This window comes from Salvia miltiorrhiza, chromosome 7, assembly GCF_028751815.1.
Source record: "Salvia miltiorrhiza cultivar Shanhuang (shh) chromosome 7, IMPLAD_Smil_shh, whole genome shotgun sequence".
In the NCBI taxonomy this organism is placed as follows: Eukaryota; Viridiplantae; Streptophyta; class Magnoliopsida; order Lamiales; family Lamiaceae; genus Salvia; species Salvia miltiorrhiza.
This window is the reverse complement of record NC_080393.1, coordinates 31,770,203-31,914,381: the sequence shown is the minus strand read 5'-3', so window position 1 is coordinate 31,914,381 and position 144,179 is coordinate 31,770,203. Positions and strand designations below refer to the sequence as shown.

Sequence of the window (144,179 nt, the reverse complement as noted above, 5' to 3'; positions counted from 1 at the left end):
CTGCTCTGTTGTCATCGTTTTCATCCTTGCTTCCCACCAGAAATCAGCTGACCCAGTCAACTGAAAGGACATACAAGTCAGGCGCTCTTGGTCGGTGCAACACAGGAAGTTGAAAATGCACTCAATAGCGCGAACCCAAGTCTCAGTGTAACACCCCGTAACCTGTTTACCTTGCAATGGTATCGAACTACTATTAAGAGTTAAGGACTAGCTTACTAAAGACGAGAGGAAGATATCGACGGATGGTAATATGAGTGAAATAGAGATGTTAAGAGAATTGAAAATGATGCTAGAGTTGAGATGGAGATGTTAATTGTTTTCGAGTTGAAACGAAATGCGAGAGATAGAGTCGAGGTAGTGATTGAGAGTCTTTATAAAGAGGATTAAGTTAGAGTGATGATTAGATTAATGACGAGTGATGACCCGTTTAATGTGATAACTTGTGAGCTATTTGTTTGACGTTATGTGATTTACTTGATACGTGCGCACTTATATTTGAGTCGTTGTAATTTTCAAAAATTAGCATACATGATTTTTATTTACCACCACACATTCCTACACTCACATCCATTATTTTTTAATCTCTTTCTCACATGTGGGATTAGGCGGATTAGACATGTTGCTAAGTGGGGAGACAAAGTACTATTTGAGCATTTAATGCTTCTTATCTTAAAGGGGTAAGATTCTTGATTAAAACCAAAGAGTTTCTCTCTCTTTCCGTCATTCTCATCATTTTCGGCCCTTCAACTTCTTCTCTCTCCCTCACGCCATTCTCTCTCTCCTCCATTGGAGACGAAGCTCAAGCTGTTACAGTCCTAACTGTGATATAATACTCCGCTAAATCTAGCCTTAAACACTTTCTACGCTTGATTCAAGAAGTTTAGTGGAGTTTAAAACCTGAAGAATCGAGAGAAGACGTCCTTTCTCTTGAAAATATTTGAGTAATTGTTCTGATCTTTTGGATCTAGACTTGTTGTGAGATGTATGTGGTGATATGTGTGTGTAAAAGGATGATTTAAGCATGAGAAACTTCCCCTCCTCCATTTTTCTTCATTTTCGAAAACTTGGGTTCATGCCCTTTAAAAATCTTTCTTTTCTTAAACCGAGATGAGAAATGTGTCATATGTGATTATTTGTATGTTATATGTGATGATTTGAAGTGATTAAGATGTGTTTTACAAAACTTAGTCTTGAGGTGTGAGTTTTTGCAAAACTGAGTCTTGAGATATGAGTTTTTACAAAATTGAGTTTGATATAAGATTATGAGAAAAATCTGTAAGTTATGTCTTGAATGATGTTTTGATGATGAGTAAGAACTTATGAAAAGATTTACGTGTTAATTGATGATTTTAGAGTTTGTAGAGTTCGTGAGTTGGCTATGATGCTGCATGATATGTATTTTTGATGTTTGTGACTGTTTGATGATTTTTTAGAATGAAAAAGTTGATGAGTTTTCGAGTTACTCTTGACTGCACCGTTCTGTCTTGAGTCTTGCTCTACTCAACCGAGAAATCGTTTCCCCGCTGGTATGCCAGAGAAATCGTTTCCCCGCTGCCCTGCCAGCGAGTTCATTTCTCTGCTGACGATCGATTCCTCTGACGATCGATTCCTCTGACGATCGATTCCTCTGATGATCGATTCCTCTGACGTTTGATTCCTCTGATGTTTTGATTCCTCTGGCAACAGAGAGTTCACCATTCCTCTGGTGACAGAGAGTTCGTCATTCATTTGGCAATTCTCTGCTGCTATGCCAGAGAGTTCATGATTTTGCTGCCCTGACTAGTTGATTCCTCTGCTCTAGCGAGTATTTCTTCACTGCTCTGCCGAGCTGCTCTACTCCGCTCTGCTGAGTTTTTCCACTCTGACCACCGAGCATTTCTCTGCTCTGGTCTCCGACCCAAATTTATATTTGCTTGCTTGTGATATGTTTATGAGTGAGTTGTAAGCTTATGTGTTTATGCATGCCTATGTTCTTGATTGCTTTTAATCTAGCCTTTTGAGTGTTAAGTTGAGAATAAGATTAGAGTTTTTGTCATAGAGTTGAGTGATTAGACGGTGATAAGCTAAATAATAATTATGATGAGTGTTATAATAAGTTAAGGTTAAGCTTTTAGAGAGGAAGTTTCTAACTAGTTCCTCACTTGTCGCATGCACTACTCCGATGTTACAACTACAGAGACCAGTCGAGGACGTAAGTGAAGATCTTTCCGAGTACCACCTGCAATACGCCGAGCTCTACAGGTGGGCAGTATGTTGAGAATATGTTGAGTATGCAAATATTACGAGCTTTCTGAAATGACTTTATGATGTTATGAGTTTATCAAATGTTGAGTTAAATGATGTTTATGAACTGTTTGACTTGCCAATATTTCTGATGATGAACTTGTGTGTTACCCTCTACTGATGAGACGAATTCGGATCCTGCCACAAGCGGGGTTGTGTACACAGAGGTGACTGTGAGCCGTCTTCGGGTCGGCCGGTCACGGTGCTTGAGAAGGAGGCCTACTTCTCAGTACCTTGGTTATGATGATGAGTTGTAGATGTGGTACATACATGTTGATTTACTTGTCTGCAGACACTTATTTATGATGTTGATTATGAAAACTGCATGCACAGATTCATTTACGCTAACTTTATTTTCTGTGTATTGCTGATGTTATGGCAAGATTCAAACATATAGCTCTAAGAGCGTTTTTCTTGTCTTTCGGCGTCTGCCCACTGAGTATTATGTACTCACGCCCTGCATATATTTCTAAATGTGCAGGATAAGCATGGTCGGAGGATGGCTTGGTGTTGGCGGGGAGTGTTGTTTCGGATGATCACCTTTTGTCACACTTTCACCTCTTTGGCGGCACTATATTTTGAGTTGTTCTAGACTTAATTAAGGAATACACTCTCAGCTATATGTCTCCATACATATAGTTTGATCACCTTTTGTTGTGTAACTCTGTATATATTGGAATCCTTGTACATATTAATTTACGACCGTTTATATGTGTTGACACAAACTCCGATGCTTTGGCTTTTATAGCGATGCCGATGTTTATGATCTAGAAAGGATGTTGTGATGTTAAAGTTAGTATAAATGTTTATATTGCTTCCGCTTAAAGACGAGATCAGTTTTTTAGCCTTTGTTTCCTTCGTTTATTTTAGTCGTATCGATACCCGGTCTACGCTATCACTGGCTAGACGACGGGCTGCGACACTCAGCTTCTGCCGGGTCTCCTGTCCAGTTGAAGGTAGGTGGGTTCTGTCGCAAGAATAACTCCTCAATCCGCCGTTCTGGCTGAATAGGTGGTTGAACTAATTCAGGTTCTAGCCCTGCTTCTGGGCCTCTCTCATCATTCCGGGGAATCCTTCCCCCTCCTCTCGGATGCCCTCATTTCGATGGCATTCTAATGAGTCAATACACAAGTTGTTAGCGCACTAAACACAAACAAGACGTTCGATCATTACTAATGTCGCTCTTATTCCTCGAACTCTACTCATGTTCAAACTCAAGTAAACATTTGGATAACATAATAGAACGACTTGCCGCAACTAGTACTAACTAGGGTTTTGAAAAGAGGTAACTCCGCTATGTCGCAGCTTTCAATCTATGTAAGGCACTCTCATTGCTATGAGAAGTGTTCCCACTATACATTGGTTAAGGCAATAGTCGATTCGGTGTTCCACCTTGCGTGAATAATCCGAACGAAGATCTATGCCCGTGTCACTATCTCGTGTGTGACACCTTTTTTTACTCCACATTGTATTTTGTTTGTCGATTTCCCGTTTGATTCACAACCTTCGTAACTTACTCAACACCTCAGTCTATAGAGAAAGCAAAAGTGTTCTTGCTAACTTGCTTCTACTGTTGTGCTCATAGCAGTGATCATGCACCCTTAGCGAATCTAAGTTCATTGAGTAACATCTCCATAAAAGGCATAAGTAAAATAAACATTTGCATAAAGGCGAAATATAAACTTCAACATTCGAACTTTCTGTTGCCTTCCTTTCTGTTGAGCTTGGCGATGTGATGAAGTGCTGAGCTTTTGTCGACTGACTTTTCATACTGGGAATCATACTAAAATATACTAGGAAGAATTGGTTAACTCTTGAGTTCAGAGCAAATGAACTGCTCTGATACCACTCCGTCACGACCGGACTTAATTAAGGATAATTAAACCGGGAGACCATGACTAAGGGAGAGAGATAAGAAGCGGGAGTAGAAAGGGGAGTGAATAAATAGAGAAGGATCGTACTATAACGAAGGAAACATCTAAGATATAACGGAGGTTTAGTTGCAATGATTCAATTAAACTAGTAAGTTCGGATACCTCCGACTTAGCCAAAATAACATAAGACTTCTTAGAGTACGCAGCGGAATAGGGATCTGATTACATGTATGAGGACATGTACCCAAGAGTTTTTCATAACATATAATATTGCGACAAAAGAGGATTTCCGCTCGTCACTTCATCACCATCGTCTACTGCTCAACCTGTACATTTAGAAATACATGCAGGGCTGAGTACAAAGGTACTTGATGAGCCCATGTTTGTGCTCGTTTTTCGTGTCTGTTTTAGGTCTAGACAGAGTCTTTTTCCTTTGTTTTGCTAGAGTCAGTCGCCTGGGAGGGCGTTGTTCCAGGGCAGGCCCGTTCTTTGGGCAGAAGGTGCATTTAAGGCATAATGCCGCTGCATTCCGCGAAAGATTCATGAGTTTGAAGCAGAAGAGTTTGGGACACTCAAAAGCTTGTTTTGAAGATCAAAAGTCCGAGAAGCAGGATCTTGGGCAAACCGACCTTTTGCCCATAAGTACCACGCGGGATCCAGTTGCATCGGAAGAGGGTTCTGGGCATAATGCGACTTCGGTTCGGGGAAGAAGTATGAGCACAGCTACAGAGCCAATTGGAGATTGAAGCAGCATGTTACAAAAGCTTAGATGAAGTTTGAAGTTGCTCAAGGCAAACCGACCCTTTTGCCCATAAGTACCGCGCGGGACCCAGTTGCATCAGAAGATGATCGTGGGCAGAAGGTACAGAAATGCCAGAGCAGCGAAGTCGGCTTTGCCAGAGAAATCAAGCTGCCAGCGGAATCAAAGTGCCAGAGCAGCGAAGTCGGCTTTGCCAGAGGAATCATCCGAGCAGCGGAATCAGCTGGGTAGAAGGTACAGAAATGCCAGAGCAGCGAAGTCGGCTTTGCCAAAGAAATCAAGCTGCCAGCGGAATCAAAGTGCCAGAGCAGCGAAGTCGGCTTTGCCAGAGGAATCATCCGAGCAGCGGAATCAGCTGGGCAGAAGGTACAGACGGGGCAGAGAAGAAGAGTGCAGAGGATGTAGATAAGGAAAGATATCCAAAACCTTATCCCTTGAGGTTTGGATAAGAACAAATCAGCCTCCAGATCTGGATGCAATCGTGGGCAGGAGGAGCCCTAATTCCAGCCCACTCCTTTTGGGCCCAGCCTGTGTAGCCCTAACTCATGCCTATAAATACCACATGGCTGTGAATCATTCAGAGGAGAGAGAAGAGAGAGATAGTGGAGCACGAATTTTGAGAGACCGTTGCTGTAGTTTTACTTTCCATAGTTAGGTAGGAGTAGTCGCCCCTTATGGGCATAGCAGTTTAATTTTCTGTTCATATTTTCTGCGGCACTTTTGGCCGTAAGTACCCTTCTGCCTTAAGTAAGTTTCTATTTCAGTTTTTACTTTTTGTTTTCCTTTATGTCTTTTGCTTGTGTTATTTACTTTATGTTTGGCTAAGTTTTATATTCTGATTTGGGCAAGATGATCTAAGCATGAACACCTAACTCGAGAGGTCTAATTTGGGCATAACAACTGTATGAGCATATTCCCGATACACTAGGTTTGATTCCAAAAAGGTTGTAACAACTTGGTTAATTAATTGGTCACTAGTTAACTAGAGAGTTCTGGCCACAAGTAATACTTTGGGCAAAAGGCGAGTTGCCATCGACCTCCAAAATAGTACAACGAGTGTTGGAGCCGTGACTGCTGTGAAATATCGGCATAAGAGTCAAGTGGGTCTATCTAGTTCTTAAAGCATTTTGGGCAAAGCACAACTAGCGATAGACCATCGCAGAGAGCGTGGATGTTGCCCGGGGTAGTTGATTTCCATTAGCTGACCCTTCTAAGGGATCATAAACTGAAAGGATAGATTGGGCGAGGGGTTTTTGCGTGCGTGACGAGTGACAATAGGGGCGCAACAATTCTTATGCCTATAACCACTGGTATGCGAGTATAGTGATTTATCTTTGCACCAATGATCGAGTGTCCAGTTCATGTTTAGTGATTCAAACCCAAGTCAAAATTGTTTTGTTATTTGATTTATCTACTTTGTTATTTCAGTTTAGGTTGGATACCCGTTCTGCCCATAACCACGTTTTGGTCAGAAAACAAAACCTTTTTAGTGACACCCTCGCAGGAGAAGTTACTGCTCAGTTCCCTGTGGATTCGACTCTGGACTTACCACTAGCTAATCTAGTTGTGGGCACAGGATATTTTATTTGCGCGAAGCTAAAACGACAGCTCCGTCAGTACTCAGTGGGCACATATGCCTACTATGAAATATAACATGCTTCGTAAAAATTTAAATTGTCATGCCATCATAACCAGTACAGCAAGGGGGGTTTTTTGCTAAAAAGGCCCAAGCTTACTAAATTCATTTGTGATTCTTAAAGTTCGTCTGCAGACTAAGTTCTCTTGTAATCTATCATATCTGGAACCTTGTGCCGGAGAGGTGGCCACCTCTCACGGACACCTGACCGGCCAACCCGCTCGATGACTGACGGTCACACGTGTACACTAGCCCTAACAGGATAGCTATCAACTGCTCAGGACCCGAATTCGATTGCATAATAACTGCCAAAGCCACATCAGATAGATATCATACCAAACATTGAAACATTTATGGCAAGACAACAGTTGAAATAATTTTCAGTTCAAGGATTTTGCAATGAAATAACTGTTCAAACATAACATTAAACTCATTTGATATATATGAAAGTAAACCCACCTGATAGAAACTCTATGTGGTACAGTAGCTCTTTGACTGGTTATTAATCTCGCGCTTGACCTTTATTACGAGAATATAAATAAGATATTTGCTCGAACAAAATCCTCAAATAATGAGAATACAAAATTAACGATGCATGATCCTCTTATGCATGAATTATTATTCTGAGATAATAATTGGGGAAATTCTGCTATTAATACAGACTATCGGACTCAAGTGAACGAACTATCTAGGTTTCGCCTCAAGAGGTCAAGTAATTAGCTATAATAAATTCGTTCTCTTCAGGGTGTTCTAATCCTGCCAATTAAATAAATCCCGCTCCTCGTAGTCGATAGAAAAATAAATAAATACTTTGGCTTATTCGCTGTATAACCTCATAAAACTCAATCGGGCTTAATAAATAACATGACTTCGCTAAGTCAGTTATAGCTTTTGAAAAACATCACTAACTGCTTCAATAATATAAATTCAGGATCATAAGCTGAATTCATATCGGATAATAATCGGGTTTCATTCACTGATGAAAAATAATAAACACGCAATACTGAATTTAAAATATATAAAAGAGCGGGTCACTACATCCATTTGGGTGGATCCAACCCTTGCTTTCAACTCGAGCCTAGCTAAAGAATGGAGGCTGCTGCTCTACCACGATCTGGATCTCCCATCACTTCAAGGAAGTTTTAAAACAGCTTCAAGTGCCATCAAAGCAAAGCAACTGCAGTACCTCGCTTTGAGCTCATCTTACCAGGAAAGGTTTGAACTACACCCTACTGTGTGGAAAGCCGATGTACACTTGTTGCCGAGGCTGAGGCACAGGGCCTTAGATGGGACTCTATCTACTGCACCTCCAAATGTGGACTACTGGAAACCTCATTCTCCTGCCCTTTACCTACCGGGAACCCTAAGGGAACAAGCTAGAAGTAGTGAAAGATTGAAACAACAGCGTACCTAAGCCCCACAAGACGTAGCCGAGGCAGTACCACTTGAAGGAATGCTTACCAGAAAATTTCTCTGTGTTGAGCTCCCTCCGTATTGCACCAACTATTATTATTGCCCACTAAGCCCATTACTTTATTTATTTATTTATCTATTTATTATATGAACACTCAATTCTTATTATTATTATTATTATTTGCGCCATTTTTTACAGTTTCTTTTAAATGATCGTAATAAATAATTATGTGATCATCAATTATTTTAAAAAGTAATGACCCCTTTTTTTGCTTTATAAATAGCATAAGACAAGCATGCATTCGTGGTAAGTAAGGTTATTGTTGAAATGTTAAATGAAGTTTCATCTATTTTTCTTTTTAAGTTTCGATTTAGACTATTTCTTTCATATTATTGTTTCTCACTCAATTATTGTAATATGCATGTCAATAATTTCTTCTATTCAGTTTTAATTCTTATTGCTTTCAATCAGATTTGGACTTGATTTGTTTAGTGATAATAAAAAGAAATTAAATTTTGATTTTTTTTCTAAAAATCAATTCCGATCTGATACAGTAATTTCACCAATCCAAAAATCCAAGAACTTTCAAAGAAGATGGTTAAATCTCCAAAGGTAACCTTTAATCGTCTTTTATAAATAAAAATCTAATTGACATTATTTCCTTATCAATTATACTCGTCTCTTTAACAATCAATTTATGTCTATATATTTCTTTGATGAGAAGAAGAAGAAGAAGAAGAAGAAGAAGAAGTGATGCTTAAGAAGAAGCGGAGAGGCAGAAGCAATGTCGGTAAATAATAAGTTCACCTGATTTCCTCATCCCAAGATTCATCAAACGCATTCTCCATCGGAAATCATGGTTCATCTTCCAATCAAACCATATGAAATTTATCAACAATCATCCTTGGTTCATCACGTACCGTCAAGAATGAAGCATTCGTACGTTGATAGAAAATTGAATAAATCAATGGTCGTTTCCGATGAGAATTGCGCAGGTTTTGTAACCTTAGAAATTGATATGCGAACCTTATAAATTATTAAATTATTGAAGTAGATGTATTTTGGTGCTTGAAAAGACATAAAAATGAGCCACATGTCATGTGTGTACTTTCATGCACGCGAAATCGTGGGTTTGTATTGGACTTATTTTTGTTAATTTTGATGGTGCATGGTTAGGTTTGGGTTCTACCAAAAGTTTCGATCAATTTCATTAGTTGAATTTTTTGCCTTAGTATCTCGATCGGTGGATTTAATCTGGTCGAGATATTTAGATACGATATATTTTTATTATATTTAATATTTATATTTATTTATTTAACATATAATTTATATAATATATATGTGTGTGTATTGAATCATAATGCTTATATTTATTTATTCATAAAATTTATCGTTTAATTTCGATGTCCTTCGCGCATTGCATGATTGAGCGTATACTAGTATATATAAATAGTGAGCATGTATTATTATATGGTAAAGGTAATTACCTTTCACAGTGATCAAGCCTCTCGATTCATTTGTTGTAATAGTGTATATTAACATCTTTCATGACAACGAATATTTATAGGAGAGTCATCCACCCTAGGTATGTTTAGACTTTGTGAATCATATGCATAGGCTTCATTACTGCTTCTAAATTTTATACGCGTGTATGTGTATATTGCTTGGCCTCCAGGAATTTAAGATATGGATATAGCTTAATCTTTCATTCATGCGTGTATATATAATTCACTAAATTCTTATAGTTTATTACTTGTTTTCAAACCATAAATAATTGTAAACATTTATTCATATATATATATATATATATATATATAATATAATTACACGTGTGAAAATAAAATTTATTTTAAAGTCTAATTATAATATCAAAGTTATTATTATTATGATTATTATTATTTAACTAGGAGCACGACTAGACTAACAAAAATTAAATAAATGAAATAATTTTCAAGCACTTTATAAATTAAAAGTTCAATAATTTTTAAATAAAATTTGTAAAGAAAATAAATGGTTTTGGACTGTGACAACTAGCACTGGGTAATAGAGAGAGAGAGAGAGAGAGAGAGAGGCGTGGAGGCACGACTAGTGACTATGTGATCTCCGGAGTCAACGGAAAGGAAGCCGACGGTGGTATCTTGGGTATGTGCGTGTTCAATTGTTTTTAAGGAGAAAAGTTAAGAGATGAGGGATAGGTGAGAGAGAGGGCGAGAGATGTCAGTTAGAGCTGTCAAATCGGTCGGGTCGGGCTGGCCCGACCCAGTCCACTGGGCTTTCAAATTATACCGGGTTGGGATCGGGCCGAAATATGATCGGGCCTCAAATAGCAAGCGCAGCCCAACCTCTATCGGGCCACCGGTTGGTCGGGCCAAACCGGCCTAATAATTTTTTGTCTCTTAAATTCTATTTTTTGCTATAAAAATGATTAAAAAATAAAATAAAATAAAATAAATGGACTAAAATCAAATCAAATCATCAATCAAAAATATAATTAAAGATAAAATATAAATATAAATCATACCATTGTAAGTCAAAACACAACAAAAAATAAATGAAAATCCTATAATATATAATTTATTAAATAACACTTCAAAGTATTTAAACAAATTTAAAATCCAAATAGTAAATATAGTAAGCAAACCCAAAATTAATAGAATTGTATTCACATCAAGAAAACACTCACTTTAAACTATAAAATTAGCAAAATAGACGTTCACATTCCATACTGCACTAATTAAAGTCTATTCTGAAAAGGAGCAAACTCACGGTCACGACAAAATCAAAGAGAAATGGTAATACTCATTATATCATGAAGTGGTTAATAAAAATAAATAATTTAAATGATTGAATATGATTATTATTATTATTATTATTAAAATGAGGTTTATTATAAAAGAAAAAGAAAAATAAAGGATCCCATGAAAACACAAAGACACAGACTAAGGGCACGAAACTCGAAAGGAGATCGTTAAACAAAAAAGACTAAACAAAAAACATCAAATCAAAAATCAGGATAGTCGTCCATTTCATCAGACCAACGCCATGGACAATATTGTCCATGACACGCATACTAGGCCTATTGTTGAGATCAACCACATTTACAAGCTCCCTCGGCTTGTAACCCATTTCGCCCGCATTTCTGAGACGTCTTTTAATGCTACTTTCCGGAGCTGCATTTACAGGCTCCCTTCCCACGCTCTTTCCCGAGCCCTTTGGATGCCCCCGTCCTCGCTTCGGTTCCTAAAGCATCTGCATCCCCTAATTAACTTGCTCCTCTAACCGACTAATACGCCTAGCCATATTTTTCGGAACAAGAGTGGGCTGTCTATCGAAACCAACACCGTCTGCCCTATCCGCAGACTGCTGCTCCGCCATACATGGAAAAATATGCTCGCTCCTGTCAGCCAGCTTCGACTCCACATGTTGTCCTCCAACCTGCTGCAGTGTCACAGGCTGACTCCCACCCATCAGCAACTCATCAACAGCTCCTCCATCCTCTCTCGGAGCATCAACTTCCTCATCATCCACCTCTTCAACCTGTCCCTCCTCCACAGCATCCGACCCGGAGATATCCACTTGCTCCAGAATCTCCAAAGCATTAAACATGTTCTCTGAGGCCGCCATCACCGGTTTAGGCTGCCAAGCCGATTGTGGCTTCACAGCTCTAAAACCCTCTCTATTGTCTGAAGTAGGTATATTTCCTGCTGGCAGGACTTCAGAGCTTTCCTCCGCCGCCTTAGTTGATTCCTCAGTTGCCTTCTCAGTGCTCTTAACAAGACGTTTCTTGTATTTGTCGAACGAATGCCCTGTGATTTTGCAACGCGTGCAAAATAAAGGCAATTGTTCATACCCAAATTCAACATAGAGCGATTGGTCAGGAAGCTCAACATAAGCCGATTCCGGCAGCGGCATAGCTAAATCTACTTCCACGAAAACTCTAGCATAATGGCCTACATCTCCATCCGCTGTGGCGCCATCCACTTTAATGGGTTTGCCTACCGAAGTACCGCTGCTTGAGATAATTCCTTTTGTCCAAACTTGACAAATCGAGGAGATTTCTTTATATGGATCAAAATTTCTAACCCATTCACGTAGTCGGATTGTACCTGAGGCCAGGTTCCATGCACTCTTGCGCTTAGCCAAGCTTTTATCTTCTGCGGTCAAGAATTTCATCATAAAGAAGCCTTTACTCATAGGTATGAGTTGCCAATTACTTTTTGGCTGCCAAAGTGTTTGCAATTCATTTTTCAAATCAGCAGCAATCGCTGGTTTCTCTCCTTTACGTAGGAGCAACCTCGCAATCAACTAATGTTGGAACCGTTTAACACGCTCTTGATACATGGATTCCGGTATCTTGATTGAGATGACACCGTTGCTCGTCTCAGGCTGAACGACGGCGCATCGGTGCACCAGCACGTCAGGCTTCCGCAAATCTACCAGCTTAATTATATTCGCATATGAAGCCTTCAGAGGGTTCGCGCCCTGCGTCTCTGCAATCTTACTAGTGCCGATCAATCTTGCTGACAAAGATTCCGCTACAATAAGTGTCTGAGGGATTACTTCAGGAACTTAAGGAGCCCTAATTGGCGCAGGAGCCAACTTAGAACCAGAATCAGAAACCCTAGCGACGGGCGGGCTTCGGGCTGGGGCCATGAAATTGTTCGACACTTAAGGGAGGTTGAGGCGGGAGTTATTGGAGCCAGGCGGCAAGGCCACCGCCGGAGATTTCACTGGCGAATTCATGGAGAGAAAAAGTTAGGGTTACGCAGGCTTGGAGAGGAATCCATCCTCCCTTGAATATGAATATATATATTGATATATATATATATATATATATGGAAGGGCTACCGTGAAAATACTTCTTAAAATAAAAATAAAAACGTTTTTCAATGTACGAATTTTATGTAGAACGCGTATGAATTCATCCAACAGGGTTACGAATTGTGAAAAATAAATTTTTGTTACCTTTGGGATTCGAACTCAGGACCACGAATTCATCCAACAGGGTTACGAATCAACCGTAGATCTTGATGATCTAAGGGCTGAAAATTGTTTATATTTTATATATATTTTAAGAAGTGTTTTTATTTTAGCCCTCCCCTATATATGTATTTAATTTATACCAAGTATTTAATCCAAGATATAATATTTTTTATATTTAATTCAGAAGCTAAAATTTCTCAATTACCGAGTTAACATAAAAGTGAAATGTGAATATGAATATATTTTTAATTCATTTTTATTTTAAATTTCAAAATATATAATTATATAATTAAATATTATAAATTAATAATTAAAAAAATCAGGCAGGCCAAAAAGCCCAAATATGCCGGGCTTTTTAACCCCGGAGCCTAGTCGACCCAGCAGGCCGTATGAGCTGGCTTTGTAGGCCCAATTTTTTTTTTGGGCCTCTACTTTATCGAGCCCAACCAACTCTAAATTCGAGCGGGTTGAGCCGACCCATCTGGCCAGGCTAATTTTGACAGCTCTAATGTCAGTGATGGTGCCTGGAGGGACGGTCACGTCGGAGCTAGCGGTAATTGCTGCCGCCGATGGTGCTTGTGACTTGTGAGGAGGAAGAAGAAGGGTGTATCTGTGTGTGTCGTGTGTCTGCGTTCTGTGTGTGTGCGTGTTCCATATGAGAAAGATAGGGTTATAGCTGTATAGAGAGATTAATAAATTATTAATGAAGTCTTAATTATTGTTCAATTTAGAAACATGTCATGAATATTGGAACAATGCAAAAGATAAAACTGACCATAAATATTGGGACGAAAGAAATAATATTTTTAATTTTTTTTATCTTCACGAATAATATTTCCTTTTACTAAGTGAAAATGTATAAATAGGCCTATTTACTCTTGTATTAACTTTACCTCAAAAAAAGAAGATTTTCTTGTATTAACTTAATTTCAAATTCTAGTAGGCCATTTGGCATCAACAATCGTAAATCATAAAATTGAGACTCGAATTCTAGCTTCAATGACACCGCCAACGTACGACTTGATCAAACAAATTAATATGATGATCAAATAAACTCTTGCCCTAGTCTTGATTAAAGTCCTCATTAAGCTACACATGCATATAACCTCTAACCAAAAATATTTCTACGTCCAAATGCTTCATTTTCAGACACATCCCACATTGCAATCAGTATCACGGCCGAAAATATTCATTTGTACATGATGACTAACGGTGTTAACGTCAACCGTTAGCTAATGGCGCTAACCATTTTTCATAGTTAAGGATTTAGACGGGGAATTCTGAAATGATTTTATATATATACACACACTATTCCCTTAGTCTCATAAATACAATTTGAATTTTTTATTTTGAAAGAATTGAATTTCTTATCTTATATTTCTTAATAAATAAATGAATGCTCCTTATATTTGAATATGAGGCCTCAATTTATAGGCTATCACCTAAACATAGTATTAAGGCCCATTGTCTAAGGCTCATAGCCGAAAATAGTATAAATACAATTAGGGGTGAGCATCGGTTCGGTTCGGTTCGGTGCAAAACCGAACCAAAAACATAAAATCAAAAACCGAACCGATGGTTAAAATTGAAACCAAACCGCACCAATTGGGGGTCCGGAACCGAACCGATACAACCATCGGTTTCGGTTCGATTCACCGGACCGAAAAATGCAATTTTTTATTTTATTTTTTCAAAAATACCAATTAAAAATTGTAAAATAATGTAAAATACACAAATCCTAATTACACGTACTTTTGTCTTTCAATGCTGACAATGATGGTCAGGTTTGAGGCATCATCGTATTTTCAAAGCTGGCTCTTTTCTTCATGTTTGACCTTATATCTTTGTTTAATTTAAACTTTAGTTCTCGTCGTAGTTTCTTTCGATTCGTATTTACTCAGCTCCAATGAGGTTGGATCCTTTGATCGTTCAAATATGATAAGTGATATGTAAGAGCCTTAAAAGAATATTGATAAAATAAATTATTTTTAACCGTATATGAATTTGTATACTTAAGCTTTAGATAGACTTGGTGTATTTTATTTGAGCTTCATTTTAGAAAGAGATCCCTAACTCTATTCTCATCACCTATTATCCCTTTATCCACTTTGATACTATTCATAAATAAATCTCTTTCTTCCTTCACCCTATACCCAACTATAATTATTAATTAAAATTCGCTTGAGACCCTCGTGGGATTAACTTTGCAATGTTGGGTTGGATTTCTCAATATGGGGATTATCTATTTAAATTAAAGGTCTTGTATATCATTATTTGGTTTTTTATAGTCCAATGACGTAAACAAAAAGTAAAGAGCAAATCATTAATAGACGAAATTGAACTCCACTTGCAGATTCAAAGCATTTTATGAGGCAATTAATTAAGCACATGGAATTTTCATGTGGCCGTTCGCTGAAGTTGGATACTCTCTCTCTCTCTCTCATATTCTTTTTCATAATAATAAGTTATAAGTAATCCTCCAATTGAATTATTTGCGTATGAGTACATAAATTTTCATTTTTTTTTTCATAATTTTTTTAAATATAAATATATCATTTGTGCTCATCTAATACTCTCCACGATGAGAAATTTCGATAGAACGTAACTAACTTAAATTCTACGTGGCATATTATTATCTAGGTGGCGTACACATGTTAATTAATTTAGATTATTTGTGTACAAATACACAAACTTAATATTCTTCTGATTTTTTTCAAGATTTTTTTTTTCAAAAAATTTATAACCCTCATATTTCTCAATTAATTTGTGTTGCAATGGGTTATGGCTAAAATGTTAATTCAAATTTTTATTTATTGTGATTAGAAATTGGAAGCTTTAATATGATCTTTGGATTTAAAAATTCCATCATGACATATTTCTCAAGTTATGATTAAAATATTGATTCAATTTTTTTTGTTATGTCAAAAAATTGGAAAGCTTTAATATAATATTTAAAGGGGGAAATGAATTTCGTGGGAAAATTAGAAAATACATAAAGTTCGCAGAAAAAATTAAAAAAATATTAAAAACTGGTGTATTTATATACAAATGAGTCAAAAAATAATTAAGATCGTCAGCGGATCATTCCACGTCGATAGCTTCGACGGACACGTCAGCATCAATTTAAGGAAATTTAATTTCATGGGAAATATACGAACTCAAAGTTCGTATATTTAAATTTTAAAAATAATATTTATAAAAAGAGAGAAAAAAAATACTAAATTTAGACGCAAATAACTATTCCCAATTTAATTAATAAGAATACACTTGTAAAGATGGATAGAGTGAGGACTACGAATTATAATACTAATAAGATGGTCCAATTTTTATTCTATATGGCAGCGGCGTAAGAATCTAGCTAGTATTTTATTTTGCACTAGAAGAATAAATTAATATTATCGTTAGTTGTGTTGATGATTAATGTCAGCAACAGAATTCGAGAATATTCGATAATGATGAGCAAAACATGCTTTAGTGATTCAAGGACATCTCGATTTGAATTACTATATCTTATATGTTGCATTGCATAGCTGGGCATGTGCGGTTTAAGCAAATACGCGCATTTCATATTATGAAATTACTTTTTATTGCATGGCTGGCTTGTCCATTGCAGTTAAGGATGTAGATTTATGCAACTAAATTGAACTAATTGCCCCAACATTATGTAAAATTTCATCACCTGGATTATTTGAGAAATTTCTTCTTTATATTTTAAATATGTTCATAATATTCAAACTCAACCGTCATTGAACGGTGTGACTATCCTCATTTTTCCATGCTCTCTATGATAAATTGCTATCCTAATATGTATATACTACAAATTATATATTTATGATTTGATGAGACGTAAATTACAAATACTAAAAAAACTAATTTAATTTGTTGGTCCCACAAAATCAGCTCTATCATATTTTCTTTTCTCTAGAGTATAAGTTTTTGTATATAATATGCCAAAAATTATGTAAATTAGTACACTCAACCGTGCGATGCAAAACGAGCATCAAAATTAAATGATATATGTTTAAATAAATAAATATAATTATTAAATATAATCAAAATATAAACAAATACAAAATATGTTTAAAAAATATAATAAAATAATCTATATCAATTACTCAATAAAAATCAAAATTTGAAAACGTAAAATTTTCAACGTTGTATAAATTGTAATGATAATTACAGTTGTTAACTAGTTGAAAATTATTTTATAATGAAAATTAGCATTACACATTATTATTATGTAGAGTATCGCTCGTCATAATAAATGAATAAATAAATATTTTATACACAAACATAAATAAAAAGTCATATTTGAAATTATATTTTTCATATATATAACTCATTATTCATCTACAAAGTTATATTAAAATTATATTTTTTAAGAAAAGAGTTATATGAACCAATATATTTTCCTTTCACCTTTATTACATTCTAAACTATTATGATTAAAAAACATGTAAAACATAAAACACGGTATTTATTTCTTTTCCCTTTAAAAATACAAAAAATATATAGAAAAATAAATAAAATTAACATAGTAGAATGAAAAAATATATCTTAAAACTTTAAATTACCATAACTTATTCATTCTAAATTTATTTTTTATGATTTTTAAAATTAAAGAGTTCTAAAATGAAACAATGCAATTTCTTCCTCCTTAATTACACTAAAAATTATTATAATAAATAAATATGTAAATAAAATCATAATAATTGATATAAAAAATAAAATAAAATTATACTAGTATGTTCAACATTAATGAGACAGAGACGATGAAGTGCAGTCTGTTGGTAAGACGCTTCTCCTCCAACCAGTAGGTCGGGGGTTCGAGTCACCTAGAGAGCTAGGGTATGAGTGTGTTTTTCCTTTCTTTGGATTAAAAAAAAAAAAAACATTAATGAGACAAGAAAAAGTTTATTCTTAAAATTTAAAGACACATATATTATTTTTTTTCAATTTTATTTTTGATTATTTCTATCTCAAATTAAAGATTTTGTCATAATCTTTAATTTAAGACGTACATTGAATATTTCTTCATAAATCAAATTTCACGATTTTTAAGATTTTAATGGTAAAACAACATTATTTCGGGAAATGATATATATATATATATATATATATATAGGGAGAGGTTCAAATAAGAACCACTAATAAAATAAGAACGTAGAACCATTTTAAGTCATTCGATCATCAAGATCTACGGTGGATGGATGCAGGTGCTGGGTTCGAATCCTGAAGGGAGCAAAAAAATTATTTTTTTCGGATGCATTAAATTTAATAGCGGATGCATTAATTTGTATAGCAGATGCAGTAATTTTATTGGTTCTTATGTTCTCACGATAATTGTGGTTCTCACTATAACTGGACCATATATATATATATATATATATATATATATATATATATATTTGTATTGCATTTATATTTTTATTTATGAAAAAATATTTAATAGAATCTTAAACTAAAGATCCTGATGAAATATTATCTAGGAGCGATGGTTCGGCCGGAGCTTCTGAGATTCTCCCACCTCAGCTTCCGACACTTTTCTTTCTAGACGAGTATTCTTTTTTCCTCATGATGAGGTTTTAATGAGGCTCGGCCCTCAGTCTGCTTTTTCTGTGCTTTCAAGGGTTTATGTTGTTGTCTTTCTTTTTTCTCTTTTTAATGAAATCTTATTTTAATAAAGATCCTAATGAAATAAATCTGAAACAAATAATATACTTTATATTTAAAGTTTTAAAATATTTTTCTCTCTCATTTTTACTCCCTATTTCTTTTTTTTTCTTTTTTTGACAAATTTACAAAATATGTTTTTTTTACTCCCTATTTCTTCTCTCTCTCTCTTTCATCACTCTTTCACAATTTAACTTCTATCATCTCTTCTCTCTCATCTCTCCTCTCTCCTCTCTATTCCCTCTTCAAATTCTAAAAGATTGTCTTAAATTAATATCTATAATTGTAAAATTGCCATTAATTTAGCAAAAAAATAAAATAAATCAATAATATATTTTTAAATTATATATAGATATAGATTACTTGAGTATTAAATTTAATGAATACTGTATAATAATAGTTAAATTATACAGAAAAAGTAGAACATATTTAATTTTTAATATGTATAAATGTCAACCCAAAAGTAAATTTAACTGAGAAAAGATAATAGCATATTTTTTTATATAAATAAATAAACTATAAACAAACATAACCAAAAAATAAAAAATTTAAACCAAATAAGAAATACTATTCTTTAGATATATAATTAAATATCAATCACTAAAACTTTTCAAATTTAAATAGCATAATTTAAATTAAAATTATTATAGATTCTACCTTTTCAAATTTAAAGAGTCCTAAATGAATGAATGTTATATCAATATTCATAGTTGCATTAAACAGTATTACAATTTAAATATACTCTAATCATCCTCAATAAAACTTCCTACATTTCCTTCTACCGAACGTTCATAAAAGACTTCCCTTTTTATTTTTGGACTATACCCCATCACTAATAATACCTCATTTACCCTTACTTTTCATATTTTCACCACTCCAAATACAAATTAAAACAACACAACATTAGTTACAACACTTTTTTCACTACTCTCAATAGTCAATACACTCAACAATCTCATCTTAAAACCCGTACCACTCCCTCCTATAAAGTGGTATTGTGGATGGAGGGAATGTATAAGTAGAAAATCACAAAAATGTATAGGAAATAAAATAAATAAAATTAATATATAAAAGAAAATAAAGAAAAAAAATCGTATGTTCAACATTAATAGGAAGGAGAGAAAAATAAAAGGTTTTAAAATTTTATTGAAGAGAGTTCATTTTTGATTATTTTTATACCATATTAAACATCTTTTCACGAACTTAAATTTAAGGGAACATTTTTTTGGAAGTCACATTTGATGATATTTAAAAATAATCAAAACAAAAAAGAAAAAGAGAAGAAAGAGAAAAATAATGGGAGAAAAGAAAGAAAACTGAAAGAAAAAAAAAGGTCGAGAAAACTCTCATTTTATATTATAGAATATTTTCATTTTTTTTTTTAATCTTAGAAGAAGGAAGCGATGAGGTTTATATTATAGATTATTTTCATTTTTTTGTGCATTGGATTGCTCTTAACAAAGATTCTTGATTTATGCGTGTATAACTGTCGCAATGTCATTGCTATTGTGATTAGGATTAGGAATGATTAAGTTGCATGTAATCATGCCCTTAAGCGGCTCTGCTTAGCTGTAATTTGTAATCTATTTCCATTATGCAATTGTATTAAATTCTACTAAGTGTGTCTCTTCAAAGCATAATAGTCCCACCAGAAAGTTTGTTGATGCTTAAAGCATAATTCTTTGCGAAAGCAACCTTTTTCTACCAAATATTAATTAGATTTTACTAAGAAAAGAAAATCACTGTGCACCTGTACTTGACAGCAAACAGACAATGAAAAACTGAAACTAAAGGAAAAAAGAAAAAAAAAGTATGCAAACACACTCATTATTTTATATACTTACAGATGGGTACAAGTAGTTTACAACTAGACCTTCCAAACAAATAAATAAACTCTGATTAATTAGAATGATGCAAATATAATGAGACTTGGAAATAGGAAGTTACTTACCCCTCTTTCCCCTCTCTCTCTCTTCAAAAAAATGAAAAATGGAACTAAGCTACTCCTAAATGCCTAATGAAATGTCAACTCACAAAAACATACAAAAGTGACAGCTATTTGTGCTCACTAGACTACACACACATACATTCATCACCCCCCTTTTCCCACAAAGGGGTGTAGATGGACTCTTATATACCCACAAAAAAAATTGGGTCTATTATGACAAAATGACAAGGAAACAAAGGACCAAAACTCCAGCAGATTTCAAATTCTTGTCTGCAAATTTTACCACAAAAACAAGAGCCTTCAATTCCCTCTCCACATTAGCTGTATCTTTTGCATCAAACCGTTGGTAGCTTTGGATTACCTTTGACAGTGAGAAAAAGGGTGTAAGAAAAATATGATCTTTATAGTTTAGTATGCTCGACAATGGACAATTATATGGGATTGAGATATTTACCATGAATGTTTTGTGGAGATGGATGGACACTTGTTTCATTCATATTAAAGCGCTTTCGCCCATATTTTTGACTCGAAGCTCGACGTTGCGGAGATCACGCAGATGCTGCAGGATTTCTTGGAGGAGATCCATACCCTTGTCACCTTTCTTCAGAGAGCTAATGCAGTGCTTGAGAAACTCCCTATCTGCCTCGAGGGCTTGTAGTCTCTCGTAGAGATGGTCCACCTCCTCTTCGATGGCGAGCTTGTTCTCCATTTCGAACTCTGATTCATCATGAGAAGAATCGTGCACTCCGTTTCCATTCACCATGGTGTCTCCGTTTTCATCACAGATTGCATCGAAGAGGGGAAGCAGCGATTTCCCCTTGTGGCCCGCGATTCTTCTGTGTTGATGATGATGCTTCCCATTCGTTGTTTCTTTAGCATATCCATTTGCATGTCCATTTGTTTCACCATTGAGATGTCGATGATGGTGGCCATTTTCTTCCTCAAAATGTTGCTCCTTGTCATCATCATCATCATTATCATCCAATGTCAAGAGCTTCTCTTCTAGGACCTTGAGCTGCTCGAGTATGGACATCCTCTCTTCCTCAAAATCGGCTAAAGATTGCTCCAAGTTGACGACTGCATCAACAGGCGTGTTCTGGTTTTCGTATTTTTCTTGATGGCTGTAAAAGCCCTCTTCTTCCTTGGCTTCTTGATTCAGATCAATGGACAATCCATCGCTGTCCTCAGCGTTGCTACACGAAGCCGATGAGAATCCACTCCTCGTGCTCCCATCTTTGCTTTTCCTCAATGTCCTCACCTTCTCCCTCGTCTCATACTCAAATAGCTTCTTCCTATACCCTTCCAACTCCTTCTCCACCTCCTGCTTCTCCCTCTCTCTCTTCACCATAAGCTCGTTCATGAGCTGCAGAGCTTCTTGATCGTATTCCGACTGCTCCTCCATCATCCTCTGATACTGAAGCGCCTCCATCTGCATCGCTGCCTTCTCTTCTTGAAGCCTGTTTATCATCGCCATCGTCTGATTGGCTGCCACAGCAGAAGCACTCCGCTCCTCTTCCAACTCCGCGTACAATGCTTGCAAAGCCTTGCGTTCTGATCTCAGGGCGGCCTTCAACCGCTCAACAGTGACAACTCCATCACCGCCTTCCAACTCACTTGTCACACTCCCATCCAGTGACTCTTCAGCCCCCGAATCCCTTTTCTCGAGCAGTAGAAACTTCTTGTGCAACTGGTTGAGGCTATCCATAGACGTGGGCGTATCAGGGAACTTATCCTCTTCCTCTTCAGTTTCATTCACCTCCATCTGAAATGAAGGCTCGTTCTCCTTCATATGCTCCCTATCCTCAAACGATAACGATTCTAGCTCCACCATCTGCTCCTCAACTTCCTTAGGACCTAATAGAACAAAAAATTTGATTCAAAAAGAAAAATCCAATTAACTAAAGCATAATTCATACAAGCAAGAATTCCAAAATTACCATGATCATCATATAGTGCATAAAGATCAGCACAACTCGTTGAAGGAGTGCATTCATACGAATGAACAGAATCTTGAATTTGTATAATCTCATCTGCAATATCTAAGTCAGGAATTTCAGTTCCAATTGAGACATCTGCTTCATTTTCATTGCTTGCCTGAGCAACCTCCTCACATGCTACATTATCTAAAGAAAACAGCATTGTTTCAATTCTCAATCCAAACGCATCTCACTTCAAACATTCATGATATCAATCATATAATTCTTAGCAAAGAAAGCTCAGAAACAAAAACAAATAAAATGCAATATACCTGCACGATCATCTGATTGTTCCTCCACTGGTGCTCCAACCATTTCTTGATCGTCATTAGCCTCCACAGAAGGCCACCGCGCCAGTGGAAACGTCTCAAAATGAGAGTCTTTGGCATGAAACACAAGAGAGTTTTCATCCTCTTCCATTTCCATGGCTTGAAGCATCGTGTATGTAGGTTCCTCATTGATATCAACATCAAGAAATGCATCAGCCTTCTTCTCCTCTTTTCTCTCAATCTCCAAAACCAATGCCTCTCTCTCATCAACCTTGCTTATATCATCATCACCTTCAATCCTATCATTCTCCTCACCGTGATGCTCATCGATCAATTCAATCGGAACCAATGTGTGACCGCTGTAGTCCAGGAAAAACTCCAGATGCTGAGGTGGAATTTCATCTTCTTCAACACATACCTGCACAGACTTATCCTTCATTGTCAAAATCGACTTCTCTTCCTCCACAGTTTCCCTTTCTCTCAGCACCTCATTTTCCAACGATTTTGGCTCATCAAAATCCGCAGAAACACAAACAGCCTCGTCTTCATCTGCTTCCGAATTCCCATCAATCTCAACCTTTTCATCAGCAGAAGAATCCAGAATCTTCTCAGTAGAATCATCAAACCCTTGTTCAACTCGATCATCACCAATAATCAAATTCTCTTTGTGGGCACACTCCAAAACATCCCAAGACGAAGTCTTGAGCAGAATATAAGGTGAGTACTTAGCACCATCATCTAAACACACCCCACAACAACAACAGTTCAAACTCACCCCACAATTCTCACCTATCGTTTCCACACCTTTCTGCATTACTCCAAACCCTTTCATCCATGGAAACACGGCGAAATTCTTGGACGATCCCCCAAGCTCCGGCCGCGAGGACAAGCAATCCTCACACATAGCCTCGGAATCCACCAACTTCCGATGATTCGAACAGTAACCCAGCCTCGAAACCTCCTTGCAGTGGGCTTCGCAGAGAAGATCCCGGTGCATGTTCCTGTCCCCTTTCACGGGATCCAAAACGTGATCGATTCTCGTGCACCACAAGCACGGCGGCTTCAGCCCGAAGAACTCCGCGAATTTGATGATCATGTAGGAAAAGAGGGAGTTCAACAGGAGGAGGAAGATCAGAATCCATTCCAGCACTGCGTAGATGAGAATCACTGTGATTTTGTTGGTGTTTCTGTGCAACATCGTTGCAAATCTGTTTGCAGCCATGCTTTTTCTTTTTCTTTCTCTCTCTGGTGCTGATTGTATGTACAGTAAGTATATGTTTAACAAGAATTAAGAAAACGAAAGAAGCAGAATACGAGATTCAAGAGAGAGAGAGGAGAAGGAGGAGGAAGAAGAGTGGTGGATTAATTTGGGTTAATATGAGAAATGAGAAAATGGGCGGTTTGAACAATGCGACAGCCAAAGAAGACTTGCAACTTTAGAAAAGAAGCAAAAGAAATTAAGCGACGGATTAAAGATTTTTTTTTTCCTAAAAAAAACGGATTAAAGAATGTTGGTAAAGCAGCGGAGCCTTCACACTTTTGACGACGATCACATTTTTTTTATTATTTGTATATAAAATTAAACATGGAAATAAATCGTAATAAAAGGAAACGAAATATTGTCATTTATCTTTTATTTCTATTTCTGAGACAAAATATTACCTCACCACTGAATCTGAAAGGGATTGTATTTGCATATATATACGGCTCGAGTTATTTGGGAACATGATCGTTTTTTACCTTTTCTGATAATTTGTTTTCGCATATGCTATTTTTGCCCGTTTCTGCTATTTTTAAAAAAAGTATCTCGAATCTTCTATTTGGTGCTGTGTCTCTAGCCAGATATGACTTGATTAATTGCGGCTTAATATATAAAATAGGTTAGATTATGCTGACACTAAATTAAAAATAAGAAAGTTGACACTAGAGCTCCATAATGTGGCTCAGTAGCACAGCAATAGACAACTTTAAAATTGAATGTTGGAATTTCAAGGTAGATTTTTGTAGGGTTCTAACTTCTAACGTTCTAAAATTTGCGATCATTTTTTGTCTAAATTTATCTGTTTCTGGCAGGCGCTCTCCTCCACTATTCAGGAAGTGTTGCATTTTATTTTATTATTACAATTAGTAATATAAATAATAGTATTTGCCAAGTACTAAATTAATAATTAAAGGTTGGGGAGAGAGAGAGGGGGTGGTGTTGTCAACTTTGGATCCGGAAACAGCTTTAACTTTGCCAAAATCCTGCCCGGCTGTCCCTGCCCGGCTTCCCATGGGCCCCCACCAGCGAAGAAAAATGAGTTCATGGGCCCCCACCAAAAGCAGTCTGCGGGCCCCACTAAAGGGTGATAGGTGTTGGACCTCATCATGCTTGTCCAACTTCTCTTTTTTATTTTTTATTTTTTGGGTTGGCCAATAATCACACTTCTGAGTTGTGAGTGCTACAGTTCTTCTTTCCTTCTTTTGCTGTTCTAGATTCACATTACTCTTTTCTTTTACTGATTTTTTATTTATATGTTTTTTTTTTTAACTTTCTCTTACTTGGGATTGATGAAGAATCTAACCATACAGCATAGTTATATATAACTGAAAAATAATGATGTTACGTGACATGTTAGTGAAGTATTGTTACTGTAACCCAAAATTTGTTAGGGCCTTTGCTATAACATTTGTTACTATAACCCAAAATTTGTTAGGGCCTTTGCTATACAAAACGAGACAAAATATATTTTTATCCATTTTTTATTATTTTCATATATTTATTATGATAAAAAAATTCTTTGAATATAATAGAATATTTTTTTCAGACAGCTATTTTTCACTTTTTTTCTCTTTAATATTGGATAGTATTATTTTATGGGGTAAATATCATGAAAACCTCTGAACTATATCCACTTTATCAAAAATACCCTAAAACTTTCGAAATGTTCTCTAAACCCTCAAACTATTAGATTTTTATCAAATACATCCTGCACCTATTTTTCGGTTACCAGAAACGTGATGCGACTCGCCGGATGCCACAATGTAATTTATATTCTATTTTTTTAACTACATAGAAAAAACGACTTCGTTTCGTACTATATTCTATCGTGTTTATCCCTAATTCTAGATTATTATTAGCGTGAATTTCAAACACGATAGGAGTGAATTTTAAATTTCAGAGTGAATTTTTTTAATGATATGGTACGAAACGACGTCGTTTTTACCATTGTATTTTAGAAAAATAGAATATAAATTACATTGTGGCATTCGGCGAGCCACATCATGATTTTGGTGACCGAAAAATAAATGCGGGATATATTTGATAAAAACTTGATAGTTTGAGGGTTTAGAGAACATTTTGAAAGTTTCAGTGTATTTTTGATAAAACGGGTATACTTCAGGGGTTTTCATGATATTTACCTATTTTATGATAGGGGTGTGAAAATATTTTCCATCATTTTCTCATCTTTTTATCTTTAGTAAATATATGATAAAAAATTGAGAAAATTATTATATTTTCTCATATTTATATCATTTTCAATGAAAATTTTACAATAAAAATAAACGCACATTAGTGTTTAATTAGGATTACCGAGAAAAGACTTCAAACAAGGGGTTCTCTCCAATTTCATTACTTCATCCGTCCCATTACAAACATCTCATTTTTTATAATGGGATGTCCCATTAAAAATGTCACATTTCTTTTTTGGCAATATATTCTCTCTATTATTTAAATAATTTTCATCAACCTACTTTATCTACTTTCTAACTTTTTATACATTTCTTAATTTTCATGCCAAAAAGTAATGTGACATTTGTAATGGGACGGAGAGAGTATTATTTTGTATCTTACTTTGTTGGTATACGATTATATATTATATGGTCTTGATTATTCAATTACATGTAGCAAAAAAAAAGGATAATTCAATTACCGGAAGGGCGGAAACTCCCCATTCCCGAAAAAAGAAAGGAAGAAGGAAAAATGAGATAGAAGTAAATCTAGACGTATTTTGAACAATAAATTATATTCATTCCGTTCTTATACAAAATACTCTCTTCGTCCACGAAAATTATGTCACTTTTGTCATATATGGCATCCACCAAAAATATGCTATTTTCCTTTTGAGAACATGGCTCACATCTATTTCTTAACTTTTATTCTTATAAATACTTCTTATTTTTTTAAAAAAAATCACCTCAAATTCAATCTCAACCACATATCTTATAAAATGGTGGGACCCTTTCTCCATTACATAAAAATCATCACCAATTTTATTAAAACATGTGCCGTTATATTTTTGGTGGACAGATAGAGTATTCATTTCTAAATGATACGAATTTTATTAAAGTAGTTGAATGTATTGTGAGCGAAGTAAGAGTCTCACTTTATTGTGAGTGAAAAATTAGATATATTTTATGAGGACGGATAAAAATGATAAATTGAATAGGTGATTAAAAAAATATTTTATTATCGAAATTAGTACGAATGGAGATGTTGTAGGAATTCAGTAACTAGATCTCAATCACACATTAAAAAAAAAATACGAAACAAATTACATCTGGAAGTCCCAAGTGTTGAATTAGTAAGACAAACACTAATTCATATTCATTTTGGTTGAAAAAAAGATTTAAACAAATATAAATGTAATTCATATTTGGCAGGATACGAGATGAATGCTTTTGAAGGTGCAGTTGCTCTAATTAGCTAAGTCTGGTAAATTTTCAAACTTTTCATCCATGCTTCAAGAAACTGAAGGAGGCACTGAAAGATTGGAATAGATCGACCTTTGGTGTCATTCAGCAGAAGATAGAAGAATTTAAAGCAGAACTACTTGAATTGTATACTCGAGATGATTTACTTGGGTTGGAGGAAAGTGAGGTGATTAGAAGGAATGAAGTCAGAGCTCTTCTCATCATCCAGTCAAGAAGCAAAGTGGAATTACTTCAACAAAAAACTAAGGTTCGATGGCTCAAAGAAGGCGATATTAACTCTAGCTTCTACCATAGAGCTATTGTTGGCAGGTGAAAAAAGAACGAAATGGCGGGATTGAAGATTGGAAATCAGTGGCTGGAGGAGCCGAATATCATCAAGAAGGAAGTGAAGAACCACTTCGAAAGTTTTTACCGAAAAAGAAACAGAGTCTTACCGATCCTGCCTCAGAACTTCACGATGAAAAAGTTATCGGAAGAGGATAGAAGCTGGCTGACCAGACCATTCTCAGAAAAGGAAATTAAAGAAGCCATCTGGAGCTGTGAAGGCAATAAAAGTCCGGGACCAGATGGCTTCAACCTCAGTTTCTGGAAGTACTCTTGGGAGATCATTAAGAAGGACTTCATACAAGTTATGCAGGAATTTCACGCCAACGGGAAAATTCCTCGAGGTTGCAATACCTCTTTCATCGTGCTCATACCGAAAAAAGAGGAGGCCTGCACCCTTGATGAATACTGTCCTATCTCTCTTATTTGCAACTTATATAAGGTGATAGCCAAGATTCTGGCTGGTAGGATGAGGTTGGTTTTGGATTCAATAGTTTCAGAAAACCAATCTGCCTTCATTAGCAATCGGAACATCCTTGACGGGGTAGTGATTCTAAACGAGGCGGTAGCTGAAGCTAAGAGGAGGAACAAAGGAAGAGTTATTTTCAAAATCGACTTCGCCAAGGCTTATGATTCAGTGGAATGGGACTTTATTGATGCTATGCTAGAGAGTCTTAACTTCAACTCTACCTGGAGAAATTGGATTAAGGGCTGCCTCTTCTCAACAACAACAAACATTTTGGTCAACGGATCACCTTCGGGGGAGTTTCGAATTGAAAGAGGTCTTCGACAGGGCGACCCACTCTCCCCGTTTATTTTCCTCATCGTTGCTGAGGGACTTCATTCTCTGATCGACAGAGCCGTGGAAAGATAGCTGATCAAACCTGCGGAGATTGGCAAGGACAAAATCAAAGTGTCACGTCTATAATATGCAGATGACACGATCTTTCTTTTAGAGGATTCTGATGGCAACGCAGATGCGCTGAAATATCTTTTGAAGCTTTTCTAGTTCCTCTCCGGGCTAGCGGTGAATTTCAAGAAGAGTAGTTTGATCGGAGTTAAGGTTGATGGAGATAAACTGGAACGAATGGCAGTTGAGCTCAATTGTAAAGTGGCTAGCTGTCCTTTCCCTTACTTAGGCCAGAAAATTGGTGGAAGGAGCAATAGGGTGGCAGATTGGAGTTTTTTGGAGGAGAAGATAAAGAAAAGAATCGAAAGCTGGAAGAATATGAATCTCGCGTTGGCGGGGCGCATAACCCTGGTGAAAGCGATATTGCAGGCCATTCCTTTATAGCAACTCTCCTTTGCTTTGATTCCTAAAACCACTGTGAGAAATATCAACTCTTTGTGTGCCAAGTTTTTATGGGGTGGGAGATCAAACTCGGGGGCGATCAATTGGGTGAAATGGTCAGAGCTTTGTGTCAATAGGCAGGAGGGAGGTCTTAGGTTTAGAAATCTAGAGTGGTTTAATGAAGCGTTGGTCAAGAAGTGGCTTTGGAGGTACCTGGTGGGGGGCGGTCATTTGTGGGCAAAAATAGTGAGGTCTTTATATGGGGAGATTCAGTGGGGGGAGGGGAAAGGTATGGTACTTAGAGGAAATCAGGGGTGTAAAAGAGGCTGGTGCTGACAGTTCAAAATATGGGCAATAGGAAACCAACGCAAGTCAAGGCTGTAGGAAACCTATTCGAGTTTTGGTGGACTCGTTGGAGTCGGAGAAGGTTCATTCGAGCTAATGGAATTCATTCGAGTTTTAGCAGTGCTTATTCATTGCATAGTATGATTTTGAAGAATACGATAGAAAAGTGCGTTATAAGAACTAATTTAAGACATTGTAGACAGCCCTGCAAGAAGTGGTAAGACTTGACATGGATAATGTTTTTTTTTCATACGTCATGGAAACATTTTAGAGTATGGTTAGTGTTGTTATGAGTTTCGCATGCGCAGAGCTGTAACAGAGTTGTGGAGTAGGGATCACTACCTTCTTCGACCATAGATGAAGTTATAAATTATAAAGAGTATAGACAAACATGTAAGGATGTGTAGCAGGGCTCTTGTCCGAGTAGTTTTGACTATAGGAAACTCATTCGAGTTTGGACAACAGTGTTATGAGTTTGGCATTGATGTTTAAAGTTTTAAATTAAATTGTTTTCTCTCTCATCTCTCTTATTTTAGTTCTTTTTCTTAAATGATCTATTTTCATTTGATTGATTTTGTTTTATTTTTCGTTATATACTTATATCATTTACTTATTTTATTTTCATTTAAATATTTTTTATTGTCTTTTATTTTTCGGTTTTATCTTCTTCTTTTTGGGCATAACATGTTTAAGTATGATTTCATTGATATATCTATAATTTTTTTTGCTACAATTCCATAGAAATTTTAAGAACTTTTAAAATTTCAACACTATAAAATATAAATTTAAAAATTTGATTTTTTTTTTATCTTTCCTCTCTATTCCCTTTAATGATTTTTTTAACCCTCCCTCCTTAGTAAAATGCTTACTTTTGCTACTAAATTTGTTTCTATATATGTATTTATTTTTATTTTTGTGTTTTAAAAGTGAAAATAAGCAGATACCATGTTTTGTGTTTTACATACTCCCTCCGTCCACGAATTAAAGCCCTACTTGCACTTAAATTTTTGTCCACCAATTAAAGCCCTATTGTGCTTTATGTACCTTTTTACTCTTCTTCTTTTCCTATATTTACTACCCTTTGCCACTAATGGACCCACCTTACAACAACTTTATCATTTTTATATTCTATATTTATTACACTTTATCACTAGTGGACCCACCACACAACACCTTTAACACTTTAGTCAACTACTTTATCACTTTAGTCAACTACCCTTATATTTCATCTACAACACCTTTTTAAGCTTTCTTAGTCTCCGTGCCCACCCTCAAACGGGGCTTTAATTCGTGGACGGAGGGAGTATTTTTTAATTTCAACAGTTTAGAATGTAAGAAAAGTGAAGGAAAATATATTGGTTCATTATATAACTCTTTAAAATGTTTTTTTTTTTGTATAAATTTAAATATAACTTTGTAGATGCTGAAATAGAAAGTTTATTAAAAAAGAAAAAAGGCAAAAGAAGTTCAAGCGAAAAAACAAGAAAAAGCACCCGCGAAAAGTCACGGAAAACCGAAAAACAACCAAGACTAAGAGAACATTAAATCATCCTCGTTAAAAGATTCTTCGTCATCCAACATATCTCCCCATCTTTTAGAAACCACAGCCGACATAGCACGAGCGGCGTCTGAAGAAGAAGAATGGACCACAAAATTGTGCATAAGCGCACCTCCAGACTTAGTATTGTGCACTTTATTCAAGAACTCCACAGACGACGGAGTGTCAAGAACATCGCCCTTATTCATAACCCGCATGTTTGGATCCTCTGCATTCCTGAGCCGACTTTTTATACTGTCAATCGGGTTCAGCGGAGTTTGAGGACGTTCCATGCCCTTTTTAGGTCGACCCGGTCGACGCTTAGGATTGTCAACGAGCATTTGCATCCCCTGACTAACCTACTCCTCTAACCTGCTAATACGACTAGCCAACTCCTCCTGAGCAGAATGTGTGGGCTCAATGACCAACCGAGATGCCGAATCATCAGCCATGTCTGTGGACGGAACCACAACAGTAATGACCTCAGACCCGACAACGGCCTCGCAAATGATCTCCTCATCCACTGGGCTGTCGGGAGCCTCCATAACAGCCGTGTCCTCCTGGCTATCATGAGCATCAATGGGCCGATCGAGTACAGAATCAGGTCCCAAAATCGAGTCATCTCTGCGCGCTGCCGTATCTCCATTCTCTAGCTCCCTACCCTCCAGCACCTCAAACCGATTGCTTTTTCCCATATAACTTTGTAGATGAATAATTAGTTATATGTATTAAAAATATAATTTCATATATAATTTTTTATTTATGTTTGTGTATGAAAAGATTATTTATTTATTATGACATGTAATACTCTATAATAATAAGTAATACTAATTTTATCAAATAATTTTCAATTGTTTGGTAACTATAGTTATCATTACATTTTATATAAAGTTGAAAATTTACGTTTTCAATTGAGTTTTCATTGAGTAATTGATGTTGATTATTTTATTTTATTTTATTTTATTTTTGACACATATTTAACATTTGCTTATATTTTTATTCTCTTTAATATTTATATTGATTTATTAATTTATTTATACATGTTTAATTTTGATGCTTATCGTCCATCACACGGACAGGCGTACTATTTTTTTAAAATTGATGTTTAAATATTTGCAGCACCTCGCGCTGGTGTAAGACTAGTTAGGTATAATTTAGTGTTAATTGCGTGTTATATCACAAACTTTGAAGAAAATTCATTTTCCCCACAAACTTTAAAAAATCCACAAATTATCAAATACTTTTAAAACTGTTCAAACTCCCCATGACAACTTTTATGATTATTACAAATCTACCCTGCATTCATACAAATTATAGAAAGACCCCCACTTATGTTCATTATTTGTACAAAATTAAGAAAGAACCCCAACATGAAATTATTTTAGGCAAAATTACCGTCATGAGTTTTCTACAATTATAAAACAATTTTATAAAATCACAATTATATGGCCCAACATGCTTCCGTATCACTTCAACATTAATCTAAGCATAAACCAACTTTATACCTTTAGTCGAAAACTGCTTCTGGAGTCAGTTCCTGTTGCGTTTTACGGACCGTCTACCTATCCGAGGCTCTGTCCAACCACGCACTCGCAAGAGATGGTTGAAACATTCTTCCTTCAGCAGTAACTTTCGAATTATCCAGAAGCTATCACCCTTGTTTTACGAGTAAATCCAACCACGCACTCACAAGATATGGTTAAGCTGAACGTTGAGCTAAAACTGAACGTTTATGGAGGAATTATAAAATACTCCCTCCGTCTGTCAAAAGTGGAGCACTTTAGCTGGGCACGAGATTTAATAAAATTGGTGATGATTTTGATGTAGTGGAGAAAGGGTCCCACCACTTTATGAGATGTGTGGTTGAGATTGAATTTGGGGTGGATTTTTTTGTAAATACAGAGTGCTTGTAAGGTTAAAAGATTAAAGTGGATGGTGGGACCATTTCTTTAAAAGGAAAGTGGTACACTTTTTGCAGACGCCCGATATAGTAATTGTAGGGAAATGAATGAAATATCATTGCCCTTGTTTTGATGATACCAAAATCTCTTAGGTTCTTTCTATAACATTAGTTTTTTTCGTTGAACTCAAGTGTTAGAGTTCAAAGTGCTTAGAATAGGACTCTGGCTTGTTGACTGATGAATAAAGACAGCGCAACTGAAGTCATCTCGACTGAAGCATCATGAGACATTCCCTGACTAAAGATTGAATGCAAGTTCCAGTCAGAAGCTACTCAAAGGATTCATGTCATCGTAGAACTGAAGCAAAGTGAGAAGGGCCAAGACCTTTCTACTCTCGACTGAACCAAGGAGTATCAGACACGCAACATTAAATGCCATGTATAGAGTATTAAATACAGAGGATTTGACGACCGTCCTTGCAAGGATCAAACTTCCTCTTTTCGTGTAAAGCTGTAGAAGTAACAAGCTCCAAGACAACACCGATTCAAATTCAAGTGTGAATGAGCTTGCAAAGATTGCCACCTCAGCCCATGAAGTGACTACATCTCACAACGGTAGGAATTTCGAAGACCTTCTCTCCAATGGAACTATTCGGAACTCCATCTATAAATAGCGTCGAGGATCAGCCGAAAATCTGAACCGATTCAATTACATAGCCGAAGCTCTGTAGAAATTGCTACCCAAGCTCAACCATCTATGAAAGATTGAATCGAAGAAGAGAGTCATCAAAGCTTAAGCCATCAGAATATCTGATCATCAAAGCTCACTTTGATTTCTAGGCATATATCTCATATACGTCCTAAGCCTAGATTCTGATTACGCGAGAGTCTGTTCTCAAGTAATCCTAGTTGGAAAACAAGTTCAAACCTCTCTTTGTTTAGAGTTAAGCATTTGAAGTTAGAGCGAGTTCAGACCAGTGTTCTGACTCAAAGTTCTTAGTGTGTGTTATCGCACTAAGAGGAGAAAGAGAAATCCAACTCAGTGTGTTGGTACTAGAACAGTTGTTTCAGTTGTTCAGGTTTGCTTTGCACCCGTAAGCATTGCAGTCAGGTTTGCTGTGCACCCGTAGGCACTAGCGAGTGATTGTCAGACTAATCATCTGGTCGTTGATGTGGGAACGTTGTTTTTCGAACCACGTAAAAATCTCTTGTGTTCTTACTTGCTTTATATTCAGTACTTTGCGCATAACTCTATTTCTCTAATACTGATTAACTGAAAAGAGTAACTAAGGAATTTTCTGTGAAGAAAATCTTTCAAGGCTATTTCACTAAGTTTAATATTACGCTGCTAGAGTTATAGGTTTAACTGATCAATCTTTTGATAGTCAGTTAAACAAGTATATGTAATACCCGAGCTGTTGATGACGTGTTTAATTGCTTGAGTTTGAGTAATTAGGGTTTAGATCCCTTGTTTGATTTACTTTGTAAAGAGATGATGAGTATATGATGTTTTCTTGTTATATTTTATAGATGTTGAGATGTTCTTTTGATGATGTGAGAATGATGTGGGATTTTATATCCGTAATTGAGTTTGAGTATTTGAATAATTCGAGATAATTATTTGAATGAGAACGATAAACTCGGAAGTGAGATCTGAGTCCGTTATGACGTTTTAGGAATTTTTGACTTTTTGACGATGAGTAGTAAAATACTGCTATTTCGTCTTTTTGTCGACTTTCAAAATCTTACGTGCACATCATCGAGAAATATTCTTAGTTTTTCGATACGAGTCCAATGACGAAAGTTTTTATTTTTGGACGACGAGTGAATAGTAAATTAGAATTTCTCGATAAACGAACCGAGCTCGTTTATCAGAATTTTGAGAACGAGCTTACGTTTTCTATATTTATATAGAATTACGAGTGTAATGAAAGTGAGTGAGAGTCGAGAGGGAGAGTAACGAAGAGTACGGGTAGTTAGTCGTTAAAACGAGACGAGACGAGACGAAACGAGATATTTAACGACTAAGTGGAAATAATAACCAAAATATCTAGGCCTACCCTACATCAACCACCCCCCCCCCAACCGCCCAAAGCTTTCCCCCTCTCTATAAAAGGCGGCTGTGGGTCAGCCCACACCCATCACTCTCACGCAGCACACACACAAACACCAAGAACACACACTCTTTCACGCCTTTCCTCCATTAAAGCTTTTTCGAGCTTTTGAGCTCCGATTTGAGCGTCGAAACGAGCCCCGAGCACCTTTTCGAGCATGTATCTAAGTAGGTAACATCTCTACCTAAGTTTTGATGGTTTTCTTTTCGATCTTAGTCGACGTCGAAAAACGTTGATTCTCGACTTTATTTTGAAACGACGTCGGATCGTCGTGAGTTTTTAGTATGTTGTACTTGGGTAATTGTTGAGCATGTTTAATGAATGAGTTAAGGATGGTTCGAACCCTAGCTATGAAACCCATGAGGGCAGTCGTCCGTGTTCTTCATCGTAGCTTGTCCTTCGATCTTTGTTTTTAATCGTTGTGACTTGTTATATATGTTTAGGAGCATGCTAGGATTTGATATATGTTAAAATTATATTTTAGCAAGCATGATAAGTTGTATGTTTTGTAGAGCATGGCTGTCAAATGTGCGTGGAGTAGGGAAATGCATGTTAAGGGTTTTCTTTGAGTTTATGTGTTATAAGTTGGAAGTTGAGCATGTTAGATTTATTTTTGATGTCTGGAGAAATGATAGGAAGTGTGTAGGATGATCTGAATGTGTTTTGCTGAGCATGAGTGAGTGTTGAACTTTTAGAGTTGCTGCGTGAATTCCAGCTCTGCTGAGCTAGTCAGCTCTGGCGGCGTGAATTCCAGCTCTGTCGGGTTGGTCAGCTCTGGCTGTTGAGTTCAGCTCTGTCGGGTTGGTCAGCTCTGACGTGTGGATTTCAGCTCTGCCGAGCGAGTCAGCTCTGGCAGTTGAAGTGCTGTTGAGTTCAGCTCTGATTGATGAAGTTCAGCTTTGTCGGGTTGAGTTCAGCTTTGCGAGTGGTCAGCTCTGCGAGTGGTCAGCTCTGCAAAGTCAACTCTGCGAGTGGACAGCTCTGCAGAGTCAGCTCTGCGAGTGGTCAGCTCTGCAGAGTCAGCTCTGCGAGTGGTCAGCTCTTAAGAGTCAGCTCTGCAAGGGGTTAGCTCTGCGAGTGGTCAGCTCTGCAAAGTCAGCTCTGCGAGTGGTCAGCTCTGCAGAGTCAGCCTTGCGAGTGGTCAGCTCTGCCAGTAGTCAGCTCTGCAGAGTGAGTTTCGGCTCTGGCCAGTCAGCTCTGCAGAGTGAGTTTCAGCTCTGCCGAGTCAGCTCTGCAGAGTGAGTTCAGCTCTGCCGAGTGGTCAGCACTGGCTACCAAGTCAGCGCTGGCAGGGTTACTTGTGTTTGAGTGTTAAGTTTTATTTTCCTATGTGAGTTTCAATTAGTGAGTTTTCTGTTATGATGACCCTTTTTCTCATCGATTCTTCATAACGATGAATGTCCGTTTGGGAAGTGACGACTTGAGAGAGAGAGAGAGACGTTACCTGTTTGCAGAGACGCAACGAGGTGGGCTTTTCTACGCTAAAATCAAGATGTTTACGCGTTTGAATTATTGACGTATGATGAACTGAAAACCTATTTTGAAGTTATTGCATTGCCAAATATTTGAGATTTTAGTATGTTATCTATCTGTATGAGAAATGATATCGGTTCTACGCGAGGTAGAATTAGTGTACACAGTGATCGTGAGTCAGCTTTCAAGTTGGCCGATTGCAGTGCTGCAGAGGGAGGCCTCCCTCTCAGTACATGAGTTAACAGATATGGTACTTACTTGAGAACATAGACTGGCCAGTCAACTTTGAGAAACGAAAATGAGTTTAGCAAACATAAGGCTTTAGATAAATTCCTTATGCTTTGTTTAAAGTATGACAATGACAATATTTATAGCTTTATAAAGCATGAGATGAGATGTATGGCATGTGTTCACTGAGTGCTTTTGTACTCAGCCCTGCATATGTTTTTAAAAAATGTGCAGGTTGAGCCGGTGTGATGATGGTGCTGCATTTAGCAGAGTTACAAGGTTGTTAATAAATATGTAACCTGTCTAGAATATAGTCTTCATACATATGTCTAGCTACATTTCTGCTGCAATACACTTTTGGTACTGTTATGTCGTACTTTAAGTTTATGAGGATGGTTCGTGTCGATGTATTAACTTGATTAATGTTTTACTTAAGTTTTATGTCATTTTTCTTAATGTTTTAACTGAGTTTTACGTTGTCTTTCATAGACTGTTTTATTAAGCATTAATGAGTAATTATGACGAGTTTTCTTAAAATGAGTAATAATGACGAGTTTTATTAAGATGAGTAAGTTTTACGGTTATAAATGACGCCTCTTTCTTCCCCTTCTTCTTTAACCCCATCCTTAGTCGTGGATCACTCGGCCTAACTATCCCTAGTTAGGGCGGTCTGCGACAGAGTGGTATCAGAGCTTTGGCATGCAGGTTAAAGCTCTGAATTAGAAGTCTTGAGTTTAGTCTAGAATGTCACTAGGCTAATAGTTATTAACTACCGTGAGCTCAGCGCACCATCACACCAAGCTCAATGAGGTATGTAAAATTTCAAAGTTTAATTGTCATTAAATTTTGAAGAGCAGGATGTTGAGGTTATATGTTGAGTTATGATGTTATACTTTGAGCATGATGTTGAGGTTATATGTTGAGTTATGATGTTATACTTTGAGCATGATGTTGACGTTATATGTTGAGTTATGATGTTATACTTTGAGCATGATGTTGAGATTATATGTTGAGTTATGATGTTATACTTTGAGCATGATGTTGATGTTATATGTTGAGTTATGATGTTATACTTTGAGCATGATGTTGAGGTTATATGATGAGTTATGATGTTATACTTTGAAGATGCATAGTTTGAGTTTGAGCATGACAACATGATTAATAACGAGTTATTATGTTGCATGAGTTATGATGTGATGTATTTTAGATGTTTTGTGATGAGAAATGTTTGAGCAGTTGTGATGAGTCACGATGATTTAGATGGATGAATCTAATATCATTGTTTAGAGAGATTTTCTACTAAGTAGAAGGATGAAATGAGAACTTAGAGCTAAAGCTTGAGAGAATTAGCATTTGCTTTTTAAGTACTTGTTTGATTGAGTTATGTTGTGCTTGTTTATGTTTCCTGAGTTGAGCTGAGTTAGTGCTTCGAGTCACCTTTAAGTTTTCCTTATAGGATGGCTAGGATTATTCGTACTGCACGAAAGCGGACGACTATGAGATCGACCCCAGCACAGGTCAGGTATGAGTACGAGATGTACGGTATCTGCCACAGAGACACGTTGGCAGAGTTTCTGGCGCATTACCATAGACTGTGGCTAGAGGCCAGCCTTCGAGCAGGGGTTACTGGTCTGGATAACATCATGCGCCTAGTCAGTTTGCTGCCGGACGAGTGGCAGAGATGGGCAGGAGCTATGGTCCCCTCATTACATCTACCGAGTGGGGCATGCCTTTGATCTTTATGGAGACTTCACTGGTTTCGTGGCCGTGGTGAGCCATCAGTTTCTGGCTTGGGGAGTTCCCCCGATTGGGCCGCACGAGAGGCCGTTTGATTTGGCCCGGGCTTTTGCGATTGAGCCGCTCAAGTTTGGGTCATACCATGACGAGTCAGTGCCAGCTCTAGCCCCTCAGGCTATACGATCGCCTAGTTCATTTGAGAGGCCACCATCTCTATATTGTGTACCTTCACCTACTATTCCCGCTGTTCTTGGAGTTAGTCGCGAGGACTAGTGGGAGGCTGGAGGATCTCGCCCCACAGGAGTTGAGAGGTCTGCCGAGGACGATCCAGAGCATCAGGTTCCAGTTGGGACGTGCCGTCTTGAGCCACTGGACCCGCATGAGATGGGATTCATCACAAACACTCAGATTCTCTACGCGGACCTATTGACGGGATGTCTTTCGCACCGGGAGCTCCAGAAGAGGTTGGTAGCCATCGAGTCCGTATTGGAGGAGGATCCGATAGAGGCTAGAGTTGAGGGTGAGGACGAGGAGGAGCCGATGGAGGATCTGAGAGAGGCCATAGTCGAGGATGAGGATGAGGAGGAGCCGATGGAGGATCCGAGAGAGGCTATACTCGAGGATGAGGACGAGGAGGAGCCGATGGAGGATCCGATAGAGGCAATAGCCGAGGATGAGGATGAGGAGGAGCCGATGGAGGATTCGGTAGAGGCTAGGGCCGAGGAGGATCGCGAAAGTGTGGGCAGTACGCCCTGGCAGTAGTTGTTTTTCTTTATGCTGCGATGTATATATGGTTGGGAGATTTTAGTACTTGATGTTTTTGACATGCTTAGATAGGCATGTTTATATATTGCCCTATAGATGATATATAGATAGATGTTCCTAGTATGCTAGAGTAGCAACTAGATGAGTTAGCCGGTAGAGATGACCACGTCGAGACATAGTACTATTTATGATGTTAGCTTAGAGTGACATCATAATAAGTACTATGGTAATTTTTGTATAAGTCCTCTAAAGCGGCAATCTTATGATGGGTATATATGGTTGACCAGAGTCGTCTTTTGTTAGCATTGATGAGCTTTATTTCTTTTATGAATGGCGAGTTGAGCGTGATTTAAGTTAGTATGTTGAGTTTAGTTTCGACGAAGCTTGGAATGTTGTTTGATGTGAGATTTATCTTCTGTTAAAACAGAATGCCTCCAAGACGCAACCAAGGGCGTAATTTAGATGATAGGCGGGAAGATACTCCCCCGCCACCACCGCAACCTGAGAGGAGAGTCGAAGAACTTTTTCTTCGACAAAACCCACCCGGATTTAGTGGGACTGGAAGTCCACAAGAGGCGGAAGACTGGGTGAGAGCTTTGGAGAGGATCTTTAAGTTCCTCAGGTGTAATGATCAGGAGAGGATGTTGTGCATGTCCTTCCAACTAATCGGATCAGCCGATTACTGGTGGGAGGTACGTCAGAAGACTCTGACACCCGAGCAAATTGAGAACTACACCTGGGAACAATTCAAGGCTACCCTTTTTGAGAAGTATGTACCGAGGAGTTATCGTAAGCAACGAGAGGCTGAATTTGGAAGTTTGAGACAAGGAAAGAAGTCGGTTGCAGAGTATGATCGAGAATTCTGTGATTTATCACGTTTTGCTCCACAGAAAGTGGACACTGATGAGAAGATGTCTGAGTTGTTCTGCGCCGGTTTGAGGCAGGACATTAGGGTAGTGTTGGCAAGTCAGGCCGCACTGTCATACACTGAGGCTTTGAATCGAGCCTTAGATATGGAGTTGGCTATGCAGCCAGAGAAAGTACTGCAAGCACCTGTACCGCCGTTGACTCAGACGAAAATACCTGGAGGACAACAGACTGTGCCTCCAGCACAAAGTGGAAAGAGAAAATGGGAGGACAGAGGACAGGGCAACAGAAAGTCGTGGCAAGGACAAGGCCAACAACAACAGGGTAAACAACAATGCCCTGGACAGTCATCAGGAAAATAGAGGACGCCGCCGTGTGCCAAGTGCAACAAGATGCACTTGGGGGTTTGCAAAGCTGGATCAAATAGTTGCTTCAACTGTGGACAAACTGGTCACTACTCGTCGCACTGCCCGAGTAAACAACAAGGAATGACAGGAGGGAAGCCAAATCAGAATTCGGCTCAGCCCTTGAGAGCCATTATGGGATATCCCCAACCGCCCCAACAACAGCGTCAGCCGCAAGGTCCACAGAATCAACAACAGCAACTACCACATCCGCCACAGCATCAGAGAGCCTTTGCGCTCAATCAGAAACAGCCCGGGAAAAAGCAGGGAAACCTGACAGGTATGGGCAAGATTTTGGATGTACCAATTATAGTTCTGTTTGATACAGGAGCTTCGCATTCTTTTATTGCTCAAGCATGCGTAGATACCTTCAAACTAGAACCAAAACGAGCTACACCCGAGTTGAGAGTAATTACTCCTGTAGGAAAAGCTACTACAGTTTCTCATGTGATTTCTAACGTAGAGCTTGAGTTAGGATCACTAAAGATGAAAGCAAGAACCTTGTACTTAATGCTATGTGGGACGTAGACATTATTCTAGGGATGGATTGGTTAGAAGAGAACTTTGCCACGATTGACTGTAAGAAGAGGAAGATAGCTTTCCAACCACCTGGGAAGGAACCGATGTGTTTTCATGGCATAGATAGAAGGAAGAGAGTTCCAACCGTTTCGGCACTTCAAGCGTCGAAGTTGGTAAAGAAGAAAGGACCACAAGCTTACTTAGTTTACTTGAATGAAGAAGGAGAATCAAGTAAAAACTTAGAGGATGTAGCAGTGGTAAGGGAATATGGAGATGTATTTCCCGAGGTCTTACCAGGATTGCCACCAACAAGACAGTTGGAGTTCACCATCGACTTAGAACCTGGTTCAGCACCAGTGTCGAAGGCACCCTACAGAATGGCACCTAAAGAGCTACAAGAGTTGAAGATTCAGCTACAAGAACTGCTCGAGTTAGATTTTATCTGACCTAGTGTATCCCCGTGGGGAGCACCAGTCCTTTTTGTCAAAAAGAAGGATGGCACGTTGAGAATGTGCATAGATTATTGAGAGCTGAATAAATTAACACTCAAGAACAAATATCCTTTGCCAAGGATATATGACTTGTTTGATCAATTGAGAGGTGCGAGCATTTTCTCGAAAGTTGACTTGAGATCGGGTTATCACCAGTTGAAAATTAGACAGGAGGATATACCTAAGATAACTTTTCGAACGAGGTATGGACACTATGAGTTCATAGTTATGCCATTCGGTTTGACGAACGCACCAGCAGTATTCATGGATCTCATGAATCGAGTGTTCCATCAATACCTGGATAAATTTGTCCTAGTTTTCATAGATGATATTCTCATCTATTCGAAGAATGAGCACCAACAACATTTGAGAGTAGTGTTGGAAACGCTTAGAGCTGAGAAGCTTTTCGCCAAATTCACCAAGTGCGAATTTTGGTTGAACGAAGTAACGTTTCTAGGACATATTGTTTCATCCGAAGGGATTAAGGTTGACCCCGCCAAGGTACAAGCTGTACATGAGTGGAGATCACCAACTACGCCTAACGAGATTCGCAGCTTTTTAGGCTTAACAGGTTACAATCAGAGGTTTATTGAAGGATTTTCCACGATAGCAAGACCGATGACCCAATTACTTAGAAAAGAAGCTAAGTACAATTGGACAGAGGAGTGTGAAGAGTGTTTTCAACAACTCAAGAGGAGATTGACTACAGCACCAGTGCTGACAGTCCCAGAAATGGATAAAGACTATACCATCTACACAGATGCGTCAAAGAATGGACTAGGATGTGTTTTGATGCAAGAAGGAAGAGTTATAGCCTATGCATCACGACAACTTAGACCCCACGAGATAAATTATCCAACGCATGATTTAGAACTTGCAGCTGTTGTGCATGCCCTGAAAATTTGGAGGCATCATCTCTACGGAGTTAGATGTGAGATTTTCACGGACCACTAAAGTTTGAAATACTTTTTCGAGCAAAAGGATCTTAACATGAGGCAGAGGAGATGGCTCGAATTAGTGAAGGATTATGACTGCGGCATTAACTATCACCCCGGAAAGGCCAATGTAGTAGCCGACGCATTGAGCCGAAAAGTCTCGTCAAAGTTAGGATGTCTTCTCACGAGGGAGGATGAGCTTATAAAGGACTTTGACAAGATAAGGATAGAGGTGATAGAACCACCAGGGACAATAGCGAGTATTGTTGTGACGATGCCTAGTTTGAGAAAAATGGTGGTTGAAGCACAAAGAAAGGACGAGAAAATGGAAAAGTTACGAGAGAGTATAAGGACAGGTGATCTCAAGAATTACCAAGAAGCATCAGACAATGCTCTCGTGTTTGAGGGGAGAATATGCATTCCCCACGATGATGAACTTAAGAATAAGATCATGAGTGAGGCTCATGACACACCTTGCACCGCTCACGCTGGAGGTACAAAGATGTACCAGGATTTGAAAAAGGAATTTTGGTGGGACGGAATGAAACGAGACATAGCTTCGTTTGTAGAGCGATGCTTAGCTTGTCAGCAAGTGAAAGCATTACACCAACGACCCTATGGGAAGTTAAACTCGTTGGAGATTCCCGAGTGGAAATGAGATCACATAGCGATGGATTTTGTGACAGCTTTACCCAAAAGTCAGAGAGGAAACACATCAATTTGGGTGATTGTAGATCGACTAACAAAATCTGCATATTTCATACCAATTCCAATCACGTATGAATCAGATAAGTTAGCACATCTGTATATCCGCGAGGTTATAAGATTACATGGAGTACCGGTGTCGATCACCTCAGATAGAGATTCAAAATTTACGTCACGCTTTTGGATGAGTTTACAGAAAGAGTTGGGTACAAGGTTGAATTTTAGCACAGCCTTTCATCCCCAAACTGATGGACAGTCAGAAAGGACTATCCAGACGTTAGAAGATATGATAAGAACTACTATCCTTGATAGAGGAGTACATTGGGAGAAGGTTTTGCCACTAATAGAGTTTGCCTATAACAACAGTTTCCAGGCGACTATTGGTATGGCTCCGTATGAAGCTCTTTACGGAAAGAAGTGTAGATCACCACTTTACTGGGATGAAGTTGGTGAGAGAAAAATGTTAGGACCTGACACAATCGAAGAGATGATTGAGATTGTCCGAAAGATAAGGCAGAGGATCAAAGAAGCGCAAGATAGACAGAAATCTTACGCAGATACCCGCCGCACAGAGTTACATTTCGAGATAGGAGACAAAGTTTTCTTGAAAGTTTCACCCTCGAAAGGGATAAATAGATTTGGGGTAAAAGGGAAGCTTAGACCCAGATTTATCGGCCCTTATGAGATCTTGGAAAAGATAGGTCCAGTAGCATATAGGTTGGCTTTGCCGCCTAGCTTTGGAAATGTGCATAACGTGTTCCATGTATCACAATTGAGGAGATATGTTTTCGACCCAAAGCATGTGGTCTACCAAGAGGAAATGGTCTTAGAACCAGACTTGAGTTATGAAGAAAGTCCCGAGATAATTCTAGATCGTAAGATCCAACAATTGAGAAGCAAATCAATTGCATTGGTTAAAGTCCAATGGAGACATCATGGTTACGAGAAAGTGACGTGGGAACTTGAGGACAAGATGCGGGAGAAGTACCCGGAACTTTTTCAGGATGTATAAATTTCAAGACGAAATTTTGTTTAAGGAGGAGAGTATGTAATACCCGAGCTGTTGATGACTTGTTTAATTGCTTGAGATTGAGTAATTAGGGTTTAGATCCCTTGTTTGATTTACTTTGTAAAGAGATGATGAGTATATGATGTTTTCTTGTTATATTTTATAGATGTTGAGATGTTCTTTTGATGATGTGAGAATGATGTGGTATTTTATATCCGTAATTGAGTTTGAGTATTTTAATAATTCGAGATAATTATTTGAATGTGAACGATGAACTCGGAAGTGAGATCTGAGTCCGTTATGACGTTTTTGGAATTTTTGACTTTTTGACTGATGAATAGTAAAATACTGCTATTTCGTCTTTTTGTCGACTTTCAAAATCTTACGTGCACGTCGTCGAGAAATATTCTTAATTTTTTGATACGAGTACAATGACGAAAGTTTTTATTTTTGGACGACGAGTGAATAGTAAACCAGAATTTCTCGATAAACGAACCGAGCCCGTTTATCATAATTTTGAGAACGAGCTTACGTTTTCTATATTTATATAGAATTACGAGTGTAATGAAAGTGAGTGAGAGTCGAGAGGACGAGTAACGAAGAGTACGGGTAGTTAGTCGTTAAAACGAGACGAGACAAGACGAAACGAGATATTTAACGACTAAGTGAGATTAATATCCTAAATATCTAGGCCTACCCTACATCAACCACCCCCCCCAACCGCCCAAAGCTTTCCCCTTCTCTATAAAAGGCGGTTGTGGGTCAGCCCACACCCATCACTCTCACGCAGCACACACACAAACACCAAGAACACACACTCTTTCACACCTTTCCTCCATTAAAGCTTTTTCGAGCTTTTGAGCTTCGATTTGAGCGTCGAGACGAGTCTTGAGCACCTTTTCGAGCACATATCTAAGTAGGTAACATCTCTACCTACGTTTTGATGGTTTGCTTTTCGATCTTAGTCGACGTCAAAAAACGTCGATTCTCGACTTTATTTTGAAACGACGTCGGATCGTCGTGAGTTTTTAGTATGTTGTTCTTGGGTAATTGTTGAGCATGTTTAATGAATGAGTTAAGGATGGTTCGAACCCTAGATATGAAACCCATGAGGGCAACTGTCCGTGTTCTTCATCGTAGCTTGTCCTTCGATCTTTGTTTTTAATCGTTGTGACTTGTTATATGTGTTTAGGAGAATGCTTAGGATTTGATATATGTTAAAATTATATTTTACCAAGCATGATAAGTTGTATGTTTTGTAGATCATGGCTGTCAAATGTGCGTGGAGTAGGGAAATGCATGTTAAGGGTTTTCTTTGAGTTTATGTGTTCTAAGTTGGAAGTTGAGCATGTTAGATTTATTTTTGATGTCTGGAGAAATGATAGGAAATGTGTAGGATGATCTGAATGTGTTTTGCTGAGCATGAGTGAGTGTTGAACTTTTAGAGTTGCTGCGTGAATTCCAGCTCTACCGAGCTAGTCAGCTCTGGCGGAGTGAATTCCAGCTCTGTCGGGTTGGTCAGCTCTGACGTGTGGATTTCAGCTCTGCCGAACGAGTAAGCTCTGGCAGTTGAAGTGCTGTTGAGTTCAGCTCTGACTGATGAAGTTCAGCTCTGTCAGGTTGAGTTCAGCTTTGCGAGTGGTCAGCTCTGCAGAGTCAGCTCTGCAAGTGGTCAGCTCTGCAAAGCAACTCTGCAGAGTCAGCTCTGCGAGTGGTCAGCTCTGCAGAGTCAGCTCTGCGAGGGGTCAGCTATGCGAGTGGTCAGCTCTGCGAGTGGTCAGCTCTGCAGAGTCAGCTCTGCGAGTGGTTAGCTCTGCAAAGTCAGCTCTGCGAGTAGTCATCTCTGCAGAGTGAGTTTCGGCTCTGTCGAGTCAGCTCTGCAGAGTGAGTTTCAGCTCTGCCGAGTCAGTTCTGCAGAGTGAGTTTCAGCTCTGCCGGGTCAGCTCTGCAGAGTGAGTTTCAGCTATGTCGAGTGGTCAGCTCTGGCTGCCAAGTCAGCGCTGGAAGGGCTACTTGAGTTTGAGTGTTAAGTTTTATTTTCCTATGTGAGTTCAAATTAGTGAGTTTTATGTTATGATGATCATTTTTCTCATCGATTCTTCATAAGGATGAATGTCCGTTTGAGAAGTGACGACTTGAGAGAGAGAGAGTGACGTTACCTATTTGCAGAGACGCAACGAGGTGGGTTTTTCTACGCTAAAATCAAGATGTTTATGTCTTTAAATTATTGATGTATGATGAACTGAGAACCTATTTTCAAGATGTTTACGCATTTAAATTATTGATGTATGATGAACTGAGAACCTATTTTCAAGATGGTTACGCGTTTAAATTATTGATGTATGATGAACTAAAAACCTATTTTGAAGTTATTGCATTGCCAAATATTTGAGATTTTAGTATGTTATCTATCTGTATGAGAAATGATATCGGTTCTACGCGAGGTAGAATTAGTGTACACAGTGATCGTGATTCAGCTTTCAGGTTGACCGATTGCAGTGCTGCAGAGGGAGGCCTCCCTCTCAGTACATGAGTTTACAAATATGGTACTTACTTGAGAACATAGACTAGCCAGTCAACTTTGAGAAACGAAAATGAGTTTAGCAAACATAAGGCTTTAGATAAATTCCTTATGCTTTGTTTAAAGTATGGCAATGACAATATTTATAGCTTTATAAAGAATGAGATGAGATGTTTGGCATGTGTTCACTGAGTGCTTTTGTACTCAGCCCTGCATATGTTTTTCAAAAATATGCAGGTTGATCCGGTGTGATGATGGTGGCGAAGTCTAACGTTCAAACCTATCTAAACTAGTCGGAAAAGGACGTCGGAATCACCTGTATCGCAGTGTGAGAGAGAGTTTGCTTGAAAACTTGCAGATAAGAGTTCTTAAGGTAAAATTGCATATCTGAAATATTGGTTTACAAAGCGTATTTATAGGATTACATTAGGGCGAAGGGTAAAAGGGGCTTTTCATGTCGTTCACGTACTCCACATGCGGCGTACGTGAACGTTTCTCTCTCCACTAACAAACTCTCTAACTATTTCGCAGCTTTTTGTTGAACACGTGCTCTTTTCCAGCTCTCACTGTTGGTTGTTTCCACTCCCTAGGTCTTCTCCGGATGTCGCTTTAGTGCTGCGCTGTCCTCTCTAGTCTGCGCAGACATTCGACGGCGCCGTTATCTTTTATGATATGGCTTTGTCTCTTTCGATCCGAGTGGGCCTGGGGTTTAAACCAGCTTCTTTCTTAGTCTGCGCCGACATCAATCGTCGCCGTTGTGTTATTTCGACATCGTGTGGTGTATTCACGCTTCTTGAGTCGAGTGTGTTCCAGGGCTAAGTCAGCGCCGCTGTCCTTGTTTGGGGTAGGATGGCTGATGGGATCCTCACTCCTCATCAACTACTCCCCCCTAGTCTACGAAAAGGAGAGCTTTGAATTTTCGTAGTTGTGCTTGAAATCAGGTTTCCCCTATTCTAGTCTGCGCCGACTTGTATCGGTATTGCTACTTTGCCTTGATCGTTGTGTGACGCGATTCTGCTCTTCTGAGTCAGGTATGCTTAGAGCTTGGTTCAGTTTCTTTCTCAATCAATGATGCCTTAGACCTGCGCTGCTTTCTTGTCAAATATGTCTTCTGAGCCGAGTATGTTGAGGGCCCCAAGTCGGCGCCGCCGATCCGTAAGATGGCTAATGGGATCCTTGTTCCTCATCAGCTACTCCCCCCCTAGTCTACGAAAAGGAGAGCTTTGAGTTTTCGTGGCTACATTGGTTCTTCGGGTTTCCTCTAAACGGCGCAGGCTTCAGTTGGCACCGCTTCACTGGTATTTCTGGGGTGAGAAGTTTTTGAATTTCTTTTTGTGATTGTATTGAGCGTTTGGTGCTTTCTTGTCTTCGTATGGTTTTTTCCTCTGTCTATGACGTCTTGTCATTTAATGACTGACTCCTTTGCTATTCCCCGTACCCGTCTTTTCACAGCCCCAGACTCGATCTACACCCTCCCTTTTCAACCGCCATTTTCATGATTAAATCTGGACCCTTAAAGTTTTTAACCCTAATGATTTCCCTCATTTTCGGTCTTTTCGAATCCACCTCCTCTATAAATGTTCGTTCTCTCTCCTTTTCCTTCTTCTCTTTCTTCCTTCACTCTTCTGTTGCTATATTTTTTTTTCTGTTTCGGTTTCTCCTTTCCCCCCGCCGGTCGTTCCCCTTTCTCTTCTCGCCCTCCCTGTCACTAGGTTTAACCAGTTATCTCTTCTCTCCTTCCTCTAGCTTTGCGATATTTTACTTTTTCCTTTTAACGGCTTCTTCATCCCCCTTCCTTCCCCTTTCTCGCTCTGTGCTGTTTTCTTGTTCGCAACTTTGCATTATCCATGGCCGCTTCATCTGCACTCCCACAATCCACTCTGTCTACCCTGTCCATGAAGATGATAAGGGATGCCCTTCGTATCGATGTTGGTGATTCGGATTACAAAATCCGGATCCAGAATCCCGCTAACCCTGATTCCGATATGCCTAATACTTTCCGGGGCATTAATCCTGATGTTATTCCGATTTGGGTCGATCAAGTTGATGCTGGACTGCGCATTCCTCCTTCTCCTTTTTTGATTGAACTATGTAATTTGTATGGCATTCCCTTTTTTCAACTTTCTCCTTCTTCTATTCGTCGAGCCCATGTGCTACATATAGTCTGCGCCGCTAACAATTATCCTTACAGCGCTGCCCTATTCCATAAGACCCATGTTTTGAAACGAACAGGGTCCCATTATAACTTCACCTCCAAGGCTGGGGGTTATATGGCTTTTATGAAAAAAATGACCTCTTTAGACAAAGATTTTCAAGATAAATATTTCTTTGTCCAAACCCGAAATGGTACTTGGCCAGACATTATCGGCGCCGATGCCCAACTTCAATGGCATGAAACTAAGCATCTCACCCCTTCTAGTTCTGCACGCGTCACTGATATTGAACATATTCTTCTGACGCGATTGGCCGAGGACCGGGTCAAGGAAGTTTTGGATGTGAAGGTGCTGGTGACTAGACCCTCTGTCTTGGCCGGTGCGGGCTTATTCTCCCGCTATCCCCTATCTCCCGAGGGTATTAAATGTGTTTTAACATTAATACTTATCATGTTTTGCTTTTACGTCCGCTCCTCTTTCTTGTGAATGTCTGATTTGTTCTTTGGATTGTGTTTCTGATGTGCCTTCCATTTTGTTTGCTCTGTGTTAGGTATGGATACGTGGAAAACCCCGTCGGTCGGTGTCATTGATAGTTTCAACTTTTCTCAGAGTGGTGCTGTTGAACCATCTCCAGCTGCGCAGACTGTAGGCGGCGCCGCGCAAGCCATTGTCGCGGGGTCTTCCGGCTCTCGACGCCCCCTAGTTAATCCCCTCCAACTTCGCGATGCGGATACCGGAAATGTGGAAGAGGATGATCCTCCAGTTCTGAAGAAACGAAAAGGCGCTTCGACTAAGAAGCAGTTGCAGCAGAAGAAAAAGAAAACCACGACGCCTGCGGCGCAGCCGGAAAGCCGTCGTATTATATTCAGAGGATGCTACCTCCTCTGCTCAGATGCCTGTTTCTCCTCACCGTTCCCGCGATGTTGGGGTGTCCTTTGGAACGGGGATCGCCCCTCGTGTTCTTGGAGATCTAACGGGTGAAGAATGTCGATCTCAAATGATCGCCCAGATTGCTCCGGCTGATCTTCAAGCTCAGGAGTCCTTGAACCGCCAACAAATGGCAGATGGCCTTGTGATGACGATTGAGACGGTGGGCTTATTTTCGTTTATTCTATTTTCGCTTTTTTAGATGTGTGTTCCCTAAGTTCCTTTGTTATATCATCTGCGCAGGCTAGGGTTGAGTGTTTGGCCGTTGTTCGAAGTCTTCTCCGTGCAGAGGGCGAGGTCCAGGCCAAAGATAAGGAGTTCCTAGCGGCGCTGGCCCGATGTACTACTGCTGAGGAGGAGGCTCGCCGTTTGCGAGAGGAAAACGAGAAGTTGAAGGCTGAGAGGTTGTCCGTTGATACGGAGCTGGCTCGGGTTCAGGGAGAGTTAGCGCATGTGAAGCATGAGAAGGAAAAAGAACTTGCAGCAGCCGCCCAAGATCATGCGGAGAAGTTGGCTGCCCTCAGGCAAGAGATCGTGGCGAAAGAAAACGCGGCTTTCCAGAATGGTATTAAGCAACACCGGCTGCGCTATTTTCTTTCCCCGGAGGGTCATGCGTTCTTGCGTATCATGTTGCAAGAAACCATCATCGCATTCACCTGTACCCCCGAATTACTGACTGCTGCTGCCCCAGCGTTGAAATGGCTTGTCAAGGAGTCTACCCAGATTACTCTTAACTTGACTCAAGCTTCTCTTGAGCAGAGAGCCTTGTGCGAAAATGATGCGGTGCTGCATGCCATTGATTCCAATGCTCTTGGAAAAATTTTGGGTATCCGCGCTGATTCGCCACCGACTCCCGAGTGGTGGTTCCCTATTGTAGACAAGGCCATCAACTTGTTTGTGATGGGTCGCGGTGCTAACCCTCCGCCTACTCTGCCTGCTCAGCCCTTTATTAGGACGCCTTATATGGACGAGATCCGCTCTCGTATCCGATCGGTTCGGGGTAACTACCCCGGTGGTGGAGTGTTCTATGAGCCAGCTCCCGTGATCGTGGCGGCGCCGGCTTCTTCCGCGCATGAATCTCTGCAGCCTGAACCTTCCGGTGGGGACAGTGGTGGCAACACGGATGAGGAGATACAGATGGATAAACCCCCAACTCCACCTTCCAACCCTTAGATGCTAGAACGCTTCCTCTTCTGGTTTTGAAAACTTCATATTCGTAATGGGACTTTCATGTGACGAGCACTGGTGTAATTTGTACTCTGTTTGGCTCTTGTATGAATCTTTCCTTTTTGGTATCTTCTTCTTCTTTGTAGCCATTCATTATTTCGCGTTTTGTTTCTGTAAATGTTGGGTGTTGTTTATAAATTCTCTGTTGCTATTGCGCAATGATATTTCTCGAATTCGGATTACTCTCCGAATGACAGCTAGGACCGTAATCTTGATTGATGCTCTACACCCCCATGCTCGTCAGAATGTTCGGACTCTTGGTTCAACCATGGAGGTTTTGGCTGATTCTTTGGACAAAATGTTTGTCTGCGCAGACTCGGGATCTCGGTCTGTGCGGACTGGGGACCTGGACCATCGTTTTTTAAGTCTGGCAGTTAATGCCTCGAATTTGTGCCGTGAATTTGTGCAATTAATGCCTCGAATTTTGCAAATTTAATGCTTTGGATTTGTGCAATTAATGCCCTTGTCGTGCAGTTTATGCCTTGAATTGTGCAATTAATGCCCTCGTCGTGCAGTTTATGCCTTGAATTGTGCAATTAATGCCTTGAATCTGTGCAATTAATGCCCTCGTCGTGCAGTTTATGCCTTGAATTGTGCAATTAATGCCCTCGTCGTGCAGTTTATGCCTTGAATTGTGCAATTAATGCCCTCGTCGTGCAGTTTATGCCTTGAATTGTGCAATTTTATGCCTTGAATTTGTGCTTGTGTCGTCTTCTTAACCTGTGTTGTAAATTAGGTTGAAGAAAACATAAGAGGCGAATTTCCCCTAAAACCATAGATCTTTATTGATGACGACCATGGCCCCAGACCTCATTAAAACCCCTGTGGGGAAAAAGAGTATCTGGTCTACATAATGATGGGACATGAATAAGATTCACACATAGAATTTCTTGAGGTGATTGATGTTCCACGGCCTCTCGAGAGCTCTCCCCTCTTGATCAGATAGATGATAGGCTCCGCCTTTTAAGACTTCGGTGATGATATATGGTCCTTCCCAGTTAGCTTCAAATTTCCCGGTAGCTTTCAGAGCATCCGCGCGCTTGAGTACCAGATCGCCCTTCTGGAATCGGCACTGCTTGACCTTCTTATCATACCCTGCTTTAATGATGCTTTTGTACTTGGCAGCCTTGACCTGGGCTTCTTCTCGCTTTAGATCTATGAGGTCCAGCTCCAGCCTGCGCAGTTCTTCATTCTGCGCCGGATCATATGTACAAATTCGATGTGATTCTAACCTTACCTCTGCTGGAATGACCGCGTTTGAGCCATAAACCAAAGTGAACGGGGCTTCTCCTATGGCTGTTTTGGGACTGGTACGCAGTGCCCACAGGACCGTGTCCAATTCCTTTGCCCATCGTCCTCTGCTTTTTTCTAATCTTTTCTTGATTCCCTCACAGATAGTGCAGTTAGCCAGCTCGACTTGACCATTGGCTTGGGGATGGGCTACTGAGACGAATCTCTGCTCGATGTCCATCCTTGAACAAAAATCCTCGATTCTTTGACTAGTGAACTGTGCTCCATTATCTGATATTAGAACTCTGGGCACCCCATATCTGCAACAGATGTTTTTCCAGATGAACTTTTCGACGGTGGCCTCATCCACCCTTGTTACAGCCTCTGCCTCCACCCATTTCGAGAAATAGTCTACTGCCACTATCAAAAAACATTTTCCTCCTGGCGCCGTTGGCAGTTTACCCATGATATCAATTCCCCATTTGTCGAAAGGATATGCCGAGTACATCACCCCCATTTTTTCCCCCGGGACGTTAATTCTTGGCGCATGTCTTTGGCAATATTCACACTTCTTTACATAAGCTTTGGTATCCCTGTCGATGCCAGGCCAATAAAAACCTGCTCTGATGATTTTTCTGGTCAGGTCTTTGTATCCTGCATGGTTTCCACAGCATCCCTGATGGATTTCCTTTAGAGCGAATTCTGCCTCCTCCGATGATAAACATTTAAGGAACGGGTTTGTGAAAGATCTCTTATAAAGCTGGTTACTGATCAAACAAAAGTTCTCATATCTAGCGTATTTTGCTGTGTCTCCCTCCATTCTTTCTCCTGTACGTAAGAAATGAATGATTGGGGCTCGCCAATCATCCCCCACTTCGACGGCGTAGACTTGAATCCCTGGGCTCTTCTTTGGTTCAAACAAGAGTGTGATTTCGTCATTCCATGATTGTTCAACGGCGCTGGCCATCCTTGCTAGCAAGTCAGCCCTTCGATTTTCTTCTCGGGGTACTTGTATTATTTTCAGTTCTTCAAACTTTTCCTTGAGTTGCTGCATCCGATCATAATAAGCTCTCATTCTGTCATCGCGAACCTCACATTCGCCTCTCAACTGCTGGGCTACCAGTTGCGAATCGGTCTTGATTATTGCTGTGTCTGCTCTGAGCTCCTTCAAGATGTGGGCAGCCCTTATCACTGCCTCATATTCTGCCTCGTTATTTGACAACTTGTCCTCGAACTTGATCGCAAACTGGTAGGTTCCATCCTCTGGCGATTCAATATATATTCCAACTCCGCACCCCTCTTTGGTGACGGAACCGTCGACCTGCGCCGTCCATGGTCCTCGCAACGGCCATCTCGTGGTCTCTTGAATGAAGTCAGCTAAGGCCTGTGCTTTAATGGTTGTACGCGGTTCGAACGCCACGTCATATTCGCCCAGCTCAATGGCCCATTTTACCATTCTTCCTGCGAGGTCTGGCCTCCCCAGGATTTGTTGAAAAGGCAGCGCTGTTCTGACGATAACTTTGTGTGATAAAAAGTATGGGCGCAACTTTCTCGCCGTGATCATGATAGCGTAAGCTGTTTTCTCCGCTGCGGTGTATCTGATCTCCGCTCCTTGGATGATTTTGCTCACGAAATAAACTGGCTTCTGCGTACCCCCTTCCTTCCGCACTAGCACAGTGCTCAAAGATTCTACCCCCACCGAAGTGTATAGATATAGTGGCTCCCCCGGTATCGGTTTGGTCTGGACGGGTAGTCCTTTGAGATATTCCTTGAGTTCCTCGAAGGCTTGCTGGCACTCGCTACTCCACTCGAATCGACTTTCCTTTCTCAAAATTTTGAAGAAGGGCAGACTTCTTTCTGCTGACCTCGATATGAATCGACTTAGTGCAGTTATTCGTCCGTTCAGTGTTTGTATCTCTTTGATGTTCCGCGGCGCCGTCATGTCAATAATAGCTCTAACTTTGTCTGCGTTCACTTCTATCCCCTCAGGCGTAACCTTGTATCCCAGGAATTTTCCCGACTGCACCCCGAAAGTACATTTAGCCGGATTGAGCATGAGCTTGTGTCTTCGTATCACCGAGAAGATTTCATCCAAGTCGTCCGCATGTGTGCGTGCTTCAGTGCTGCGTACCAGCATGTCATCTACATAGACCGACACATTCTCTTTCAATTGATCTTTGAAGATTCTGTCCATCATTCTCTGGTAAGTAGCCCCAGCATTTTTTAGTCCAAATGGCATACTCACATATGCGAAGATCCCTGCGCAGACTGCGAATGCTGTTTTAATAACATCGTTCCTGTACATCTTAACCTGATGGTACCCTTGGTAAGCATCCATCATTGACAAAAGTTCGCATCCTGACGTTGCGTCTACTAACTGATCAATCCGTGGCAATGGGTAACAATCCTTTGGACAGGCTGCATTGAGGTCCCGGTAGTCCACACACATCCTCCAAGTCTTAGCCTTCTTTTCCACCATAACAGCGTTTGACACCCAGTCCGGGTATTGCACTTCTATGATATGTCCCGCTTCTAACAACGCCTGTATCTGCTCTCGAATAGCAGCATCCTTTTCAGTATCGAAGTGTCTCGTCTTTTGCTTGACTGGCTTGATCGTGGGATCCACGTTCAAACGATGCTCAGCTAGCTCTCTGTCGATTCCTTTCAGGTCCGCCGTAGTGAACGCGAATACGTCAGCATTTCTGCGCAGGCAAGCAATTACCTTTCTTTGCAATTCTGGCTCCATATGTGCCCCGATTTTGGTAGTAAATCCCTCCTTATCCTTGAAAAGCTCAATAACTATGCACGTATCATTGGTAGTGACGAGGGGTATTTTATCATTTCTCCCTTGCAGCTCTGCGATCTCTCTCCGCTCGGGCTCTGAAGCCGTGATCACTCCAATTTTTCCCTTCTTGCTTGCCTCTACCTGGTGTACTGACCTTTCCCATTTTTGTCCGGAGTATTGAGTTAATACTTGTACATGGCATTTCTTCGACACAGCCTGGTCTCCCCACACTTCACCAATTTTGCCTCCTTCCAAGGGGAACTTTATCTTCAAGTAAAGAGTAGAGATGATTGCTTTAAAAGAGTTCAGTGCCGGTCTCCCAAAGATCATGTTGTAAGAGGGTTTCGGTGCGTCGATGACCAAGAACTTGACCATTCGGGTCTTTTTTCCCCATGGTTGCCCTATCGTCATTGGCAATTCAATTATTCCCACCGGTAGGACTGATTCCCCTGAAAACCCATAAAGAGGAGCCACAGCGGGCTCTAGCTTAGCCTCCAAACCCATTGCCTGCCAGCACTCTAGATATAAGATGTTGACGGCGCTGCCTGAATCAACAAAGATGCGGTGTACCAATACGTTGGCCACGTTGGCAGAAAATACCAAGGCGTCGTCATGAGGATAGAATAGAGACCTAGCATCCTTTGGTCCAAAGGATATTATCGGTTCATCGGGCGCGGTGTTGATTGTCATGACAGCTTTGTCATAGTATCCAGACCTGACCGTGCGGGCTAATTGCTTTTTGGCCCTGTTAGATGTTGGTATATTATTTTCTCCTGTAATCATGTGTACCTCTCTGTCATACTGGGCGTGGTTTGCGGGGTTGTGTCTATCCTGGCTGTCTCGTCTATGATTTCTTTTTTCCCTTCTCTCCTCATGTCTGTGTCTTCTTTCCCTGTCATCATGGTCGCGGCGGGTGTCATCCCGTCGGCGCCGCTCATCATCCCTACGTTCATCGTAACGGTTCTCTCTATATGAGCCTCGTGGTCTTTCTATGTATTGATCCAAGAACCCCTTCCTGACCAAAATTTCCAGCTGATGCTTCAAATGTCCGCATTCGCGGGTGAGATGACCGTAACGGTTTTGATATTCACATAACAAATTGTTCCTGCCTGGGGCTGGGGCTCCGGGTTGGTAATCTTTTGGAGCTCTGAAATAATTCTCCTCTTTGATCTGATGGAAAATTTCGTCTATGTGACGATTCCATTGAGTTGGATTTTGCAAATCATCTCGGTAACCACCGCGCTCTTCCCTCTTCTCTGTCTGCGCCGTGATTAATGAACCTGTTCCAGCTTCGATGGCTATCGTTGGGATTCTGGGAGGTAGACCTCGGTAGGGATTCCTCGGGATGTATTTTTCTCCAGCGTCTGCGCTGTCTTGCTTCTTAGGTTTGAGCTTATCGGCCTCTGCCTTTCTTGCCATTTTAGCGTCTTCCAGTTGAAGGTATCCCGGTATTATTGTCATGATGTCTTCGAAACTGGTCGGCGGCTTGATCTGGAGTGCCTCAAAGAGTGGGCCTTGTTTTAACCCTCTAGCGAAAGCGTACCACTTAATCTGAGATTCGGCACCTGGTATGTCTAACGCGATTGTGTTGAATCGTGCCACATATTCACGAAGTGTTTCTTGTGGTTCCTGCCTGATGTCCATCAAGGAAATGGGTGTTTTCCCAACCCGATTTGCGCTGGCAAACTGTCTCATGAACATGAGGTGAAGATCATCGTATGAGTATATAGAATTATTTCTCAGATTGTGGAACCATCGCTGGGCCATGCCCGATACAGTCGTGGCGAAGATCCTGCATTTGATTCCCTCCCCATACTGATGTAGCGTCGCCAGCCCCTCGAAACGGGCTATGTGCACCTCCGGATCGGTGGTGCCATCATAATCCAATGAGATAGGGCGGTAATTTGCTGGTAGGGGTACCAACAATATTTCCTCCGAGAAAGGGCTCTTGTGAGTAGGTGTTGATATTGGGATGTCGGAGTGGTGTCCCTCCCGGTCTCTCGTGAATATGGTATCATTCGGCCTGCCGACTTCTTTTGAGGAGCTCCATCCGGGGCTCTTCAGGTCTCAGTCCATGTTGGTCGGGGAATTTGTTCACCTCCGTGTTATGATCGTGCTCCCTGAGTTCTGTCTCCAGACTTTTCAACTGGTCTCGGAGGAAAGATACTTTTTCCTTCAGCCTGTCATTGTCCTTGTGTGCTCCTAAGCTGCGCTGCGGAGTGGTCCCGCTGGTTGAATCAGTCACATCTTCGATCTGGACACTGTTCGTAATAAACTTCCGCTTGTTCTTTCCTCCCTCTTCTCCTCTGTTTATTCCTGTCTGAGCGGCCATCGCTGTCTCTCCTCCCCCTGCCTGCGCAGGCGCGGTTGCTGCTTTCTGAGCAGTTATGATTCCCTCTGGTGAGGCAGCTGGCTGAGTAATACCCATTAAAGAGCGAATAGTCGCATAGTTGAGCATAGCCAAAACTTGGTCATTGATAGGGACGTTGGTTGGCCCTGGTGCTGTAGTGATAGTAGCCACGGCGGGCATATTTGTTCCCATATTAGATTGTATAGAAGCAGGGATCATGTTGTTGATCGTAGTGAAACCCGGCGGAGTAAGCCCAGTCAAGTCGACTCCCTTAGTCGATGTGTCGTCAGTAGGTTTGGCAGATGTGTTCCCTACAGCGGCCTCGAAATCCTTGTTTAGATCCTTGCAGTGTTGATGAGTTGCCATTGTGAAGTACCTGTTCACTGTATCGCAGTAAAATAAGAAATAATGAGTCAAGGTTGGAGAAGTATACCGGCGCAGGCGGGCTGCGCAGATGTCGCTGTGTTATATCGGCGGTAGGTGGGCCTATAAGTATTCCAATAATAAAAGATAAGCCCCAGAAAAACCCACGAACTTCGGCCCATGGAACGATTCTCGATTAAATGTACGGAAATCCATAGATAGAAAGGAATTTATAGAAATCCTCTTTGAAGTTCTTCTGAGATGAACATCCCCCTCTTCTAGGAAATAAACCCAGAAAAAAGGTGAAACAAAGTTTCCGTCGTTCATAATTAGGTAAAGGACATTTCCGCAACGGAAGGTCCTCTCCGGTAGAAAATGCTCTCGGAAAAGCACACAGGTTAGCCAAGATAAACAGTGAAACATCAGAAACACGGAAAGGGAGTTACCTCTCTGTATTGCACCGGGAATGCATCAAAATTAAACAAGTAACAATAATGCACGGCATGTATAGAAAAGTTCAAAAATTCAAAAATAGCACAGTTCCCAAAGAATATTTGAATAAACCGTCTCCTTCCCCTGTTATTTCCCCTTCATTCATGCAAGGTGACAGAGGCCACCAAGATCCCGAAAATCCCAGTGGATTGCCGATACAAACAACAAACATACATCTCATCAATTATAAACGCAAAATAAGCCATGTTAAACATTTATGCACAAATCACTTGATTATTCCATCCCTTTCTGCGTATAAACCTCAAATGCGGTGAAAAATATATCCATAAACGCAGGCTTGGTAACGAAACCCCCCTTCTTCCCTTTGATTTACGCCAGGATGAACAGATCTAAACCAAACATGGATAAGAACACTCAGACACTCTCTCGAATCTCACGCCTTAGCCCAGTTTTCCCACAGACGGCGCCAGTTGGTGAAGTCTAACGTTCAAACCTATCTAAACTAGTCGGAAAAGGACGTCGGAATCACCTGTATCGCAGTGTGAGAGAGAGTTTGCTTGAAAACTTGCAGATGAGATTTCTTAAGGTAAAATTGCATATCTGAAATATTGGTTTACAAAGCGTATTTATAGGATTACATTAGGGCGAAGGGTAAAAGGGTCTTTTCATGTCGTTCACGTACTCCACATGCGGCGTACGTGAACGTTTCTCTCTCCACTAACAAACTCTCTAACTATTTTGCAGCTTTTTGTTGAACACGTGCTCTTTTCCAGCTCTCACTGCTGGTTATTTCCACTCCCTAGGTCTTCTCCGGATGTTGCTTTAGTGCTGCGCTGTCCTCTCTAGTCTGCGCAGACATTCGACGGCGCCGTTATCTTTTATGATATGGCTTTGCCTCTTTCGATCCGAGTGGGCCTGGGGTTTCAACCAGCTTCTTTCTTAGTCTGCGCCGACATCAATCGTCGCCGTGGTGTTATTTCGACATCGTGTGGTGTATTCACGCTTCTTGAGTCGAGTGTGTTCCAGGGCTAAGTCAGCGCCGCTGTCCTTGTTTGGGGTAGGATGGCTGATGGGATCCTCACTCCTCATCAGCTACTCCCCCCTAGTCTACGAAAAGGAGAGCTTTGAATTTTCGTAGTTGTGCTTGAAATCAGGTTTCCCCTATTCTAGTCTGCGCCGACTTGTATCGGTATTGCTACTTTGCCTTGATCGTTGTGTGACGCGATTCTGCTCTTCTGAGTCAGGTATGCTTAGAGCTTGGTTCAGTTTCTTTCTCAATCAATGATGCCTTAGACTTGCGCTGCTTTCTTGTCAAATATGTCTTCTGAGCCGAGTATGTTGAGGGCCCCAAGTCGGCGCCGCCGATCCGTAAGATGGCTAATGGGATCCTTGTTCCTCATCAGATGGTGTTGCATTGAGCGGAGTTACAGGGTTGTTAATAAATATGTAACCTGTCTAGAATATCTCTTCATACATATGTCTAGCTACATTTCTGTTGCAATACACTTTTGGTACTGTTATGTCGTACTTTAAGTTTATGAGGATGGTTCGTGTTGATGTATTAACTTGATTAATGTTTTAATTAAGTTTTATGTCATCTTTCTTAATGCTTTAACTGAGTTTTACGTTGTCTTTCATAGACTGTTTTATTAAGCATTAATGAGTAATTATGACGAGTTTTCTTAAAATGAGTAATAATGACGAGTTTTATTAAGATGAGCAAGTTTTACGGTTATAAATGACGCCCCTTTCTTCCCCTTCTTCTTTAACCCCATCCCTAGTTGTGGATCACTCGGCCTAACTATCCCTAGTTAGGGCGGGCTGCGACATAATTCTACTCTGTTTTACTTACGACTGAAGCCTTACTTGGACTGAAGTTAATTGACCAGATCAATTAACTGAAGTCACCCATTGAACCTTCATTTCAGTATCAGTTGCCACCCCTTGTCATCTGAAGCATGCATTTTCAAATCAGTCAAACTGTCTTTCAGAACAAAGGTGTTGGTTTTAAGTAACCTTATTTTCAAAAATAGCCTACAGATGTATTCCCCCCCATACACCTGTCCTTTCAACCCTCAAGGGACCCAACAGTAATTGCGTTCCACTTTTGGCTGACGGAAGGAGTACTTAATTTATTACGTAATATCTCCCTCAAGGAGGAGTCCAACTTGTCTAGCTACTCATTAGTAGCTAATACTTGTGTACATAAAATTAAAAGAACTAAAACTAAAACTGGAAAATTTAAAAACTAAAATTTCAAAAATACAAAGATAGGTTTCTAGAGAGAGAGTGTGTGTGTAATGTGAAGTTGGGTTGATTTTCAGATGCCCCTCTTTCTCTCCAGAGCTCGCCTTTTATAGAGGTCTGATGCCTTCTATAATTCTTGGTGGCTGGCTTCGGATTCCCTTTCTACGTGGCCAACTCATGGATGTGATTGCCACCTTCTTTTGTCGGTCATTATTGCCGACATAGCTTAATGCCTTCACATGGGACTTGATGGGCAGGACCCTTCTTTTATCTCTTTGTGATAATTGCTGGTAGGGTCCGGCTGCTTTTTCCTCCACTCAACTTTGTCCTATGCTTTTGGTTAGTGGTTTTCATGTTGTTTAACCCCACTTTTGTTGTTTTCTTCATGTGTGGTGATCCTTCGTTTCCTTCCACCCACCCTTGTCGTCTTCTTTTTGGTGAGTGGATCTCCTGTTGCGAGTCACATGACTCCCTTTTCTTTATCGGGCATCTTACATTTTTGGTGCCCGCGGTGCTCGTCCACGCGGAGTCTTGTGCTCCTTATACTCGTCGGACCGAAACTTTTTCTTATCGGGTTTTGGAAGAAAATCATTGGCAAACTCTGGTTCTTTCTGCGTGGGACATTCCATGCAGACGTGTTTATTCCAATGGCCCAAGTAAGCCATATTGCAGAACTTGCGACGAACCTCTTTGCTCCCCGCGATCTTGTTTTGCCAAAGTGTTAGCTTTTTTTCTTCAAAGGCTTTCTCGGCATACTTGGTAGTAGTTCCTGTCATGGTGTTTAGCAGGAATGATCCCAAACTCGAATTCTGAGAGAACTTGAATCTATACTCGACTTTGTCCATCTCTGTGAGACAGACCCATAATCCCCATGCTCGCCTCGTGGAAATCTGATCCTCTGTAAATGTGGCGATAATAGAGGACTGATGATCGGGAGCCTTGATCTGGTTCGAGGCTTGATTGTCGGGTCGTCGAAGCTTTATGAAATGAAAAGCCTCGTGGTTGCCCTTCCTTGCAGGTTCTGGTGCTGCACTGAAGAAATACAGTTCCAAAATATCCCCTTAGGGACTCGTTATTTGCCCAGGCGTCATAGACTGTTTCTTGGATCCACCTCGGTAGACCCTTGATTTCATTGAACGCCGGGGAAATAGTATAAACTGAGGTAAATGCCCCAAATCCATACCATTAATTGACATCTTGTGGATTGGCTCCGGTGGTCATCCACACTCGAGGATATTTTCCTCCGACATCAACTCGACTGTTTCCCGGATTAATGCACCTTCTTGTGTTGAGTTTCTCCCATCTGGACTGGTATACCTACCAACTTGGAGATACTTCAAAAAAGTCAGTATCGGTCTTAGATTTTCATGTCGTTGGCCTAAGGATGATCTTTCCCTCTTTTACCCCAGAGGTGGTGGGTTGACATGATGATTCAGGGTGTGACCCCTTTTCATCATCTTTTTCTTGAGTTTCCAGCTTGGAAGCCATAACCTCAGAACTTGTACTAGGGGTACTTGAATCCCCTGCTACAGGTAATCCACCCTGTACGGTAATGCCTTCTTTAATCAGAGGTTCTCTGATTGCACGAAGGAGCGGCCTGTGGATTGCATCATGAAGATCTATCATCTTCTTAAGGCAGACTTGTATTCGGTCAGATACCTTGGCTTCGTCAGCCGACTGTATCATTCCTGCTTGTTTGGAATGGAGTACACACTCTTGCCATTCTTGTAGTAGCATTTTCCATATTTTCACGGAGTTGGCCCTGACTTGTTGTGATGGCTTCAACCTCAGTTGACTCCATCTCTTGTTAGGAAATCTGCAAGAATATTATCATCAGATTTCAAAACGACAATATCAGAGATATATTATTGACATTCAGCTTGCCATCTTAATAATCTAGCCTTTTCAGGTTTAGATTCAATTTTCTTGGTTAAGAAAGCTTTAACGTTAGTGTTATCAACTTTCAAAATAAATTTCTTAGCAAGTAAAAATAGCGGCCATTTTTTAAACGTTTTTCTGACTGCATAGAATTCTTTCTCATTAATGTGCCATCGCAAAGCTTCACTGTCGAAGAAGAGGCCACTGCAGTATCTGCACGGTTCTTCTCCATATAGGGTGATCTTGGTAAGGACGGCTGCCCGCCAGAAATCACTCGCATCTGTGTAAAGGACCAGGTCGTCCTTATCTGGTGGTATTGAAAGCTTTGGGAGATTCTTGCAAATCTCTTTCAACTTCTTCATACCCTCACGATGTTATTCTTTCCAGATGAATGGAACATTTTTCTTTAGTAAGGGACTAAAGATTATCCCGTGTTCTGCAAGGTTTTTAATGAACATCCTTGCAAAGTTGACAACTCCTAGAAAGTTTTGGAGCTGCCTTTTTTCCTTGAGATCCTCTGGAAAATTTTGGACCTTTTCCACAATATGTTCCTGCAGAATTATCCTTGTCTCATCGATCTCAATCCCCAAAAATTCCATCTTCTGAGTTGCCATGACTGCCTTCTTTTCAGACAACACCAATCCTTCCTATTGGCAAACATCTGCAAAAATCTCCAAATATTTGACATGTTCATGAATATCTTTTGATGCAATTAAAATGTGATCAATATAGACAAACATGAATGAGAAATAATATTTGAATAGATTATCCATCTTTCTTTGGAATATTTGGGGTGTATTGGCTAGCCCCATCGGCATGACATTCCAGACATAATGTCCTTGTGGAGTTGAGAAGGCTGTGAACTTCTTACTCATTTCCTCCATGCGAATACTTGCAATCAAACTTTGAGAATACCTTAGCAATTCTTATGCAATTGATAAGATGTTCTCGGCTTGGGATGAAATACCCATAAAACTCTAGAATGTCATTAATTCATTTGTAATTAATAACCAATCTAGGTTTACCTCTTTTGATCTCACCATGATTTCTTACCAAAAATTCGGGACTACTGTAAGGCGCGTTTCCTGGCTCGATCAATCGCAAATCAAGATGTTCATTGATTATGCTTCTCATATCCTGCTGATCTTGAGTGCTCATCAGGATTGGTCTGAATCGCACAAATTCATGCTCCTTGCCGATTTTAACCTTCAAAGTTGCTTTGAGTTGGTTCTTGTCCCACCATGCTAAAGGATCCTCATGATAGCATTTCTGGATTCTCCTTTTGACGTTGTCTATGGACACCTGTTCTTCTTTCCTAATATCTTTGTGTGATATTAAGGACACTTTAAGGATTTGAGTTTCTTCTTTAGAGAGATATGGAAACTCCTTGATTCTGTATTTGAGCAAAAAATCTCCGAACCTTCGTTGATCCTTCTGTGGACGCCGAAGTTTGCCGTCATTATCACCACGCTTGCTACGAAAGCTGACTGGCATGGTTCGATTGAATGCTCCTTCGAGTCTTTGCACAATAATTTTGTGGCCACAATTGGTTATGAACACAAGCCTTCTGGCTTCATTGTCCTGTGTAAACCTCTTGAAGGTTTGCAGAAAATTATTTCCCAGCAATATATCTGTCCCCGTATCATGGAAATTGATTGGTGGAGTCTTGACCTTGTACCAAGGTGTTTGTCCTGCTCATCCGATCAATATTTCCGTCTGTTTTACTCCTTTTTATAGAACCAAAATCTTCTTGGAAAAATTCCTTCCCGTAATTCGAGGTAGTTCTTCTTCAACGTCTGTTGGAAAAGACCCCTCGTTTTGCTGTGCAGATTCCTGCACCTGAATCAATGTAGGCAGCAAAATATTCTGCCTTAAATTGTTCGTATAACATCCCAATAGAGATGTAAATTGAGAATGGACTTATCATTCGACCAACAATTTTTTCCTACCGATTGTGACTTCCATTCCTCATTTCCTTGACCATAGTAAATATTTGTCAAGAAAATTTCGTCCAAGTATTAGGACGTCAGCTTCTTATCCGGATTTGCCTTCGATTTCGATCTCAAAGCCTCCAACCTCCAAAGTCCTGAAATATCGGTTGCTTTCTGAATTTCTCAAGTAATACAATGTATTACAGGGGAACTGATTCTCCCTCTCAGTTGTATCAAATCTTGTGGCAACACCTGTCCATCCTTCGGGGCATTTGAGTTTGATTTTCACTTTTATACCCTGGAATGGTGCTTTCTAGATTGCTTTTATCTCGTATGAATGCGATAAACTCCTTTCCAAAGGTCTAAACGTTAGCCTTTCTCTTTGGAACGATCGCCTTGCTACTCCCATTCTGAAACTTTGTTCGTGCTACAGCACCTGTTTGTCTCTGACCTGGATATCGATCTCCCTGATTCTTGGGATCTCGATTCGCTCGGGGCTGATTACCTTGGCTACTTCCTTGAATTTCTGGTATTTCGATGAATTCTTTTCATAGAAATAAATCTATATGATGGGAATTGGATAGGGCATACGATACTTGATATGTAATCGAGTATGGCCTATTCCCTCCCTTCAACAACTTCTTTCTTTTGTAGTTCTGATAGAGTGTCAGGGCTCTGCTGAAGTCTGTGTCCTGAATATTATAAGCGATCTGTGGGTACAATTCAGTTATAATTTGCTTGGCGTAGAGATTTCCTGATAACGCTCCCAGAACTGCATCTCTAGAATTTGTAATCCTCTTATCGCATATTGCAATATCAATCGGTAAATCAATTCCTTTTGAAAGTGCGGATTTGATTACCAGTTGGATTGCTCCAATATGAATCCACTTCATCGTTGCTGCGACTGATGGCTTCATCTTCGTGAGGTCTCCTCGCATATCTTTGGCCATAACCAATTGGATTTCCACTTGATTACCCGTTAACTCGATTGGAAGCGACATCTCCCGGCTTATAATACCGAAATGTACATGATACTTCTTTCTGAATGGTATCAAACTTTGCATAGCTTGATCTATTCTTCCTCTTGAGAATCCCTGGTATAATTGTACACTCAGGTTTTTATTCCTGATTTTATCTACCATCTTCTGCTGTGGGATCAGGGAATGGCTGGAATATCCCTCGTGATCTTCACGTTGGATGTGGATAACTTCTTCCTTGTTATACTCAATTGCTGTAATGGCAACTTTCATTGAGGATGCCCATTCATCAATGAGCGTATCCCAATCTCGGAATCTTGCTTCGTCAAGATTGAGAATCAATCCATATGGGTGGATTAGTTCCAATATAACCTTCCCAACGGGATCATCCTGCGTCTTTGGTCCTGGTCTCCTTCTTCTGGAGCTAGGACCATATGCCCGCTCATAGTTTTGGGGACCACAACTTGCTGGCTCCACTGGTGGTGGTACCTCCCGTGGTGGATCTCCTTGTGGTGGCACCTCAACCTTTGGCGCTGGATCTCCTCGGTTCATCTTCAGATCTACCATATTGAGGTTAGCAAAAGATTCGGCTAACTCTTGTAGATCATCCAGCTTGATTCTTTCCAGGTTATTCATGATTTTTCCCTTTTAAGAATCGGGCTGCCGCCTCATGCAATTTTTTATCGTTTACATCGAGTGGCAAGGGATAGGTTGGATCTTTGGACCATGTATTTTTTCGAATTCTTCCGGAACATGATTTTCGCCTTTCGATCTCCTCTACCCTCTTCTTGATATCACGCAAGAGAGTCAGGATTTCCTCTTGCTTGGTTGATATCTGGCTCATCTCCATTGGAATGTCATATAGCTTGTTGCCAAAAAATTCCACCGCCTTTTGAATCTCCCGCAATTCAATTTTTTCAAAAGAATCAGGCTTGATTGGCTGGTATGCCTGGTAAACGGTACTGACCTTGTCTTTCTGTTCCATTAGTCGTGAGACGGATGGATGTCAGCTTTGGCTTGTTCAATCGCCGCTCTGGTCTCGGCAATTTTCAATAGGTGGTCATGATAGGATCTAATACTCGTGATGATATCACGAATAATATTTCCGTCTTCCCATCGACGAATATTCGTTACGAGGACTCGATTGTTCCATTTGAGCTCGTCTAGTAGAAGAGTGGTTTCTCTCTCCAGATGTTGGATAGAATTCATGTATACCATACATCTCGGACAAGTGTCTGGATCCATAATTTTTAAATGGAGTCTCCTCCCACATAGGTTAATTACAAAATAAATTAAATATAATATAATTCCTCAATAAAAACCCGCTCTGATACCATTTTAGGCGAGAGTGTGGTTGAGTGTGATGCGTATGTTTTATAATTGTGAAAGAACAAATTCATTAGGGTATTTTGATTAAAAAAAATCTAAAGGTGGGGTTGTTGTGTAATATATTATGTGAAGGGGTCAATTCTAAATATTTCAGATTTAACGGGGGTCTGTTTTTTAATACTAATCTATACTATATTAAAAAGGGAGTTTTCAATTCCAAATTGATTTCAATGGCAATTTTGAAAATATGTTATAATATAAAGGTTATACAAATTGTAAAAAAAAATGTATAACTACCATTAAAAAAAACGTGGGCATCACTTTAGTTTTCTAACAAAAACTAATTGCATGAATAACTACCGTGCAATACTAATTACATTTTTAATTTCTTTATTTTTTTTTATTTTTTAGATAGATTATATTGTTTCATTTCATGCAATTATATTTTGGATAAAATATATACTATACATCTTGAATGAAACATAAAAATATCTTTAATTTTATTTAATTTCTTCATCTCAATTCATTAAGCTATATGGCTTAAACAACAAATGTATCAAAAAATTTATAAAGAAAATATTCCTCTAAAAAATTTTCTAATTTTTGCAATGTCACTTTTATCTTATCCACATATTAAAAACGTTTTATACCTCATCAGTTAACCCTAATCAAAATAAATTGTTATTATTTTTATTATTTTACTATTATATGCCTAAAGGAGATAAAAATAATAAAAATTAATTGTCATAGCATTTGTAGTTATATATTTACAATTTTTTTTATATGATAAAAAACTTAAAATAAAAGAAAATAAATATAGATGATAGTGAAATGAAGTAATTTAGTTTTTGCATTTACTAATTCAAATAGTAATATGTATCACAAAATATCATATAATTTATAAGAATAAATGATTATTTATTGATAGATCGTTTTAGAAACAAATGAAGATTATATTGTCGGGAACACCTATGATGAAATCATTTATGATTTATTATTTAAAATATAGAATATCTACATCTTTTATGATTTATTATTTGTTCAATATTTATTTTTTGGCCTCTTTATTTTAATAAGATATAGTATGACTATGTTTTGTAGGAAGATTGACTTGATTCTTTGTTTAATTTCATTTATTGATAAATATCATATTCCAAATCAATTTGTCATTTTTAGATTATTAATTAAACTTTTATGTTGATATTCATGGTTTAGTATTATATGCTTAGAATGAATTGTCTTAAATTATCTACTTTAAAATTTATAAATTTAATTAAAACTTTACAATATTCATTAAATTTAATATTATATTCATTGAGTTGATACAATACTACTTCAAATCAAATAATAATATTTAAATTAATATAAAAAAGTACTGCCAAATAATCTAATTCATAATGATGATATTAGACATTTTTACATAAATAAAATTTTAAAAAATATATAAATATATACATTGGCCCGTGCATCGCACGGGAGAACGTACTAGTTAAGAATTAAATCATGAGTAATTTGAACATAAATCAAAGTATTTGATATAATTTGAATTTTCTAAAGTTCATGGGGAAAATGGATTCTGAACAAAGTTCGTGATATTACACGCAATTAACCCTATAATTGATGTATTTTTATATGAATTTCATTTTTTTACGCCTCACCCCGTTTCGAAACTTCCGCTTCGTGAGGCGGACGCAAGAGGTTTCACCTCACAAAACGTACTTTAAAACATTGAATAAGGATTCCATTTTTTTGATCGATTAACAATATTAAATAAAAAAATTTAAAGATCGCACTACTGTGAATTCAAACTTAAAGACCTAATTATTACACCGCTTAGCCAATACATACATAGAATCCCACTTTTATTTTAATGTTAAAGTTATTAAAATGATGGGTTTCCACTTTTATGGAATTGTATGAAATACTATTACTAAAAATAAAAAAAGGTAAAGAATTGGAGAAACGGAGAGAGTAAAAAAATCTATGGTTCACGAAAATAGTAGTTATAGATAGCGAATACTAATGAAGCACCATTTGAAGAAGTGCATTTTTCAAGCACAAAATATCTTTACAATGCTCAAGTATACATGACCTGAGCTCAAAAACCAACTCCCTTGGGACAGTTTATACCAGCAGCAAACTTCCACTCATTTGAATTATACCAAAATCAACTATGGCCGAGTAAATTACATTCTACATATATGCACCCTATTATAGGAGGCCTGTGCTCCCAAATGGGTTGGTAGTCGGGGGTTGAGCAGGCGCAGCAGGAAATGCTCCAAACCCTGTATCACCAAAAGGATTATGGGGGCTCATCATTAAATGGGTGGGATGTTGCTGCTGCTGTTGCTGCTGCTGCGGCGATTGAAATGGAATGAACGGGTTAATTTGATGTTGTGCCATGCCAGCCATCGGAACTGTTGGAGTCGCAACATTGTTAGAAACAGCAAATGGGTCACTGACTTCAAAGGGATTCGGAGCAGGTGCTCCATATACTGGCTGCTGGGATGCTCTATATGCTCCTTCATCGTACAAACTCTCGAGGGTAAGTGAATCCAGTCCACCACCCTACACATTTCCACAAAGCAAACATCATTGCGCGAAATAATACAGCAGTGTCGACTTCCTTACAGCATGGCAGTATACATGCTAAATAGATTGTCCAGTCACAGATTTAAATGTCCATCATTTATAACAAGTATAAACATTAGAGTAATGTTCTACAGTGTCAGAAAGAATATCCTCCATCCCACGGCCACATGTCAACCAACCCTGATAATAAGGTCGTTCTTATTAGCCTCCACTTAGAGGGTGTTTGGGTGAGCTTATAAGCTCTTCAAATCAGCTTATAAGCTCTTTCAAATTGTTTGGCAAAATAAGCTCCTAAACAACTTATAAGCTCCAAAAATAAGCTCCAAGAGCTTATAAGCTCCCCAAAAAATAAGTTCCTCTACCCCAACTTATTTTTTTATGATCTCATAAGCAACAATCTTTTTACAAATATTTTTCAACTATAATTTATTATTTTCATCATATATCATTCAAGTTCATTTTTCTTCGATTTTCTCTCTCTAAAAAAATTTTCTCTCTGTAGTAAAAAAATTCTCTCTCTAGCTTATAAGCTCAATTATCCAAACGCTTTAACAACTTATAAGATCTTAAAAATTACATCTTATAAACTTTTGAAACATCTTATTAACCAATCCAGAAATTATGATGGGATGGACAGAATTTACTGATGGGGAAGAGAATTTGCAAGAAGTATAATTTATGACATTTAGTTAACTTTTCTAAGGTCAAAAATTGAAAAAAATAATAATTATAAAGTAAAATAAAAGAGAGAGAGATTTCACTTCATTAACTTGAGGACCAGCATGAATATCCTAGATCGTCAGCAGCTTCAGCATTTAAAATCTAACTGCCTGTAACTTGAGCCTCTACTTCATTCTTATTTCTTAATACAAAATCACAGATTCAGCAGGGTTGAGACAGCATTCCCTTCTCTTGCACAATTTTGTTTCCTTTTGTATGAACCCCAATTAAAATATTCATTGCACACATTACCCTGACTTGCTTCTGATCCCCCACTCTGATAATCACTTACAAGGTGAACCCACTGCCCCTCTGCCCCCCACGCCCAAAAACAGAAAAACACCGCAAGTCCATCATAACTGCTTATCTTGTGATGCCATTCTATATACAGTTCAGCATCACCCCAGAGGGCACAAAGACAAAATTGGTCCTATTAGACATGCTCCATGTGCAACCAAGCTTCTCAGTTACGAGATGATCAAAGATGCACGCTTCAGTTGTACAAGAAAATACTAACAATCCATTTAGTCAGGCACAAGGATGAACATAGAAGGAAGCAAAGAGTGAGGCATCCAAATCTACTAACTACAGTACATAATAACACAACACATACCAATTGCCTCTCCTGAACTGATGATAAGTTGGTGCTTGGAGTAGTAACCAGAGCAAGCTCCCACCCAGAAGGATCAAAACTTTTTGCTTGAGAAGCATCAGAGTCAAAAGGTGTAGTGCCTGCAATACACACAGCATTATATCATCTTTGCCCTTCAAAGATGATGAAAAAGATTTATAATGCAGCAGGTACACATGAATGCTGACCAGAAGGAATTATGGCTAGGGCCAAAGCATTGCTTTCTTCAATCACGGCTGCATCTTGTGTACTCTCATTCAACCCCTACATAGATTGAAAAGGAAAATGCACATGGTAAGAGTTTCACACCCATATATTGTTGAAGATACAAGATATCAAGTACTTCAGTTCCTGACCAGAAGATCATCCGTGTCCAATTTGGTTGGAAGAGGTGGAGGAACTGATGCTTCAGGAGTTGAGCTAGCAACCTTATCAGAAGGTTGCAGTGCAGGTTCCTCGAGTGGAATTTTTGTCTCTTCAGAAGGTGAAGGAACATCCTCTTCCTTGTAAGTCAGCATCAACCTTTCTGGGTATTCCTGAAATAATAAAGCATTCAAAATGAGAATCTACCGCCGAAAACAAGAAACTCATTAGACCCTTAACCAGGAACAATGCTACCAAATAATGATTGCTATGCATAGAAGTTATCTAACCAAGGCCACATTTGGAACAGAAACCATTCTTGGCGCTTCGCGTATATACTCTTCCATGGTCACTAAAAAGGACTGTGGAGGCTGTGAAACCAAACATCAAAGAAAGATGCATTAACCTATTTGAATTTACCAAAACAATTAAGAACAAAATCAGCAATTTCTCTAAGACAGCTTACCTCTCTCAACACAGGGAATTGGAAATTCCTAGCAAGTTCAAGCCCTTTGCAGATCTCATAGAAATCAGAAAGACTATTGGCCTGCAATATGAGCATGACACCACAAACAAGTTCCAAATTCCCCACAATGTTAGAATGACTCTAGATATACAATACCAATGACAGAAGAAATATCATACATCAGTTTTGCAGAGTAAAATGTTACCTGCTGACCAGCTCGTTTGTAAATATCAAGGGCTTTGATGGCTTCGTGTCTTGGCATCTCAAAAAACTGAAATGAAAATTAGGAGGTCCAGATTCTTTGTTAAGCGATAATAAAATCCATTAACTGATATATGGGAGACTTGGAATAGTATTTACTGACCTTGTCAACAAGGTTGATTATCCCATCATTTATGGCACAATATATTTTGAAGCTTTCTTTAAGCACCTGAAAGTCACAAATATTAGCAAGGAAAGAAGAATAACTCTTAATCATGGCAGTGACTTATGCAGTAACGTATCAATTCAACATTAAAAATTTCATTCACTCAACAACAGCACCAACGAATGAATAATGAATGCCTTGCCTAAAACTGACAAGAATGGCCCAAATTGACCAGTCCGCTTTAAATCATCTTGGACCTCACAGCCCAATAATGTCCCTAGCCATTCTGTTCTCTCCTATTCTTCAACAGGGAATTCAATTTTGTATTCCACTCACAAATTCACTTACCAATGAAGACAAGCATATCCTGGATTAGGGGGCTTTTGACTTCAAATATTTTGGGGGGGGAGAGAGAGAGAGAGAGAGAGTGTACCAGGGCCAGGGCATACTGAATTACATAATTGTTCACAGCTGCTCCTTCAGGCTGCAAATTCATAAAAGTTAGTTAGAAATATTTCCATAGGACTACTAAAAATCAGAAATGAATACATGGTAAAAGAATGAAAAGAATGGAAAAATGGTTGACAACAGAAGAATGATAGAAACAGATAGTTGAAGAATACCCGACACCCAATAAGACGATATAGAAGCTGCTGTAAAGAAGGCAACTGATCCAAAAGTTCTTCACTGACCAAGTCTCTGGTTCTACTGTAGCCCTGAGAAAAATATTAAAACAAGAAAATGTCTCTCAATGTTACAAGCCACATACCATGAACCAACTTAAACAAAGGTTCCACAAGGCCACAACAAGACGTAGAAATGCACTTTTACATGTACTGAGCTCTAGAACAATATGTCTAATGTGAATTCTTCTTAGACTAGTACAAGGTTTTTCAAACTTATACCAAGTATCTGGAGGAACATATGAATCGACAATTTATTCATATAAAGTAGCCAATGTATTGTATATTGTTATCCAGCACGCATGTTCTTATATCTCTTTCATGATTAGTTTAAAAATGGGAAAATATTACTCCCTCCGTCCCATTACAAATGTCCCATAACTTTTGGGCACGGAAATTAACAAATGTGTAGAAAGTAGATAAAGTGGATTGGTGGAAATTATTTAAATATTAGGTATAGAGAGAGAATATATTGCCAAAAATAGAATGAGACATTTGTAATGGGATATCTCATTATGGAAAGTGGGACATTTGTAATGGGACGGAGGGAGAATTATGTTCTCTTTCATGTTTTTATATTTACATGTTTGCACTTTAGAATGGTTGTTCACAAAGGGCTGAATCATTTAAGTGAAAACGTGCATATTGAAGGAGTATTTATTATTGATTAAAGATGTTTCACAATTTTATTTCAAGTCAAGGCAATCATGGCAGAAATTGAAATCTAAAAGGGCTGAATCTGCAAATTGAAACAGGAGCGCATTTGAGGGAGTTTTAAGAAAAATTTATAAACCCATTAATTAACTGAGATGGAGAAGAGAAATCAACCAATACAAATATTGACAGTACCTTATCTTCACCTTGTGCCGGTCTAGGAAGGCGCTCAGCTTCAATGTCGTACTTAAGAATCCTAAAGCATTCTAATCTTTCTTCCAAGAAGAGGGCATAAGTCCGCACCCAAGCGGAGCAATCCCAAGCTGGAGGAGGAGAGTGATGCATTATTTATTTTGGAAAAGATCATTATTCACTTGTTCTACTCTCTTCTTAGCTCGATCAAAAGAATTAATGTCTAGACAGTAAGAGGGGGCAGGAGAATTTCACAAGACCAGACATAGCATATTACAAAAAGTAGTCACTTGCCAATGGGGCTCGAATCATCCTTAAAGTTGGACAATTGGAGGACACGGCCTCTCTGATGAAAATTCAAGAGTTCCTCCCTGAATGTTGGATCACCTTCTCTCAATGTTCTATGAATAACAATTAGCGTTTTCAACGCAACCTGTGATGAGTAGAACCGGAAAAACGTAAGAAAATATATACAAATTAAATAGGTGAAACCTACAATTAAACTCCAATATCAAGGTAAGGACGAAAAAAGATAAAAGTACTCCCTCCATCCACAAAACATCTTCCTAATTTTCCATTTTCGTCCATACATGAAACATCTTCCTAGTCCATTTTAGGAAATAACACCACTATCACCCTCACAATTCCCCCATATTTACACATAGTCACTAGACTCACTAATGGACTCACCACTTTTTAATTTTAATTGAGCCATTAGTCACTAAATTAAAACACCTAATCCCTAATCCATTAATCCTTTAATAACACATCATTACTTTTTCTAATTTGTGGGCCCCCTTTTCCACACAGAGGGAGTTTCATTTAAGAAAACAAAAGGCAAACAAAATAAATAGCATCAAAAAGGCCAAAGCATACAAGACCTTGTAAACATTATCATAATGCAGTGTTTCTGGAACCAAACTGGTGATAGAACTTTTCTTGTTATTGGTCAGCAATTCAAACAATTGGAATTTCGACTGATTTATCTGTTGGTTCAACCAGTCTAATAAAAACTTATATTTATATTATGTAAGATGTATTGTTATGTTTGAAAAATAGGCACAAGTAACATCCCTCATTGGCAAGACCATATCAGGCAGAGGATATGCTTTCCTCTTCTAATTAGATAATTACTAAGTATTTGACATCCCAAGAACAAAGAACAGACTGCACGACCAATAATGCAACTAATAAAGGGCACAATATCTACAAACTGCAGCCCTATTGAATAAACAAATGAACCAGAAAATAATCAACCATCACCAACCAAAGTAACAAATTGGCAATGAAATGCATCACATTAAGCAAATAGTTGCCCATGGGGAACATGAACTTTGGGGTAGTGTGTACTAACAATTTAAAAAATGGGTCCAAAACTAAGACCGATATGTTGGTTATATTTGAGTATTTTAGCAAGATAGGGTAATAGCAGAAAGAGGAGGTGGTGAATGCTACCGGCAGAAAAGGGAAGCAGAGATCCAGGAATAGGTCTCAAACTCGTATATCCATAGTTTTCAACAAGTAACTTGTGTACAGGAAACTAAGTTCCAAACAAACAAAAACAAGATTCCTCTTCTGATATAAAAAGTAACAAGGGCGTAACAACCTAAAGCATGCTAAAAAAATTCAACTATAGAGATTTGAGATTTCCCATGTTTTCTATCTCAGTACATCCTTGGTAATTTGAAGATTCTACAGGTGTATATGAAATGACCTTTTACATCTTTACTAATTTGAAGATTCTACAGGTGTATATGAAATGACCTTTTACATCTTTACTAATTTGAAGATTCTACAGGTGTATATGAAATGACCTTTTCACCATAGCTGAAACAGATATGAGATAACTGTTTGCACATCCATAGAAATTGCAATACAACATCTCATTCAAGATGTTGAGAAACACACACATGCCCAGACAGCCAGAGGTAAAGTGTAACTTAAATCTTCAAATCCAAGATAGGGCATTCTCTTGATTCAACTCCACAAAGTAAAGTATAAAAAGAAACAAAAAATTAAACTTGCTTGTGTCAGTTACAGCTTGATTCTCCACAATAGAGGAATTCCCTAACCTCAGCATTGAGAGTGGTATCTAAAACATGATAAGATATATTCTACTATGATGCATCAAGAAGTAGAGATGACTTGTATCCTGACAGACTAAATGTGTACGTGCTCCTATGAATTTATCCCATAATATGCTTGCCTCATCAAAGCATATGTGCCCATGAACAAGTAATAATATGGTTATAACATGTCCAAGGACCATTTATAGCTACATGGTTTATTGTGGTAGGATCATCTACACAAATAACCAAACATGTCACCCTCTCTAAGTAACTGAACTAGTTTACAATAGCAGAGACTTACCACCAGCATCTTTCTAAATACTCATAAAGGTAAGAGTCCTCGAGGACTTTTTAATGGTAAACCATAAAACGATGATATCCCATGGACAAGCCAAACAGATTAGGAAATACTTAACGTCACCAAGTGCTAGAAAAATCAGCCGGCATTTTGTCCATGGTGTGGCTGAGATGACACGAAGGTACAATTGTAACTATCATTAAAATTTAATTAAAATTAAAATTATGCCCAGGGTTTTTCAGCACCCTAATTTGCAGAATAGTGAAATTACCAATTTACCATAGCCATATACAACTCCTAAATAAAATGATCACTATGCAATCATTTTCTTCAAGGTCAAATAGTCCATTTTCCCTAAATTCTAAAGCACATAATAAATGCCGATACAAGCCAACCAAAAAGGCAGGTTCTCTCAAATGTGTTCGGGGGTGGTTCAGAAAAAAAGAGGGTGCAACTTAATGCTCCAGAGGGTTCACTCAAATTCAGGTCTAGTCTAAAAGCAATATTCGTTTGAAGCAGCAATAGTCAGGAAACATACCGTCCAGTTATGAGTCTTTGCCAATCTTCTTGCAAGTGCATGTATGCAGTACGCAACATCAGCACGAGGTCGAATTGCTGACGTCGCAACCAAAATTTCTGCAAAAAGCATCCAATCACTAATACCATAGTTGCAAGGGCACTCATTCTCACCAAGTCTGACGAAGTTGGTTCTCTCTCAAAAAATTAAACAGAAAATGCCATTCAACTTTTTGCTTCTGCATCATATAATGCAATATTGAACATGAAATTTTCACTAAATTCTAAAATTCCAAACCCTTGTATTAGGTACTTTCATAAAATTGCCGAAATCGAAGAGAAATCAATCCCCAATAAAAAGATGTCCGGAGATCATTTCGAGAAATCACCCTACACCAAAATGAAAACCCCATCCATGTGTGCAATCAAACCTCGACTCCCCAGAAAAATCTCTCAAAAAGATCATATACTCTATCAACAAAAATAATGCCGATTGGACCAATAATCCTCCATAAATACACAAAACTGAATAACGATAGCATCACAAATTAGTGGATCTAACGACACGAGTAACTGAAAGACTCACTTCTTAGGTGTCTCTCCTTCGGAGGACACTCCACATGATTTGTAGCCTTCACGATCGCCACATCAACATCCTTTCTCAGCCACCAAAAATAGAAAATTAGAGATGAACGAAAATATTATCAAATGGATAAATCATCAAAATCACATAAATTTTCCTTCACCGTCGCTCTATTTTTAGTAATCGCACGCAATAGAGACACATCACAAACACATAGAACAAATCAAAACCCAAAATCCGATCACCACAATTTTGCGCTATTTCCTCGATCCCTACTTCTTTTGGCACAAAATCCCCTCGCTCAAGCACCACCATCTATCGTGTTTCTGAAATAAAAAAAGAGCTACAGACCTTGAAATCGGAGTTGACATGGGCAAGACCGACTTTAGTCTGGTCTTTGAGAGCGCCGTATGCTTTTCTCCATGTCTGAAGTGTCCCCATTTCCCTTCAGATCGCCCCAAATTTCTCCGCCTTCTCTCACTTCTATTAATCTTAAAATCCAGACAAGCCGATTCGCGCCTCTCTCTCTCTCGCTCTCTCTCTCTCGCTCTCTCTCTTGCTGTTACTAGAGAGAGAGAGTAAATGGGTTGTTTATCGGTGTTGAGCGGTTCGGCCCTCTGTTTCTTTTCACTTGGTTTTTTCTTTTGGGTTGGGTGGCCTCATGAATCATCATGTGTCATCATCACATCATTTTTTATTTTCTTTTTTTCTTCACCTATGTTTCAAACTTTCAATTACCTATCATATAATTACTAAAATTATTTTGAAACTGCCATTTAATGTGCAATACTTTTTGGCTATAATGTTGAAATCTTGAAGATTCAATTACTCGATATAAAAATAGCATGCTATATTTCATAATGATATTAGATATATGAAACTTTAAATTCTAAATTGTATTCTCTTTAATTTATACTCATTTAGTCTCAATTCAATAGGCCACAACACCGTAGCACAAATATTAAAAAATAAATAATTTATATTAAAGCAAGAAATATAAAGTAGCATCTTTTAAGATAAATTTGTGAAAAGTAAGAGACAGAAATGAAGATATTAATTTTTAAAGAATAGATAATTTTGTGTGGATCACATATCATATCATTTGAGATAAATAATGAATTGTGTGGAGATATTTGTTATGTTTAATTTTTTTATATTTAAAAAAAAGTGTTCTATTGAATTGAGACGTTCAAATAAATAAAACATGACATATTAAATTGGTAAGGAGGAAGTACATAATTACTGCTCTCTTAATCCCATAAAAAAGTATCATGTATATTTTGGAACACGAGCTTACACATTATCACTTTTTATATATAATAATGGGTATCTTTTTTCACTTATCATATCATATCATATTATCTATTAAATCCCAGTGATAGAGTATTACTTATTGGGTTATAATTGTTTCGAATTCGATGGTCTTGAAGTTATGACATGTCTATATTTTTCAGATAAATTTGAAGTAAAAGTGTTGTGAGATGAAACTTGTAGTCTTTCTTGTGAGATTTGAGGGTTTCGTATATCCTCAGACGACGTAGGTCATCTATATATTATATAAAACACCAGTTTAACGGCAAAATTTTAGCGCCATATTTTATCTCTCACACGTTCTCTCTAATTCTTATTAAGCACGATTGGATTCTTTTCTCCCACAACTCTTTTCATCAACTCTTCTATTTCGGATTCCATAACCGCTTCTCGCCGATCCATTGCTCACCAAACTTAATCGAAGATTCGGCCGTCGTTTCTCGGTTCTTCAACTGTCGCCCTAGCGCCACCGCCTCATACCAACATTGCCCAAAATGGTAAAAGCAAAACCAATTAGTTTCTTCATCTCTCTCTCTGTTTCTATTCTTTATGATTTGATTCTTCTCCCATGATTTTAAAGAAAAATTCCCAATTTCTGAAACCCCTTTCGTCAACTTTTTTCCAGATTCCGTAACCGCTCCTCGCTGTTCCATCGCTCACCAAACTCAATCGAAAACTCGGTCGCCATTTCTCGGTCGTCAGTCGCTGCCCTAACGCCGCCGCCTCAGACCAACGTCGCCCAAAATGGTAAAAGCTAAACCAATCAGTTTCTTCCTCTCTCTCTCTCTCGCTCGCTCTCTTTCTCTGTTTCTATTCTTAATCTCTTATTCAACATATTTGAATTCACATGTGAGTGTGTGTCTGTACAGACATTGAGGGCCACTGCATCAGAAATTAGAGAAGTGTTTCTAAAAGTGCTGGTACTAATTTCAATTTCAATATTTTCGTGTGTTAATTAAAATTTAAATTGAAATTTTGAAATTGGGTTTTTAAAATCAAGATCAGATTTTGGTTTGAAAACAACCAACATCAAACATGGTGGTTCAATGTTTATCATCTTGAAATACTGCAACGTAGAACTTCGGCTGATGCAGCCCTCCATGTGTGGCGGATTCGCCGATTGTAAGGGTGCCATGTTCGTGTATTTCTCTGGTGCAGTGGCAGCTATGGTTCAAGGATTATATTATCTCTTTTATTTTAGTGCTCTTTTTAGTGGTGTTTCACTCTTCACGCATAACTGTTGGACTAATGTTTTAATGATTTTAGAACATAAAGTTGAAAGAATAGTATTTTACATATGTATTCTGCTCCTTGAAGTGTCCATATATACCTCTAATGATTGATTCTTATGTGCTTATAATTTGTAATTTTTGCTATCAAGGAGATGGATTCTGGACACATGAATTTACTTAATGGTTTATTGTGACGTCTCTTTCTATTGCCAATTTTGCTTGATTTCTTTGCCCATAGTAATGTTATTAAGGATAGTTACTTGCTGCTATCAATCTTAACATAGTTGTTGCTTTCTTGAGACGTGGTTTATGAATTAAGGTCGTATGCATGGCTTTATCTATACACACTGCTTCAAATATCTGAAATTGTGTCATTTTAGGATTATGGATGGATTAAACCAAGATGGCAACAATGTGGATTCTTTCTTACGGAACTACAAACTTGGGAAGACTCTTGGGATTGGTTCATTTGGCAAAGTTAAAATTGCTGAACATGCACAGGGCACAAAGTTGTTGTCAAGATTCTAAATCGTAAGAAGATAAAGAATATGGATATGGAAGAAAATGGTTAGGCAAACCATATTCACTATCTGTTTATTATAGTGTGCGGCTCCTGTCTTTGTGCTGTTATTCCTCCCCTTTGTAAACCATGTTTTTTCCAATTTCATTCTGTGAGGAACTCTGTGGTTCTTTCATCCATCACGCTTTGGAACGACTACTATTTCTCTTAAGCATATCGATTCTCCAACTGCTATTCATTTTTTCTGCAATTGTTTTCGAATTTGAAGCACTGTTTAACGACTATTCTCGATGGTTCTAATCTGGTTGGAAGGGTTCCTTGGTGAGGTTGGAAGAATTTCGCACACCGATGCTTATATCCCGCAATTTGTTTTTAGAATTAAGATTTTGATTTCTGCTACATGTATATGGAGAGGACTTTCTTGGCTTTCTTACATCTTACGATTTGATTTATAATTGTGGCTTCGTATATTTGCTTGTGAATTTCGGTCGAAACAATTGCAATTTATCATGCCTGCTAAAGCATTCAGAATTAATTTTTTAATGTGAAATGTGTGGTGTAATGTTTACCTATGAGAATTTGGAACTACTATTTTATGGTCAATTGAAATCTGTACAGATGGCGATTTACATATCTTTACAAGAGTGGAGCATAGGGGATTGAAGTGGAAGACCATTGATAAAGATATCAATTGTCGTAAGTTATATCTTCCAAGTGAACTGGTGTTAATATTTTCCAACACATAATCATCTTTTATTTTGTTGAATCTGATGGTTTTTCTTATTCAGTTTGTCTAAACAATTTGATGTAATTGATACAATCCCATAACATATTTTTTTGATTATTTATCAAAATTTTCATTCTATATGTGGCAAGTTAAGCTGTCATATGTTCTGAAAGTGTAAATAAAGGTATTTATACACATCATGGATTGAGGTCTTTCTGATTTTCAATTTTTGACACTAAAGTTCTCACATTCAACATCATATTTGTCAATTCTTAGATCATATTTGTGAAGCCATTATCTTAGTTTGTATTTCTGATTTACTTGAGTATGTATTTTCTTACATTAGTTGACAAATTTCTCGCATTACTGGCAACATTTGTGTTTGAATCCAAGATCAGCTAAGCTCTTTGAAAAATCCAAGAAAATATGTCATGTTGGAAATATTGCTGAACAAGCAGATGAAATATCATTTGTAGGATGTTCTTATTTTTCATATCTTTGCACCTCCAATTAATAACATACGTATTTATGATTGCAGACTATAGCCCAATTCAAACATTATTGGTGTTTGTAGGCGATCGAACCGAGGGCGTTGCATGCTTACTCCGCACCCCTCAAGGTGTGCCATAGGATCAATTACATAAGAGTGAATTTCGAAAAAATATGGGATTTGGAGCTATTTATTTTAATATGTTTTTCTATAATGTTTTTCTCATTTGATAATAGAAGTTACCTTTTTCATACCAGGAAAAAAAGATTGCCCATAGCTACAGGAGCTAATAAAAAGAGAGGGTTGATTTATTCATAATTACACAGAGATATAGCTAGCTAGAATTTGCAACAATGTTTGAAGTTATGATTGGTGGGTGGTAAGTTATTGTTAAATAAATCTAATTTTGCAATAGTTTAATCATGTGGAGATGAATCTTGATTTGAGTTTATTCTATTTGTTAATATACATGGCTTGGGCCAATCTACTCCAAGAATATTTGCATTTACCAAGGCAAGAGTTGAAGATGATGAGGCTAGCTTCTTAATATCTACTTGCATAATGTTTGTAAATATATTTGAGATACTATGATTAGTCCTTTGAGACTCATTCTTTCTTGCAATTTCATAGCTATCGTAAACTTCACTTAGTATATACTTGAATTTCATTTCTTTCAACTGCTAATGGTGGACCTTCGCCAGTTAATGAACGATTGTGAAAGCTTGAAAGATCGGTTGCTTGTGCTTTTGATGTTGTGAGATTACGACAAATGATGCTTTTAACTATTGTCTATCTATATATAGAAAGAGTATATCTTGAATTCTTTTTAGTTGAAATTACATGTGCTTTAATATTAAAGATTTGAAGATAACTCTTCAATATTTTGAAATAGTAATTAAAGGGATTTTGATCTTATTTTCTCTCACACTATCTCCGTGTCAGATCTCTAATGGCTGCCGGCAATGCCCCATCTGCTCATGAAAGAGAATAGATTATTGAGATGATGGAGAAGGAGATGGAATACAGGGTGGATATGTTTAACAAGCTTACACACAAGTGTTTCGGCAAGTTCATCGAGAACAAGTACAAGGAAGCTTGAGTTAAATATGGGAAAAACAACTGCATTGACCTGGTGCTTCAAAATATTGGCAGGTGACTAACTTAGTTGGCCAGCTGCTAGGCAACAGTCGAATGTAGAGAAGATACTTTTTATTTTGTAACTGTTTGAGATTGATTGATAGTTTGCATGGAGGAAGATATTAGGTATAGTTTTTACTTCTTTTTCTCTCATTTTCTTTTCCACTTTGGTTTCTACAATATTACATTTGGTTTGTATATGTTAAAATTGAAGGGCAGAGCTGCTTTGATTGAGATGGGGGCTTACACATGTGAGTTTCAGAGGATTACGAGGGCTATTCGGTGGAGAATTAGCTAAAGAAGAAGTTGAATGTACCTGTCTTTTTTGCATTTGCTGAAAATATCATCAATAACCTTCAAATAGGGATGTCAATGGGTGGGTTTTACCCGGACCAGAACCATTAAAATTGTTACGGTTCCGGAACCAGAACCGACCCATTGCTTAATGGATCCACACCGGACCAGACCATTAAGTGAAAAATTAATGGGTGTGGGTAGGTTAATTACCCATGGGTATTATAAGACCCATAGACCCAATAATACCCATTACCAAACTTAAAAAAGCCCATGGTCTCATGACCAAGACCCAGCCACCCCCACCCCCACCCACCCCCCACCTCCAAAAAAATTTTTTTTTTTAATTTTTTTAAAAATTTTCCTCCCCAATCCACCCCCACCCCCCCACCCCCACCCACCCCCCACCCCCCCTCCAATTTTTTTTTTTTTTAATTTTTTTAAAAAAATTTCCTCCCCAATTCCACCCCAGCCCCGCCACCCCCACCCACCCCCACCCCCACCCCCCCTCCAAATGGGCTTATACTATTTAAGACCAACCAATTTTTGTTTAAATAGTACTAGGTCCGACATTTCTCTGCATAGTTTTACAGTATTTGGATGTGGATTTATTACTCCATAATATATGCAATAGATCGCTTTATTACTATTAATTTAATTAATAGTTCTCCTTTAAACATTAAATTAGTAATATAGTAGTACTATAAATTTTCCAAAATAAAAATAAATGATGGGCCGAGAAAACAGAAAAAAAGAAATGAATTGGTTTTAGTGGGCTTCTATTATTTCAATTGAAATGTGTTTTCTTTACAGACAATATATTGTGGTATATTATCGTAAAATATAATGTTTGTTTGTATTTCTTTAGATCTTAACTTTTTTTTAATCATTTTAATGCTACTATGTTTTAATCCATGCTTACCTCAAAAAAGTTTTAATTCATGCTTAAATAAAAAAAAATATAATGAAGATTATACTTAATATTCAAGTTTGTTAATTGTTGTACTTAGTTTGAAAATATTGTTACTATCAAAATTTACATATACTAATATAAACTATACAAAAATAACTACAAATGAATAAGTTAAGATTATATAAAATGTCGTTTTATTTAGATGTCCACTGCGCATTGCAAGGGCAGACATATATAATTAGTTATATATATATATTAAAATATAATTTCAAATATGACTTTTTGTTTATGTTTGTGTATGAAAATATTTATTTATTTATTATGATGCGTAATACCCTATATCAATAAGGTGAAATGCTCATTTTCATTATCAAATAACTTTTAATATTTAATAACTATAATTATCATTACACTTTATACAAATTCAAATTCAAATTTTTATTGGGTAATTGATGCTAATTATTTTATTTTATTTTAAAATATATGTTTTATTTGCTTATATTTTGATTTTAATTTTATTTAATATTTATATTTATTTCTTTTAATATGTCGTTTAATTTCAACGCTCACCGTGCATCGCACGGGAGAGCATGCTAGTTCTAGATGAATATGAAATAATTACACGTCATTTCACATTTGAATTGTCAAAAGCGTGAAAATTTGAATAGACACGTCTCATATATAGTCGTTTGGGTGTGTTGTAATTACAAAATTGTCAGACATAATATTGTTATTAAAATACGCACAAAATCGCATTGTACAAAATGACCTAGTGATTTTTGACGAACATCCAATGAAGTGTTATCTAGTGCATTAGTTATTTATTTTGTTGAGCAAAAGAGTAATTGTTAATCTTTATTACACAAAGAAGAGATGGAAATAAGAATGTCAAAACTTTTTATCAAAAGAAAAAAAAAAGAATGTGAAAACTTGAATGACTCGTATAGTGAAGTTGTTATCTCATTGTAATTTATTGTGTGATGGACATAAATCATACAGTACTTATTTAATTGAGTCGACAAACACAGGCACAGGAATAAGGAAAGAATTTAGGCTTACTTGATCAGGTTGGTTAATCAACTACTTTTAACAACTGTAGAAGCAGCTTTTCATTTTTATCAATTACACTTTTGGGGATTCCAACTCCCACATGCAATCACCATGAACATGAATTATAAAAAAGTAGACCGGCCCTCCCACTCCCAGCTAATATGTTTTATTTTAATTTCACCCAAAAAAAAAAACAAAAATGTGTTTACAGAGAGAAAATACTTACTTAATAAGAGAACAAAATCAGAACAAGTGTACCTTGTTGGATCAGAAGGGTGCAATTTTGTCAACACATCTCTCAATCATCGATTCTCACTCTACAAACTGCAGGCACCCATCTCTCTTCAAATGCAATACAAAACAACATTGCCCCCAAATACAAATCTGTAGCATAACAAACTGAAACTACATACATCGTTTCATTAACACCAACGGAAACGCACATTATATGTGCGATACACCCAAATTAGCAATTGCAAACATCAAAAGCAAGCAAGAAACAAATCAGCACAAATACAAAATCCTCAAGAAACTGTTGAACAAAATCTGTATCCAAAAGAGGAAGAAAAAGAAACAAGTATATCAATTTCTGTGTGCTCAGCTGAGATTAGTGCTGATTACATCAAGGACGATCTCTTCTAACTCTAACAGGAACAAGGAAAAAGAAAAATTAGTTCCATATGGTCGATCATATCAAACTTCCTTCTTTTACATGCCGAATATTATATATTAGTAAAACTCATCAGGCTTGCTATTGCACAAACACCTATCTCTCCGTCACTTTTATTTTGCCCCCTTTGAATTAGTTTTGCCTCTTTCCAGAAAATCCATATTTCCAACTCAGTAAGGATTAAAAATTCGATCAGAACGATTTCTGGGCTTCAGCAAGCAACTTGTTCCAATCCCATTCATCAAGTTTTGGGAACACAACAGCTGCGCCAACAGCCACTACCACAAGAGTTAAGAACATAGCCTTCACGCAACCATGCCCACTGGAGAGCCTTCCCAATACTGTCTTACAGTATTTATCAGCATCCTTGAATAAAGCTTGGCGACTAGCATCAACTCCGTCATGTAAGGCTTTCTCATTCTGTAAATTGAAGCAATAGAAATAAGCTAGATGCTTTCACCTTCTTACACAAGGACATATTGCAATGAACGCCTAGACACCCTACAAGTCTCAGAGGTTGTAATTCTGAAAACACATAGCAACTCAAAACAACATAGCAGAAGATCAAATGTATTGCAAACCTTTTGCATGAAACTCTTCAGAGTATCCCTGACTTGAAGAGAAGTCTGTTTTGAAGAAAATTGCTTCCAACTCTCAGCAAGTTTCCTCAAGGCAGCAACACTAGCCTCTATGTTATCAACATAAATCTTCTCCTGAGAAAATCAAATTGTAGAATCAACCCAAAGTGCAAGTGGAAAACATAAAGTGGTGAACGTAAAATCAGAGGAAAATGTGGACAGGTTAGTGGAAACCCTGTAAGAACAGAATCTCTAATGAATCATTGTTGCAATAAGTTTCTGGATAAATCTTACATATAAAAGTATCCACATAAGCAATTAAGTCTTACCCACTGCTTAAAACAATCAGGATTGTGGACCAAACACCATATGAAGATGCTACTTGCTTCCTCGGATAGTGTGGGGATCCCTACAAAGCACTATTTCGTCAAAATCCTCTTCATAGATTCTTAACTACCTCTGAATAAAGCATACAAGAAAGTAGTTCAACCTTCTCCAGCTGTTTTCACAATTAAAGTTTGTATCTGCAGTGACACTTGCTTCATTGCTTTGCTTCCAGGTGAACCAGCAAGAGCAACATCTTTTAAAAGTGGGTAAATCGCCTCAAATCTTTCAGTAGCCTATTACACAGAAATTATCTAAAAGCATGTCAAGAAGATAACACAACCCAAGAACTAATTTTTATGGAAAAACTTCCTGAGTAACTCCTATTACCTTAACTCGGGCAGAAGGTGCAGGAAATGTTACACGTAGCAACAGGTCAAGTGCCACGGGTGGAATCAGGCGCTCACCCTTTCTAACAGCATTGTTTACTAATATGCTACGAGCTTTAGGTGCAGCTACAATTCTGATATACAGATATGTGGATGTTGTCACTTGAAAAATGAATCAGAGTAGAGCAACATAAGCTGCAAGCGTTGAGAGGGGATTCAAGAATCATACCTTTCTACTAACTGCAAAACCAAGTCCCTAGTGTGAGGATTAGATCCAGATTTCCCTCCAAGTATTGGCAAAATCTGATGTGACCATAGATACAACCCTACAGCTAAATCTACTTGGCTTGCCTACACATAGAGTCAGTTTCAGCTTGAAATACAGAATCACAAGAAACAAAGGCCAAAGCATTTTTTAACTGGACAACTATGTAACAACTCACCTGCACTATCATCCATATTAGAACTGGAAGCTTATCTTGTCCTTGATATTTTGAGTTTTCGCTCAACTTCGGCAACAAATTAATCAGCACATCAGGTTTCCGGCGTAATACCATTGCTAGAACCAAAAATATAGCAACCTGTAATATCCAGAATATAGTAAATGGAGCAACCAGTATAATAAGAAAAAAAAAAACTGCTAAACTGATAAATAATTTGCATAGGTAAAATAACAAGACAAAATGTAACACAAAATGATACAAGTACCAATACAGTTATCCTGAAAACCCAATGCAAATAATAATTGGTTCGAAAGTGTAATTCAAAAATTTTCAATTACAAAGAAGAATCATAGAAAGATACAAACTGCAATTGATTGCACATTCTTCTCTTTATCAGGATCCATAAACATCGTAGAAAAGAAAAATTAAACATCACTTTCCCGAAGGCTCTTTGATCTCAACCAAATTCAATAATGAGTGAGATAAGATACTAAATGCAACTAACAACTAATGCACAAACTCTTTTGTTAAGCTCAGCTTTCACAATTAAAAGTGGTGCATTGTACCGAGGGGCAATCCATAAGTAGTCAATAACAGATAAATGAAGTTGAATAGTCATTCATAGGCTCAAAACTGCAGGTCAAGAGATGAGGTAAATTGGATTCAGGAGGCAGCGCATGGATATCTACAACTTCTCTCAATATGTGGTCAACACCATAAACTGATAATCAAGCTTCAATGTCTAAATTCATAACGGTCTGAAAACTGAAACGTATCAATGTCCTAAGAATTGGCAAACCATGTCACGAAAGAAGTAAAGGTGCCAAAGAAACTACACAGTTAATACAGCCTAACAAGGAGAAGCTCCCAAACAGTTGGTTCTTAAGTCAATTGTTGTTTTAGCCACCAACAAAAAGATTTTCTTATATACCTGAGACTTTGAAGATGCTGCATGTACTCCTTTCTTCGAAACTTTAGACCCAGATTGTTGAGCAGTCAAGTCTGCCAAAATGCTATCTAATGACCAGACCACAAAGGTTCCTAACGCCTCATAAGAACGTTGATTGATCCAGTCAACTGATGCCTTGTAAACAGCTTCCGAGATATAAGAAACAGGGACCTGCTTGCAGAAATGAGGGAGGGGATAAAATTAGCAGGCTCCTATAATCCTTTATATCCTCAAAACATCCAACTGTAAAAATAAAAAATAAAAATTAAAAAATAAACAAACCATTAAAACACATCAAGCACAAGTAAATGATATCATGAAGACATAAAAAAATACCAAAATAAGACTCTAATAAGGTGGTTGGTCAAAAGGCACATCAACACAGGAGCATTTATAATTTTTCAATAAAGCCTCTGAAAACTTTCATCAGAAATATACTTTGATAAGCAGGCAATGTAGATCATCCTAGTTCAAGAAGGAAAAAAATCACATAAACAGAACATACAAACATGCCCTGACACAGAAACAACTGTTTGAACTAGTCACAGAGTAATTTTAGGGAACCCATGAACACGTAGAAATGCTATGCTATGCTCAAAGTCCAAGCTTGCCCTCAATAGCAGCATGACTGATATTGTTTGGTCTCACACTAATGAAAATAAAATAGTAGTGATAAATGATAATAGAAATAAGAAAATCTATCCAGGCATTAGATTCAGAACTAATTGAACATACAAAAGAGTACATCCCTAATTACAAAGTTTCAGTTTTTTCAGATCAACCAAGAGAAATGATAGTCAAACTAAAACTTAGGGTTTATCACTGAAAATTCAAATAGCAGAACACAATTGTTGAAGACATCTTTGTCATCAAAAGTAAATGAATGTTTTTAAATATGTCATTGTATAGTAAAAATTAAGATAAACTAGTAATGATTAAAGAAATGAAATCTTGATTATGGCTCCACGCCAGAACAGGAAAAACGTCCCATGATAGGGCTGGAAATAAACTCTTGTCCATTATGATATCATCTAACATATAAGTCATAAAAAGAGGGCTAAGAGTAATTCTCAAACTTCAAATTCGAGTCTGGGAGTTCATAAATGCATTTTCTTTGGAAATCCACAAAGATACGTCAATTAATTGAACCAGATGACATACTTATCGCTACATGCAATGTATGCTATTATCTCTGCTTAAACCATCTTGCTGCCTCAAGGCTCCAAATTTCAAACATAGCTCATCAAGAAACAAATAATACTACATAGAAACCTGACCAACTCACATCGGCAATCTTCGCCACGGGAGACTCCCTGAACAACTTATGCCACGGGAACTGCGATGCGCTCACTGCAGAAAATGCACGCCCAAAATAATCCGCAAACCTCATCAACTGAATATCCTGCTGCCCTTCATACGATTCCTATCACACACAAAAAGAAAAAAGAATCAAAATTTCTCAAAATCCAACAAAAACAGATAACAGAATCAGATCCAATAAGAGCATAAAATACCGAAACACTAGAAAGAAAGGCGACGAGGTCATCGGCATCGATCTTAGCTGCAGCCTCCGATACAGTAACTTTAGGCTTCTTAGCCTTCTTTTGCTTCTCCTTCTTGTGCACCTCCACCGCATTATTCTTAACATCAGCATCGCTGCTGAGATCGTCGTCGTCCTCATCCCGCCCGCGATTATTCCTCGATCTCCCCTTATTGTCATTGTCGTCGTCTTCATAAACCGCGGCGGCGCGCTGAGCCTCTAATTTCCGGCGGCGTTCCTCCGAGTGCTTCTCCAAGCCCTTGAAAACGCTGATTTTCTCCGGCGCGATCGCGGATCCGTTAGGCAATCTAGAGGAATCGGCGGCAGCTTTCTTGTTCTGATTTTTCCTCTGTTTCTTGGCGGTGACCTTCTGCCAGCCATGGTTGTTGTCGTCGGAGTGGTTGATTGGCTCCGAGATGGAGGAGAATGATTTATCTTCTTCCATTGGTAGAGAGAGAAAGTTAGAGAGAGAGAGAGAGTCGATCGAATTGAGGGAAAATCAGACGGAGAACGGATCGGAGAATAGAAAGGAGAACGGTCTGATGCGATGCGAGCGAGTAAATAATGGTAGTTGGGTTTGAAACCGAATTGGGCTCCCTTCTCAATCTAATTACGATATTGCCATGGTTGAATATCCAATTCCAAAACGTGGATTGCAGTCAGATCCCTCAACTCGCTCACCTACTTAATTTGCTCGATTTCTTACCCGATTCATTCCCATCCAATTTGGACTACAACTTATGGAAAATATTGCGACTCATTTATGTTTTTTCAATCACCAATTTATTTACGTTCTGTTATTATTTTAATAATAATAATAATAATGTCCTCAAGGGGACACCAAGCGGTGCGATCTCCTGTGTGTGAACAGTGAGGTCTCGGGTTCAAATCTCACTGCTCCCCCTCCCCAACTCTCCCAAGTCAAAATAATAATAATAATAATAATAATAATAATAATAATAATAATAATAATAAATTATATCGTATTTATTTCACTCTTTGTTGTACCCAAAAATAACACCTAAAACAGAAAGCAATAAGAACCCGAGAAAAAATGATGAAAACGTAAGACTTTGTATTGATTTAACATTTTATGCTTGTATACAACGTTTTCTAAGTTCACTATTTAATCTCATATCTGATTGTGTTCATTATTGCATATGTATGTCATTTGTCTCTATATAAATAGATTATATGGTGTGTTTTAGATCACAGAAGACCATATAATTGGAATAACCTTAAATGGTATTATTGCATATGTATGTCATTTGTCTCTATATAAATAGATTATATGGTGTGTTGTAGATCACAGAAGACCATATAATTGGAATAACCACCTTGAATGGTATTATTGCATATGTATGTCATTTGTCTCTATATAAATAGATTATATGGTGTGTTGTAGATCACAGAAGACCATATAATTGGAATAACCTTAAATGGTGTGTTGTAGATCACAAAAGACCATATAATTGGAATAACCTTAAGAGATAGTCGAGATGACTCTAGGACGAGTCGTTGGTTTAGGCTGCAGTATAGAAGGAAGGAATTTGTCTTGACTACTTGTCTATACTGGTACGTCGTAACGTATTCATAGGATCACAGTGAGATGTAGTCTTCTATCTGACATATGTGAAGGATCAAGATCACGGTGACTTAATAAGATCTTAATACTAATAAGGTTTCAAATATATATGTTGATTCGTGTATTATTTTGATTTACTATGTGTGAGAGTTATATATTAACTTGAGTACTCTGTATCTTGGGTGATAGCGGTTAATATATGATATTTGGTTATCTGAATTAGTACCCGTATCCAGTATAGGATAATGACATCCCCTTAAGGAGCTCAAAAGGTTTATTGCGTTAAACCCTGCAGGTTGATTAAGTTCAGACGCAATAATAAGGGTTGAGTGGTACTACTTAAGGATTACAAAGAGATTAATTAATATAAGCTGTCAGAGCTTTAATTAATTAATGAATGTCGAATATTTTAAATACGGAGGTCTAATAAGTCTAAATACAAGCCCGACTCATCATCGGTAATAAAGGGGTAAGTCAATATTGATTCTCTAGTGGAATGAATTAATATTTATGAATTAATTGTGATCTGGGCTGATCATAAGAATTAATTCATTTGAGGCCCATCTTTATTCATTGTATCTGATCCCTGGACTGGCCCAAAGTCTCCTGAGCCCAGTAGGAGTCGCCTACTACAGTTATTAAGGCCCTAGGTCTGTGTTTTGTCTTTAAATACAGATATATGCTCTCAGAATAAGACACACAAAAATCAGGGTTTTAGAGAGCAGAGCAATAAGGAGGCGCCAACTGTAGGGGTCGAATTCTCTAGGAGTTCTCAGAGTTCGTTGTCCATCCAACGTTGGGAACTGAGCGGGATACAGTTCATAAGATATGAGCTGGACTCAGATTTTCACAGGAAACTGTAAACACAAATTTTATTGTATTCAATTTAATGAAATACAAAAATGTGTACAAATCCAAAATAAATGGATTGAGATGAATTTATTATGGGTTGTGAAACTCCACTTGATCCTCTGATTATCCTCTTCAAATGTTACTTGAAATCTTTGGAGGGAAGTACGCCTTCTTGATCTCCTTGGATTTGATTTGATGATTTGAACTTGAATTTGAATTTGATGTGTTTCTTGAAATCTTTGGAGGGAAGTACGCCTTCTTGATCTCCTTGGATTTGATTTGATGACTTGAACTAGAATTTGAATTTGATGTGTTTCTTGAAATCTTTGGAGGGAAGTTCGCCTTCTTGATCTCCTTGGATTTGATTTGATGACTTGAACTTGAATTTGTATTTGATGACGTCAATCCAGAGGACTTCCACCATATTTCTGAATTGAACGTTGACTTTGATGAATTTGATGAAGAACGTGTTGACTTCCTTGTAGAACGCCTTGAACCTTGAGCTTTGGGCTTTATAACATTGATGCAGAGGGCCTACGCATTATTTATGGATCGAGCGTTGGATTTGACTTGAGCTTTTGGGTTGCTTCCACGAAGAATGCCTTGATTGTTGGAGATGACTTCGTTGTAGTAAATTACTCCTTCAATGCTTGAGCTCTCAAATGATTTGTGTGTGTTTAGAACTGATATGAGGACCCCTATTTATAGTTGTAGGAAGAGTCAAGCTTTGGGCCAGAGTCCACATGATTATGGGCTTAGGGCTGACGTGGCACGATCCTATTGGCTCTTGAAGACTGATATATATCAATATTAGATTTGACTTGCTGCCAAAGAAATTGATCTCTATCTTTGAAATATGGTAAGATCTTTATTAATAATATATCATATTTAATCTTGGATTTCATAAGATTCCAAAATAAACAAAGATATAAAATTAATAAAATATTTTTTATATCCTATAAATTTCGTGTGCCTACAGAAACCAAGTTCTGGCAGTCTCTGAAAAATAGCCATAACTTTCTCTACAGAACTCCGATTAAGGTGAAACAGGTGGCCACGGAAAGCTCTTTCGAAGACGAAGAAGTCGTATTTCTGTAAAAAATACGATTGGAGGTCGTTTGAGGGATCAAACGGAGCATTGAAGTTGGATGACCTGTTTAGTGACAAATTGGGTCAGAACTTGAGTCTTTTGATTCAATCGTCAACAGCCTCTGCGTTCAATTCACAAGTAAGTGATTCTAACTCCAAGGTGCAGCACTTAAATTAATAGGATCATGCTAGGTTTAATCGATGTATGGTGAATTAAGATAATCCAAGAAACGATCCTCAGACAAATCGAGTATTAATTAAATTTAACTAGTACACGCGTCCGTGCGTTGCACGGTGGGCGTTATTTTAAAAGAACATTTTAATTAAAATAAACATAAATCTAATTTAGTACCATGAGCGTTATTTTGAAAGAACATTTTAAGTAAAATAAGCATAAATTCATCATAAACATAAAATCTAATTTAGTATGCTCGTTTGTACGATGCATAACCAACATCAAAATTGAACGACATTTAATTTTAAATAAATAAATATACATATTAAAATATAATTTAGATATAAGTAAATGAGAACATGAATCTTAATAAAAAAAATTAAAATTATCCACAATACAATCTCAATGAAAAACATGAATCTAAAAATATTTGAATTTTCAAATTAAAAAAATAATAAAAATTGATTTTAATTAATAATGTGAATTTCCTAGACTCCAACATTCTACTCATAAACCTCAGCTTTAGCCTTTGCAAAGGATCATCAGCAACAGCATCTTTCTCTCCTCGCTCGTCAGCCATCTTCTTTCTATGTAAATCTTCGGCTGAATCCATCGCTTCTCGTTGCTCTGCACTCCTTCGTTCATGTCACGACAATTTTTTCATTTCTCCACGAATCATATTAGTATTAATTTGCTCGTTTAGTCCCAAAATAAATTTATCCATGAATTTATGCAATATATAATTATGTTATGTAACTGCTACGTGTATAAATTTATGTTTATAAGTTGTCAATTGGGTTAGTGGGACGGTTATGCATAAGTAAGAATACATGTATAATTATTGATGGTATCAATTTACGTGGGTTAGTGGAAGTAAAAATTTTTAATTATTTTTTAATTATCTTTAATTTAAATTTGAATGTAGTTAAAAAAGTTAAACTCCATTTGGATTGAGGTATACCGAAAAATGGCATTAGTGTAATTGAAACTAAAAACTAATTTTTAAATTTTGGCGGTAAAAAGTAGCCGTTAAACTGCTTTTTTATATATTATATAGATATTCCTTCATACACTAGGGTTTTACATGTCTTTATATGTAATAACAACTACAAATTCTAATAGGAAACACTACTACAAAATTATACATACATAACACTCAATACATAACAGTTTTTTTAAAAAACCGTTATGTATGAGCGCACTTTTAGGGATAGATAACGGTTTGACAAAAAATCGTTATCTATATAGTGTTGTCCATAAGTTTAGATACCGGTTTATGTTAATCCGTTATGTTTGTGCGTTATCTATTAGATACATACATAACGGTACTACGAAACCGTTAAGCCGACCGTTATCTATAAGCATATTTTACAACGGTTTATTAAGGGCACGTTTGCTGCGGTGTTTAACGCTGTATTAGCATATTAATCTGCTAATACACGAGCATTTGGTGGCTTTCTGCATAACACAGGCGGCCCAATATTATGCAAGGGCCCGGGCCTCTTTACATAGATAAATCCCGTTTAGGAATACGCCACCCCCCCTGATACGTAAACCACCAGAATTATCTTGGATCGAAATCTCATTTTTGCCCTCAAATTCAAATATTATCAGCCCTAAACAACGGTGTCGCTTCTTTCAATTCCCCATTCTCTACATTGTCGCTGCTGTGTGTCTCCGATGAAGAACTCGACGCAAGTTTGGCTGGGCAATACCAGGAATCATTTTCACGCCGGAATCGACAACCCCGTGCGGTGCGTAAATTTTTTTTTTGATTCGAAACTGATTTTTATTTGTATTTCATAAAGAAGAGAGCATACAAATCATTTGTGAGTATTCAGTTTTTTTCGAAAAAAACTGTACATAATCTTTATGAAAAAATTGTGGTTTTATCATTGCTTGGATTTGAAACTTACAAATTCCATTGAAAATTTCTGACTCGTGAACATAAAATCGAAAGGCCCGAGACTTGTGACCACTATTTTCTACTTATTTTTTATTCAAAGGTGACTCAAATTGACTTCGAATTATCTCTACGCAGCCGCTGCTATTCTCGTCGACGAAGAACTGTACTCAAGTTTTGCTGTGCAATACTAGGAATTAATTTCACGACGTAATCGACAAGGTGGTATGTGCTTAACTCGTTTTTGTGATTGGAACCTGAAGTTGATTTGTGATTGTGCTTGTCAGATTTTTTTTGGAATAAACTGAATACAATCTTCATGAAAAAAATTGTGTTGGATTTTTTTTAATCGAAATTTACTAAGTCTAAATATATGAATCTACCCACTTTGATAATATGTCTATGGAAAGTACCCACCCATATAATACGTCTATGGAAAGTACCCAAAGCGGCTTTGATGTTGATAGGTAGACATTGAATTTTCCAAAAGTTCTTACACTTTCTTACACAAGTACAATTGTGTAAGAAAATTGTGTAAGATAGGTAGTTAAGAATGGTTCAAAATATGAGAAAATGACATTAATTGCTAACTCACGTCAGTTTCAAGCACTGTAGGTTTGAAAAAATTGATAAAATAGGTTACGTTTGTGCGTTATAAAATATCAATAAGCAGGCAAAAATTTTCCTATTTATTAAAGCCAATGGAGTAACAAGCCTCCCATAAACCCTAGCCGCCTGCATAAGCCTCGGGGTATTTTCACGCGCGGCTTCTGTAGAAGGCTAGGGTTTATGGGAAGCTTGTTACTCCATTGGCTTTAGAATATTTTTTAGTTGACAATATATCTAAATTTGAATTTTTTAGATTTTTTATTAATGTTTTATAACCCACAAACGTGCCCTCGTTTCATATTTTTTTATATATATATTTTCTAAAAAAATACATATGAGTGATCCAAAATGATGATATTTATATAAATAATTAAATAGATATAATCGAAAATATATATATATATATATATATATATATATAAACAAATACGAAATTAGGGCACGTTTGTGGGTTATAAAACATTAATACAAATGCTAAAAAGAATTCAAATTTAGATATATTGTGAACAAAAAAATATTCTAAAGCCAACGGAGTAACAAGCCTCCCATAAACCCAAGCCACCTGCAAAAGCCGCGCGTTAAAATACCCCACGGCTTATGCAGGAGGCTAGGGTTTATGGGAGGCTTGTTACTCCATTGGCTTTAGAAAAAATAATTTGTTCATAATATACCTAAATTTGAATTTTTTAGCATTTTTATTAATGTTTTATAACCCACAAACGTGCCCTCATTTCGTATTTATTTATTTTATATATATATTTTCTGAAAAAATACATATGAAAGACCCGAAATGATGATATTTATATAAATAATTAGAATGACCCAAAATAATTCACGGATATATAGGATATATATACTGGAAATAATTCACAACAAATAAACAATTGTTGTAAATATATCTATAAGATATATCTTATGTGTGTTGACCAAGAAACCTCCCTAAAACCCTAGCTTCCTACTTGTATAAATAGAGGCCTTTGGCCCTCATATTGAATACACTTCATTCGTATTCTCTTCTCTATTCTCTCGCTTCTCTCTAGTTTATAATACGTTATCAGCACGATAGTTTCTAGTTCTCTCATCATCTCCCTTCGATCATAAAAGGTAATTTTATTTTATTCTTTGTGTTGATTTTATGTGAATCATATAAGAGTGTAGTTAATTAAATAACTTCATCTCTATTTAATTCCACGTAATTCTCAATTTAAATATTTTTCCGACAGATCTATATATATATTAATTATTCAATACAATGTCAAATCCTCAAACGTATTAGTTTTGTTTAAAGTAGCGCATGAATTCTGATTATGTTTGGTTTAATTAGTCCCACGTTACTTTTAGGATATGCTAATGAATTCTGATTTGTTACTTTTAGGATATGTTAATGAATTCTGATTTGTGTAATGTGATTGTCATACTTCGATTTGATTTTCAATCTATTTACTTGACTACTGCATGTTTTAGAAAACTGAAAAGAAGACAAATACTTTTTATTTATTTTCAATCATTTATTTTCAATCGATTCTGCCTAGACACAAGATTAGCTTAACAGAAGATAAAATATTAAAGATACACATCACATATCAAGTTTGTTCTTTTATAATTTTCTTCAATCCGACGAATTGATATTCATTAAAATAAATTAAATCAATTTACTATGAAGTTTATTGTTATCAATTTTTTTTATGTCAAATTTCGGATTTTTTGTGCTCTAATTTCGTTATTTGACATGTTATATTCTGAAATATATTATATATATATATATATATATATATTTTCCGAAATAATCTTGAAAAATTAATTGATGCTATTTAAATAGCACAAGTAGTATTCCTGAAGAATATTACATTCAAGATCTTAAATTGATGCTATTAAAGTAGCACAAGTAATATTCCTGAAGAATATTACATGCTCTATGAGCAAAATAAATTAAACATTTGGATAACATATCCTTGATTATTTTGTGCAGAATTGCACGGATGGCAAACATAGCCAAACTTGAGTTCATCGCCCTTGACATCTCGGGCAAGAATTACATGTCATGGACTCTTGATGCTGATATTCATCTGATCTCAAGGGGTCTAGGAGAAACTATCAAAGAAGGAAACAAAGCGTCCGACCAGGATCGCGCTAAGGCACTAATATTCCTTCGTCATCACCTTCATGATGACCTTAAGACAGAGTATCTGACTGTCAAAGATCAACAAGAATTGTGGACGAACCTCAAAGAAAGGTTTGATCATCAAAAGACTGTCGTCCTTCCTAAAGCTCGTTACGAGTGGATGCATCTAAGACTACAAGACTTTAAGTCTGTGAGTGCTTATAATTCTGAATTATTTAGAATTGTTTCTAAATTGAAACTTTGTGGAGAGAAAATCAGTGATGCTGATATGCTTGAGAAAACATTCTCCACTTTTCATGCTTCTAATGTGCTGTTACAGCAACAATATAGAGAGCGTGGTTTCAAAAAGTATTCAGAATTAATATCTTGTTTGTTGGTTGCCGAGCAAAATAATGAATTGCTCTTGAAAAATCACGAACTCCGCCCCACCGGTTCCGCTGCATTGCCTGAAGCCAATGCAACTTTCAACCATGATAATGGACGTGGTCGTGGGAACCAACGTGGACGTGGGCGTGGACGTGGACGTGGATATGGTCGCGGTCATGGACGTGGTAAACCACATGATGCAACCTCTAGCAACAAAAAGCATAAAGCATCCAACGAGCACAATTCATACAAAAAGGAAGGTGAATGCCAAAGGTGTGGTATGACAGGACATTGGGCACGTACTTGCCGAACAGCAAAACACCTTGCAGATCTATATCAAGATTCAATCAAGGGAAAAGGCAAGAAGGAGTCCAATAATGTTGACTTTGACGGTCCAATTGATATTACTCATTTAGATGTCTCCGACTTCTTTGAAGACCCAAAAGGAGATAATATAGATCAGTTGATCGGTGGTGGTGTGCTTGAAGACAATAATATGGACACTATTTAGTCTTTAATCTTTTATTTCTAGTTGTTAAGATGACATTGCTTATTTCTACCATTTACTTTCAAGATGTTGTTTTTCTTTTTGATTAGAACATTTGCTTATTTCCTTATCTTGAAATGCTTACTCAATAATAATTGATTTTTTTTTCAAAAATATCTCAGAAAATCAAATGGAATCTTGTGATATTTGTCTTGCCGATAGTGACACCACACACACTATTCTTCAAAAGAAGAAGTATTTCCTTAAGTTGACATTAGCCGAGGATAATGTCAACACAATATCAGGTGCATCAAACATCATTGAAGGCTCCGGAAGAGCTTGTATCATTTTACCAAATGATACTAAATTAGATATTGAAAATGCCCTGTACTCTAGTAAGTCCAAAAGGAATTTACTAAGTTTCAAGGATATCCGCAATAATGGATACCACATCGAGACAATTGCAGAAGGTAGCAATGAATATCTTTACATAAATTCTTTTGTTTCAGGCTATAAGCTGACAAAAGAAAAATTAGCAACACTACCTTCTGGAATGTATTACACATTCATAAAAGCAATTGAAACAAACCATGTCATGAACGTAAAGTTCAATGATACAAAAAGTTTTAAGCTTTGGCATGATAGATTTGGACATCCTGGAGCGACTATGATGCGCCGAATAATCAATAATTCATATGGGCACAACATAAAGAATCAAAAGATTCTTTCTACAAATGAATTCCCATGTGATGCTTGTGCGCAAGGCAAGTTAGTCATTAGACCTTCATATACGAAGGTTAATATTGAATCTCCATCTTTCTTAGAAAGAATTCAAGGAGACATTTGTGGACCTATACATCCACCTTGTGGACCTTTTCGATACTTCATGGTATTGATTGATGCTTCTTCTAGATGGTCACATGTATGCTTGCTTTCTACTAGAAATGCAGCATTTGCTAGACTACTTGCTCAAATCATAAAATTAAGAGCTCAATTCCCAGACAATTCAATTAAAAGAATTCGTCTTGATAATGCTGGTGAGTTTACATCTCAAGCATTTGATAACTATTGTATGGCTATTGGAATTGAGATTGAACATCCAGTAGCTCATGTCCATACTCAAAATGGTTTATCAGAATCGTTCATTAAACGTCTTCAAATTATTGCTAGACCATTACTTATGAAATCAAAACTCCCAACTACTGCTTGGGGTCATGCCATATTACATGCTGCAACATTAGTTCGACTAAGGCCATCAGCTAATCATGAATACTCCCCAATGCAAATTATCTTTGGCCGAGAACCCGATGTTTCTCACTTACGAACTTTTGGTTGCGCGGTTCAAGTCCCAATTGCACCCCCACAACGAACAAAAATGGGTCCCCAACGAAGACTTGGGATATATGTTGGATTTGATTCACCATCAATTATAAGGTATCTAGAACCTTTAACGGGTGATTTATTTACTGCACGTTTTGCAGACTGTTATTTTGATGAAATGACATTTCCAACATTAGGAGGAATAAATTTACATCCAGAAAAGCACAAGGAAATCTCTTGGAATGAGAAAAACTTATCACATTTTGATTCTAGAACAAATCAATGTGAACAAGAAATTGAAAAGATCATTCATTTGCAAAAGATTGCAAATCAAATTCCTGATGCTTTTGTAGATACAAGAAAAGTGACACAATCTCACATACATGCTGCAAATACTCCAGCTAAAATTGATGTCCCTGAAGGACAAATAGCTTTGGCAGCAAATGAGTCCAAAATTCGTCAAAAACGTGGTTGACCGGTTGGTTCCAAAGATTCTATGCCTAGAAAAAGAAAGGGGCAAGATGGAAACCAAACAATGACGAAAATGACTAATCAATCAAATGAAAACGATGTAATTCCTGAAGAATTACAAGTATCTGAAAATCATGAGATCTCAATAAATTATTTACATTCGAATCAGATACTAGAGAGAGAAAATATCATCGTTGATGATATATTTGCCTTTCATATAGCTCTTCAAGTTTTAAATGAGGATCCTGAACCAAAATCTGTTGCACAATGCAAACAGAGACTTGATTGGCCAAAGTGGAAAGAAGCTATAGAAAGGGAATTAAATTCCTGTGATAACCGGAAAGTATTTGGGCCTATAGCCTTAACTCCGGAATCTAAAATCCCTGTTGGATATAGATGGATTTTTGTTAGAAAGAGAAACGAGAAAAATGAAGTTACGAGATATAGAGCAAGACTCGTAGCACAAGGTTTCTCACAAAAACCAGGAATTGATTATGAGGAAACATACTCTCCAGTAATGGACGCTATTACTTTTAGATTTTTGATTAGTCTGGCTGTGTCACAAAGGCTTGATATGCGCCTTATGGATATAGTGACTGCTTATCTATATGGGTCATTAGATAATGACATATATATGAAAATTCCCGAAGGATTTAAAATGCCTGAAGGATTGCAGTCAAAACCCAAAAGCATGTATTCAATTAAACTGCAAAAATCGTTGTATGGGTTGAAACAGTCTGGTCGTATGTGGTACAATAGACTGAGCGAGTATCTTTTAAAAGAAGGATACAAGAATAATGATATATGCCCTTGTGTTTTCATTAAGAAAACCGAAAGTGGATTTGCAATCATAGCAGTTTATGTTGATGATTTAAATTTAATTGGGACTCCTGAAGAGCTCAATAAAACAGCTGAATATTTGAAGAAAGAATTTGAGATGAAAGATTTGGGAAAGACAAAGTTTTGTCTTGGTTTGCAAATGGAACGTATCCGTGGAGGAACGTTTATCCATCAATCCACATATACAGAAAAAGTGCTAAAACGCTTCTATATGGATAATGCACATCCATTAGCATCACCAATGGTCGTTAGATCTCTTGATACTAAGAAAGATCCATTTCGACCAATTGAAGAGGGTGAAACGATACTTGGTCCTGAAGTACCATATCTAAGTGCAATTGGAGCGTTGACTTATCTGGCTAATAATACTAGACCGGATATAGCTTTTTCCGTTAATCTTCTGGCAAGATTTAGCTCTGCACCCACTTTGAGACATGGGAATGGTGTTAAGCACATTCTACGTTATCTAAAGGGTACCATTGACCTTGGACTATATTATCAAGAAAATTCTGATAATACTCTAGTGGGGTATTCGGATGCAGGATTTTTATCCGATCCACATGAAGCTAAGTCACAAACTGGATATATTTTCACATGTGGTGGAACTGCTATATCATGGAAGTCTGTGAAGCAAACCTTGACTGCAACATCCTCAAATCAGGAATCCACATTGGAACCAAAAAAAGATAAATGTACGCCTTTTGAGATAGATTGGACGGCTCAAGCTCACGGGTTTTGCAAAGGGGAATTTGACCCAATGAGTACAAGAGGAATTCAAGGCTTTTGTAATTCACGGGTTTTGAAAGAAGAATCTCACGCCCACTCACTCATTCAAAGCTTATTTTAGGTTAAATATACCCAAGCCGCCCCACTCATTCAAACCAAATCCGCCCCTTTGCAAATTTTTTGCTCCTTCAAGAATTCATTCGCGGCTTCAAGAATTTTCGGCTTCAAGGCATACTCCATGGCTTCTTCCTCAAACCAAGTAAGCATCGAATCTCCTTGAGCATATTTTTATGTATTTTAAGCATGTTTATTCGTATAAATTGAGCTTCTTCTTTTTTTGAGGCGATGATTGACTGTTGAAGCATGTTTGTTTAGAACCGTTGACTGTTGAAGCATGTTTGTTTAGAACCGTTGCTTTATTTTACTTTCTTTGATTTTTTTTTAGTTTGGTGGATTTAATTTTTGTGAACAGGGATATTACTTTGGTGGATTTATTTAGTGTATACAGACAATTCTCGTAATTAGCTAATGGAGCTTTATATTAGTTTGGTGGATTTATTAGTTTAGGTCCTTTTATATGTTAATTACGCATAAAATAAAAACATTTTTTTAGGTTTTTCATAATTATAAAATTAAATACATATTAATTAAATTTAAAGAATTTAATTTAATCAACAAGCCTCCCATAATTATGCTTTTTACGCACAAGCCTCGCACTGTAGAAATGCCGAAGGCTTGTGCCTTAAAAACATAATTATGGGAGGCTTGTTGGTTATTAGGATTTTTTAAATTTTTAATTATTTTTAGAGTGCTTTAATATATCATTATGAATTATATATTTTGTATTTATTTGAGGTTTTTCAGAATTCATAACATTTATTAAATATTATAGGTTAGTTAATATGAAATTATTAATATAGTATGTGTGTTTGGTTAATGATTTGAGCTATTTTTGGCTTTGGAATAGGAGATTATCTCTTATTGGAGGCCCGGGACAATCAATCGTCCTAAGACAGCAATTAGTACGTATTACAAGACCAAGTACCTGAAGAACATAGTACTGAAATTAAATCACATTGGGGGTGATGTACTGGAGAACACATTCCGACAGGGTTGCTTTGGTCACTTTTTGGATTGGGCCCCGGGCCCCAAGTGCAACACGACATTGCATCATGTTGTCTCTCGTCAGATTAAGATACAAGGCGACGGCAGCGAGGATGAAACCATATGGTTCTAAATCAATAGGAGGAGGGTTTGCTTGTCACCGGGAGATTGTGCCCTCATCACAGGATTGTCGTTCGGGGCGTCGCATTTTGATCCTGAGGAAAATCACGATTTGAGGAAGGCACAGACATTCAGACATTTTTGCAACGGGCAACATATGTCAGTCGGGGCGTTGCACGATAAATTTATGGCCCAACAGGTGAACGACCCCGACGGCGGGATATACCTCCGTGTGGCCCATTTGTTGGTGCTACACATATTCATTTTGGGAGTGGACTTGCCACGACCCGTTGAGCCCTGGACTTGGGCTTTACTGGATGACTTGCAGGCGTTTTCCACATTTCCTTGGGGAGGGTACACGTATAAAGCCCTGAATTACTGGATGAAGAATATTACCCCAGATATTCCTGAGAAAACAGGGAAGTACAACTTCTTCGGTCCTTCTTGGGTCCTATTTGTTTGGGCTCTTGAAGTTATCCCCGACTTGGCCACAGCCGTGGCCATATGTAATGCAGGGAGATACCCTAGATGCCGGAAGTGGAAGTTCTTGAAGTCCAGCAAATATGAGTTACAGCCCTTATTTGAAATAGAGGTAATAATTTAAGTGTTTATTTGTTAAAATACTGGATTTTATGAATATTAATTTTCAACTACATATTTTTTTATTGTAGGGTCGAGAGTGTTACGAGATGAGGCCCGATGAGTACGAGGCCATGGCGCCTTACTGGCTATCGGTGTCAAGCGGCGGTGATATAGGCATCCGATTTCCAGGTCCGGAGGCATTCGGCCCCAGGGACGCTCGGGGGCGCCACAGTTGTGGGGACCAGAGCCAGGCTTTTGTTCAACCTGATGCACGACGTCGTCGTTCGAGGCAAGATACTGGAAAGCGCCCGAGACCACAGGTGGTGGAGTCCTCATCGAGCAGTAGCCATCAGGATCAGAGTGGCGGCAGCGATCGTCCTGTGACTTCTGGTCGGAGGTCTCACAGGGACTCGAGGCCCAGGCACGGGGGAGAGAGTAGCACTGCTGCGCATTCACAGTGGAGTGAGCAGGACTGGGGGCGCATGCAGACCATGATACGTGCGAGTGAGGAGAGCATATTCTCAAGGGTGAAGAATTGGTTGGAGGAGAAGATAGATTCTATGCGTTGTCGATGCTCGCATAGCACTGACGTTCATGTGCCCAGACCTCCTCCACGATCTCACTCAGAGAGGAGACGTGAGCCGGATCCAGCGACGCAAGCATCATCAGAAGCCCCATCGCGTCATGACTCTCCTGCACATGACTCTCCTACACGGGACACGGGACATCCTACCGGTGATGATGTGCACACCCCACCTGGGCAGCATGATGCTTTTGGTGGCCCGACGAATTTTGGGGATGTTCATACTCCATACATTGGCGGCCAACAGTGGCAGGTGACGCCATTGGGTGAGTCGAGTTCTTATGGAGGGCCACGCTACTCGTATCATGAACAGGGCACCAGCTCATCATACCAGGCTGAGCAGGCTCGTCATTCGGTGTCGGATCTGAGAGATGCCGGATATTCGTCAGCAGAAATCCAGCATTATTGGCAGAACTTGATGCCGGTAAGTTGTCTTTGCATTAATTCACTTGTCAGTGAACTTTCGTTTCCACTGTTTAACTTGTGATTTTTATATTGAAATATAGGTAGTTTCTGAGGGACTAGCTGTCATTCCTCTCAGTATCTGTCCACCGGAGGTTCCACCACCATGTAGAAGCCGCCGTGAACGGCAGCCTTCGGCTGCACTTCGTTCACTGTACGTACACAGCGCCGAGCCCAAACCCGTTGACCAACAGTATGTTGACGCATTTGAGCGTATGCTGAATGCAGGCAAAATGAGCTACAAGACGGTGATGGTGGCAGAGAGTCAGCACAAACTCCCCTTTGAGTTTTGGTCCAGGATGCAAAACCCGATGGTTGACTTCACGACCGAGGTTGGTTATTTTCTGAAGCAGTTCTTACATTTAATCAATTTTTTTTACTTAATACTAATATTAAAATATGTGCAGGTTGTTGATATGTACATGATGACGTTGAAGCATAGGTTGATGACACATGCTGATTTGATAGATGGGATTGATGGCAGGACCACTGTCATATTGGATACAGAATTCTTCGTAAGCATTAATTATTCTGCGCTTACAATCAAATATTCCATTAATATAATATTTTTTTTAAATAGATATATTTGGAAAAGGAATTCAAGATCCTCATGGATGTTGCTCGTGCAATGTTCCCCGATAAGAAAGAAACAAGGATTTTGGAAAGCGACATGCCTTATCGTAACTGGGTCCCGCACCCTAACCGCTTGTATGCAGTGTATGGCCAACGAACCTCATCGACTCAAAATGATTGGATGGATGCCACACAGGTACTCATATATGCCTATATTATAAATGCTTTCGAAGCTGTTGATCAATAAAGTGTTAACCAATTGTATTTGCGTGTGCAGGTCATTATGCCTATATTTATAGACGGCCGTTTCATTACCTGTAGAGTCGATATGCTCACGGGTAATTGTGACGTCTTCGACGCTCAGTGGTTCAAAACGTTGGTTCATCGCGTATTCTTTTTGCCACATAAGCAAGCAACTACATTCGAGTGTGCCTTGATTGGTTTCAATCTGCCCAGTTCTCCTTCACATGAATGCTTTTTGAACTTATGCACTCCCCACATTCCTCCGCCGTGACAAGATGCACGCAAATCGAACTTGCACTTCTCAGAGGGCTTGCACTTGAAATAGAGGCGTCCCTGATCTGAGCGGTCAACTTTTCCCTCAGTGCCTTGCTTCATATTCCACAAGCCAACAGCAAGGACCAGTTCTTCTTTACTGTTGTAAAAAGAATTCTTCCCCAATTCATCAACCCTGGCCAGGTCACTCTCGCGAGCAACGAGCGAAGCCGTGGCGTCCACTAGAATCATCGGAACTATCCAATTAGTTAGATCATCGGTGTCGTCCGTCGAATTTCCGTGACGGGTTCTACTTTGTCGGATCCAACCTGCTCGCTCAGCTGCCGTGAACTCTATTAGATCATCGTCTAATAAATCCTCAGAGGCATCGGAATCTGTGCCCGACTCGTTCGCAGGATCGTATTCTTCATCATCTCTGTCAGAATCGTCATCAGGTTCTTCGACGTCGTCTTCAGGTTCTTCAGCTTCGTCTTCAAGTTCTTCAGCTTCGTCGTTAGGATCTTCATCTGTCCGCACCTGCTTGAATCTCCCGCACATTTCATTAAGGCTTTCCGTTTGATTCCATGCGGATTCGTCCAACGGTTGCCCATCCCATGAAAAGTATTGTGATGGAAGCGAGCTCTGGCCACCATGATACGGCGTATCATGATATGACGTCTCATATTGACTTGATTGTGCTTCATATTCGTGTCCCGAAGGATGGGCAAAATCAACAGAAGGAATGTACGCTTCTTCAACCGAACCGTTTATGTGCTCAACGTACACCATGGGATATTCGGCAGTTTCCAACAAGCCTTCCACGTCATCGTCAGTGGTCAAGCCAAATTTCGTCTCTCGGCCAAATCGATTGGTCGCCAAATAATACAATTGGTAGTTCGGGCTCATCGAATGCGTCATCATAATATTGTTGATGTTGTACATCAGGCTTGCAATAGTTTCGTTGAAGAGGGGAAGAACCTCCGTATCCCCGCCAACGTAGTATATACCATCGACGGCTCCATTGTATCTCACATATACGTATCTCACGAATTCCATCTATAAAACCACATAAAATATAGTATTAAAATATGCCTAACAACCTAAACACATCACAATAAGCACGAAAACGAAATACTTTTATTATTAAAATAATAACTTATTTCATATATATAATGTAAAAATAACGATACATATGTTATAAAATATCAATACGAAGGCAAAAAAATAATATTTATGTATATTGTGAACAAAAATAAAATTACAAAGACAACAGAGTAACAAGCCTCCCATAAACCCTAGCCTCTTTCAAAAGCCGCACGTAAAAATAACCCACGGCTTATGCAGGAGGCTTGGGTTTATGGGAGGCTTGTTACTCCTTTGGCTTTAGAATATTTTTTTTTCACAATATACATAAATAGGAAGAATATGAGATAATCACCATGAATATAATGTAAAACATGCTCTTTTAATTAAAACCAACATACAATCAAACATGAAAACGATAATTTATACGAAGAATATGAGATAATCACCTTTTGAGGCAAAAATTCAACACAAATTGCACCACCTCTCGCAAAAAACCACTTCTCAAATCTTTAGGGATCTATTCTTCAATTTCTTCTGTAAACTCACGAAAATCTATGAGTATTTGAATTTGTGTTTTCTCATTCACACATGCAGCCTTTATAAGGACTAATATTAGATTCCTTACAAATTCACGTGAAATGTATTGTTCATTTAGTACAATTCAACCTATTATTTCATGTGCAATGGAATGCATGCATAAAGTGAGCATTAAAGCCTCACTACCATCCAACCTTTTGCAGAGTCACCTTTTCTTACATTTCATGTCAGCATGTACTTTTTTTCTGAAAAATTAACAAAAAAAATACAAATACAAAATAAGGATATGTATGTTACGTTGAAACATTCATGAAAATGCGAAAAATTACAAAATAATATATATTGTGAAACTAAAAAATATTTCCTACCTAGCAGACCAACAAGCCTCCCAAAAATCGTTCGCGGGAATCACTAGCCTTCGGTGAATTTACACGAGGCTAGTGACGCCGGCTAATAGTTTTTGGGAGGCTTATTACATTTTTAGCTAGATAACATTATATTGGTTCAGAATATATGAGGTTGGATATTTTTAATTGATAATTTCCTATTATTTTATGTGCAATTCTATAATTTTATGTGTAATTCTATTATTTTATGTGCAATCAAATCATAGATAAAGTGAGTATTATTACCCCCACTATAATACAAATTTTGACAGATTCACTCTCTCTCATGTTTCACATCTATGTGTACTTTTTGTACTATAAAAAAATGAAACTTAAAATTTATAAAAATAACGATACATATGTTATAAAATATCAATACGAAGGCAAAAAAAATAATATTTATGCATATTGTGAGCAAAAAAAAATTACAAAGGCAACAAAGTAACAAGCCTTCCATAAACCCTAGCCTCCTGCAAAAGCCGCGTGTGAAAATACCTCGCGGCTTATGCAGGCGGCTAGGGTTTATGGGAGGCTTGTTACTCCATTGGCTTTAGAATATTTTTTGTTCACAATATACCTAAATTTGAAATTTTTTTCCTGCGTATTGATATTTTATAACACACAAACGTAGCCTATTTTATCAAATTTTTCAAACCTACAGTGCTTGAAACTGACGTGAGTTAGCAATTAATGTCATTTTCTCAGATTTTGAACCATTCTTAACTACCTATCTTACACATTTTCTTACACAATTGTACTTGTGTAAGAAAGTGTAAGAACTTTTGCAAAATTCAATGTCTACCTATCAACATCAAAGCCGCTTTGGGTACTTTCCATAGACGTATTATATGGGTGGGTAGTTTCCATAGACATATTATCAAAGTGGGTACTTTAAAATCCCACCCATTTACTAATTCCATTGTTGCATTCACTCGTGTAACAATCCCCACGAATTCCAAAAGCAATATACGACAACCACCAAAGAATTTTGCTCCAGTTTGGCCATGGGAGTTTAGGCTTGAAAACTGTTCGATAAAATGCTTCAAAGAGATGAACAATATTTATTTCTGGTATGGCATCATTCTAATGAAGATATGTGTGGTCTTAGACCATCACCCGTTTCTGATAAAGGACTGAATTAAAGATGTACACTGTATATGTAATAGAGATAAGTTGCTATGTGCGCAGTTTTGATGTTTGTGGGGCAGTATTCTAGGTGAAAAATAATCTGCTCAAGATTTACTTTGTTCGTTACTATTTATAGCATTCTTCCTTCCTAAGGTTGATTTGAGTTACCATTTATTCATTATTCCTTTTTAGTTATAACTTTGTAAGTACAATTGTGATATTATTAGAGTTGAGCAATAATCTCTCATCTAAAGAGATACTAACTGTTGCATATTTCTTATACTCCCTCCGTCCCTGAAATAAGTTCCTATTTTTCCTTTTTGGGACGTCCCCCAAATAAGTTCCTCTTTCTTTCTTTTCATTTTTGGACAACTACCTAACCACTAATAATACTTTATTTATTCTTACTTTTCACTTTTTCACCACTCTCAATACTAATTATAATACTTTTTCACATTTTCACCACTCTCAATACTAATTATAACATATTTTTCTCCACTATCAATACACTTTACCACTTTTCCTTAAAACCCGTGCCGTCCCCAAAGAGGAACTTATTTTGGGGACGGATGGAGTATTTGTTTCCTGTGTAATGGAATTATTTTACTCCATAGTTGGACAGACTTTATGGTGACTTGATGCAACAAAATCGACATTTAATCTTACTTTTCATGCTTAGAATGGCTGCTAAGCATTTGGTATTCAGTATAATTACTTCTTCTTGCTCATATTCTCATCATTTTCATCTCTACTGGCAGTTGCCTGGCCGCACAGATAATGAGATTAGGCCCTTCAAATAAGGTGAGTTTAGGCCGTTGAAATCTTCTTTTACAGTTTTCGATTCAGTTTAAATTAATTGGATAAATTTGAGCATGCTATATATATATATATATATATATATGTATATGTTTAAATTGAATATAGCTTAAGTTATATATACATCAATGCAATACACTAGGCACATTTAGTATATTTGGACGGCTGATAGGGGTAGACAAATCAGGTCGGCTGATTTAGAGCTTGAAAAATCTAGCCATTTGATTGAGGGACATAAATCAGCGAATAGAGCAGCTCATTTTTTATCTAGCAGAATTTATAGTTATAGTTTTCGATCAACCACACTTTCTTGGACCAATTAGGCTAATCAAGTAAGATATTCTGCTGAGTAATCAAATATTTTCGAGGTACTATTGCAGTGGGGTAGGATGATCACCTCAATATGATTATTTTGTTTAATTAGGCTAATAACATCATAATCACCAACTTCTTTAGCGCATCCGCTTTACTAAAGTATGTCATTCTTATTATTGCCACACTGTAAAGATGAAATCTTTATCATCATTAGAGTTGTGACTCATGCACATATGTATCTCAAATGCAGATACTCTTTGTTGTGATAGAACTAGCAGAAGGTCAGATACATGTGTGATGAAATGGGATAAAATGCTTCATATAGATGACTTTAGGCCGTTGAATTCTTGTTTTATAGATTTCGTTTTGGTTTTAACTGAAATAGAGGAAATGCTATTAGTGATAAGGTGAAGTTATTAGTGCTTTCTTGTGTGTATCCGACCACGACCATTGAATTCTGTTCGAGTTTATCCTCATTGGAGTTTAGGTCCTTTAACTGTTTGATAAAATGCTTGATAGAGATGAGTTTTGAAAACAAAAGCCTGCATTTGTTTTTTTGAGCACATTTCCCTTAAGATTATTAATAAAGTCAATTTTTAAAATTTTTTTTGAGTGGATAAAATCTCAACTTGAATGTACATCATACTTGTCTATTAAAGAAAAAAAGAAAATGAATTTTCAGATGAACTGTACATAGCCATATTCACATGAGACATGGCCCTCTTTCTTTATTTAGCTGAAGTTTAAGTTAAAATAATGATTGTTTTCTTTTTAATCTTTTGTTTGCAGATTTATGGAGACAAATTTCACCAAAAACTTTTGTTCTAGGCACAAGAGTCAATACATGTGGAGCTGTCATCCTTTTATTTTATTTGTTTGTTATTTTCCGCGCTTTTCCACTCAAATACCTTGCAATAGATAGACTAATGTTCACACTTTTTTGAGGGATACTAAAGTACTATAATTAACAATTTATTATTATTATAGTGTCAACTTTAAATAATTTGTGTCCTTTATTTTTTAACATTGAGTTGAACGCAGACGCAGATTTTGAGATTGCATAAATAATCAATCTAAAAAAAATTCAAACCATAATAACTAAAGTCAATGTTTCAATAGAGATTGGAAATTTTCGAGGAGGAAAGTTATGAGAATTTCAACATCCAAGATTTAAAAGATGTGTCTATTTTATCGTTATTGATTCCAGTTATTTTTCTGATTTCCATGATTACGTTCCAAAATCAATTTGACATCATAGTACGCAGACGAATTCTCCCTATATCTACGACTTTGTTAAATTTTATTGAGTATCAACAATCACTCCTTTATGAAAACCACACCTTGTTGTCGATAATTTCTATTTCTCGCTTGCTGTGAAAAACTACAATCTCAGCTCAAAACACAAATAAATAAATAACTGGGATTCAATTAATTCTAACCTATATATCCCACACACATAACTAATCTCAGCTCAAAACACATGAGTCTTAATTAGAATTGCATACCTATAAATTTTTTGTCTGCAAAATTCAAAAAAACTGGAGCATAAATTTACGAGCTCACCAACATTGACCATAAAAACCATGAGACAGCCTGCAATTGGACCTGATCATGAGGAATACAAGAAAAGCTGTTGAGAACTACACATCTAATTACCAGTCGATTGTTTTTATTCTTGTTTCTTCATAAACATTAATTAATCTTACCTTCATATTGTGGTCGTCTGGTCGGTCGAAAGGATTCCATGAAGTAATCTGCATTTTTCAGAATACAGAAAACCATCAGCATAGAATCTTACCCCAACGGTTATAGAGATCAGAATGGGGCTTGGAGCAAGTAGCAGTGCCATTTGGCTCCTCCAGCTACTAACTCCTTCAAGACCGCCAAAAGAACCTCTTCCTCCCTACTTGACCAAGCTCGACGTGTCGTGTTTGTCTTATTAATCCGACCACCGTGCACAAGGCCACTGCTATCTGTGACGATTTTAACATGATTGTGAGTGAAAGAAAAATGAACTGTTTATTATTTATTTTGCAAGAATTAGCTAGTAAAAGCTATTATCGCATAACCATAAATTTTCGCTATGTTAATATATGATGGAATGATGGCCAAAGTCGAAGAACAAAATTTGCATTTGAATAGAACCTAGATAGAACATCATGGATACTATTCATGAGCAAATGAGAAGAGCATGACAATCTGAATATAGCAATTAATCTTGCTTAAAAAGTTGCTTTACATAGTAAATTATTTTAATTATCCTATAGAGCTACGTACGTAGGCTAAAGTGAAACAAAGAAATTTACTAAAATAAATAATAAGCCAAAAGTAAGCTCTATCAACAAGAAAATTGTTACACAAATAAGACAAAAATGAAGGAATGATTAATTGATTCTAATCACTTAAACGGGTTTCACCAATTAACTACCATATATTGATCGGCATTTCCTCGAACACCTGTTGTGCACTCGCCAAACCACAAAAAAATGCAGAAGATATTGGATACGTGAGCAATGCTTCATATAGCTATTCAATTCCAAGAGGTTTAAGGAACGATACCATGACAAAAAAAATTAGAAAAACGCAGCAGTACAAAAATTCGGATGCATCAAAATTTCATGCAAAAAAAATCACCATGAAGTATTGAATACTCACCTTGCATCCCAGAACTCATGTTCTAGTGCTTTCGAATTGAAAATACACAGCTACAGACGTCAACAACAATTCTGGAACCCAGTCTATTGCGGTATTAGAGCCGTCTCTGATTTTGGCGATATTTATGTGTTGATATATCGCTGAGATTTTGTACATGGGATTAATCCACGGAAATCATGGTAATTTCTAATTTATTCAGAGGGCAAATATGTATTTTTATATATACTGCAATAATATTAAACCCTAATCTAGAGGTTGAAATATGCTACCAAAATAGTTTGTTGTTTATCCGGATATATATCAAACTAATGTAATCTCCTGAATTCTAGCTTAAGTAACCGCAACAATATTAAACCAAGGTAATCTATAGATTTGAAGCAAACGTGCCCTTAGAGGGCACCTGATTAAAATTAACTACGGTGTCCCTCAGAGACGGACGCACACTATGCACCATGGGGGCACGTGCCCCCACATTTTTTTTAAAATTTTGTTAACTATATATATATATATATTTAATTAAAGTATATAATAAATAAGCAAATTTTTAAATCTTCAATCCCCAATAAATATATACTTAGCTTGAACGAGTATTTTCTGCAATGAATATCATAAAGAATTGTCTACACGATCGGATGAGTGATAAATGGATGAATGATAGTTTGATTGTATATATTGAAAAAAAAGACTTTTGATAGTTAATTATGCAAATGTTCCAATCAATGAAAACTCGTAGATTTTAATTGTAATAGGCTTAAATGATTACGTAGTAATTTTTTGAAGAATATGTTATGTTTATAGTATGTTTATATTTTGTGCCCCCACAATAAAAAAATTCTAGATCCGTCCCTGGTGTCCCTTCCCACTTTGTGTTGAGATGGGCTACACAAAAGTGGCGGATAGAACATGCATTTGATGTAAATAAAATTTTTGATGCTACACTCAATTGGATTGTCATTAGATTGTAGATTTATTTTGACTTTATTTTCATGCACGAACCTGCATGCCAATAGTCTTAATTATCACATGACTTTGGAAAGTGTTTATTTTCCATGCTTTTTGCACTTATTTTTTGTTTATTTTTTTTAATATTAAATGGGGCCCACCACCAACGAATTGCAGTAGTACTGTAATCAGATTTTAGGGTTCAAATAGCAAGAACCCTAATTTGCTAATCCATCTTCATGAAAGTGAGAGAAATCAAAGAAGTCTTGTGGAATTAGGTTAGGCTTTATCCAGGATATTAGTTTACGAGCTATATCATGAGTTCGAACTTAGATTTCGGGTCTTCGTCGTCGCGCGATCGCCGGCAGATGGAGAACGATTACGAGGTTAGGTATTGTCATTGCGAATTTGGAAGCAAGAGGTTGAAAGCTACGAGAATGACTTCATGGACGGACGACAAGTTCTATGGGTTTAGAAATTAGAAGGTACATCACCTATGTTCATCACTCATTTGGTTGTTATAAATTGGTTGAAATAACGCAGATTTATACCTTTTGCAGGCCAAAAATTGTGGTTTTTTTGATTGGTATGATGAACCAATGAATGAACGAGCTATGGAAGTTAATTAACCATTTGAAGAAGAAAAACATGAAGCTTGTAAAGATGCATGAAAGTTCGACCCCACCCATAGATTTGGAAGCCGAAATTGGTCATCTTTGGACTGAAATTGAAGGTTGGAAAGAAGAGACAAGGGCTGTTAGAAGGAGAAGCAAATTTATTTTCATGTTTTTGATTGTATCTTGGCTTGTGATAATCAAGCTTGTTATAGCATGAAAGGAGTTATGTGTTGGTTGATTTATCATGGTTTTGTTCAATAAATGAATGAATGGAATTTATTTTGTATTATATCTTCCATCAAAGTCTGAGATATTGAGCATTGTATTCTCAAATTCATAACCAAAAAAATGTATGCTTAAATCAAACAAAGTAATCCTGAAATGACAAACTGTTGAGCATTGAACATTGTATCAATATCTACACACTGTTTGAACAAAGCAGAATTCCAAAAACCCAAAAAAAGTTGTGATACACTTAAATTATCTGTCTTCAACCGAAAAACAAGCAAAACCTAATGCTAAATGCTATCTCAACTAGTGGTTGTGGATCCAAGAGTTGAGATAACATTTTTTCCTCTAGGACTTCTTCTCAGAATGGGTTCTTGATCCACAAATGCTGTCTTTCCTCTTGGTGCTTTAAATGGCTTCCTTTGATGTTTATTTTCTTTCACTGTTGAGGTGCTTTCTCCTCTCTTCCTTTTCTCCTTCCTCAGCTTTGCTTCATTGGGTATGGGGTATCTTGTGTTTGGGTCTGCATCAATTGGTGTGCCTTCATCTATCACCATCGATTGTGATCCTCCGGGCTGGGCAACCAACACAATATGTGGTTAGTTTAATGCTACAAATCAAATTCATTGTTATCAAGTAATGCACACAATCAAACTTACATTAAGTATATGTTTTCCACTGTCAAGATTGACATAGAGCCCTATGCCAGCCACTGTCCCTCTTGATTTTCTTTTGGTATTTGCAGAAGTAGATGCCTCTGATTTGTTGCTTGCCTATATTCATGAGAGTTTAATAGAGTATGTGTAATAAATAGGGAATTCAGTTTATATGGTTATTAGAACAAACCTTTTTAGGCCTTTGAGGGCACTGGTCTCTCTTGTGGCTTGAACTTCTACAAATACTGCAATGTTGTGTCTTTACCATTTCTTGAAAGCTTGAACTTTAGTTTTGGCTCATTTGGAGCTCTGACTCTATTCTTCTTCGGCCTTCCCACTTTCTTCTCTACTGGTGGAGGCTCAATGACATCTTCTTCTTTTATATTCCAGAACTTCACACCAGGAACAGGTGCAATAGGATGTTCATAGCATTTCTTGTACATATCCTTGTGAAACCAGTTGCCCATGACAGACAGAGGCTCTAGAGAACTTGAGTAGAATGCAACAATTGCATGAGGGCAAGGTACACCACTTAATTCCCACAACCTACATGTACATTTCTTGGTATCTACAAATACTATGTGTTTGTCTTCTCCATCACTAACTTCATAACCATAATCCCCATTCCACAGTACTTGATACTCCATCGATTCCTTCTTGTTTGACTCAAATAATTTCATTGCATTAGGAAACCATTTAGTTTTCCAATGATTGACCACTGACTTCCTATCCCTTATCCTAGACATAACCATCATCCTAATATCTTCTAACATTGATATGATTGGTTTATGCCTAGCATCAGAAATACTTGAGTTAAAGGACTCACTGATGTTGTTGTCTACCATGTAGGTGCAACACCTAGAGCATTGAAAAGCTCTACACCAATTCTCAGTTGGGTATTGAACAAGGTCTTGAGCTGCCTTCTTGTTGATGTCTGAAATTTTGGCTAAGTTCATCTTGAATTCCATCGGGTAAGAGCTCCTTGAGCTCTTCTCCCCTCCATTTCTTGCTCCAGTTTGCATATATGTGCCATGCACACTGCCTGTGCTCAGCAAGAGGTGTAATCTCCTTGACAGCCTCCATCAGACCCTATGCAATATACAAGTTAGCACAGCCTCCACTTAAAAGATAATAACTTCGAATTTGATAAACATACATTTTGCATGTTTGACATTATTTTGACTTCATCGCCTTCTCCCAAATTAAGATCCTGCTTCAACCACATCATAAACCATCTCCAATTGTTTTTGTTTTCTTTGTTGACAACTGCCCAAGCAATGAGAACTATGCCATCATTCCCATCCTTACCCACAACAGTCAATAGGCATCTAAATGTCACCCCCTTCAAGTGGCAGCCATCTAGGGATATATTAGGTGTCTACATCCACCTAGCCAATTTAACCTACAAGGTTCTAGCATCACAAAGATTCTCTTAAACACTCTCTTCCCATTCTGAAGTTGTTCACTAGAAAGTTGAAGTTCCATCTTACTTCCTGGCATTGAGGTCTTAATTATATCACAATAGGCAGACAACCTATTGAATTCCTCCTTGTAACTACCCTCTAGCTTACAAATAATCTCCCTCTTAGCCCTTTTGCATTTATGCAGACTTACATGTAACTTAAAATGTTCTTTGACATGCCCTTGCATGTCTTTGGAAGTAAACCTCGAATTTCTATAAACTGCCTCTTTAAAGTACTTGGCCAAATATGTTTGACTAGCACTAAGGACTTCCCATTGCTTACAACAAGTGTGGTCTGGAACTAAAGTCTTCACAGTTAGGCCCTCAACATCCCCATCCTTAGAAACATGTATAACAAATGGACACTCTTTCTCATTCACGCAGATTACTCTAATCCTACTTTTCTAATTTTTTAAAAACTTTAATTTATAACCAAACTTCACAGCATAAGCATTAATGGCTTCCCTAGCCTCCTTTACCCCTGCAAAGGTCATCCCTAACTCAAACCTACCCTCTTCTCCACCTGCAACATTCCTCACAGGTTGCTCTACATTCTCTACATTCCTGAACTCCTCATCACTCTCCTATTCCTCTTCACTATATATACTAGAGTTGTCATCATGGTCAGCATCTGCCTCATTATTAGGTGCCTCACCACTCTCATTTTCAATTGCCTCATCACTCCCCATTTCTACCCAACTATCATTCAAATCAATATCATCAATATCTACTCCCTCATTTTGTTCTACCTCCACAGCAGGTTGCTCACCACCCTCTGCCCTCTCAGTTTGATCTACCCCATCAACATGTTGCTCACCATTTTTTACCCCCTTATTTTGATCTAGCCCATCAACAGGTTTCTCACCAACCTCTGCTCTCTCATTTTGTTCTACCCCACCTTCAGTAGACACAACTCCCTGATCCTCCATATTAATCTCAAACCCATGTTTACCCTCTAAATCATCATGTTCATTCCCTTATGAAAACATCTCAAGAGGTATAAAAGTAGGCATATGATCACAGTTCATGATCTGCAAAAACTCAATCTCATCGTGGCCAAGTAATTCTAGATAATCAATAACTTTCTCACACTGGATAGGATCTCTAAGGGAAATTAGGCCCTTATCTATGCTATAGTCATCATCATACGCAAATATAGCTTTAGGTTTAGAATCATAGACTCCCTCAAATTCAGATATGATTCTTTCTAAAGTCATGCTTTTCACTGTGTCTTCTATTTCAATATGATTATAACCATCATAAAACCATTCACCATTATCTTCTCTCTTACTCCAAGTACCCCACCAATTAAAAACAAATGCAACTAAAGGATTCGACATACTGCACGATAACATAAAGAAAAAGAAAACAACTTAGGTGTCTGCATTCATGCTTCATCTCATAAAAAATTAAATAAAAAAAAACAAAAAAAAATCGAGGCTGCTACTAAAAATTCATTGCATGCACTGTAAAAATACAGATACAGTGATGTTTAGCCACCACTAACCTTTTTTCGAGAGTTGCTTTTGTGTTTATGGCTGTCGAACAATGGATTGTTGTCAAGAATTTTGCCAAGAATCGCCTTCTCCTTCTTCGATTTTGTCCCCCAAACTCTGAGTTTTCGAATGTGAAGAAAACTCTTAGCCTACTGCCTTTCTTAAGAAACCCGCGCAATTCGTTGGTGGTGGGCCCCATTTAATATTAAAAAAATAAATAAAAAAAATTCGAAGGAAACAACATTAGTAAGCCGTCAATTATGTGGAGTTAGTTGCACCCTTGTTCTGGAGTTCAGAGAGGTCAACGCACATTGACTGAGAATGGAGGCTAAACGCTCTAAGGGATCTACATCTACTTGAGGACCAATATGCACCTTTGCCTTTTTTTTCGATTATAATTTTTTGCCTATTACCTTTGATCCTAACTCTTTCTCTCTCGGCGCTCAAAAAAAAAAAAAAAAAAAACTCTCTCTCTCCCCTCCAAACTCCCGCCGCTGCGCCCCCAAACCAAGGAATCACTCATCCTTACCCAAGCCCCAACCCCCGCCGTCCTGCGTCATTCACATCCACTGTCTCCACCCTCGCTTGTCGCACCGCAACCGGAGTCCCCACAGTCGCAGCTCTGTGCCGGCGCCACTATTGGCAATTAGGTAAACTAAGAACTCGTGGCCAGATTGTTGTGTGTATCTCAATGTTGATATTTTGAAGTTTTGCTTATATGGATAATTCCCTAGTAATGGCAGCCTCCTAGTGGCTATTGATATCTATGTTTATTGGGGATTTATTGTGCATCCTTATGGTAGTTATTGATTCTTCTGTGTAGCTTCAATACTATGCCGGGAATGGTGATTGGAAATTAATAGAACTCTGTGATGTTTTTAGCTCTTAGCATCTATTGATAATTCTGGTCATGGAAAAAATATCATATAATTCTCTTGGTAAAGAATATCCTTTTTTTTCTTTTCTTAGTTATGTTTTATTGATGGTTTGGAGTCATATTGGTGATATATTGAAGACTACAGTGGGCAACCAAGCTGCTTGGAGGATGGATATCCATCCCCTTCTAGCAGAACTTGCATCACAAGACATTTGTCAACTTGTTTGTATCTCAATCAATTCATCCATAGCCATAGGTTTCCTGTTTTTATAGAATTCTATTGCAAAATGGTATTCCTTGTTCTGTTGGCTGTAAATGGTGTTGGTTCAGTTAATGGTTAATTTTATCGTAATTCTGTTCAGATTTTTTCTGTTGGTTCGGTATTTTCGGTTCGGTTCCCGAATTAAATTGTGCTAGTTTAGTTATTGTTTTCAGATATTCGGTTCGGTTATTTTTTAGTCCAAAACCGGCCGGATGACCAAATACTCACCCCTGGTATCTTCTCTTTATGATTATGAGGCTGTAGCTGTAATTATAGTAACACAACAGCATTAAGAAACAACTCCTGTTGTTGAATTTTCCTGGATTATGTCTTCACTATCTTTCTCCTATTCATGATGCTAATAATGGTTCTTTAACTTACAGAATGCCACGAAAACCAAAAAAATGTAACCACTCTTTGAGACATCGACTACTTACCTTTTCTCCATTTGCACGGTCGAAAGCTATGGCTACTCGGAGTTGGAGGACCACAAAAGAGGTTGAGAAGCCCAAGCTACAAAATAAAGATTTAGCATCCTCTTCTTGTATGAATTTGTTGAGTTTCCTGCTTTCGTTTTGTTTCACTGTTATTGTGGCATTGTTTTTTTTATGCTATTTGCTTATCTATAGTTAATGGATTAAAAAACAATGGCAAAGATAAAACCCGGCAGTCTGACTCTTCTGATGATGAAGAATTTGAGGTTGGTTTGATCACCATCATCTCACTAGTTTCATTTGATTGCTATTAGCCACACCAATTGGAATGAGTTTCCCTTTGAATATTCTAATCAATTGATTTATTTGTTTGCTAAGGGAGATGTTCAAGCAGATTTTGTCTTCTTTGATCCAAAACCTAGTGACTTCCATGGGGTGAAGGTCCTCCTGCAGACTTACCTTGACAATTTACAGTGGGATTTGAGTGGCTTCGTTGACTTAATATTGGGTCAGCCAACTGTTGGGACTGTAGTCAAGATTGAGAATGATGAAGATGATGGAGTATATTCTGTTGTTTCTGCTCTTAATTTGGGGATATATAAGGCAAGCAACTTTTTTCTTTTTATGTGTTTATTTATGCCCTCCTTCACTTGTAATTTCCAAAAAATATCGTAATTATGTCTCCTTTTACTGATTTTAGGTATTATGTGATGGCCAAATTACACGATCACAATATGCATACCCTCTTCTGGAAACAATTAAGAATCTTAAAGTTGAGTTCTGACATATGCTATTTTATGTTTGAATCAGGATAGCAAATGTGTGCTTGACCTCAAGGATTACCTGCTTAAAGTGTGCCAGGATATGGATGTGTTGAGTAAACTCAAGTCTTTAGTTGGAGAGCATGTTCGAGATGTTGGTCTTTTAGTATCACAGCGTGTTGTAAATCTCCCACCTCAGCTTTTGCCTCCGCTTTATGATGCCCTCTTTGATGAAGTGGAGTGGGCTACAGAAGATGAGGTAAGTGACAATATTATTGTGATAGACAATTATATTAGTTCTGAATCTACTCCTTGGTAGAAAATAAGTTTCTTGAAATTTTTAATCTTGAATCGTATTGAATAAAAATCACCTAACTTTTCAAATCTGTGTTCCGGAGTCGATAAATTATGCATCCTCTGATTGAATCATAACGACTTACAAAATAAAAATCACCTAACTTCATATTAGAGCGCGTCAAGAAGTACTTGTGAATTTATCTCCCATGATGCTTGGGATGACTTACCTTTTCCTTTCTCACCTTTAATATTAATCTATGTATTTAGTTTGGGGGTGATCTTTTTCTTATGTCATCATTTTATGTTTGCTCTTACTATACTTTATTTTACTTTGAAGCCTACCGAAGAGCTCCGAAGTTCCTTCCGCTTCAAATTTTATCTAATAATTAGCAAAATTTACAAGGTACGTTATTGAAGTTGCTCTCTATAGATTGCTAATATTTGTAAATAACTAGATTTCTGTGCAAATCAGCAATATTTTATAGTTTTCTTCTTGTACGCATGCGTGCAGCACAAAAACGCAGACCAGAATAGGGGGACTGTTAAAAACGGAGAAGAAACTGTGATTTACAACAGACCTGAAGATGAAATTTTCTTTGAGGTACCCTGTGGAATCATTTGGTGCTACTACTCTCTTATCAGTTTCTAAACCTGACTTCAATAAAATGCTTCTGCAGCTTAGCTTGTGGTCCTTCAGTTTTCCCTTGCATGCACAGCAAGTGACAGCAAATGAGGCAAGTATTGCTATGCAACCTTAAGATGATATCTCTAAAATATAAGACAGCCTCGTATAGTGAGGAGGTCAGTTGTTCACTAATAATCACTGATCATCCACACTAAGATAAAGACCTCTCCTTCCGACCCTTCTCTTTTGCATGTATTCCCAGTTTTGAAACTACATTACTTGTTATACATCGTTCTGTGCATTTATTTAGTTCTGTATTGCGCAAATGTGATATATCCTCACATTTGTCATATTTGAAGTACCTTGGTGCTAGAAAGGGACACAATAGTCTATTGTCAATAGAGACTGCTATAAATTAAAAAAGTACACATAATCATTATTCCATTTGATTATTCTAAAATATTTCTAGTAATCTGAGGTGAGCATGGCTTTTCCATTTACTTCAGGTTTCTTTACATGATGTTTTCCTGATGCATCAGTGATGCTTTCATATGCATTATTCTTATTTTGATTCATCTCTTAAAATGCAAATGCTTTGATTTTCTTACATAAGAAACTGTTTCTTGCCTGACCCTAAAAAAAAAAGAAACTGTTTATTGCTGATTTGAATTTTCACGAAGATGCAGCTAAAAAATTATCGGCCGATGGGTTTAGTAATGGCTGTTGAAGCTAGTAAGATATCAAGCTTCAGGAAACAGTTGCATTCGTTGATAGATGAATGATATCATGAGAGGTTTCAGCAGGTATGCTTTTATTGCGACTCTCTCTCTCTTCATTTGGCTGTCTGTACTCTGTAGTCTGTACACCATCTCCAATTTTTCTGGCAGCCTGAGGATCCATCTTGAGTTGTTTGGCTGCTTTGCTTTTACTCGGAGTGGATATGAATAGTTGCACGATGTTTTACATGTCAATTCCGCAAAGATAGATGCACCCCAAGAACTGGCAGATCTCTAACAAGTCATATGGTATAAACTGGATCATATACTCGAAATGTGCTTGATTATTTTTGACCGATTCCTTAGATTGGCAACTTAGCGGGAAAATTTTGTTAGTCAGATGTGTCCATCCTGTTTTGGTTGTGTAATTCCAGTGCATTTTTAGCTGCAAATCTCTTTGAGAAATTCTGCGAATTGTGCTGCTCTTTGTCACTGTAAAACTGCGCTCTTTCTCACACCAATATGGTTTGGCTTTATTCATGTTCAAATTTCATAATTCATATTGGTTTTACCAAATATTTAGTCACTCTCGGTTCATGGTGTTTATATCATCACCAACTTCTCAAAGCATGTAACTCATAATATTCTTTCTATGTTATGATCTTTTTTCCTAGCATTGTTCAAAGTGTGGATTGAGGCAGTAAAGAAATAGTACAGAAATGAAGGAAATATACACACATACCTCTTCGTTTCATTTCAAATGTCTCAAAAGTAATAATATTGTCCTATAATTTTGAGACATTTAAAATAGAACGGAGTATTGGAGTATAATTTTGAGACATTTGAAATATAACGGATGGAGTAAATAAAATAAAGCATACGATAATAAAACTTACTACTAGTTTAGGCTAGAGTGAGGCATAGTCTAATAGGTGAATGAAGTCCACGTGTAAAATAACAAGGCACGTGTAGGTAAATATAGGAGACATTTCATTAGAAGCTATAGTAGAATTTATCACAAATGTATGGGTTATGGTAGGCTAGTGCATATTCTGCGCTGATCAATGGCCCACCCTTCACATGAGTATGCATGTGCTTTCATTTCCTAAACAAGAAGCAATTCTTCCTTTTTCTATGTTTTCAAGTGTATTCTCGTGGTATGTACGAATAGGGAGAGAGACAGAGCATCATTCTAAATTCTGATGTTGCGTTATATAGAGAAATAGATGTGCATTTATCTTATTAAGAAGAGCTGGTCTCCTCTGCGTGAGTCCGCACACTGCGGATCGGGGCTTTGCACTGCCGGCTAGGGATGTAAATGAATCAAATAATTTTGGTTCGATTTGAATTTTTGATATTCGAATACGCAATTTTATGATTCAAATACGAATACGAATACTTTTTGTGATTTGTTTGGTTATCGAATACGATTCGAGAATCACGATATTCGATTCAATATTCGAAAATATTCGATATATATATATATATATATATATATATATATATATATATATACACACACACTAAAAAATAAATAATAAAATAGATTTAAAATAAAATAAATAAAAAACAGTACTATTTATTAAAATAAAAGTGAATTATAATAATAGCGTTGTTGATAACATTCGCATGCTTGCTTTATTTATTCAAATAATTCTAGTTAATTGAAGTGCTATGACGTACTTCTATTTATTGAAGTGTTATAAAAGAGCTTTTATTGAAGCTTGCTTTATTCAAATGCTTACTTATGCTATCCAAACTTTTGAATATTAGGTTTGTATTATAATTTGGGAGTTGGATTTTGAAACATAAGAATATTTTTTAGCATATATTATGGAAACTTTTGAATATTAGGTTTGTATTATAATTTGGGAGTTGAATTTTGAAACATACGAATATTTTTTTAGCATATATTATTGAATTTTTAAGTAAATGTAATGTGTGTGATCTCCATATTATTTGAAATATTATTTTAGAATTTTTCTTTATTAAAATCGCGAATTGAATATATTCCTATTAAACTAAATAGTAGGAATTTTCGAATCGAATATTCGACTTAAATTGTATAACATACACTTGTAAAAGAATTAAACGAATATTTGATTCGTTTCGAGTATTCGCGAATCAGTATACGAATCGAATACAAATAGTAAAATATGATTCAAAAGATATTCGAATACTGATTCGAATATGCAATTACTTTTACGAATATGAATCAAATCCATTGATATTCGATTCGATTCAATTCAGTTTACATCCCTACTGCCGGCTGCCACGCTTCATTTAGTTATTACATAAATGATAGTTTTATTAATAATAAATACAATATTTCATTGTTTCAATTCAAGAGGCTATATTTCTTTATTTTTACGACCTAATTCAATACTCTATTTCTTAAAATGAAAAATTAATGAATAAAAAAAATTATCATTCAACTCATTATTTACATAAGATATCATTGGGGTTCAGAAATAATTATCTTTTTTTTTTCACTTAAAAAAAGTATATCTTCATTCTCTCTCATATATTTTTGATAGATATATTCTCAAAAAAAGTTATCTTCTCTCTCTTATTTTATTATAAATTATTTATTTCTTAACATCCGTACCTAAACCCTGTGGCCTATTGAATTGGAATGGAGAAAGTAACACTTTTATCAACAATAAATGAAATTATATACATAAAGCATGACCTAAAATGATATCTTTCTTAACAACAATTAATATTTTGCTTAAATGTAAATGATATGGTTTTTTTATAAAGATAGATAATACATTACGAACAATATTTTTAATACACATAAATGACCTTTTTAATAACCGTAAAAATGATATTGTTGGATGGTGCAGATCGGGTCTGGTAGGCGGGTTACGGATATGACACTGACAAGTGTATTTATTAGAGTGTGTAGAAATCTACATGGTGTAGGCTCGCACATGAGTTTTTGTGTATTAAGAAAATAAGGAATAAGAAAAATGGGAAAATAACCATAAGGAATGAGACCAAGTATGAAAAAGACGGGTCAGGTCGAGATTGGGGCTGGTTGTGGGTTGCTTTTATGGGCGGGCCATAAAAGTAATTATTGTTATAAGAAAAAGTAATTATTGATATAAAGAAAGGTAATGTTTTAAAAACATTAGTTTTCTTCATTTCGATTATTACTTTTCATCACAATAATAATTACTTCGAATAATTCATATTTTTCAACCAATCATGACTGGAAGAGCAGCGGAGAGCGGGGGGCACGGAACGAAGGGCGCGACGCGGTGTACTTATTTTGGTCAAGTAATTATTATAACAAAAAGTAATTATTGATATACAGAAAGGTAATGTTTCAAAAATATTATTTTTCTTCATGTCGATTATTACTTTTCATCTCAACAATAATTACTTTGAATTTGAATTATCCGGCCCAGACCAGCGACCCACGTCCAAATTCGCTCCCCAGCCCCGACTCGTCCCACCTATACATGTGATATGACATGAGAATTCGTTTTTTTATCTCATGTTCTCTAGACAAAATTGAAGAAAATTATTCACATTATAGAATATGTGAAAAATTGTTAAAATATTCTATATATATAAAAAAACACATTCTTAAGAGTAACTGCATTCACAAGTGTTGTTGAACCTTATGTTATGTCTACAGAAACACAAATTCTCCTCTACAGTGTTTGCACGGTGCTAACCTTTAACATATTCTAACATGACGCTTACATGTGTAATATTAAAATATGTGAGTATGCGTGTGTTGGCCTAGCGGTAGGTGGTTAGTGCGCAAAGACTTGAGGTCCTGGGTTCGAGTCCATTGTGGTGCAGTCATTAAATTTCTTTATTTACTTATATAATTTATCAAATATATATATATATATATATATATATATATATATAGGGGTGGGCTAGAATAAAAACACTCTTAAGTGTATAAAATATAAACGTTTCTTAATGTACGAATTTTATGTAGAACACGTATGAATTTATCCAACAGAGTTACGAATTGCGAAAAATAATTTTTTGTTACCTTTGGGATTCGAAATCAGGACCACGAATTCATCCAACATGGTTACGAATCAACCGTAGATCTTGATGATCTAAGGGCTGAAAATCATTTATATTTTATACACTGTTAGGTCCGGAGGGTCTCGAATAGGTGTATGGGGGGGGGGAGGAATACACCTATGGGCTATTTTTCTCATCTAAAATAGAGGGATCTCAAGATAGAGATCAAAACGAAACTTTACAAGCAAACTAAGACACCTGTTAACAGAAAGGAGTTTTGACCAAACAGGGTTGACGACTGATACTGAAAAACTCTTCAGTAAGGATGTTTGGAACCTTGTGGAATATCCTAATCCTTGTTTTGATGATACCAAAATTCATAGGTCTTAATTGTAATAGACTAGAACAGTTTTTGAACTCAAGTGTTAGAGTTCGCTTCTAGTTTAGTATGCAGTTCTGAAGACTGAAGACTGAAGGACGAAGGACTGAAGACTGAAGATACCAACTGAAGTATCAGTTGAAGAATCAGTTTGGAACTGATTACTTAATGTGTGCCACAGCCTGATACTAAAGTCAAGTATCAGTCGAACATTCTTCCTCGGACTGATCTTCCAACGTTCAAAGGAAGCCACGTACTCACAAGAGTACAGCCGCATTAAATGCAGAGATCTCAGGATCTTATCTCTGCAGAGGTCATTCCTATTTGGTGGTTACTTTATCAGAGACGTCACATCTCCTGTCCCTCAAGAGAGCCGTTTCCACCAGACAAGGAACCTCGAAGATTGAAGCCTCAGCCCAAATTCGAATTGCTCTCCAACGGAAGAAATCTTGAGGACGTTCTACTCCAACAGATGTATTCAAGAGTTCTCCTACAAATAGTGCTCGAGGATCACTTCAACCTTCACCGATTCAACGACATAAGCTGAAGCTCTGCCAAAATCGCTACTCAGCCTAAAGCTCAACCTCCCCAAAGCTTGAATCGAAGAAGAGAATTCCAAAGTCCAAAATCAGTCACTGCTGATTACATACATTCTCTTAGACCTTAGGCAAACCTCTGTTTACCCAGAAGCCAAGGTCAAACTTGCTACAAAGAACTTGTTCTTTGCAGTATAGTTGGCACTCGTTCAAACCTCCTTTCCAAAAGAAAGATTTGAGTGTTTTGAGTGATTCGGAGTTCAGAAAGGTTTTCTGACTCTGAGAGTCTTAGCGCGGGTTGTGCTAAGCAAGAGAAATCCGACACGAGTGAAGTGTGGGTACTGAAGAAGGGTTTTCTTCAGTGGTACAGTTGTGTGCACCCGGCAAGCACACGGTTTGGTTTGCAGTGCACCTGTTAAGCACTTGCGGAGTGGATTGTTGGTCTGATCAACCGACCGTGGATGTAGGAAAGGGTTTTTCCAAACCACGTAAAAGTCTCTGTGTTGTTTACAGCTTTCAGTTTTACTTTCCTACTTGTGTTGTTTCAATTGATAAACTGAAAACTGAATAACTGCAAAGAGAAACCTAAGACCAACAACGTGCTCAACCGAGGCTATTGCGAAACTAAGTTTTATTAACGCTGCTTATGATATCAGTCTGACTGATCTATCTTTTGATAGTCAGGAAGAGTGTTATCATCTCTATTTTGGCAAACTCGACTGAAGCCCATAAGTGCATCAGTTAAGTTCCATCAACTTAACTGATAACTCCTTACTGAAGAGCTTTCGGTATCAGTCGTCAACCCTGTTTGGTCAAAACTGCTTTCAGTTAACAGGCGTCTGTGTTTGCATGTAAAGTTTCGTTTAGATCTCTATCTTGAGATCTCTTTCTTCGAGGAAAAGAAAAATAGCCCATAGGTGTATTCCCCCCCATACACCTATTCGAGACCCCCGGGACCTAACAATTGGTATTAGAGCAGGTTGTTCGCAAGAACATTCTGTATCTGATTAGGTTCTGATTGAACTAGATCCTTTTTCTCAAAGGTCTCGAAAAAGTTTTCTCTTTCATTTTGTGCTTGCTGTTTGTTTTATCTGTTGTCATCTAGTTCTCTCTTTTTTGATGGAGACTAACCACAGCAGATTATCTTCTCTACCTATGTTTAGTATTGAAAAATACGACATATGGAAGTTTCGGCTTGAAAGCTTTCCTCACCGCCCAACATTGCCGAATGTGGGAAGTCATCACCAAAGGACCAATCATCATCACCGAAACCGTCAAACGGATCCCTGTTGATCCACAACAGGATCCTTACGATGAGGTCCAGCCAAAGCAAAAGGCAGACTTCACCACCGAAGAAAGGAAGCAAGATGAGCTAGACAACCTCGCCAAAAGCATCATCTCCGGCACCGTTCCCGACAAGCATGTCATGAAGATCATCAAGTGCGGAACTGCAAAGGAGATTTGGGATATTCTTAAAAGAATGTGCGTAGGTTCCAAGGAAATCAATGCGAATAAGCTATCCATAGCTTGCCAGAAGTTCGACTCCTTCCTCATGCTCAAGAATGAATCTGTTGAAGAAATGGAACTCAGATTCAATCAAATCCCGAATGAAGTTTAATCCATTTCTAAAGACTAAATACACTCAACGAGAAATCAACCTGAAGATTATTCGAGCACTGCCACAAGGAGAATGGCAGATCTACTCAGTCGCTCATCAACATAAGCCAGGATTCAGTCAGCTCCCGACAAACAAGCTTTTCTCTGATCTCATGGAAAATGAGTTCGACCTTCAGAGAAATCTTGGAATTAAGAAGGCTGGAGGATCAGACGAAGATGGTCCATCAACCTCAAGAGGAGCAGCACTGAAAGCTTCAGCAAGCGAAGGCAAGAAGCAAATCAAGGAACCGGCGGAACTCAACCCTGAGGACTTCTTCAGTCAATATGCTCTATTGACTGAAAGATTCAACAAAATGGAGTCCAAGTTCCGGAAGTACAGAAGGTTCTACAAGCAAGCACTACAAAGGAAAGGAAAGAGAAAGCTACTCCAGACATTCCACTGATCGAAGCGGAGAAAGAAAGTCAGCCGCTTACGACATCAAAGACATGGAATGCTTTGGATGCAGAAAGAAAGGGCACTTTCGAAATGAATGCCCTGAACTGACTCAATCTGAGCGCAAAGAGCTGAAAGCCAAGAAAGATCGCAGCTTCTCAAGGAAGAAAGCAATGGTTGCTGACGATGCTGATTCTTCCAAAGACACATCAGAATCATCCGACTTCGACAGCACCAGCTTAGACGATGAGAGTCAAGCCCTGATGGCCAATGGATCTGAAAGCGTGGCTGACAACAGCTACGACAATGGAATGAATAGCTTAGAGGTAATCTCTCATTCTAAAACTCCTTATACTGATAACTTCTTGATGCTTTCAGGAGACCACTCAGAATCAGGAGAAAGCTCATACGATGAAACTGACCAGTTTAATCAGCTCATGACTGATCACTGTCAGTTGAGGAAAATGTTCGAAGATCTCCTCAAGCAAAATCAGAAAATAGAAAAGGAGATCAATGATGAACGAGCTAGGAATCAGACAATCATCTACTTTTCGGATGAAACTTGTCTTGATCAGCTAATCATGGAGAACAGTCGACTGGAAGAAAAGCTCAGAATCTCCAACTCGGAATGTGATAGAGCATCTCATGAGATCAAGAGGCTCAATCACAAGCTGGAAGAAACAGTCAAGGACTGCATCATGAAGTCACCCATGATGAGCAACTTTCCATCAAAATGCCTTGTTGAAAGCATTGGAGGAAAAGTTGCAGCTGACAAAGGAAAGAATATCATGATCATTTCAAAGGACGATACTTCTGAAATCACAACATCAGAAGAATCAAGAGATCATGATATGGATGAAGTTCGCAAACGAAAACTGATGGCAAGATCAAATGTTCCACCTCCATCAAGCTACAGACGAGCAAATAAGGCCCCCAACCAGATCATCCTACTGAGAAGACTGGAAAGCAGATTTCAGTCAAAGATCGGGGAAGGAACATCAGGAATCAAGAAGAATCTTCCTCACCAGACTAGGGGGAAGAACGGCCACATCAGTCAGCAACTGAGATCAGTTCAGTTTCAGAAGGAACAACATCCATGGAGACAAAACAATGATGAGTCCAGACGAGCCAAGCGACATCCACGACGTCAAGCAACTGGACATCATACAACTCATGTTCCACGACATCAGTCAAGTCTCCATCAGTCTGGAAAGACTCGAGTATCTCAAGGAAGATACTTCACCAAGCAAAGAAGACCTCAACCACTCATCAGACAGACTCCTACAAGAGTAAGGCCTTCAAAAGAAAATCTCAACAGAAGAATGCTAGTGTGCCAACTGAAGCGCCAACAACTTCAGTCAGACGATTAGCAAAGCGCAAGAGATCAGCCAGACCAATTTTGAAGCAGATATGGGTTCCAAAGGGAACTCGAGCTAACATCGAAGGACCCAAATCTTGATTGGGTACCTAAAGTAACTCTTCCTTGCAGGTCAAAATCAGGAAACACAAAAAGAAGGAAGAAGTTAAGGAGCAAGGACGAATGAGCAAGGAAACACAAAAAGAAGGAAGAAAGAAGAAATATGTCTTTAAAGGAAGCAGCAAGGACGATGCTAGCCTGAATCAAAACTCCCATTGAAGTTTTGGGTCGAAGCAGTCAACAACGCATGCTACACGCAGAATCGCTCCTTTCTCACTCAAAGACATGGAAAAACTCCATACGAGCTATGGAAGAACAGGAAGCCTTCAATTGCCTATTTCCATGCTTTTGGTTCTAGGTGTTTCATTCACAACAATGAAAAGAAGAGGTTAAACACATTTGATAGCAAGGCTGATCCAGAAGTCTTTCTTGGATACTCTGGAACAGAACGTTCGAGCAAAGCCTATCGAGTGTTTGATTCTCAAACTCTTTGTGTCGAAGAAACCCCTCATGTGGTCTTTGATGAGTCTACAGATGATTTCAGGGAACAAGAAACTAAAAAGTGTGTCCAGAACACTGAAGGTTCCAAAGCTGAAATCCACAACACCGAGCCCGCTACTGTCTTGGTGTGGGGACCAGAAAAAGATGAAGATACTGAGAAGCTTCAGTATCAAAAGATCAACTAAAGGTCTGAAGTTCTGACTGGAGTCAACGCAGATGGCATCAGTCAAGGGGGAATTCCAGTTGCTGAAGATCGAGTTGAACATGCCGAAGCAGCTCCAGCTCAACTCACCCCTGCCCCAGAAGGTGCTCAACACTTCAGAATCATTCTGACTGAAGAAGCCCCACCATCTCCAGAAGAAATCAAGAAGTATCGTAGATAGTTTGAACTCCACTCAAAGGAGAACATCATTGGAGAACCATCAGATGGCGTTAAGACTCGAAGATCAATGTGCAACCTCGTCTTTGACATCAATCAGAACTGCATCAACGAAGATAAGATTTTCAGCTGTTTCTTATCATCTACAGAGCCCAAGGATGTTGAAGAGGCTCTGAAGTCCACTCAATGGGTCATCGCAATGCAAGAAGAACTCAATGAATTCAATCGGAATTCAGTTTGGGAGCTTGTGGATCGACCAGATGATGTAAAGGTGATTGGTTTGAAATGGATTTTCAAAAACAAGAAAGACGAAGAAGGAAACGTTGTGAGAAACAAAGCAAGGCTTGTAGCAAAAGGATACAGTCAAGAAGAAGGAATCGACTACGACGAAACATTCGCTCCAGTTGCCAGATTGGAAGTAGTCAGACTCTTCTTAGCCTTCGCAGCTCACAAAGGTTTCAAGGTACACCAAATGGATGTGAAGTGCGCATTTCTCAATGGAGTGCTCACCGATGAAGTCTATGTGGAACAACCTCCAGGCTTTGAGGTTGTTGGACCAGAAAAAGTGTACAAGCTGAAGAAAGCGCTCTATGTCTTGAAGCAAGCTCCAAGAGCGTGGTATGATACTCTCTCGGAGTATCTTGTTGAACAAGGTTTCAAGAAAGGATCTGTGGACATAACTTTGTTCACTCTCAAAGAATGAGAAGATCTCTTACTTGTTCAGATTTATGTCGATGACATAATTTTCGGATCCAAATCTGAACGCATGTGCAAAAAGTTTGTTGACATCATGACCAACAAGTTCCAAATGTCCATGATGGGAGAAATGAATTTCTTTCTCGGATTGCAAGTCAAGCAGACCAACGAATGAATACTGATCAGTCAGTCCAAGTATGCCAATGAACTGATAGCCAAGTTCGGTATTCAGCACATGAAATCACTCAAGATCCCAATGAACACAAACTGGAAAGTTGATCCAGGCTCAGAAGGAAAATCTGTCTCTTCGACGAAGTACAAAGAAATAATTGGATCATTGCTGTATTTGACTGCGAGCAGACCAGACATCGCATTTGCAGTCGGAGTATGTGCAAGATATCAGTCAGATCCAAAGGAAGCTCATTTGGATGCAGCAAAGCGAATTCTACGATATCTAAAAGGCACACCCAACTTAGGATTGTGGTACTCAGCAGACGACGACTTCAAGCTCACCGGATATTTAGACTCAGATTTTGCTGGATACAAAATTGATCGCAAATCAACCTCCGGAACCTGTCAATTCCTAGGCAACAAGCTCATCTCATGGTTTTCAAAGAAGCAGACTTCAATCGCCACCTCCACAACTGAAGCTGAATATGTTGCTGCCGAAAGCTGCTGCTCACAACTCCTGTGGTTAGTCCAACAGTTGAAGGACTATGGGATAGACGAAAAGGAAGTCCCAATCTATTGCGACAGCTCCAGTGTTATTGCAATCTCCCAGAATCCAGTTCATCACACCAGAGTCAAGCATATTGCTATTCGACATCACTTCATCCGTGATCACGTCGAAAAGAAGAATATCTCTGTGGAATGGATTCCAACTGCTGTTCAGAGAGCGGACTAGCTGGCCAAAGCTCTTCCAGAAGAAAGGTTCAACGATCTGTGTGGAAGGATCGACCTCATCAACCCTCAAGAGTGATGCTGTGTTTGAAGATTTTCTCAAACAGTCATGCTGACTGGTGGTCTTCCAACTGCTGTTCAACAACCACTGACGTGGAAAGCAATGAAGTCAAGCGCTTATCTGAAGAAAAGCCATCCTGATGATTCAACCAGGATCAAGTGGTATCGACTGGCTACAATGATCAGTCGATCAGTAAGTATTTTTAAAACTTACTATTTAAAATCAGTTATTTCAGTTAAGAGCCTTGAGTTGAAATTCAAATCTTTCTCTAACTGATCAGTTTCTTTCAAAACCTTTAACTGATTGTTGGAAAATGGAATATCCGAGAAGGACAAGTGTTTTAAAAGGGAAAATCTATTTTGATTGAACTTGTCAAAATCTTCTCTAAAAATCTTTCCAACCTGTTGCCTCTGTGATAAAATTTCTTGAGAACCCCATTGACATGACATAATGCAATGATACCTCTCACCTTTTTGAAGCTTCAGTCCCCTACAGTGACGGCAGACGTGAAAATTTTCTTCAAAAACATTTTTAGGCACTAGTCTTCGAAAAACTTTTCATCTTCTTACTTGGTACAAATTTTGTCTATTTATACCATGTTGTCTTCACCCTTTTTCTGCATCAACTAACAACTATCCACAGTCTTCACTGTGAGAAAAAGTTTCAATCTTTCCAAAGTTGCAGAGAAATTTTGTTTCGACTAAAGGAGAAATCTATGACTGCAAAGTCATGGAGTGGGATAATGACGCTCACATACTTGGTCTTCACCGGACCCTTCCACTGGATCTCAACGTCTCTCCGACGTTAAAGTTTGCTCTACCCTCACTTGTATCCAGCGAAGCGAGTGTCTTCCATCCTCATGCCCAGACCATACGGCTTGAAGTACCTGTCTCAAGAAGACGGTCTTCACCTGTTCCTCAGGCAAGCTTTGCACATTTTGTAAAGCTTCCGTATAGTGCAACATCAATGAGCAGGAGCTCGTTGTCAACTGGCGCAACATCGACAGTGTCTATCCTCACGATAGCCGCTGATTCGATTTTCATTACCCACATACCTCCCCTCTTATGCTTCTTTCTCTTCACCAAAAACCCTCTCCTCAACCTCCTTTGGTTTGCATGTCCACTACTCTCTTCTTCCCTATTTCGAGAGCCATGCAAATCAACCCCTTACCCTTTCTTCATCTCCTCTCATCTTTCACTTTCTTCTTTTTCTAAACCTCTGTATTCTCCGTCTACCTCTTACCCTCAGCATCTTTCTCTGGACCATTCTGCGATTCTGTTTCCACGCAGTCGTCTTAGCTTTGTCCTTCAGTCAATCCCACCTTTTTGATGTTGCCAAAAAGGGGGAAAAAGTTCTTAAGAGACTTATTCTCAAAAGACTGAAGACGATCAAGCAAAATGATCATCCGATTCATCCGATGATCATGAGGAATATTAGCCAAAAGGATAAGATCTCAACTCAATGGAAAGCAAGTGAGAGTGGAACAAGCTTAGGAACATGAAGACACGAAGATAGAAGATAAAGATCAAGAAGTTCAAAGGCGCAGCCAAGCAGACTGCTGGAGTCCATGGGTTTCCCATGTTGTTTTTATTTTTCTTTTTACTCCAATGTAAGTCTCGCTCTGTACCCCGACTGATGGCTTATTGATGCGTCTTCGACTTTTGGGCCATTTGGCCCCATTTTTCTCTTTATTTGTGTCAGTTCAGGTCTGTCCAGGGGAAAACGAAGTTGTTGAGGAAGGAAGGTCCAGTGGAGCGGAAACAGAAAGAATGTGGTTGGAATGGGCATTACCAAGCCCAGATTGCTATGTCATGTTTACCAGCATGGAGCTTCGGCCGCAGTACCTCTCCAATCTAACTTGGGGCATGGGAACCTGAAGCAAACCACATGGTATGAATCAAACCGAAGGAAGCAATTTATCTGACCATTACCATGAGAAGCAGACAGCCAAAGCCAGAAAGAAAAGTAAATCTCGGGGATTTGGAAGAAGCAAAGAGAAAAATGAGCAAGGAGCTAGAAGCATCGGAAGAAATGGAAAGGTTGACGACAGCAAGCAGCTGGAGGCTATCTTCAATCAGATCAATCACGGATTGAGCTAAAGAAGGAAAGTAGATCTCGTTGAAGATATGAAGCTGGCGCAGCTGGAGTTGCACCTCTACCATGCAGCAGTATAAAAGAAGGATGAGTGCAGCGTGAAAGGACTCTTGGCACTTTTGTTCTATGGCTGGTCGGCTAACAAGCCGGAAATGGTTGTGTCCAGGAGGCATGTGTCACTCAAAGTGCAGAGTTGGGGACCTCGGGAGAGAAGGTTGGTGAGGGTCATACTTGGTGAGTAACGGGTATGACTACTATCTACGGAGGAGTGAAGCACTTCCTTGTGACCGGGGAATGTGTGACCTTCAGACCAAGTGACCACAATGGGATCAACCATCCTAAATGTGAAGTATACCCCCTTGAAACGCCCCAATGTCTTTGGGCCACGCCTTGGGGTTATATGGATCATGGACGGATTATTCGTATGCCTATGACTGAAAAGTATGTTGACAACAGTTATGACCTAACCGAATAACCTCACCCCTTTGTTATTATTGATCTTGCTAATTTCTTGTGCAGAGTATACAGATTGAGACTTGTGACACCTCAGTTTGTTGTTGGAGAACAAAGTAGTTCCTCACTCACTGCGGGATTCAACCCTACACTTGCCACTAAGACTGAGTTCTTGTTGTGAGACGTAGGAGCGTGTATCGTTTGTACTAGGCATACACAAGTGTTTTGCCCGCACCGCACGATGGGTGCGTGTCAAAATTGGCGCCGTTGCCGGGGAGTGACGCGCAGTAATTTTGTTCTCTCCTCATTCCATTCTCCGCTACTGGTGCATGCGTGGAACTCGTAGAGTTGCAAGAGCATTAGTGTTTGACCCTGATATTGATCGTACCGAAAGACGACTACGCGCAGAAGCACGAATAGCGAGATGCGAAGCTATGGCAGAAGCAGAGCAGGCAGAAGCCGAGCAGGCGCAGACCCTCAGACAGTTGGCTTACCCAACTAATCTCAACTTGAGGCCGAACGGAATCACCTTACCAGAAAATCTGTTCGCACCTCGTCGGTATGACCTGAAGCCCTCATTACTTCAGATCTTACCGAAGTTCAATGGATATCAAGGAGATGATCCTCACACCCATCTCCAAGATTTTGAAATGACAATCATGCATCAATCCAGTGATGAGCAGCAAGAGTATGTCAAGCTGATACTCTTTCCTTTTACTTTGGTGGACAACGGAGAAGATGGCTGTATAACCTACCCGCAGGTAGTGTCACCACATGGGCACAACTGCAACAGGCTTTCTTGGAAGAATTCTTCCCAGCATCGAGGGTGGAGCGGATGAGATGGGACATCCGCAGCATAAGGCAAGATGGGTTAGAATCCTTCTATGAATATTGGACAAGATTCAAGAGAATGCTAAGCAACTGTCCCCATCACCAAATATCTCCGAAAGATCAAGTGGAGAGTTTTGTGAAGGGCATGCGGAGAAATGATCGCAGTTTGGTCCTAGCAGCCTGTAATGGATCATTGATGAGTAAGACTCCGTTGGAGATCTTTTAATTGTTGGGTACCATGGCAGAAGAATCACGCGATGAGGGGCATGAAAGAAATCTGGAAAAACCGAGAAAAACTGAAGAGAAGGAGGAGATGTCCAAACTGGAGAAAACTATGGAGAAGAGCATGAACGAACTTAAGGAACTTCTGTCGGCCCTGACTATACCGAAGAAGATTCGTCAGTGTGGCCTTTGCGATGCCACCAGACATCAGTCCGAGAACTGTTCCAATTTTGGCGAGCATATTGTTGATGTTAATGCCATCGGAGGACATGATGGGAATCCACGGAAGTATGATCCTTTTGCAAACACTTACAATCCAGGGTGGAAGGATCATCCTAACTTTCGGTGGAAGCAAGATGGTCAGCCCCAATAGCAGAACAATATGGGAGCACAGATGCAACGTCCCCAGTATAATCAGAACCAACATCAACAACAGTACCAACTGGGACCACCTCAACACCACAACCAGAATCAACAACAACCTTCCTTACCAGCCACCACACCGGAGAGCACCTTGGGAAAAAGCCATCGAAAATATGGCTAAAGAGAGCGAGAAATTTCGCAATGAAATTCGTGCCGGCATGAACCAAACCAACAAGCAAATTAGTCACATGACTAAGGCAGTGGCCAAATTGGTGGAGAACGCTGGTAAGCTCCCAGCCATGGGAATCAACCCCAGAGAACATGCCCAAGTTGTGCTAACTGAGTTTCCAGAAGGAGATGAAAAGGAAGAAGAGTTGTTAGCTGAGGCTGAACTGATTCAAGGAAGCTCGAATAAAAGTGGTGAAGGTCCAACTGCTGAACAAACTGGAGGTAGCAATCTAACCGACGCACCTTACCCAGGACGCCTGAGACAGAAAGCTAAAGAAAAGGAAGCAAGTGAAATGATGAAGATGTTTCAAAAAGTGGAACTAAGCATACCCCTACTCGATGCTATCAGGCAAATTCTAAAGTATGCCAAATTCTTGAAAGACCTTTGTTCAAGAAAAGTCAAGATGGAGGAAGAAGTCCGTTACGTGATGGGAGAGAGTGTCTCGGTAGTGATCCTAACGAAAGCTACCCACGAAGCGGAAAGATCCAGGGATGTTCACCATTCCGTGCAATATTGGCGGAACAAACATGGAAAAGGCAAGGATGGACTTGGGAGCTTCCATTAATGTGATGCCGTTGGCTGTATACAAAAGGTTGAATATTGGTGAAATGAGGAACACCCGTGTGGTCATACAGTTGGCTGACAGATCCAACGCTTACCCTGAAGGAGTGGTGGAGGACGTACTGATCAAGGTTGGAGATTTGATTTTCCCAGCCGATTTTTATGTTCTGGACACCGGACCTGAAACAGGAGAGAATGCTATACTATTGGGGAGACCATTTATGATGACCGCTGGAACTAAGATCAATATGAAAATCGGAATTTTGACGTGTGAGTTCGATGGAGTCCAAGAAGAATTCAACATCTATGAGACCATGAAGAGGAAACAAGCAATGGAAACAGTAGACATGATCGATGTGTTTGAGTCCTTGGTGCAAGAACAGGGAATTGCTTTTGGTTCAGGGGATACCACAGAGAAAGTGATTCAGTATGGTCTGACTGATCGGGATGCAGAACATATGGAAGATGATGAGATGAAGGAAGCCATCATGGAACTTTACTCTCTCCGAGAAAGCACCATGGAAGCTGAGGTGGAGATAGATCAGAAGATCAAGGAATTAATCCAGGAGGTCTATCTAGCTGGAGGAACAAAGGCAAGCAAACCAGAGTTGTTGGCTCAGTGTGGGCAGAACGAGAAGCTGTTGCCATCAATCCAGAAAGCACCCACGCTAGAACTCAAGAAACTACCTAAGCATTTACAGTATGCTTATTTGGGCCCAGAAGAAACGCTCCCAGTTATCATCAGTGCGGACCTAACCCTTGTGCAACAAGAACGCTTAGTCAGAGTACTACGGGAAAATAGGGAAGCCATTGGTTGGACCCTAGCTGATATCAAAGGCATCAGTCCTACGGAGTGCATGCATCACATTTACCTTGAGGAATGAGCCAAACCTATTCGAGATTCTCAAAGAAAGATGAACCCAATCATAAAGGAAGTGATACTAAAAGAAATTCTCAAGTTGTTGGAATTGGGAATCATTTATCCCATATTCGATAGCCAATGGGTGAGTCCAGTTCATGTCGTACCGAAAAAGTCAGGAATACAGGTTGTGGAAAATGATCAAGGCGAGTTAGTACCCACCCGTTTGCAGACAGGATGGAGAGTTTGCATCGATTACAGAAAGCTGAATGAGGCAACCAGGAAGGATCATTTCCCACTGCCCTTCATCGACCAGATGCTCGAAAGACTAGCTGGTAATGCCTATTACTGCTTTCTCGATGGATATTCAGGGTACATGCAAATCTTTATCGCACATGAAGACCAGGAGAAAACCACTTTCACCTGTGTATTTGGAACATTTGCATACTGAAGAATGCCATTCAGATTATGCAATGCACCGAGAACCTTTCAACGGTGCATGATGAGCATTTTCTCTAACTTACTCGAGAATTGCATTGAGGTTTTCATGGATGACTTCACCGTCTATGGAAGCTCCTTTGACTCATGTTTAAAGCATCTAGAGCTTGTGTTGAAAAGGTGCGTGGAGAAAAGCCTGGTCCTTAACTATGAGAAATGTCATTTTATGGTAAGGGAATGAATAGTGCTGGGGCACGTGATTTCGGAGAGGGGAATCGAAGTGGATAAGGCAAAGGTTGATTCCATCGCCAAACTGCCCTACCCTGACAACAGTAAAGCACATACGGGCGTTCCTTGGTCATGCAGGGTTCTACCGGCGATTCATCAGAGATTTCGCCAAGATTGCTCAACCTATGACCAGACGTCTTCAACAAGATGTGCCGTTCGAGTTTGATGACGATTGCAAGGAGGCATTCACAATTTTGAGAAACAAGTTGGTGTCAGCCCCCATTATTCAACCTCCGGTATGGGACTTACCGTTTGAAATCATGTGTGATGCCAGCAACCATGCCGTTGGAGCAGCACTGGGGTAGAAGAAAGGCAAAGAGAGTTGTGTGATCTACTACGCATCCAAGACTCTGAATCCAGCACAATGCAGCTATACCACTACCGAGAAAGAACTCTTAGCAGTGGTGTTTGCCATAGAGAAATTTCGTTCCTACCTTTTGGGAACAAAGGCGGTGGTCTACACAAATCATGCAACGTTGAAGTATTTGATGGCCAAAAAAGAGTCCAAACCTCAGCTCATCAGATGGATTCTACTTTTGCAAGAGTTCAACATCGAAATAAGAGACAAAAAGGGAGCTACCAATCTCGTGGCAGATCATTTGAGCAGGTTGCAACTGGAAGATGATGATGGTATTCCCATTACCGATACTTTTCCAGACGAAAAGTTATACTCTGTATGCACCCGAGTAGAAGAAGAAGAACTGTATGCTTTAGCCAACCAGGAGCCATGGTATGCTGATATAGCTAACTATCTGATCACTAAGGAGTTACCCTTAGGGTTGACAAGGTTCGAATAAAGAAAGTTACTTGTGCAAGCACGATTCTATTACTGGGAGGATCCATATCTTTGGAGGATTGGAGCAGATCAGGTCATACGGAGGTGCATACCTGAGGATGAGCATGCCCAAATTCTAGACATGTGTCATGGAACAGCAAACAGCGGGCATTTTGGGGGAAAGCGCACGGCCCACAGAATTCTAGAGAGTGGATTCTACTGGCCCACCATATTCGCGGACGCAAGAAAGTGAGTACAGAGCTGCCCGAAGTGCCAGATGACTAGAGGTATTACCGCAAGAGATGAAATGCCACAAGTTCCAATCATGCCGGTTGAGATTTTTGACGTGTGGGGAATTGACTTTATGAGACCTTTTCCAAAGTCAAGGAACTACGAGTATATTCTGGTGGCAAGTTGATTACGTGTCAAAATGGGTTGTAGCCAAGGCAACCGCAAGCAATGTTGCTCACACCGTGGCAGGGTTCCTGAAAGAGCAAGTGTTCGAGAGATATGGTATACCCAAAATTCTAATCAGTGATCAAGGGTCTCACTTCTGTATTGCCACTATCAGAGCACTAACTAAGAAGGTGGGGGTGACACACAAGGTCACTACAGCATATCACCCCCAAGCAAATGGCCAGGCTGAGATTTCCAACAGAGAGATAAAAAGCATCTTGGAAAAGGTGGTACACCCTAACCGCAAGGACTGGAGTAACCATTTGGGAGACGCGTTATGGGTATACCGAACTGCATTCAAGACACCCATTGGAATGTCCCCGTTCCGCTTACTTTATGGAAAAAGATGTCATTTACCTGTGGAAATCGAACATAAGGCGTACTGGGCAATCAAGCAAATTAACCTCAGTATGACCCTAGTTGGAGAAGCAAGGAAGTTGCAGCTAAGTGAGTTGGAAGAACTTCGGTTGGAGGCTTACGACAATGCGGTGCTCTACAAAGAGCGGACCAGGAGGATCCATGATGCCAAGATCAGAAAAAAGGAATTCTTGGTGGGACAAAAAGTCCTACTTTTCAATTCAAGTTTCAAGATGATGGCTGGGAAACTTCGTTCAAAATGGTCAGGACCATTCAGTGATCAAAGAGATTTTTTCAAATGGAAGCATAGAAGTGTATGATCACAATGGAGTTGATGCGTTCGTGGTGAATGGGCATCGCCTAAAGCCCTACCATGAACTTGCTGAAGTAGAAAATGAGAAAGAGGAATGTCACCTTCTCGACCCTGTGTACGAGTAAAGATGAAGGGAGAGTCGAGCTCAAGACGGGAAATAAGAGCGCTTGCTGGGAGGCAACCCAGTGTTGTTTCTTCGGTATGGTCTTTACCGAATTTTCTTTTCTTTTAAGTTGTTTTGTTTTGTTTAGATGCACTAACTTGCAGGTGAGATGGGCCGAAAGAGTAGGAAGGGCGGAGGCCCAGTGGAGATTTCAAACCCACTTTGCATTAAAAAGTGTGTAGGTGGAGGATTGGGAGTTTTTCGAGCAGGAGAGGTCTAACCGGGAAGGGGTGACGTCAGAAAGGCGGAGGCAGCAGTCTGACATGATAGGACGGGAACGTTTGGGTTTCCGAAGGAAAATTTGAAATTCAAATTTTGGAGAGATTTTTCTTTCCTTAATTTAAAACTTTGCCATAACCGTCATCTCCACTTCCCTTAAACAATTCTCCCCACTTCTTCCAAAACCCTAAATCTCCATAACCGCTACACACGATCTCCACTACCTCCCCCCACCTTCAATTTCGGTAACTGCTGCTACCACTTTAAAAACCACCTAGTTCCCTAAATTTCTACCCAAAACCCTAACTTTTCAAACACTTTTTCAATCCCAAAAATCCGCAATGGCGAAGACTAAGGGTGAAACTGGTTCTGGAAGCACTCAACCTCCGGCAAAGAAGAAGGCTACCAAGCCCCGACCTCTGACAAAACGGACCACCAGACGAACCGCCTCCGAGGAAACATCTATCAAAGCTACCGAAGATCCGGTCGTGGCCAGTCAGACGGAGGAGAAAGGGCTAGAAGATGTCCCTGCAATGGAAGAGCGTGAGGTAGAGAAGGAGACCTCGGAGGAGATGATCGAGGTGTCGGAAAAGCCCATGGAGGAAGAACAGATCGCACCTACCCCACCAATAAAGAAGCCGAGGAAAGCTCTGAAGAAATCAACCCCCGCTCAAACTGCCAAAGAGCGGGAACCCACTCCAGTTCTCCCTACACCACCGGCGCCATCTCTTGAAGAAGGGAAGACGGCGACGGGGTCCGAGGAAGGAGAAGAAGAGGGAGAGGAAGCCACCCACGAGACAGAAGTGGAGGCTTCCACCCCCCAAAGCAAGGTGGTGAAGATTAGGAGCGAAGAGGAAGTTGGATGTCACCAAGCCCCCTCTGCCCACGAAGACCAAACCGGCGGCGGCCGGAAGTAAGACGAATGGCAAGGAAGTCCAGAGCAAGGCTAGGAAGTCAACCCCCGCTGAAAAGGGAAAAGGTAAATAAGACGAGGAAGATCCGGAGAGGACTGAAACCGTGGATAAGCTCCAGATCAGAGGATGTTTTGGCGCCAAAGAAACCCACCTCCAGTACAGCCACTACCGCGAAACCGAAGCTTGCGAAGCAAAAAGGCCTGATACGCACCACTGCTTCAGGAGCGGTCATACCGAGAGATAGCCAAAGGTATGCCTATCCTACAGAACAGAGAAATTACCCCTTAGTATTTTCTGGTTAATGAAGCTTTGGAGGAGTTGGGGATAAAGGAGAAAGTGGAGGGTTATTTCGAGGGGATAGGTTGGAAGAAGGTGTTGGAGTGGAATCCGAAGGCATTCCAGAAGTTGACGGAGGAATTCATGGGCACTGTTGAGTTTAAGCCCAAGGAAAACTACACGATTGAGACCCCGGGTACTTTGCGGTTCCAGTTGCAAAGTAGGATGTTTCCACTCTCGATCAATGAGCTGAATATCCACCTTGGGGTGATTGAAGCCAGAGAAGTTTATGAAGAGGAGTACAGGCAAGCGGAAACCATAGCCCCACCAGAATGGAGAAGCCAGATTGACCATTACTGGTCATTGTTGTCTACCGGGACCAAATATGTCAAAAATAGCAGCAAGTCGAACGAAGATTCGGGACCCTGCCCTGTAGATCTGTCACAGGTGGCTGGCCTACAACATTTACGATCGGTTGGAGGGTTCCAACGTGGTCACTCAACAGGAAGTCTTCCTGTTGTGGTGTATGATGGAGAAGAAAAGGGTGAACTTCGGGTTCACCGTGGCACTTCAATTCCAGTATGGGGTAATCCATACTAACAAGTTTCTCTCCCTCTGCCCACTAGTGACCATCCTAGCGGAGAAGCTTATCAAGTTCGACGTGGAGAGCCCGGATGACGCAGCTCTGGCCGACAATCGCTTTCTGGACCTGGGCAGGTTTGTGCGATGGAGGGTGGTTGAGGCCGACGAAGGCTGGAGATATCGTTTGGTGTATCCGGAAGGAGCATCAGCTAGGCCAGAACCGAGGAGGCCACAAGAGCAAGATGCACCCCGCCTTGTCAGCAGCGAGAGTGTGATGTTGTTGGCTGAGATGAAGGAGGTAAAGGACGAGCTGGTGATGTTGGGCGCGGAGATAACAACCCTGAGGGAAGCAATGGACGCTGGCTTTAAGGCAATCATGGACCGGTTAAATGCGGAGGAGAGATCCTCCGACCGAGACAATTAAGTTTTCTTACCCTGAACTTTTAGATTAGGTTTTATTTTATCTTTCGATTTTCTTATTTTAGTGTCTTTAGAGTCTTGTTTGAGTCGAGTCTTACTCGCACTGTTTGATGGTGATGGGAATATGCATGCTGATTTTGGTCATGGTTTGATTTGGTGGTTGAGTATGGTATGCATGATAGTAGTTGTGAGATTACAGATAGTACCCCACCATGAGATCAGGGCCAAATTTGTGAAAAATCGCATATTTCTGGTGAGGCTTTGCTATGCTAGGGAATCTAGATTTTATTTGAAGACTTCTTTTGCTGGTAATGACTTGCGTGATTAGGGAACATTTCTTTGATTAGGGCCCCAAATTTTTTCTTTGTTGATGAATGTGATAAAATCCCTTGTTATGCCAATTTAAGCCGAACTTATTCTTTCTTGAGCCTTTCTATTGCTATGTCTAAAAGAAAGAATTG

General features: G+C 38.5%; 6 protein-coding genes and 1 pseudogene across 6 annotated transcripts; 3 read left to right on the top strand and 4 right to left on the bottom strand.

The window, feature by feature from the left end:
* Positions 1-20,434: 20,434 nt before the first annotated feature.
* On the bottom strand, positions 20,435-24,439 carry LOC130995922 (myosin-binding protein 2). The gene is made up of 4 exons (XM_057921420.1): positions 22,820-24,439; positions 22,509-22,694; positions 21,026-22,425; positions 20,435-20,932 (listed from the first exon to the last, which is right to left on the bottom strand). Exons 1-3 carry the CDS (start codon positions 24,036-24,038, stop codon positions 21,065-21,067), a joined length of 2,766 nt encoding a protein of 921 aa, XP_057777403.1. The 5' UTR covers positions 24,039-24,439; the 3' UTR covers positions 20,435-20,932; positions 21,026-21,064.
* A 27,418-nt stretch (positions 24,440-51,857) lies between these two features.
* LOC130994096 (uncharacterized) lies at positions 51,858-56,765 on the bottom strand. Its single transcript, XM_057919131.1, has one exon. The coding sequence runs from the start codon at positions 56,763-56,765 to the stop codon at positions 51,858-51,860; it is 4,908 nt and encodes a 1,635-aa protein (XP_057775114.1).
* Positions 56,766-68,498: 11,733 nt separating this feature from the next.
* Positions 68,499-77,323, bottom strand: LOC130995933 (putative clathrin assembly protein At2g01600). The gene is made up of 15 exons (XM_057921441.1): positions 77,012-77,323; positions 76,664-76,733; positions 76,100-76,197; positions 73,489-73,627; positions 73,198-73,325; positions 72,289-72,381; positions 72,099-72,149; positions 71,663-71,728; positions 71,504-71,569; positions 71,299-71,379; positions 71,123-71,203; positions 70,826-71,005; positions 70,658-70,733; positions 70,452-70,570; positions 68,499-69,094 (listed from the first exon to the last, which is right to left on the bottom strand). The coding sequence occupies exons 1-15, from the start codon at positions 77,099-77,101 to the stop codon at positions 68,738-68,740; spliced, it is 1,695 nt and encodes a 564-aa protein (XP_057777424.1). The 5' UTR covers positions 77,102-77,323; the 3' UTR covers positions 68,499-68,737.
* A 924-nt stretch (positions 77,324-78,247) lies between these two features.
* On the top strand, positions 78,248-82,311 carry LOC130995996 (mitochondrial import inner membrane translocase subunit TIM10-like; annotated as a pseudogene).
* A 2,535-nt stretch (positions 82,312-84,846) lies between these two features.
* On the bottom strand, positions 84,847-89,981 carry LOC130995930 (uncharacterized). Its single transcript, XM_057921438.1, has 10 exons — positions 89,202-89,981; positions 88,973-89,110; positions 87,670-87,858; positions 86,739-86,876; positions 86,525-86,646; positions 86,297-86,429; positions 86,073-86,202; positions 85,912-85,991; positions 85,586-85,717; positions 84,847-85,424 (listed from the first exon to the last, which is right to left on the bottom strand). The coding sequence occupies exons 1-10, from the start codon at positions 89,670-89,672 to the stop codon at positions 85,197-85,199; spliced, it is 1,761 nt and encodes a 586-aa protein (XP_057777421.1). The 5' UTR covers positions 89,673-89,981; the 3' UTR covers positions 84,847-85,196.
* Positions 89,982-97,419: 7,438 nt separating this feature from the next.
* On the top strand, positions 97,420-98,439 carry LOC130994095 (uncharacterized). The gene has a single exon (XM_057919129.1). The coding sequence runs from the start codon at positions 97,420-97,422 to the stop codon at positions 98,437-98,439; it is 1,020 nt and encodes a 339-aa protein (XP_057775112.1).
* Positions 98,440-118,398: 19,959 nt separating this feature from the next.
* LOC130995962 (protein BCCIP homolog) lies at positions 118,399-122,573 on the top strand. Its single transcript, XM_057921490.1, has 10 exons — positions 118,399-118,665; positions 119,538-119,698; positions 119,784-119,854; positions 119,967-120,191; positions 120,399-120,608; positions 120,984-121,049; positions 121,158-121,247; positions 121,324-121,380; positions 121,958-122,074; positions 122,159-122,573. Exons 2-9 carry the CDS (start codon positions 119,539-119,541, stop codon positions 122,051-122,053), a joined length of 975 nt encoding a protein of 324 aa, XP_057777473.1. The 5' UTR covers positions 118,399-118,665; position 119,538; the 3' UTR covers positions 122,054-122,074; positions 122,159-122,573.
* The last annotated feature ends 21,606 nt before the right edge of the window (positions 122,574-144,179 follow it).

Coding starts and splice junctions, on each gene's coding strand:
- LOC130994096 (XM_057919131.1), bottom strand. CDS start 56,765: ATGGCCCAGCGATGGTTCCACAATCTGAGAAATAATTCTATATACTCA.
- LOC130995930 (XM_057921438.1), bottom strand. CDS start 89,672: ATGGAAGAAGATAAATCATTCTCCTCCATCTCGGAGCCAATCAACCAC. Junction 86,647..86,738: donor TAATATGGATGATAGTGCAG/GTGAGTTGTTAC, acceptor CTCTATGTGTAG/GCAAGCCAAGTAGATTTAGC. Junction 86,430..86,524: donor GTTTTGCAGTTAGTAGAAAG/GTATGATTCTTG, acceptor TCTGTATATCAG/AATTGTAGCTGCACCTAAAG.
- LOC130995933 (XM_057921441.1), bottom strand. CDS start 77,101: ATGGGGACACTTCAGACATGGAGAAAAGCATACGGCGCTCTCAAAGAC. Junction 76,198..76,663: donor GAAGGAGAGACACCTAAGAA/GTGAGTCTTTCA, acceptor TGCTTTTTGCAG/AAATTTTGGTTGCGACGTCA. Junction 70,571..70,657: donor CCTAGCCATAATTCCTTCTG/GTCAGCATTCAT, acceptor TGTGTATTGCAG/GCACTACACCTTTTGACTCT.
- LOC130995922 (XM_057921420.1), bottom strand. CDS start 24,038: ATGGCTGCAAACAGATTTGCAACGATGTTGCACAGAAACACCAACAAA. Junction 22,695..22,819: donor ACAATCAGATGATCGTGCAG/GTATATTGCATT, acceptor TGTTTTCTTTAG/ATAATGTAGCATGTGAGGAG. Junction 22,426..22,508: donor TGCACTATATGATGATCATG/GTAATTTTGGAA, acceptor TTGTTCTATTAG/GTCCTAAGGAAGTTGAGGAG.
- LOC130994095 (XM_057919129.1), top strand. CDS start 97,420: ATGGCAAACATAGCCAAACTTGAGTTCATCGCCCTTGACATCTCGGGC.
- LOC130995962 (XM_057921490.1), top strand. CDS start 119,539: ATGCCACGAAAACCAAAAAAATGTAACCACTCTTTGAGACATCGACTA. Junction 119,699..119,783: donor AGATTTAGCATCCTCTTCTT/GTATGAATTTGT, acceptor GCTTATCTATAG/TTAATGGATTAAAAAACAAT. Junction 120,609..120,983: donor AGTGGGCTACAGAAGATGAG/GTAAGTGACAAT, acceptor TTTACTTTGAAG/CCTACCGAAGAGCTCCGAAG.